We start from the raw sequence: 142358 nt of genomic DNA, 5'->3' as shown, positions 1-142358 counted from the left end.
TGCTGTCAGCTTGGAGCCTGGAGCCCACTTCAGATTCTGTGTCTCTCTCTCTCTCTCTGCCCCTCCCCTGCTTGTTCTCTGTCTCTCTCAAAAATAAATAAACAAAAAAAATTAAAAAAAATCTTTTATCTGAGATTGAACCTCAACTTGGCAGTCTATATTTTAATCAGACAAGTCGAATTTGTGCCCCCCCCGCAAAAAAATTAAAGACCCATATGCACCTGCCCTCACCAGCTCTGTTTCCCCATCTGAAGGGGGAGACCTCATCCACCCTCTTGTTCTCGGACCCCTCCAGCCTCAGCTGCCTCCTCTGTGAAGTGGGAGAGGCAGGGACAGAACAAAAGGCTCTTGACTGTACCCAGACACTTTACTGAGGCTTTACCATGGGGTGGACAGGGCCCTGCCCCACAGTGATAACTCACAAGGGCAAAAGTGGACCCAGGTCCCAGAGTACTTGCACGGCTATTACCCCATGTGACTACACGACCACCTAGTGGGATGAGAGAGAGGATGCCCTTGGCCTGTACCCCATGGAGCACTCACCACCTCAAGAAGGCCCAGCTAACTCCCGTCTTCCCACTAGACCGTGAACTCCAGGAAGGCAGGCTGCTCTGCTGGGTCCCCACTGTGTTCCCAGCTTCCGGCATGGCAGCTAGTGCCCAGGAGGGCCTCAGGGAACATCAACAGAGAAGAGAGGGGACATCTGTGTCCTCTGAAGGCCATGCTAGGTCCGGTGTCCAAGGAGAGTCAACAGTGTATGGCTATGATGGAGCCACCTCTGTGGACCTTTGTCCCCGCCCAATGACCAGTGAGGTTGGGGAACAGGGAATGTTCCACGTCTAAAACCAGAGATTCTCTGCTGCCTATCCCCACTCTGCACCCACTCCTATGCTCTGTCTCGAGGGCCACTGCTGGACTTAGCACACAGCATACTCTACGGCCGACAGGTCTGGCCATGGACAGAAACCTGTCAGGGCCAGGATCATCATCAGCTCCGACCTTGGACAAGTCCTCACTCCCCAAATCTCAGTTTCCCCATCTATTCCGGGCCCCAGTGACCTCAGTTCCCCACTAATCCAGGAAGCTTCAAGCAGCTCCAGGAAGCTAAGGCAGGGTGGATGCCTTTGGTGAGTCCATACCCCAGGGCAGTTTTGCCAGGAGGATATTTGGCTCTTTAATTGTTAATACTCACCTGAGGATTTAAAACTGGAAGTTTTAAAATACATGCTATTCACCCAATCAGGTGCCAGGAAGGAATAAAAGTACCAGATAACGTGAAGGGCAACAAGGCTGTGCGGAGCCCACACTGGGCCCTGGGCCCCCCCACCACCACTTTGGCCCACCCTCTGAGCAGGGGGCTCTGCTCTGGCCTCTGCAACTTAGCTGGGCAACCTCGGGCAGGTGGCACAACTTCTCTGTGTCCGGTCTGTTGGCTAGGGATGCTGCCAGTAGTGCCTAGCTCCCAGGTTACTCAAAGAGTTCAATGAGCTAACACCAGGTGAACACTTCCTACAGTGGCTGGCATGCACTCAGGCGTTGGTCAGTACCAGCCATTAGGATTAACCTCCAAATGGGTGAACACGTGGTCTTTGTGCCTCTCCGATGTGATCCTAAGGAATCAGAGGGACTCCAGCCTTCCTAGAACCTAGGAACAGGCCTTAACTAGTGGTTAAGAGGCAGATCAGGCCATGTTCTTGCCCACTTAAAACTCTCCCCTGAAATGTGATCACCAACCGAATATTACATGATAGTAAGGAGTTAGTGTTCATATTTTTAAGTGCGATGATGGTATTATAGTTGATAATTAGATATTCACAGATGAAATGGTATGAAAAGAAATAGTGTGGAGGGGGGAGGAGTAAGTACGGTAGGGTAGGGTAAGAGAAAACATCCAATAACTTCCCTAGGAAATGTGACCCCATCTTCTCCCAGCACCTGGGCCTTGCCCATCTCTCCCACATCTCACCTCACCTGCTCCACTCCACCTTAACTGTGCTGTCTCTGTGGGCCCCTCTTCTCCCAACACTCCAAGTGGGAGTGCCTTATTTAGAGCTCAGCTCAGAAGACACTGCCTGTGGGGCTCTCCCCTGACCACCATCTGTTAAATCATCCCACACTATTCTTCCAGTAGTTGGTAACCAGGGGGGAAATCATCTTGGTTATGGGTTTGTATACTTTTCTGTTTACCTCCCCACCAAAATAGAAGCTATTCTGACTATCCAGTCTGCCACCACCCCGGCCTCCGAAACAGGACCTGGTAGAACGCGCTGGTTGTGTGAGAGGTGCTTGGGGAAGTTGGGCAGGGGGTGGGGGTGTGGGGATTCTCCCAGGTATGGAATGGCCAGGGTCAGGCAGCAGGGTTTTCAGGCAGGGCTGGTCAGCCAGGGTTGCACACTGAGGCACTGAAAGCAGAGAAGGGGTTCTGGGACACCCGGGGGACACTGGCGATAGAAAAAGGGCCCGCCGGGGCTGGAGGGAGCCGGCTAGGAAGCTAAAACACAGCAGCACATGGCATGGCCAGAAGCACAGGCTGCGTGCAGGGGGAGGGGACACGCTGTTCCGGGCACCGTCCCCGGCCTACAGCCGGACTCCGCCCCCTCCCCCCAGGCCCGGCCCGGCCTGCTGTTTATCCTCCCGGGGACACAGCGGCTGCAGGAACAACATGTAATTGATAACAAGCCCAGCGCCGGCCAAGGGCTTGCCATTGGGTCAGCGTGCAAATCACGGGGGTGGCGGGTGGGGGCCGCCCTTCAAAATAAGAGTCTCTGGTCCCTGCGCCACCCACAGGCCCCAAAGTCGCAGAGCCCAGGCGTTCTCCCACCTGTAGGACGGCGGGGGCTCCCACGAGCCACCCGGTCCTTGGGGGAAAGGTGATTTGAGGGACTAAAGCATTTGGGGATTTTTGTCACCTTCCCAGGGATTGGGCGAGAAAACAGCCCCCCCGGTGCCCTGGGAGGGGGGCTCCTTAGGGAATACCACAGTGCGGAGGTAAGAGGGAACAGCACGGCAACGGTGGGTGGGGGTGGCCTCTCCTCTGCCCCTGCCACCCCTTGGCCATCGTTCTGCTAATGTTCAGTGGAAAGCAGCAGGGACTCTGCGTGGGGAGTAGAAGTAAGAGGTGTGTGAGCAGTGCGGGTGTGCGCGAAGGGGTGTGAGTTCATGTCGTGTGACTGTGCGTGTGCGGGGCGTGGTGCGCGGCAGCGGTGTGGCTGTGCCGGAGGGTGTCCGCGACATACTCGCGCGTGGAGCTGGCGTGGGTGCCCGCCCGCGTGTGGGAGGAGCGTGGGAAAGGAAGACCCCTCGGTAGAGCCCGGGAGCGTTGCCGGCCGGGCACCATGCCCTCGGCCGGTGCCCCTCTCCCAGAGGCCACGGCTGCGGTGACCGACAGTAACCCCTCCGCCACAGCCCCCTCGTCCCCCCTTCCTCGGCCCCCGACTGGCCGGCGCGTTCGCCGGCCCGTTCCGGTCGCCAGGCCCCGCCGGTGCCCGCCATATGGGAGGGCCGGCTCGCAAGGCGCGCAGGACCCGCGGGGCCAGGCGCCGAGGCAGCGGCCCGGACACGCGCGGGGAAAGTGCCGATGGGCACGGGGGGGGGTCACTCGCGCGCGGGCTTGTCCGACCCCGGGCCCCGCGCAGGGGCTCGCCCGGCTTCTCCGGCGTTTCCTCTGACACTGGCGCGGAGCTCCGGACAGCGGCGCCGGCACCCGGCCGCACCACCAGAGCCCAGCCGGCGTCCCGCCACCCCACTCGCGTCCCGATCAGCCCCCTGGGCTCCCCTCTGGCCTCCTAGAGCCTCTCCCACCTGAACTTGGAGCACGCCCGGCTGGCGGCCAGGCCCCGGCGGTCCTGAGGCCCCGGGGGCTGGGCTGGGGGCGGCGGCCTGGCTCCCGGTCCGGCGGCGGCCGCGGGCCCAGCCGCGGGTCCTGCGCTGGCTCGCTAGCCCGCTGGCCCGCGGGTCGCTGCGGCGGAGCACTCGCCCGCCGCCGCTCGCTCTGCGCTCACTCCCCGCGGCTCACGTGACGCCGCGGGCGCCCCGAAGGCTCGCAGGAGGCTCGGCCCCGGCCGCGCGCCCCATTGGCCCACGCCGCGCGTCACGCGCCCCGCCCCGGCCCCGGCCCCGCCTCGGCCCCGCCCCGGGCCCCGGCCCTGGCCCCGCCCCCAGCCCCGGCCCTGGTCCCGCCCCCAGCCCCTAGCTCAGGCTTCGGGAGTTGTCGGCTGCGCGCAGCGCGGGCTCTCCGGCCACATCCCCTCCCCCCATCCCGGCCGTGGCCTCGCGCAGTCCGCGGGCGTCGCTTCTGCAGGTCGGTCCCCAGGTGAGGACGGGAAACTGGCCGCGGGCCCCGCGAGAAATGGAGTCCAGGAGGGGGCGGGCGTCATGAGGCCGCCAGGGCAGGTCTGGCCTCTACCGCCACCCTCACTCCCACCTCCATTCCGGTACCCGCAGCTGGCCTCCGGCTGTGGGCCGGATAAAGTGGGGGTTACCCTGGGGACGTACTGTTGGAGAAATACGGTACGGTGTTTGGGCCTAGCGATCACGGTTACCCTCGGGAAAGTGCATGCTCGCTGCGCTGCCTCGGAGCCTCCCAGCCTCCAGGACGGCCTAGGGCGTCTGACCCCTGACTCGAATCAGTGACACCCCCAGGCCTGGGCCACCTTCCTGAGGACCGACCTGTGCTTCACTCTCAGGCTGCTGTGGTCCGCAGCAGTCCCGGGACGCTTTGGCACTCCGCGCGGAGGTGGGAAGAGCAAGGCCCAGAGGAACTTGCCCAAGAGGTGGCAGTGAGCCGACGGTGCCACGCACCCTGCTAACTCCCTTTAACTCACACTCCTGTTGGATCCTCAGCCTACAGATGAAGACATGGACTGTGAGGGGCCACGGGTCCTCCCCGGGTGACTCGGCTGGTAAGGAGAGAGGAGGGGGTGAGGCAGAGCCTGTCCGCCTGCCCCCGGAGGGCATTTTCCGGGCAACACAGGGACACGTGGGCAGAGCTCCTTCTAAGGAGTTGACATCCTTTCCCTTCCTGGCCTGGGAGACAGAGAGCATTCCCTCCACTTTTCTCCCAGTGTATTGCCAGAGCAGCGTACTCACAGCCAGGACCTTTCCCTGCTCTCTGGAATGCTGTGGGTCTGGGCTCCTAAGTCCAGGCTGGTGCTTGCCCCTGGGTCATGTGGTCCTCCCTGTATACCCAGCTGGGGCCAGGGATGTGGCTCCTGCTGCCACCAGGAGCCAAACCCAGCTGGGGGTGGCAGGGGCTGGGGGGGGGGGGACAGGTTAGGGGACACTGGTGTTAAAGGTGAAATACATCCATAGCAGCTTCAGCACGTAGGTGGTCAGAAACTGAAAAGCAGAAAAGGATAAATACTGTGTGACTTCACTTCTCTGTGAAATTTTAAAAACTAAAAACAAACAAAAAAACTCATAGAAAAAGAGATCAGACTTGTGGTCCCAGAGGCAGAGGGTCAGGGGAGAAGGATTTGGAGAAGGGGGATCAAAAGGTACAAACTTTCAGGTGTAAGAGAACTAAGTCCCAGGAAGTCATGTGCAACATGATACACTGTGCTGCTGTGTGATATACAGGAAAGTGATTAAGAGAGTCGGTCCCAAGAGTTCTTACCAGAAGGAAAATTTTTTTCCTTTTTTTTCGTTTCCTTTTTATTATATCTATATGAGATGATGGCTGCTAACTAAAACTACAGTAATTATTTCACAAAATAGGTGTCGAACTGTTATGTTGTACACAGTAAACTCATACAATACTGCATGTCAATTATGTCTCAATAAAACTGGGGGGAGGGGAAGAAACTGAAGGACAGCCAAGGTGCTCCTGTTACAACCTGAGTCAGATCATGTCTCTCATTGGCTCAGAACATTCCAGGGGTTCCCAGCATCACAGCCTGCAATGCCCTACAGGATCGCCTCCCCCCCAAAATTAGATCCCTGACCTTACACTCTACTCCTTTCCCCTTGCTCACATCATTCCAGCCACACTGGCCTCCTTGCAGTTCCCCAGACATACCAGGCACAGTCCTACCTCAGAGCCCTTGCATGTGCTCTTCCCACTGCCTGTACAAGCTCTTTCCACACAAATGACATGGTTCTCTCGCCTCCTTCAGGGTTTTCTCCGCATGTTATCTTCTCAGGGAGGCCTGCCTTAACCACCCAGTCTAAAATGTTAACACTCTCCCTGGGGCGCCTGGGTGGCTCACTCAGTTGGGGGGCCGACTTTGGCTCAGGTCATGATTTCACGGTCCGTGAGTCTGTGAGTTTGAGCCCCGAGTCGGGCTCTGCGCTGACAGCTGGGAGCCTGGAGCCTGCTTCGGATTCTGTGTCTCCCTGTCTCTCTGCACCTCCCCCACTTGCACTCTGTCTCTCTCTCTCTCTCTCTCTCTTAATGTTAACACTCTCCCTAGTATTTCCTATTCCCCTATCCTGTTTAACTTTTTAATTGGCACTAATTCCCTGCTAATGTATTATATATTTTATATTTTATTTGTTTTTGTCTCCTCTAATAGAATGTAAGCGCCACCAAAGCAGTGATTTCTCTCCACCTGTTCCCTTCATATTTCTAGCATCAGGCACATAGTAAGTGCTCAGTTGTTGAATTAATGAATTTCTGACTTAAAGCAAAAAGGTCGGCTTGAGAGGAATTCAACAGGGCTGAGGGACCTACCCCAAATGAGTTAAGGAGTTGGCCACTGGAGAAATTAGAACGGTTTTCCCCAAAGAGACCCAGAGCACCCTCAAGCTAGTTTCCAAGGACTGCCTTTGTACAGGGTGCCTTCTCTCTGCTTCAGTCTCCTCCTCCCTCCAGCACCCACCTTGGCCTGGTGAACTGTATTCATCCTTCAGCCATCAGCTCAAACTTACCTTTCTTGGGGACATAGTCCCGTAAAAACCTCTCCCACCTCCAGGCAAGACCAGGTCTCACATGCCTATCCTTTGCGGCACTGTGCCCGGCATGTAGTAGGGCCTCAGTAAACTTTTGTTGAGAAAATAAATAAATGAATGAGTGAATGTGGGGACACTGGCAGCCTAAGTAGCTCAATGTCCACCTGAGCAGTTAGGTATGGCTGTATCTAAGGAGAAAAACTCTCCCCATATTGTGGGGAGACTCTGTTAGAAGAAAAAGAAACCAGGTAGTGGTTTTCCAAACAGATGACAAAGAGAAAGAAATATTTCTCTTCATAGCAATGAAAACCCCCAATGTTCCCACGCAATTAATTCCTTCCCTACTTGTACATCATCTCCCACAGAAAAGGACCTGAGTCCCTGGTGCCTGTCCAGCCCTGAACGGTTGCAAAGACCCCAGAGACAGAAATGGGGCTCACCTCTAGGGCAGGGGCTCCAGCTTTCCCTGTTTCGAGGACACAGGCACAGCTCCGGGAGACAGAGGGCTCCTCAGCTTCCCTCCTCCCCATCTCTGCCATAAATGGTGGTCTCTCTGGCATCTGCTAGAATTCCAGACTGGGAGGCAGCCTGGGTCTCGGCCTGACGGGACTGTGTTTATGGCAGCCTGGCCTCTGGTCCTGGTAGAGTCCGTCCAAGTTACTTTGCCCATCAGAGCCTGAGCTTCCTCATCTATAAAATGGGTGCCAGGACCCCTGACTTCATTACCTCCCAGGGTTGTTGGAGGAGCCAAAAACAGTGATAGATGGGAAAAGGCATTGGAAAGGTCCAGAGACTGAGGACAGGCGGTTAGCAGCACTGGGCAATGCTGGGGAATGGGAAGCCTGGCACACAGCACCCCCCCCCCAGGGGGCAGCTGGATAATGGCAGTAAATGAGCTCTAACAGGGCAGCAAGGAGCCCCTCCTGGGGAGGAGGGAGCAACTTTGCTGAGAAGCGTATGTTCAAGCCCCCTTGGAGAGGAGGCAGTCCAGGACATGCTCTGGAATGCCGGAAAATACAAGAAAGCCTAGGAAACAGTGGCCACACTGTGGATGGAACCAAAGGTGTAGATTCTCTGTCCCCTTGCAGGTGCAAGCCCAAGCCACTTGGACTGACATCCAAGCCATTTGTTTGAATAATTCGTTTCTTTTTTGAAGTTTATTTATTTATTTTGAGAGAGAGAAAGAGAGAGCGCACAGGCAGAGAGAGTCCCAAGCAGGCTCCACACCATGAACGCAGAGCCTGACGCAGGGCTCGATCTCAGAAACTGAGATCACCACCTGAGCTGAAATCAAGAGTCAGGCACTTAACCGACTGAGCCCCCCGGGCACCCCTTGAGCCTCTTAAAAGTAACGCCTGCACATTGTTTTAGTGTTGAAGCACCGCAGAAAGGCATGAAATGAAGAGTAAAATTGCACTCGGCCTCAGTTCCACTCAGCATTTCTGTTTCCATGTGACCTAATTGTACATACTATGCTTGTCTCTTTTGTGTCTACAAAGGAAGCGAATGATGCCCCTTTCTGTGTGCTGCACATTCTGTGTTTGCCCCTCCAGATCTCTCTCTGCCCTTCTGCCCCTGCTCTGTGTCCCCAGAGGCTTATCTGCACAGACCATGAACGGGGGCCCTTTGGTTTCTGAGAGGGTTTGGCCAGTGGGAGGCACTGGTGACAGGTGAGGATGGGAGGAACGTGACGTTGCATTTGTCCCCTGTGGGTCACTGTCAGCTGGCTGTGTCTCTCCAGTGGGCGTGGCTCCTCTCAGGGAGCCTGGCAGAGCTTGAAGCCCCCCCTCTCCTAACCTTTGCCCAGAAAGCCTCTGCCTCCCACCGCACCCCCATCCTCGCCCAAAGTCTCTCTTCCACAGGCCCGTCTGGGGGCAACCCTCCCGGCTGGGTATCTCCAGTTTTCGGGTTAATAATATGGAGGCACACGCATTGCACTTCAAAGATGCTCACTTTGTTGTGTGTTCACGGCACCCCAGAGGCCGGCATCACAGATGAGGAAATGATGCTCAGAGGGGGCGCCTGTTCGCAGGGGCCAATGACGCGGTCATGGCAGGGTCCGCACACACTTGCCCCCTCGGGCCCGTGCAGCCCTGTCCTGGCGGGCTCCCGAGGCCTGGCTGAGGGGCTGGGCCCACCGCAGGGCCCGGGACACCCACAGCCAGATGGCTTGGAAGAGACACGAGGCCTGGCAGGGCCTGTCCCGAACATGCTTGGTGGGCCTCGCCAGTTCTGCTGTTCTGCTCCCCGGCAGGAGCCCTGTGTGTGGTCCCATAAACCGTGTCCATGAGGCATGGGATGTCTGCGGCCCTGGCCTCCCCCCAGCCCCCAGCTCCAAATCCTCCCCAGACATCTCCCCTTGACAGCTTGCAGACGTCACCAGGCGTCCCAAGGAAAACCCCTTAGGCCTGCCCCTCTGCCCCGGGGTACTAGTAAGCCCAGGCTGCTGTGACAAGTAACACGGACCAGGCAGCTCAGACAACACGCATGATTTCCGCACGGTTCTGGAGGCCAGAAGTCTGAGATCAAGATGAAGCAATCCTGCTTCCTTCTGCTTCCTTCTGTGGATGGTGGCCTTCTCCGACTCTTCACGTGGGCCAGGCCCTAACCTCCTCTTCTTATTAACACCTGTCAAGTGAGATGCGTGGGCACCCCAATGACCTCATTTTACCTCAATTGCCTCTGTAAAGACTGTGTCTCCCAATACAGTACATATTCTGAGGTACTGAGGATTTCAACGTACGAATTGGGGGGGATATAGTAACATCATAACCCCCCAGGGTGCCCCCATCCCGGCACCCCCCTCACCCAGTGCTTCATCCAGCAATTCCCACCTAGTCATGTGTGGGGGCAGCAGGATGGCCATGCTGCGGGGGGACGCAGGTGGCCAGGCAGAGCAGTCTCCTGCCTCAGAGCCCACACTGGCTCCCCGTGGTCACAGTAAAAGGTCGGCGCCCTAACTTCCCCGGGCATCCATGGCTCTGAGTGACGCGCCTCCTGCCCCACTTGTCCCACCCAAGGACAGCAAGGACTCTGCACTGACCTGCCTGGGCTCACATCATGCTCCTGCCACCCCCGAGCCGCGTAACTCTAGGAGCACGTTGTTTCCCTTTGTGGGCCACCATACCTACGATGCGGGGACAGCAGCAATCGTGCCTCGGCCATGCAGGTGTCCTGCTCAGTCTCTCTTAAAGGGCTGCCACACGGAGCACTGCTGAGTGACCGCCTCCAGCAGCAGCCCCACCTGGGGATCTGGCCGAGCTTCACCCAGAAGCCAGGATGTTAGGCATTGGAGCCGCCGCTCCTGCCTTACCCCCGCTTCCCCACAGGCAGGCTGACCCCTGGGGCTTTCCACCGAGTGTGGCCCAGTTGTCTCCCGGCTGCACTGCAGCCCGAGGCTCTCCCTCCTCATCCTCCCTCCTCCCTTCTCCTTTCACGGGTGCCAGCCCCACACCCAGATCGAGGTCTCTCCCTGCCAGTTCCTGCTCCTACTTCCTTCCCCTCATCCTCCACAGGCACTGCCCCACGAGCCTCTTGCACGTCTAACCCCTTCTTGGCATCTGCTCTCTGAAGATGAGAACTGGCCCGGGTAGCTGTCTCATAGGTTGTTCAAGGGTTAAACGCATTAACACACACAGAAACCTTAGAAAGGTGCCTGGAACAGAGTAGGTATCTGAGTCCCAACACCACGTAGCTCCTTTCTAAGGGCCATTCTTGGGGACTGTATCTGCCCTGTCCATAGATTTCTGCGTATTCTTTTGTGGACCAGGCCTTCTTAAGTTTCCGAAGTGTGCTATGCTTCCTGTGATCACAGGGCCTTTGCACCCACCACTGCCTTTGTTCCTTTACTGTGAGCCCTCTTACCCCTCTTTCCTGTTAGCTCAGATGTCACTTCCTCAGGGAAGCCTACCTGACCTCCTTTATATGTTTTCCCTACGCTATGTGCCTCTCCTTCAAAGAATTTTTCAAGGTTTATCCATTTATGTGTGTTCATTTCTTTCACGCTTGTCTCTCTGGGGCAAAGATTGCCAGTCCTCAGATCCCTATCCATCCCTTCCCAGAACTCCCAGTTTTCAGCAGAGCACAGTATTGCCCCAAAGAAAGCTTGCATTCCTCAGCCTTTCTTGCAGCTAGCCAATGGGATGTACACAGAAGTGATGGCTGTCCCTTCTGAGTTCCCCTGGGAAGAGAAGGGGTGTGCCTCCTTCCATGTTCCCTCCTCCTCCCTGCTCGCTGGAATGCGGGCAGAGTAGGCCAATGCTGTCTGCTGGAGGGATGGACAAGGTAGAAGGAATACAGACCCAAACAGCCTCAGAGTGCACTGCCTCACCAGCGTGGGATTTCAAGGAGAGAAAACTCAAAGTGTAGCTTGTTTAAGCCAACACTACTTTGAGTCTCTGTTAACGGCAGAGATTTGGCTACCTGTAGAACAGGAAGCTCTGTGAAGCCAGGGAACAGGTCCACCTTGGTCATCACCATGTGCTCCCGGCACCTAGAAGGTCCTTGATTATTGTATGATGAATGAGTGAATGAGTTCTTTGGGGGCTGGACCCTTTCTCAGCCATTTCGGGGACCGCCGCAGTGCCCAGCTCATGGAGTGAAGTTGTATAGAAATCTAGAGCAGCACTATCCGCTAGAACCTTCTGTGAGGCAGGAAATGCTCCATGTATGCCTGTTGTCCAGTAAGGTACCGCATGCGGCTGGTGGCCACCACGCTGGACAGTGCACACCAGGCTAGGAGGGAGTGTTGAGATGCAGCCCCTCCCCTAATGCAGGAGCTGCCAGCCTGCTGAAATCAGGTAGACACTTGTCCCAACGCTGACACACGAGCCAGGCCACCAGGCGGAGGAGGCCTTCGAGCCCCTGCTCCTGGCCCCCTCAGTGAGGGTCACACTGAGGACTCACGTCATGGAGGCAGCACGGCCAATCACAGCGGCCAGCCCTCCCTAGTCATCCAATTCCTGCTGACACCTACCACCACCGGCGAGGGCAGGAAGCCCAGATCTGCCTCATGGTAAGGGGTGCCAAGCAGCCTCACCAGTCCCAGGCTGCCGGAGAGGGCAGCGGAGAAAGAGGGTGGACTTACCATGTGCCGGGTCTATGCTGGACCCTTCACAGCCACGCACTCTGAGACAGGTGGAGGAGGGCGGGGTCTGCGGCGTGCCAGGCCCGGCGCTGTGACACGGGGGGCAGCGCTCACATCTTGACTCTTCCCGTTTTACAGAAAAGAAAGTTGAGGCCAGAGAGGTGGGCAATTTACCCAAGGTCACACAGCAAATGCACTGGCAAAGACAAAAAGAGAACTGAGATCTATCTTGCTCCAGAGACTTCTCTTCTCCCATCCCAGGCTGTGGAGCTTGGCCCCAGGACAGCGTCCCCACTGTCGCTTCACCCTGCCGCTCCTCCCAGGCCACCTGTACCCTTCTCTGCCACTCACGATCTCCCTGTCAGGGGTCAGGATGGAGCCAGAATGGCTGGATGCAGCAGAGGCGGACCCCCACCTCAGACCTCACACCAGCCTGCAGTCCTGGGACCAGCAGTCCTCACAAGACCACCAGCGCTCTCGGTGCTGCATCTACCCCACCTCCGTGTACCCGGGAAGGGGGAAGCATCATCATCCAAGCTGGCTGCTGGCCTAGCAAGTCAGTGGAGAAGGAAAGCTTCCTCTGGGGGGCGCTCGGCAACCCTGCATGGGATACAACTTAATGGGCCCACTGGTTGGAAACAGCAGGAGTCCCCTGGGCAAAAGTCAAGTGGGCAAGGGGAAGGCAGGAAGTATGCCCAGCGCTGTGCTAATCTATTTTAATTTTTTTAAATGTTTATTTATTTTTGAGAGAGAGAGCAACAGAGCATGAGTGGGGAGGGGGAGAGAGGAAAGGACACAGAATCTGAAGCGGGCTCCAGGCTCTGAGCTGTCAGCACTGAGCCCGATGCGGGGCTCGGACCCACAAACCGTGAGATCATGACCTGAGCTGAAGTCGGAAGCTTAACCGACTGAGCCACCCAGGCGCCCCTGTGCTAATCTCTTTAAACAGGTGACTTTATTTAGCCCCCATAGCCCCCCTCCTACTTGGTCCATGCTACAGATGGGAAAACAGAGGCATGGAGAAGTCACTTACTAGAAATCACGCAGCCCAGCTGGCAGGAGGTGGTGCCCAGGTTCCGGAAAATAACAAGGTCATGGGAATTTGGGAGGCGTCTGTTGCTTCCTGGAGAAGGCTTTGAAACCCTGGGAAGGGGCAGTAGAAGAAGGGTCTGGAGAGAGGGTCCCCTAGCAAGGTGTCAGGTGGGAGCCTGGAGGGGATGGGTCAGGGCATCGGACCTCACGCAATTCCCAGGGCAGGAGACAGATGAAGCCCAGCTCTGGCAGTGACACCTGGCATTCGCCTCTTCAGCATCTTCTGTCACTCAGTCCTTACTGTCCTTACCCCCACACCTCTGGACGATCCCACTGCACCTAGGCCTAGGGGATCTTGCATGGCTCTGGAGGTCCAAGTAGTGACCAGCAGCCAAGTGGGCACAGGCCTGGGGTTGAGCCAAGCTTCCAGCCCACTGTTGGGAGGGGGGAGGCCCAGGACAAAGATGTGACACTGGCTCCGAGACTAGCAGCGTTGTAAATAAGAGAGGAATCCATCTCGCACCCACCCACCAGGCCAGACTGCTGCCTGCCAGGCTCCTTCCCCGCAGGGCCTTGCCCTCTCCCACATGACGACTCACAGCTACACGTGGGCTGTAGCCCGTGGGAAGGGGAAAGAAAAAGGGAAGGGATGCCTCTGCCCTTTAAGGCCACCGCGCAGAAGGAGCCACTGTCACTGGGAGAAAACAAGGTTGGGGTGTGAGCTGTGTGGCCAGGTTTGTGTCTGTCTGCCAGTGGGGCTGGGAAGCCAGACACCTGCAGTCCTGTCCTGTCTCCAGCTGCACAGATCAGAGCGAGTCACTATATATACTCTGTGGGACTGTTTTCCCCTCTGCACCAAACCTTTGGCCAAAATAGCCTCTGAGGGGTCCTCAGTGGAAGACTCTGAACCAATAGTCTCTCGAGGCCATTGAGGCACAGTCTTGGGGAAGGAAAGGTGAAATCAGTCTGTGGGTGGCTCCCTCGACTGTACTGGGAGGCCGGGGGCAAGCAATGCACCCCAGGCCATTGACACAGCCCCCGAGCTCCCAAGCTTTCTTGGAAAAGCTTCTATGAACTGATGCTAATACGTCAGGTAACTTTTATTAAGTGCTTGTTATACACCAGGCTTGGAGCTAAGGGCTAGCATTTATGAGTGTTTTGTATATGCTGGGCATTATTTTAAGTGCTTTACAACTTCCACTTCGCTTAAGCCACACAACTTCTCTGTGATGCAGGCGCTGTTGTTATCACCACGGGAATAGCAAACCTGTAAAACAAGAACCAACCACTATGAAAAAGGAGCATTCAGAGAACAGGAAAGAACATTCGAAAACGTAAGCGTTCACAGTAATCATGAAAACCCAACCAAGACTGAATAGCAGAATGGACACACCTGAGAACCAAATCAGAGCAACAGACGGAAATTATGAGAGAAAAATGCCAGAGCCACGGTTCAATGGAAGGAATTGAATTCACATGCAGAAACGAAGATGGATCAAAATCACCTTCCCAGTGAAATCCGGCCCCTCCTCGCTCAGGCAGAGAGATGTTGATGGATAACAGGGAGTTGGTGAGTCATTCCTGCCTAGTTAAAGCCCTCGAGGTTTAGTGTGTGCTTTTTAAGCCACCCTTGTACTTGAGGTCCCCATCTCCTTTCCCCAGGTGCCTATCCTGGTAGTCCAGGAAGTCACTAGCTATCTTGGGCCCCAAGCAAACCACAGGGAACCAGTGGGGCTGGGAAGTGACCACTGATCGGCACCCACAGGGCAGGCTTCACAGGTAAGCAGGGGGGTCTGTGTCAGAATCTTGGACTTACACGAAGATACCGAGAGCTCTGGGCGGGCACCACGCCAGCCTGACAATAGCCACCTGGCAGATTCAGGGAGGAATTCCTTGTCATTTCAAAACACAACAAGGAAAACGGTGACCCAAATGGGAAAAAGACGTAAACAGAATGCGCAAATGGCCAGTGCGTGCACAGGGAAATTTCTAACGTCACCACTGATCAAAAGAACACAAATGAAAACGTGCCGTCTTCATCCAACTGACAAGGACATTTTAAGTTATAACACTGTTGGGAAGAGGTACATTTCCAGAAAGCAACCTTGCAATATAGCATCACTTTTCAGTCTGTAAGTCTACTTTTAGGAACTGATCACAAAGAAGTGATCGGATTTGTCAGCAGATTTCTATACAAGCTTGTTCTTCCCAATGTTGCTTCCAGCTGAGAAAAATTAGAAACCACTGAATGAATGTCCAGCCAAAGGAAAGTGATAATGAACAATGCTCCAACCCCCAATGGGGAATGCCCCATTCCATGTAGTGGAATATCATTTATCTATTTAAATTGGGTTTTCACAAGACTATTTGATAAAAGTTACAGTGAAAAAAGGCAGGATGAAAAATTTATGTAGGAGTTATTCTATATGTGATTATGTAAAGAATATATGTTAATAGAAAACATTAGAGGGGCTCCTGGGTGGCTCAGTCGGTTAAGCATCCGACTTCAGCTCAGGTCATGATCTCAAGGTCCGTGAGTTCGAGCCCTGCATTGGGCTCTGTGCTGACAGCTCAGAGCCTAGAGCCTGCTTCGGATTCTGTGTGTGTGTGTGTGTGTGTGTGTGTGTGTGTGTGTGTCTCTCTCTCTGCCCCTCCCCTGCTCATTCTCTCGCTCTCTCTCTTTCTCTCTCAAAAATAAATAACCATTAAAATTTTTTTTTCTTTTTTTTTAACGTTTATTTATTTTTGAGACAGAGAGAGACAGAGCATGAACAGGGGAGGGGCAGAGAGAGAGGGAGACACAGAATCTGAAACAGGCTCCAGGCTCTGAGCAGTCAGCACAGAGCCCGATGCGGGGCTCGAACTCACGGACCGTGAGATCATGACCCGAACCGAAGTCGGACGCTTAACCGACCAAGCCACCCAGGCGCCCCTAAAAAAATTTTTTAAATGAAAGTATTTACATTGAATAATGGGATTACAAGTGATCTTTTTTTAGCATTCTATTTTTCACTTTTCCAGATTTTCTACAATGAATATATACTACTTCTATAACCAGAAAAAAAATCTCGTTTGTGCAACTTGGTATGTAATTTTTTAAATAGGTTTTTAATTAGTATAGTAGTAAATGCTCTCCCTGCCCTCAAATCAGAAAATACAGACAGGTATAAAAAAGAAGAAAACGCTCATCTGTAATCCCATCATTGTTAACATTTTCTTGCTATATTACAAAAATGGAAACACATCATACATACTATTTTAGAGACTTTGTAAAACTCGTGACTACAAACATGTAACATAAAATTGACCATCTTAACCATTGAAATGTGCAGTCAGTGGCATTAAGTACATTCACACTGTTGTGCAACCATCCCCACTGTCTATTTCCAAAATTTTTCATCTCCCCAAAATGAAACTCTGTCCCCATTAAACACTAACTCCCCATTCCCCTCCCCGTGCCCCTGCACCCACCCCTCTACTTTCTGTCTCTGTGAGTTTGACCACTCCAGGGGCCTCATAAGAGTGGGATCATACAATATTTGTCCTTTGGTAACTGGCTTCTTTCATGAACCAGAATGTCCTTGAGGTTCACCCATGTTGTAGCATGTGACAGCGTTTCTTTCCTTTTAAAGGCTGAACCATATTCTATCACATTTTGCTTATCCATTCATCCATTGATGGACACTTGGGCTGTTTCTAGAGCCTTTTCAAACAGAACAATATATTGTGTACCTCTTCCTGTGCCAATAATGATAAATTAATAGCAGTTACTTTTTTTAAAAAAAATTTTAATGTTTATTTATGTTTGAGAGAGACGCAGAGTGCAAGCAGGGGAGGGGCAGAGGGAGAGGGAGAAACAGAATCCGAAGCAGGCTCCAGGCTCTGAGCTGTCAGCACAGAGCCCGACGTGGGGCTCAAACTCACGAACCATGAGATCATGACCTGAGCCAAAATCAGACGCCCAACCGACTGAGCCACCTAGGCGCCCCAAAAGCAGATACTTTTAAACATTTTACTTTTTTTTGAAAGAGAGAGAGCAAATGGGGGGGGGGCAGGAGAGAGAGAGAGAGAGAAAGAGAATGAGAGAGAAAGAAAATCTCAAACAGATTCCACACCCAGCATGGAGACTGACGTGTGGCTCAATCCCATGACCATGAGATCATGACCTGAGCTGAAATCAAGAGTCAGACACTTAACCGACTGAGCCACGCAGGTGCCCCAATAGCAATTACTTTTATTAAGTTGCCTAGTATTCTATATTTGGTAAATCTTTTTTTTTAATAATGTATCTTTATTTTTTATTGAGGCATAGTTGACATATGATGTTATATTAGTTTCAGCTGTATAACATAGGGATCCTACCAAATTTGGTTTTTCTCTTAAAAAAAATTTTTTTTTAATGTTTATTTATTTTTGAGAGAAACAGAGAGAGACAGACTATGAGTGGGGCAGGGGCAGAGAGAGAGGGAAACACAGAATCCGAAGCAGGCTCCAGGCTCTGAACTGTCAGCACAGAGCCTGACGCAGGGCTTGAACCCATGAACCATGGGACCATGATCTGAGCAAAGTTGGATGCTTAACCAACTGAGCCACCCAGGTGCCCCCTACCAAATCCATTCCTGAAGGACATTTACATTGTTTCCAAATTTTCATATATACAAAACTGCAATAGTTTTTGTGTACTTATCCTACTATTTCTTAAAGATAAATTTGAAAAGTGAGATTTCTGAGTCAAGGGGTATTTTTAGATTTGGTTTCTTTGACCAATTTGTCCTCCAAAAATTATATTAATCTGGATCCCTGCCATCAATGAATCTCAATCCCCAAGTTCCAATATCCCGGTCGGTACTGAATATTAGCACTTCATAAAAAGTGACAACATTTTGGGCAGTTTTTGCCAGGGTGTCAGGTTTTTAAAAAAGTGCCATTGTTTTCATGTGTAGCTCTTGGATTATTGGTGAAGTTGCATTTTTTCCTGTGTTTATATTTTACTGGCAGTTTGTGTTTCTTCGTGGAGTCCTATCTCTACTTTGTATAGAGATACTGATATTTCTCTTACCAGTGTGTAGGAGCTACACAGGAAGGATGCGTGAACTCTATGCACCAGGGATGTGACCAACCACGTTTTGAAGCTGCAGGATTTTTTTTTTAGATTGATGGAGCCAAATGCAGTTAAGGATTCTGCCTTTGGGGTCATATCTAGCAAATTCCTCTCTTTCAGGGTTACCTGTGGACTAGTCACATTTTCGCCCTGTTGCATTTCTTCCAGTGCTGTCACGGTTCGGTGTTCTCACTTGCTTCTTTAGTCCAGCTGGGATTATTTGGACGGGTGTGTGCTAAGATTAGGACGTCCCCTGTGTCTAAAAGTCAAGGCCAGCCATCCCTGGATGACCAGTCTTCCCTGCACGCTCTCCCGGCTTCAGCACTTCCTCCTGTCATGAGTTGGCCTTTTGCATAATCCCCACCTTCAAGAAAAACTCTTTTCCACTGTGAGCCGAGCAGGAGCCCTATTGAGCCCTATCGCACAGCCTTTCCCAAAGGCATTTGTCCTACAGAAGAGGATTCGGGAGAAGCTACCAGGTTGGGGGTGGGGGAAGGGTCCAGACAGTGGCATTTCAGGAACCACCACTGACATGTAATGGATGAGCCATCGTGGGACCCAGGAGCTACTTCTTCAACTGGCCAAACTGGCGGGCACCCTCTCTGCCCCCAGTTTGGGATGATTTACTGTCAATGTCACACTGCACATCAGTCTTTCAGCAGAGCACACTATCTCCCTCGGTCCTCACGGTACGTATCGCTTTCCATCCTGACTTCTCAGCTGAAGGGGGAGCCACACAAAGGAACGTGTCTGGTGACACCACCTACACACAGCAGAGGCAGGATGGGGGCTTTCCTGGTGCCTATCCTCGAGGTTTCTGCCACAGGAAGGGACCCATCCCAGGAGCAGGGACCCATAGGGAGCTCCAGCTGTCAGGTCAGGGGTGTGTGGGACCTTGCAAGCCGTAGGTGCTAACACAAGCGGGGCCCAGGGCAGGCAAGGGGCCGAAGCCTGAGGCTCGAGGACCCTCAGCCATCTCACCCACACCCACTCCTCTGAGTCCCAGCCCCCACCCAGGGTCACCAAACACGCAAGGCATCCTGAGATGTGCTTCCCTGAAACCTCCCTGTTCTCTATTACAGGAGCACTTCATCCACTCATTTACCTGGCGTGCATTTATGGAGAACTTACCGTATGCCCGGTACTGGCCCGGGGATACGGCAGTGCTTACCGTGTACCCAGTACTGGTCTGGGGATACAGCCATTAACTAGAGGCAAAAGCCCATCTTCTGGAGCTTTTATTCCAGTGGGAATAAGCAAGGAGAGGAGTAAAGGGACATGGCGTAACTCCTCATGCGAATAAGTGCTAGGAACAGTTACTAATACTCACCCAACAGCTTTTATGTCCTCATGGAGGTTCTAAGGAACCAATGTCCTGTGACCAGGACAGACAGAGGGAAAGCTGCTTCAGGGTGGCCAACCAGGGAGGGCCTCTCTGAGGAGGTGACACTGGGGTGAGGAGGAGTTCTTAGGAGGAGCCAACGGAAGGCAATCCAGGCCAAGGGAACAGCACATGCAAAGGCCTCAGGAGGGAAAGAGCATGTGGGTTTGAGGCGCTGACAGGAAGCCGAGGCTGTGAGCCAGGCAGTTGTGGGGGTGAGGCAGGAGCAATGGAGAGGAGGCCAGAGAAGGCCAAGGATTCCAACATTCACACACTGCAACCCACGGTGAGACTTCACCTTCCGGCTTCACCAGCTTGTGTGTTAGCAAAAGTCTCACCCCATCACCTAACCCGCACTCCCGGCACTGAGTGCTGGGGTTTTCTATTCTGTCTATTCTGCTCTGCTCGCCTCAAAAGGAGGGAGGAAAAAGAAAGGAAAGGAATGCAACCCCTGCAATTAACCTCCTGACCCCCTGAGGGGCTGCAACTTGCAGTTTAACGCCAGGCTGTTGTAGATGGAAATAAAGATTTTTGTTTGTTTGCTCGGCACAGTGGGAGTCCACAGCGTGTTTAGGGGAGGGAGAGACTGGACCAGACTGAGGTTTTAAAAAGACTATCCTGCTGTTGTATGCAAAAGGGAGTGTCTGGGGTGTGTCAGTCAGCCAGAGTCCCCGAAGGACAGACAATGCCCTCAAAAGGGTGATACTGAGTTAAAGACAGGGCTCTCCGTGCAGGTGGGGCAGGTGAGGGGCAGTCCCACAACCAGTCACCCCCACCGAGGCCGGAAGGAGCTGGAGGAACCGTGTGGGAAGGTAGGGGCCAGCAGGGGGCCAGAACCTTGGTTCAGGGGAAGCACCTCACCCCTCTCCGCTCCCACCTCCCATTGTCTGCAGCACCTCTCATTGGCCCAACCACACAGACATCCCCTCTGAGGTGCAAGGTCAGCCTCCAGGACACAGCAGAGGTCCCTGACGGGGGTGGGGAGCGGAGTGTGGCCAATGGAAGAGCCAGGTGAGAGCCGGCGCTGGCTGGGGCGGGCTAGCAGCAGAGGAAATGGCCTTGGGAACATGAAGTGTGGAACCCCAGGACCAGCCTTTGGGTTGGATTAGACTCCTGCTGAAAGGGCTTTTTTCCACTTTGGGGGCTCTTCAGAAAACACAAGATGCAAGATGTGGTGGGGGCCCAGGGTGGGTGAGGGGAGAGCACAGGTGTCAAGGCACACAGGCATCGTGGGCAGCCGGGACACTCAGAGTATCTCCCCACCAGGAAGGTGCAGGCGTCCCCTGGTCAGAGCGCCAGGGCAGGGCAGGCTGTGTGAAGTGCCCCCTTCCGTCACCGGGCCACGGGCAGCCCAGGGGTTGCAGAGTGGGGCGCAGGGCAGAGGAGTGGCTGGGAGCAGGACACCCTTGGAGGTCGGGACAGGGCTCTTCCCTGCTGGTCCATCCACACCAGGGCGCCCTGGGTGTGTCACCATCCAGGTGTGGCATTTGAGCTAAAGGGGATTATGCTGGAATGTTCCTAAGGCACAGCAAGAAACGAAAGACAGAGGCCAGACAGAGGCCGAGCTCAGCCTGGGGTGGCATCTGGGGTGGGGGGACCAGCCCAACCCAGCAGGATGGAGGAAGGTGTGTGACACTCATCATGTCCCTGACCCCAACGTGCTGGGGGGAGGGGCACGGGAAGCGGCAGAGCCAGGCCTGGATGGCACCTTCTCTCCATGCTCGCTTGCCAGACGTGTTTACCTCTACGACCAGCTGCAAGTTAGAGCCCAGTAAGTGGGTCATGGCGATCCCTTTAGTGAAGTGCAATCAGCCTTGTTCGGAACAAAACCAAAGGGTACAATCAAAAGGGAAAGGAAGGAAAACATCGGAGTTCATTGCAGGCACCAAGACAGTCACTGTCCCCTGAAGAGTCCCTTTCAGGCTTGCTCCAGAGGACGGGTACTTTTTAAAGTGGGGGGGGGTCACTGCATTTGCAGACAAGGGTCCTTGCTTCCCTTCTCTGCACTCTCGCTCCAGATGGCCAGATCCTGCTGCTGTCCCGTCCCCGCTCCCTGGGACCTGCCCAAGCTCTCTCCTCTCTGGCTTTTCCCTCCCTTGGCTCACCGCATCATCCTTTTGACTGTTTTTGTCCCCATCTTACTGGGGAGGAGGGAATCCAGGGAGGAGGATGTCCCATCCGGGACCCTATGGCTTCCTGCCCTGCCTGTGCACACCGGTACTGACCCCAGGTGAGGCTGGGGGGAGATGGGGGGAGGCCACATGGGGTGGGTATACTGGGGGCCGTGAGAGGACTCCCGCTACCGACTCCTGTGGGCTCTGGGGCCATGAGAATCAGGGCAGAAGGGCTAGGGAGGGATGGCATCAAGGAGACAGGTGTGTGTGCTCTAGCTACCAGGTACAGGCTCCGTTCTGGGTGCTGAGGAGAAGGCAGCAGACAAGGTCAGCGCAGCCCCTGCTCCCTGGCGCTTACAGGAACACCTGTCGGGAAGAGAGCTTACCTGTAACGTGGTTGAAGAAAACCAGCCACAGACTGAGACAGGGAAAAAAGAGGAGCAGAAGGCATAGTTATACTGCAATGTCAAGACAGGCTTCTCTTACATGGAAGGACCCAGCCAGGCTGAGAATCACACGAGAGCATCTCTAGCCAAGAGCTCGGCACATGCAAAGGCACTGAGGTGAGACAGACCGAGACAACACCAGTGTGTCTGTAGCATGGTCAGCACAGGCAGTGGAGCAGAGGTCAGCAGGCCAGAGGGAAGGGCTTGTTTCCAGCCAAGGCCAGTGAGGAGTTGCACAGAGCTCTTCACTATCCTGCCGTTCAGCCCCGGATCTGCGGTCCTGGGCTCGCATGGTCCAGGGCCGCCACATTCTCTCAGTCGGCTTCCTGGTGACTTATGAATGGGTTCTCCCTGGTTCAAAACAGAACGCACCAGGGGCGCCTGGGTGGCTCGGTCGGTTAAGTGTCCGACTCTTGGTTTTGGCTCAGGTCATGATCTCGCGGTTGTGAGATCGAGGCCCACATTGGACCTGACAGCACGGAGCCTGCTTGGACTCCTCTCTCCCTCTCTCTCTGCCCCTCCCTCTCCCACACACGCACTCTCTCTCCCAAAAACTAAAATTAAAAAAAAAACAAAAAACATTTAAAACCAAAACAGAACGCCCGAGGTGCCCTCCCTGTGCTGAGCCCCGAGCAGGGCACGAAGGGAATGGAAGTCCGTGCCTGGTGAGTGAGTGTGTGCCCAGCATGCCCATTGCTGGGACTGTGGCCGCCTATGTTTGTTTTCAGGGTAGCAGAGTTTTCTGTGTAATTCATGCACACTGCAAGTTAGTCAAAAAGTGGAAATGGGAGCCAGTGTGCCTCCTACTGTCACCCCCTCCCGCAGTGCCCCTGCCCAGAGGCCACCCTGAGGCCATCTCCATGGGTTTGCCAAGCAGAAAAGCGTGTCCATCTTTAATACACAAAGTGGATTCTAATACACACACACACACACACACACACACTTCTTAACAATCTCCTGGGGTTGTTCTGTGTGGATACAGCGGATATTCCCTGATACTTCAGTTCCACTGTGCATGTGACTCACCATTCACTGCCAGCACCCCCTGTAGCATAATGGGCCGGGCAGGGGAAGGGGAAGGGGGGGTGGAGCTAGGTCAAGGATATTTGCATTTTTAAAGTTGGGTTAACATCTGCAAGGTGTGTCACTGGCTCTTGATAAGAGAATCAAAGGGAATTGGGTTAACCCACTCCTAACCCCTTTGCCCAGTTACTGCCAGCCCCACCAGCAGCCCTGCCTGGCTCCCGGCTCCGGCTACCGGCTACCGTTCCTCTTGTAGGCGGGGAGAGGGATCACTATCTCGCCCCTGCAGGGCTGGGCCCTCCACACTGACCCAGCCTCAGGCCATCCTTCATCCTCAGGAGCAAGACCTCTTTAGCTGCCTGAAAATAGCTCTTTATCTGGTTCGGTCCTCACCGGGACTTTATTCCGTGCCTCTGGCCACTTGTTGCAAGAGCAAATGTGTCCCATACAGCACTGGGCATGTTGCCACTGTAGGAGAAACCAGGAGAATTCAGGGGCGAAAATAGCTAGGGGCCCGAGAAGTGAGCCTCCGACTGTGGGCCGGGCGCTGGGGCGTGTGGCAGTCAGGTGGGGTTCTGGGGTGCAGGCCTCCGCCTTCCGTGCAAGGCCCTGAAGAATGTGCCCGCCTCAGACACAACATCCCAGTTCAGTCGCATTATGAGTCACCACTGCGTGTCTGCTACCACCTGGGCATTTGAACCATGGCAGCAAACACACAGGCAAAGACTTCTGCTCTGAAGGAGCTTGCATTCTATCGGGGAAGACAGAAAACAGACAGCAGAAAGGCCCACACAGGCAATGATAGGAGAGGTCAGAAGGGGGATACGCGGTGGAGAAGAACTGAAATAGAGTGCTGTGCTCAGGAGCGCCAGGCCAGAGACACAGGAGGCAGTCTGGAACAGGCCACTGGGAGTGGGGCTTGTTGAAGTGACAGCAGTCTTTCTAGGGGAAGGGAAGAGGAGAGGGTGCAAAGGCCCTGAGGCAGCCGGCCTGCGGTAGCTGAGAAAACAAGGAAGTTAGTGTGGCAACAGCAACACAGGGAGAGTCAAAGGAGAGGGGTGAGGTTGTATAAGGTGGAAGCCAGGAGAGCACTTGGAGACTCTGTAAGATGGATGAGGGTGTCTGAGGCAGGGGAGCGGCCACAGCATGAATCCAGCAGGACACACAGAGGGACCAAGAGCTTAGCCCAGGCCAGGCTCTATTCCAAGAGCTTTGCCAGTATTAATTCACTTAATGCTCACATAGCCTTATACACCAGGTGCACTCATGGTCCGGTCCTATAGGTAAGGATGCTGAGGCACAGAGATGTGAAGGAACTCACCCCCGGTCACACAGCTGAAAGATGGCAGAGTCTGGATTTGAAGGCAAGCCATCTGAAGCCAGAGCCCAGGCTCTTGAAGAACCATAAGTTTGGAACAAAAAAAAGTCACAACCTTCATCCTGAGGGAGGACATCTGTAAAGAAAATAGAAGACTGAGTCCTCATCAGAGATGCGAGGCAACAGAGGCCCAGAAGGTCAAGCTCGGGTCTGACCGCCAGGCAGTCCCACTTCCCCACCCCTGACCCCGCACTGGAGGTGGGAGCCGGGATGATCGCTACCCGGGAGGGTGGCGGCCCCGGGCACAGAGCATTGCTCAGGAGCGTAAGCGTTGACACCCCCTTGGGATGGTGCGGGTTGCCCAACAGAGCAGGCAGGCAGGGTTGGACATGGGACCAGAGGTAGGGGGAGCCTGCGTCCCAGGGCCTTGGAGGAAGCGTTGATGGACAGGAGTTAAGAGTAGCGGTCACATGAAGGATGCTTGGTGACAGAGGGGGGCCCACATGTAGGGGATACTGACCACTGGGGAAGGCATAACCATGCAGGGGAAGAGGCCGCCAGAGGCTCAGAGGCCTGCCAGCTGTGTGGCCTCCAGATGTTTGGGTCTCAGTTTCCCCATCTGTTAAATAGAGAAGAAAAATGCCAGGGGCAGCTGGCTGGGACAGACAATAACTCCAACTCTGAGAAAGGATCAGGAACGCTACTTAGCTGGTTGTAGAATCCTTTTGTCTTACTCTTGCTCCCGGAGGGCTTCTGTCACTCGGGGCTGTTTCTCAGGGGTGCAGTTTGAAGCTCATGTCTTTATTTTATTTTATTTTTAATTTTTTCTAACGTTTATTTATTTTTGAGAGACAGAGAAAGAGCATGAGTGGGGGAGGAGCAGACAGAGAGGGAGGCACCGAATCCGAAGCAGTCTCCAGGCTCTGAGCTGTCAGCACAGAGCCCGTGGGGCTCAAACCCACGGAGTGTGAGATCATGACCTGAGCTGAAGTTGGACGCTTGACCAACTGAGCCACCCGGGCGCCCCGAAGCTCATGTCTTTAAAAATAATTTCTGTCTTCTGCCAGCAAGCTTCTGGGGGCTCAGCATTTTTCTGCGAAATATGTAAACATGTCCCAGCTGTATGTTACCACTGAGTTTTCAAGTTTGTTTGGTTTGGTTTATTAGTGGGCGTATTTTCATCCACGCTGGCTTACATCCTTCCTTGCTTTTTCCTCCCCCGAAGGCCCTTGTCTTCTATGCTGCAATTATCTGTCTTGCCCTGAAGAGGAACTCCTGTGTCAGTCCACAGGCCTCCGAGCTTCTGACTCCCGCGTTCTGGATGCCTGTCAACCACATCTCCCGTTTTCGTACATCAGCCATTATTCCAGTATTACCGCCTGGACTTTGTTGATTTTTCTTTTTATCTTCCTTGTCCACGTGCAACAGATTTGAGGCCTTCTTCATCTCATCAAATAACGAAATCAGCCATTTTCTGATATTTAATTCTCTTTCAAGTAAGATATTTATCCCAAGGGGAGAACCATTTTTTTCCCCCTGCTCTCATTGAAATTCATCAAAACTTTGGAACAATGCTATGCCCTGGGATCAGCCTTTCCAGGTGACTTCATCTGTATTCGTGCCTTGTCTGCCGTCTTTTTGCCAGTGACTTGTAAATTTCCGTCTCCTGCCGGGACCTCTCCCCTGAATTCCCATCTTTTGCACCCAGCCACCGGTTTGTAGCTCCACATGAATGTCTCTGAAACACCACCAACCCTCGGTGATTGCTCTCCCTTGACCCCAGCAGGCTCACCCCTACTCTCTGTGGAACCCGGGGTGAGAGGGAAACAGAGGCGCCGTCTACCTGCTTCTCCTCCCGTCCCGGCCCCGTCCAGAGCTTCAGGGCTAGCACACACGTGCATGAACACTAGGGCCCATGCTCTGTCCACACCCACATCCACATCCACATCCACAAACAGCACCCTTGCTTCTCCTGGGCCTCAGGGCGCACACTCCTGTAATGCACCCTCCCTCCTGGAGGGGCAGGTCTGGGGGCAGGCTCCAAGTCATCTGGGCGGGGAACTCTGAGGTCCAGATCCTGAAAAGTCACCCCAACACACTCTTCCTGGCCCCACAGCCAACCATCTACCCGGACCTCTAGATTTTCTTTCAGCCTCTCCCTCCCTAGTCCATGGGGTTTGTCCACACCACCTCCCTCTCATCCAGAGGCCAGAGCCACGGCTCTTCCCACATGTGCTCTTGTCTGCTCCAATCCATCCCAAGTTTTGAAAGATGTTAATGAGCTGAAGTCCCCAGGTGAGTGGTGTCCCCTTGCACAACACAGACTCCACCCCCTGCGGCCACCCCACACCCCCCCTTACTCTCGAGGTCAGCCCATTGACCATGGCAAGCGCAACGTCATCCCTCCGGGTCTCCCGTCCAGACGTGGAGCTGCCTCTCCCCTTGAGTCTGGGCTGGCCTGTGACTCACCTTGGTCCACAGAACGTGGCAGCAGTGAGGTTGTGCCCCTCTGAGCCTGGGCTTCCTAAGGCCCTGCAGCTCCCACCCACACCCCTGCCCAGCTTCAGCGGGACAGGCCCGGGCTGGCCCACAGGGGAGCAGGGGGGAGCCCTCTCACACCCAGGACCTCCGAGGCCCCCAGCTCCAACAACCTGCCCGCTGACCTCAGACACGTGAGCAAGCCCTGCCGGGCCCAGGTGGAGAGTCACAGAATCACAAGCAAATTCAGTGGTTGTTGTTTTAAGCACTACATTTTGGAGCCGTTTGTTACAGGGCAAAAGCTGACGGAAACTTCCACGTAGTTCCTTGAGCTCCCCGGGGGCCTTCCTGACCTCTGGCCTTTCACGTGGGTCACTGCCCCTCTGGGTCCTGCTTCATCCTGATCTGCTGGCTCGGCTCTGCTTCAGCCTTCCGACTTGGGCTTTCCCGCTGTCCCTGTCCCCAACGTCTCTGCTCCTCAGAGCCCCATCATCCCTGCCACCTCTCTGCCCTCCTCCTTCCCGCCTCAGCTTCACCCTCTCCAGCTCACATGGACCCTGGAGGGGCCTCCCTCTAGTGCTTCTGTCCACGAAGCCCTTTGCTCACTCCCAGTGACAGTCATCATCTGATTCACATCTCTCTGCCCTAAGGGGCCATGAGCTCCATGGGGACAGAGACCACCGCAGACCTCCAGTTCCTGCCACGTGCCCGGCAGATAGTAGGAGCTCAGTACACGTTTGCTGGGTGAATAAATGACTGAACAAATGATTTACATCTGCGTCCTCTTTCCCCGACAGCAATAAAGGTTGCTGCAGGCTGGAATGTGCGGGCGCGCTGCAGCCCTGCTGAGTGACCGCCAAGCCCTGGCCAGGGACTGAGAATTCCTCCAGAGCCCAGCGGTCACTCACCGCGTGCTCTGGTCACTCCCGGGTGCTCAAGCCAAAGTCACCTCTGGGGCCCTCACTGGCTTCTGTCTCATGACCCGTGGCGCCCAGCAAAGGCTCACCATGTACATGCGACCCTGCCCCTCTTCCCAGCATCCAGAACGCTGCCACATCGTCCTGGGTCCAAAACCCACTAACCACTTCCCACTTCACCCGGGGCTCCTGGACAGCACGTCTCCCAGGAAGAGGTACACGAACAGCATCACCTCCTTCAGGTCCCTGGACCAAAGTCCCCTTCCCCAGAAGACCTGTGCTGACCACTCTGTACGATAGAACAACTCCCCCACCCCAGACCCTCCGTGGTGCCCTTACCAAGGTTCAGCTTTCTTGCCATTGCCTCTTCTCCATCCAGCCTGCTGCCTGTTGGGATGTTTATGCATTGTCTCCCTTTCTCCATGAGAAGGTTGGCTCTTTGAGGGGAGAGATTTTGACTATTTTTGTTCTTTTCTGCATTCCCATGTGCCTGGCCGGTGATGAGGGCTCAATAAGTCTTTCTTGAATGACTGAAGGAATAACCTCACACTGCTCAGTCGGCCCCCCACACCCCAGGGGTCATTCCAAGGTCTCATCTCCAACCTCAGCCCAAGCACGAACACCTGCCTGGCTCCCACCTATGACAGGGGCAGAGAAGGACCCAGCTGTCAGCAGCTCAGCCCTTGCATGCTCCCCGTGGGCCCCTCTGCCCCCGTTCCAGGCTCACGAGAGCTCCTTCACGGCGGCCACACTCTTCCCCAAGGTGACCCCCCTTCTGCTTCATGTGGGTCGGGAGGGGCTTTGCATTTCTGGTTGTCACTGGACAACCGTGTTCCAGAGCCCAGTAGCTCTGCCTGCCCTGTAGGTCCGAAGCCTGCCTCTTAAAGCCTTAGGAGCATGGCTCTCCAGCCCAGTTCAACAAACATTTCCTAGATTCCCACTCAGTCCACACTTAGGAGGAGAGAGCTGTGCTTGCTCCCAGCCCCCGGGTGCCAGACTTGGAGCGGGCAGAAGTGAGACACTACCCGGACCACCGGACCACAAAGGGGGCCAGCACAGGCAAAAGCATCCAACTTCTCATCACCCCCTTGTCACTAGCACAATCTGACCAAACGTTCCCAGAGAAGCAGACCCACCAGCGTGCCTCCTACCCTTCGGGAGGGCCATCCACGGCCGAGTCTGAGGGTACCGTGTCGACAAGAACAAATGTTAAGGCTCTAGTGAGTATGTGGGTTATTCACCCTCTTTTACATTGTTTAAATTTTTTCAGTTGAATTGAATATATTATGATCTCCTTAGGTGCAGGAAACAGCCCACTCCCCGTCTTATCCTCAGGGCCTACTTAGCCAATAGCTGGCGTAAATAGAGAAATTCTGGTTGCGTTGGCTACATAACAAATACGCCAGAACTTACTGGCTTAAAACAGTGACAACACTTATTTTGCTCCCAGATCTTCAATTTGAGTGTGCCTCAGTGGGGATACTATGCTTCTGCTCCACTTGGCATCAGCTGAGGTGATTCAAAGTCTGGGAGCCGAAGTGATCTGCAAGATTGCTCATCACATTTCTGGGAATTGATGCAAACTCTCGGCTGAAGTCTTAGCTGGGGTTACCAGCCAGGACATCCACACACGGCCTCTCCACGTGGCCAGGACTTCCTCACCACGTGGACACTGGTTTCCAGGGCTGAGAGGCCTGACAGAGAGCCAGGAAGAAACCTTATCATCCCTTCTGATTGAGCCTGGAAAGCCAAACAACCTCCCTTCCGCCACATACTATTTGTCAAGACAGTTGCAAAGGCCTCCAGGCTTAAAGGGATAAGAAATAGTCTCTGTGTCCTGATGGGCAGTAGCAAGGTTCTGGAAACACATGCGGGGCTGGACATATTACTCTGGCTATTTGGAGGAAATATTATCTGTCACAAAGGGCTACAAAATGCCTTAAATATCCCAGAAGAATAAAATTATTCCCACTTAGAATTCTGTACCCAGCAAAACTATCAGTCAGGTGAATGTCTGGAAATGCAATTCTTAAAAGTTTACCTCCTGTGACTTTCTCTCCGAGAGCTACTAGGGAATGCTCCACCAAAGCAGGAAAGTAGATCAAAGAAGCAGAAGACACTCCTTGCATGGATTCAATCCAAGGAGGAGGAGAAGGGAGCCCTCAGATGACACAGATGGCACAGAAGCCAGGATGAGAGCAAGAGGGTGGATGGTTCCAGAAGAGATGTGTGTGGGTAAACATGCACATTTATGGAACTGATGGAATATCTTGTGTGTCTGTCCATTAGGAAATGATAGAGTGATTGTAAGGATTTGTGATCATGACATATAGAATGGAACGGAGGACAGAAGGACCAATTGAATAAAACAGAGCCCAGACACAGGCCTGTGTGTAGATACTATATGGCCATGATAACAGTGTAGGTCAGACTGGCAAAATTTAGTATTTATTCTTTATTTTATTTTTGAGAGAGAGAGAGAGAGAGAGAGAGCAAGGGAGAGGCAGAGAGAGGGAGACACAGAATCTGAAGCAGGCTCCAGGCTCCAAGCTGTCAGCCCAGAGCCCAACATGGGGCTTGAACTCATGAACCAAGAGATCATGACCCGAGCCAAAGTCGGATGCTTAACCCACTGAGCCACCAAGTCATCCAAGAGTGGCAAAAATTTAAAAGCTTGATGATACAGAATGTTGGCAAGGAAATAGATCAAAGGACACTTAAATTCCCTGTTTATGGGGTATAAAGTAGAGTGACCACTTTGGAAAATTGTTTGGTATTACCTAGGAAAACAACAAAAGCATATCTTCTAACCCAGCAATTCCACTCACCGGTGCACACCCAAGAAAGATTTTTGTATCTGCGCATCAGGAGATATGTAACAATTGGCTTTAGAAGCATTGTTTGTAAGAGAAAAAACTGGACACAGCCCGGTGTCAATAGCAGTAAAACAGAATAACTGTGTTATATTCTTACGATGAAATGCTACCATGCAGTGATGAAAACGGTTGAGCCACAGGCACATGAGCCAACATGGATGAATCTCCCAATGCTGAGCAAAAAAGCAAGTCCCCGAAGAAGTAGGGGAAAGGCTTCCATTTCTATGTTCACCACCGGGCAAGACTAAACAAGCTGCTGTCTAAGGACACATACATGGATGATAAAACTGAACAAGCCAGACAAGGTACACCACAGAAGTCAGGATGAGGACGCCCCAGGGATTTCTAAGAGACTGGAAAAGTTCCAGTGCTTAGCCTGGGTGTTTGTTCTTTTTCTTAAATAAAATTGTTTTTACACATTCTTTTGTAGGGTGTATATGTTTCATAATTTTGAAAATGGGAAATCAGGGCCCCTGGGTGGCTTAGTTGATTGACTGACTCTTGATTTCAGCTCAGGTCATGATCTCACGGTTCATAAGTTCGAGCCCCGCATCAGGGTTGGTGCTGACAGTGCAGAGCCTGCTTCGGGTTCTCTCTCTGTCTCCCTCTCTCTCTGCCTGTCCCCTGCTCACTCTCTCTGTCTCTCTCTCAAAAAAGACAAAAACAAAACAAAACAAAACAAAACAAAAAAAACCAGGGGGGAAACTGAGAAGGTGGAGAATGGAGTGTTTAATTTCAGAAAGAATAGAAAACATTGTACAGGGAAGTGTCAGGAGGGAGCGACACCAATGTAGTCACAGCAGGACAAAGACACGTGGGTTCTCAAACCCTGAGCCAGCCACACCGGGAACCTGATGGACAGAACCCAGGGCTGCATGAAGTGCTCAATCTTCACCTTCCATGAGAGGAAGGCCGCTGATAAATTATCTGAAATCAGTAAATCAATAGATGGAGGTTTAAACATATTATTTACAAAAACGGAGAAACATATCAGAAGAAACAACCAAAGGAGTCTGAGAAGAGGGGAGGGGTGTCATAGGGCCGGGAAGTGCTGGGTTTTATCACGCAGCTTAAATAAATGCTGAGTGTGTATTTAATAAGTGGTTGTTGGGGGCTTGAGAAATGCACATTAAAATGATACTTGGGCTTTTTTCCCCATCAAATTGGCAAAAAAGACAACCATTATTAATTCTCGGCGCTGGTAAACGTTGAGGAAGCCAGCAGCCACCATGGGGGTGGAAGTGAGTTGGCACTCACAATGTATGGGGCATTGTCTATTTTTTCAGTGTTTTGAAGGATCTATGCATCCATGGTTGGGTTTGGAGTTGGCTCATATTACGTTTTATTGCTTTTGATTTAAAGGGGTGCTCTGATTGGTCAGAAGGTGGAAGTCTCGGGTTAGGAACTGGGCTTGCACTCAAAGCCCAGCAGAATTAGGGTACAGCCTTCTCGGGTTCGTGTTTCAAACTGTGAGCCTGAATCGAGATCTGGAATTAATGAGGATTCTGAGGGGGCCAAGGCTAGGATGAATGGCACTGGATTGGAGTTTGTTAGGACGTAGATTTATTTCCCCAGTAGGTGTGAAATCAGGCGGCTTAGAATGTAAGCGCGTTCGCATGTGGGCAAAAGGAGCTGTGTAGGCCTGCCCCCAGCATCTCCCTGCGACTTTCTGCAATTCAAGGCCGATGCCTTCGAGGTTCCCAGCCCAGACGCCGTGGCCCCGGGAGCGGCGGCTGCGTCCGCTTCTGCAACCGCGCTGGAGCGGACGAGCAGGACTCCTGTCCCTGCGCTCATCGCGCACTGGGGGTAGCTGGACATCGGCAGCGGGCGAGGGAGCCAAGGTCGCGGTGGCTCTGTTTGCGCGGTCTCGCTTGACGTGAGCCCGCAGGGCAGCGTCTTTTCAACTTGTTTGCCAGCCTGCGTCACCCGGGAACCTTTCACCGACACCTAGGACAAAAGGTTCCTCTTTTGTAAGTCTCCTTTGGACAGAAAGGGCATTCGCCAGAGCTAGGGACTCCAACTGGTGCAGGGCGCCACCCCGTGGTAGATTCGGACAGCGCGCACCCACCCATCTGCCCATTCCTCCTTTAGCCCTTCTGTACCCACCATGCATGCATCATCCATCCACCCCATGCTCCCATCCACCCACCCACCCTCCCATCTCATCTAATAATCATCCACCTACCCCATTCATCCACATCTCTACCCCTCCACCCAGCCACTGCATGTGGATCCATCAATACACCACCCACCCATCCACCTACATTTGTATAACTCAGCCATACGTACACTCTCTCTCCACCCATCCACTCATTCGTCCCCCAGAATTTTCATCCTTTCATATAAATATTTATTTTTTCAATTCATATCCATCCACCATCCGCCATCCATTGACTCATTTGACAAAATATTTATGGAACACCTTCTGTGTGCTAGGTACTGTGCAAAGCAATGGAATCAAGGGATCACAGGACACTCTTCTTGTCCTTATGGAACCTACAGGACACCAGAAGCAACACACAGAGGCCCTTGTGAAATGGCCATTGCTTTGAAGGGGGTGCAGGGCACTGTGAGGATGTATCAGCCCAGATATGGGGGCCAAGGGTAGCTGGGCTGAACAAAGGACTTCTAGGCTGAGGTTTACAAAACAGTGGGAATGAGCCAGGCAAAGAGGACTAGGAGGCCAGAGGCTGGTGCCCTGGAAAAGGATGCCATGGATACAAAGGCCTGGAAGCCAAGTGGGCTAGACGGGTGGAAGCTATTTGGGCATGTGTGTGCATCTGTGGAGATCTCCCTGTGCATCCAGGGGAAAGTCTGCACAGTGTTCTTTGGTGCTAGATGGTTGGGGTATCAACACATTGTCCATTCAGATCCCCCCATCTCCTTGCTGACACAACTCATGGGGTCCAGGCATGCCCCCTCTTCCCCAGGGCCATATGCCCCAGGGCTGGGATGTCCCACTGAGTTCCCATTTTCCATGCTATGACTGGTTTAGGCATGTGAAAAATCTCTCTGGCTAAGGAGATGTGACAAGTGTTCTGAGGGGCTTCTCATTGTGTGAGATGATATTGCCTTATTAAGTCATTTCTCATAGAGCTTTCTGTTTCTTGTAGCAAAATACAACCTACATGCTATCAAGAACTATTATTGAGAACCTCTTGTGGGCCACAGTCCAGGAAGTGAAACCTTGCTGCCTCAAATCTCCTGGTCACAGTAGAATGTCCTGCCCTCCCACCCCAGCCCCATATCTGGACTGCGTCTTCAATGCCATGGTCCCTCTATCTTATCCTCTTCCTCCTCTCTCTCTCTCTCTCTCTCTCTCTCTCTCTCTCAATCTTGCTTTCTCCATGCCCTCAAGCCTGGTCTAGTCTCAGCCCCTCTTCCTGGGTAACCACAATATCCAAGACTGCCTGGGACCCCCACTCCATCCACCCCAAGCCCGTGAAGGCCAAGCAGGGGAGCGCCATCTTTGATCTGGAACGATGTCATTGTATCTTATCCAGCCAATTCACAGAGTCCCCCAAGACTTGGCCATCTGACTCCTGAGCCGTGGCACTGAGTCGGCCTCTGATGACCTAGGCTCCAGCAGAGCTGCAGGGAAGAACTTGGTCAGGGCCCCAGTCCCACAGTGGATTAGCACCAGCCCTGCCCTCAAGGGACAAGATAGGGCCCCAGCCAAGATCCTTGTGTCTTCTCACCCACCAGGTCACCCTCAGCATTTCCTGAAACTACTGTTACCCAGGCCCCTAACGGCTTTCTATTTGACGCTTTTCAGTCTCTTAACTACTCGAAATTTCTTCTTCTTTTTAATATATTTATTGATATATTCACACATCAAACAGCTCATTCATTTAAAACGCATTTAGTCATGGGGCACCTGGGTGGTTCAGTCGGTTGGGCGTCCAGCTACCGCTCAGGTTATGGTCTCACAGTCCATGAGATCGAGCCCCACATCAGGTTCTGTGCTGACAGATAAGAGCCTGGAGCCTGCTTCAGATTCCATGTCTCTCTCTCTCTCATTCTCTCTCTCTCTCTCTGCCCCTCACCCACTCGTGCTCTGTCTCTCAATCTCTTTCTCAAAAATAAATAAACATTAAAAAAATAATTAAAAAAATAAAATGCATTTAGTCGGGGTGCCTGGCTGGCTCAGTCAGTAGAGCATCTGCTTTTTTTTTTTTTTTTTGAGCATCAGACTCTTGATCTCGGTTTTGGGTTCAAGCCCCACATTGGATGTGGAAGCTACTTAAAAATAAATAAATAAAGGGGCGCCTGGGTGGCTCAGTCGGTTAAGCATCCAACTTTGGCTAAGGTCATGACCTCACAGTTTCCGAGTTCAAGCCCCACATCAGGCTCTGTGCTGACAGCTTGGAGCCTGGAGCCTGCTTCAGATTCTGTGTCTCCCTCTCTCTCTGCCCCTCCCCTGCTCATGCTCTGTCTCTGTCTCTCTCTCTCTCTCAAAAATAAATATTTTTTAAAAAAATTTTTAACAAATAAATAAATAAAATAAATTTTAAAAATATATTTAGTATATTCACAGAGTTGTGCAACCACCACCATAATCTAATTTTAGACATTTTCATCACCTACAAGAAAAAACCTACGTCTCCATTAGCTGGCACTGCCATTTTTCCCCTAACACCACCCCTCCCCCTGGTCGCCCTTGGCAACCACTAATGGACTTTCTGTCTCTATGGATTTGCCCATTCCAGATATCGCAAACGGAATCAAACAACATGTGATCTTTTGGGACTGTCTCCTTGCAATGCTTTCAAGGCTCATCCATGTTACACTATTTACCAGTACATCGTTTCTTTGTATTGCCAAGTAATATTCCGTGGTATGAGGGTAGCATATTTTGTCGACCCAGTCATCAGTTGATGAAAATCCAGGTTGTTTCTCAGCCACTATGAAGAATGCTGCTAGGAATATTCATGTACGAGTTTTTACGTGGACACATTTGCGTTTTGCTTGGGTCTACACCTACGAGTGGAATGGCTGGGTCATAGGGTAACTCTAGTGTAACTCTTTGAGGAGTGCCAGACTGTTTTCCAAAGCAGCTGAACCATTTTACATTCCCACCAGCCGTGTATGAAGGCTCCGATTTCTCTGCATCCTCATCAACGCTAGTTATCAGCTGTCTTTTTGATTAAGTCTATCCTAGTGGGTGTGATATGATATCTCGTCGTGGTTTTGATCTGCATTTCCCTGATGACGAGGTATGCTGAGCATCTTTTCATGTGTTTGTCCGCCATCCATATATCTTCTTTGGAGAACTGTCAATTGCAGTCCTTTGCCTGTTTTTGAATTGGATTGTCTGCATTTTTATTAATGAGTCATAGGAGTTCATTATATACTCTAGATACAAGTCCTTTATCAGATGCATGCTTTGCAAATATTCTTTCCCCCTCTTTCCACTTTCTTGATGGTTATCGTTTACAGCACAAAAGTTTATATTTCAGTGAAATCCAATCTGTCTGGTTTTTTTTTTTTTTGTCACTTGTGCTTTTGGTGTCAGAGCTAAGAAACAGCCACCTAACTCAAGGTCACAAAGATTCACTCCTGTGTTTTCCTCTAAGAGTTTTAGCTCTCACATTTAGGTCGATGGTTCCTTTTGACTTAATTTCGGTGTCTGGTATGAGCTGGAGTCCAACCTCCTTCTTTTGCATCTGGAAACCCAATTGTTCTAGCTGCACTTGTTGAAAGGCCGTTCCTTCCCCCATCGAATTGTCCTGGCACCCACTCTTTAAACTCTCTGTTCCTTTGGCTTTGTTTCTCTGTTCTAAGGAACACGCTTGCCTGGTTTTCTTCCTCCTTTTTGGTGCCTAGTTTCCCTTTTTGCTGCGCGGGGCGGGGGTGGGGGGACACTCTTTCTTCCCCCTGGCGATGGTGTCTTCTCACGCCCAGAGAGCCCCTCTCCCTGGCTTTTCACACCTGCTACAAGGACATCCTGCAGGCCCCTCCCAGCCATCTACAACTCACCCTGTTCTCTCTCCCTCAGCACTCCCACTCTCCATGTCAGTGCAGATCCTCCAGGAAGCAAATGCTAAGACAGAAACAGATGTACAAGAGATCTGTTGGGAGTGACGCCCATTTGGATAAAGGGCAGGAGGAGCCCCAGGCTGTGGCTCTGAAGAAGTCTTGTCCAGGCCACAGGAAGCAAAGCTCGCCCACGGGAGGAGTCCCTTGCAAGGCAGAAGTGGCCTCTGGTGCTCCCACGGTGCCTGGGCATTGGCTGGGGTGGCCCGGGGAAGGTATGGCTTCAGTATAAGTTGTGCTTCATCCCAGATGTGCAGTAGCTGGAGCCTGTCAGCCAGCTACACTCCTAGAAGCTTCTCTCCAGAAAGCAGACCTGAGCCCATGTTCTGCGCCCCACCCCATTCTCATCTCAGCCAACACGCTTAGGCTGCCTGAGTCCACTTAGCTCCGTCTACCGCCACAGCCAGCCTCTGACCCTGTTTGGTTCAGCCTCCTGCCCTCCTAACTGCCTCCACCTTAAATCTAAGTCAACATTAGCTCTTGCTGGGAAATGGCTTCCTAGGACCTCTCCCCAGCCCATCCTTTCCACAGAGCTAAAGGTTCAACTAAATAGCAAATCTGATGGTGGTTTTCTCTTCTTTGTGCTCCATGAGCAGTGATGGGACAAGATTCTAGCCTCTGTGACCTGGCAAGGACCTCCCTTCCTTTTCCTGGCACCCCTCCAAGCCCTCCCCCCCACCACCCCTGCCTCTGCCAACAACACCTGACACCCCCAACCTCACAAGATCGCTCATGCTCCCTGAACTGGGGCTCAGTCTCCCCTGCTCCTCAAATCCTTTCACTCACGGCCCAATCTGCCTATTTACCTCCTATGTAGCCTTTGTTTTTTATTAACATTTATTTATTTTTTGAGAGTCAGAGAGAGACAGAGCACAAGCAGGGGAGGTGCAGAGAGAAGGAGACACAGAATCGGAAGCAGGCTCCAGGCTCCGAGCTGTCAGCACAGAGCCCGACGCAGGGCTCGAACCCACAAACCGTGAGATCATGACCCGAGCCGAAGTCGGTCGCTTAACCGACGGAGCCATCCAGGCGCCCCTACAGCCTTTGTATTTTAAAGTTTATTTATTTATTTTGAGAGAAAGAGAGAGTACAAGTGAGGCGGGCAGAGAGAGAGAGAGGGAGAGAGAAAATCACAAGCAGGCTCTGTGCTGTCAGCGCACAGCCCAACATGGTACTTGATTCCATGACCCTGGGATCACAGCCTGAGCTGAAATCAAGTGTCGAACACTTAAGGACTGAGCCACCCAGGTGCCCTAGACTCTATGCATCTTTTTCCAAAAGTGTATTTATTTTGAGAGAGGGAGAGAGAGAATCCCAGCCTAGAGCCCAATGCTGGGCTCAATCTCACCAACCGAGACATCATGACCTGAGCCAAAATCAAGAGTCGGATGCTTAACCAACTAAGCCACCCAGGTGCCCCTTATGCATCCTTTAATCTGGTCCCAATGATGTCACCCCCGCACGATGTCTTCCATGATGATTCAAGCCAACAGAATCTTACCCTGGGCTTCAAGACCTTTCTTGTTATCCCCCTTAACACTGTAGTCAAATGTGGATGCCAGAAGTCACCCTGTTTTCTCCCCAGACACCAGTGAAATCATCTGTCCATCTGAGCTGGCAGAGAAGCAGTCTGATGAGCGGGACATAAAAAGCACGCGGGGCCAGAGCGCCATAAGGACTGGTGAGGGCAGAGGGGTAAGGAGGCGACCCCGCGTGGGAAATGGCGTGGTGCTTCAGACTCATTGTCAAGACGTGGCATCTTTCCCTGATACACAGCTCACGGAGGGACTGCAGACCACAGCTTGAACTCGGGCCACAGCCACGTGCAGCAGGTAAACTGGAAACAGCACACATGGTCAGTAATGCCCGTGAAGAGCCGACACACCGTGAAGTAGAGTAGACGTGGTTTAGTCTCTTTCCATGTCCTGCAACCTCGGAGGCTGAAGGAAGGGGCAAAAGGAAATCCAGATGCAGGGCGCACAGGCGAGTTGAAGCATCTGCCCGCTGGGGTGCCCTTCTAGTCCTGATGGGGCAGAGTCACCGAAATCCTCCTGCGTCTCCTCTTGCTGTAGGTTTGCTCCCTTCTGCTCCACAGGAAGCCTCCAGACATCCAAGAGCTATCAGCACGTGTGTTGCATATCGTCCAGACCCGTCTACTGCAGTGGGAGAGAGGTTCTAAGGTCGGCTTGCGTTAGGGGCACCCAGGGTCCAAGCAGCCCAGGCAGACAAGTGCAGGTGGGGCTGCAACGGGACGCTGCCTGGCTGATCAAGCAGGAGAGTCCATCTCCAGCCCCGGGCCCCACGCCTTGGCCCTCCCCAGCCAGCCGAGAGAGCGCTGCCTCTCCCAAGGCCAGTGGGAGGAGGCATGGGGTGGCCTTTGATAGCCTGGACTACAGAGCCAGGCTGCCTGGGTTTGAGTCCCACTTCCACCACCTACGGACAAATGCCTTCGTGTCTCCCACCCTCAGCTTCCTCGCAGAGATCACAGCACCCTGGCTGGGACACCCCTTCTGCAGACAATAGCACATGGACCTTCTCAGTCAGCCACACCCCTCAGATCGTGCTATAATCCCGGCACACAAGCGTTATCTGAGGCCCCAGATGTTTATTATGAATTTTCGTAATGTAATTGTTCAAACTTCAACCTTCAGAAATATCGCAAGAATTTTGTAATGAACACTCACATACCCACCACCTGGATTCTACAATTAACACGAATCTATCCGTCTCTTCAGCACTGTGTATCCATCTATGAGTGTATCCAGCAACCCATCTCATATTTTAAATTAGCTTTTAGTCGACAAATTGTGTTCAGAGTGAGATCTTGTAGGCTCGAATTAAGAGTTTAAAAAGGCCACATTTTCTAAATAACTGACAGCCAAAGACAAGAACGTAAACATTGACTAGAGAATGTGTCTTTATTATGAAGTATGCCCTTGGATTTCTTGGGCTTTTTCAAAGTGTATGCATCATTGCTTTGGATAATTGTATACAATTATAAAACAATTCCAGGTCAGAGTCCATACGTGTCTAATTAAGAGCAAAGATAAAACTCCAGTGCCTGTAAATCCTGTCTCGGGCACACCCTGGCTTTGCTGGGCATGTTTCTTAATCTCATGGTGATTCAGTCTCCTCACTAACCCTGGAGGTACTAACAGGACTTACTTCACAGGTGGACTGTGCTAGATGGGCACAGAGAACAGCAGCGGGCACACAGAAGCATTCTGTAAAAGTGCACAGGTAATTCACAATAGTTTATAAACTCACCTGTTAATAACAACGAATTGGTAGTATGCTCAGTAGCTTTTCCCTCTTCGGGTCAGTCATTTTCCAGATTCCTAAAAGTCTCAGAGCAATAAGTGTCCGAGATAAACCATTTTGAAAGTGTTTGCTTTCCTGCTGATACCTGACTCCAGTGCACAGCTCTTTATTCTGCTGCTGCACAGACAGGCAGGGGCTAAACCATTTGGGGTTTTACCTGACAGTGTAAGGAGCCTCTATCCTGGGGGTAAAGAAACACCACTTGTCTATTCAGGGTATTGAATGCTAGCTGCTGTAATAAATACTCCCACACACATGTGAGCACACACACACACACACGCACACAAATCACGTATATGGCTTAACATAATATTTCCTTTGTCCCTTGTACAAAGCCTATGGTAGATACTGCCAGTTGGGACATGGTCCTCCAGTGGGAATTGAGGGATCCCCGCTCCTTCCACCTCAGGGAGCCCCTCCATGTTCCGTGGAACTGGTCTCCCTACCCGCTACACCTGCCTTGGGCAGAGCCAGGAGCTGCTGGGATTCTCCCTGGCATCTTACTGGCTGGCAGTCTGCTCCAGAGCACAGAATACTGCTAGAAAGACAGAGCCCTGACTGTGCCCCAGCTCCAAGCAGGCTTTGTGAATCTGCAAATTCCCTAGATGCATGGGACAATGTGGTGACCATGGTGAGGACTGGAGGGGTTCTCCTGTTTTGAAGGAACAAGGGATGTCAGCTGGGGAGGCAGAGGGCCCACCCTAGCCCACATCCGCTGGTGAATCTGGACTATCTGAACTGGATCCCTGCTCTTTAACATCTCATTTCTTCCCTGTCTTCTGATAGTCCTTGCTGGTCATTCTGTGTCTTTCGTACATGTCTCATTCGCCCTCTGGTACAGTAGGGATTCTCAAGCCTTAGCCAGCAATGTAACCAGCCTGTTACCGCCCTGGTTGCACGGCTCTGCCCCTAGACTTTCTGCTTCAGAAACAGGCAGAACGTTGACTTCTCCAAAGAGTTCCCGGCATCTCTGATGCTGCTGGCCCCGGGGCCACACTTTGAGAACAGCCCCTCTAGAGAGTGAGGTCCACTCGACAGAAAGGACAGGTCTGTTTTTGCACCACAGGTATCCCGAGGTGCACACTGAAGAAATGAATCGGGGAACGACAGGAAAAGAGCAGGAGTGAGGAACGAGGAATGACAGAGGGAGGAAACTCCTGTTCCCCAGGCCCCATCCCGGACACCGTTCGGGCGGCGACCCGACAGCCTCGGACAGCAGGACTCCACGACTTTCTGCGCCGGGACCCTGCAGCCCGCAGGCCCCACCCCCACGCAGCCGGGGCGTCTAGGCTTTGTGACGTCACCGCCCTGGCCTGCAAGAAGAATGGTTGCCATGGCGACGTAAATAGAAGGCCCGGACGCCCTGAGCCGGGAACTGCCGCGCGGAGGTTTCGGAGCTAGCCGCTGCGCACGGGGGCCGGTGGGTGCGCGCGGGGTCGCATGGGGGGGTGCGCGGGGCCGGGGATGCGCGTGGGCCCCGGGGAGGGCTCCTCTGGCGCCCCTTGCAAGGCCCCTTTGCAAGGCTGCCCGTGTGTCCTTACTCGTTACTTTGCTTTATCATGTACCTAGCTGTCTAGCCATCCCTGTGTCCTTCCATGCCTTGTGCACCCCCGCTGTATGGCCCACTGCTCATCCCAACCGAGTTGGGGTGTTGGGAAGCGGGGCGCTGCTAACTCGTCCCTCTCCAGGCCTGGGCAGTAGCAGAGTGTTGCTGGAATGGCTCGGACTTTGGAGGCCAGGAATCTTGAGCTGGAATCCCCGCTGTGGCCTTTCTTTGCTGTGTGACTTTGGACGCCTCGCTGAATCTCCACTTTGCTTCTTCCTTTGCAAAAGGAAAATTTCATTCAGCGAATCGTTAAGAGGCTCCAAAGACGCCACGCTAGGCGCTTTGATGAGCACATTGGCTCCACGTGAGAAAAGATCCCTGTCCTCTTGGAGGTTGCTTTCAGGGGGGAAATAGGCAATGCACGGATTTTTTTTAAGTGATAACTCAGCGGTAACTGCAGCGAAGAAAGTAAGGTGAGGTCATATGGGGTTGGGGAGAAAGAAAGCATGTGGACGGTGTGGTGAAGGAAGACATCTCTGAAGTGGTGCAGGGGGAGCACCCTCCCACCCACAGCTGGGTGTGGGTGAACGTTTTTTGGCCAAGGAAGTGGTACATGCAAAGACCCTGAGACAGAGCAAGGCTGTGCAGGAAGTCTGTGTCTTGTGTGGCGGTGCATGCTCTAGAAACAGAAAGATAAGTCAGGGCAACTGGAACCAAGTCAAGGAGGGGAGAGAGGATGAAGGAGGGGGGAGGTGGGAAGATATAGGTGTTGGCCACACAGTGAGCGCTCAGTAGATGCCAGCTGTTCCCAGCCACCCAGGGATATGGGGGTGAGGGCCCGGGGATCATCTGGCTCAAGCACTGTGTCACTCCTCAGGTTGGAATCGCCTTTAGCCAAGGCCAAGTTTTGCAACAAGCCTTTGTTCCTCTGCCCAGATGTCCAAGATAACATCCACTATGGTCTCCAAGGACATGATTTACAACAGTAAGTATGGGGCTGGCCTAGGCTCAGAATCAGTGACAGCCTAGGGAGCTTGGGATAGTGAGGTCCAGGGTCAGTTGAGGTGAAGGTGTTTCCAAATCAGGCCATGAGGCAGAAATCCCAGGTGTGCCAGGTTCCCTAGAAACTCCATGTTCCATTCCTAGGGCGCTGTAACAAAGTGCCACAACAGACTGGCGGCTTAAACCACAGACATTTATTGTCTCACGGCTCTGGGGAGCTGAAGTCCAAGACATAGGTGTCCCCGGCAGGATTGGTGCCTTCTGAGGGCCACGAGGAAGAGTCTGTTCCAGGCTGTCTCCTGGCTTCGTTGGCTGGCAATGTCTGGCGTTCCTCGGATTATGGATGCGTCACTCTGCCTTCAACGTCACATGGCATTCTGCCTGTGTGCGTGTCTGTTGCAAATTTCGCCTTTTGATTAAGGTCGGGAGTCATACAGGATAGGTGCCCACACTACTACCCATGACCTCATCTACGTCTACAATGACCCTATTTCTTACCAGGGTCATGTCATGAGGTGCTGGAAGTTAGGATTTCAAGTACTCAGAAACATTAACTTGGAGGGGTGGGGGACACAATTCACCCCATAATAGGTTTTGTAGAAGGTACCATAGTGGAGGTGGGGCTCTCTCAGCCTTTCTGCAGCTATGGTCACTGGGATGAGCCCAGAGGAAGTACCAGCTGGCCCCAGGCCCTTGTGGGAGGACATCCTGCCTCCTCTGAAGTCACACACCTGCTGCCAGGTGCCCCCCCTGGGTGGCCTGAAGTGAGGCCGCCAGGGCTGGGGGGGGGCGGGTTGCAGAGTAGGAAACACTGTCATCTGTGTGCTCTTAAATGCCTTCAGCTTGTAATTTGTTTTTGGGTAGGTAAACTATTGCCATGGTTCAAAATTCCAAAGTGTTCAAAGCCCCCTCTTGTGAAAGGCCCCACCTGTCCCCAGATACGCAGTATCGCTGCCTCAGAGGTGGCCCTTGGCTCCAATCTCTCACCTCCTTCCACAGAGCTCCATTCATAAGCTCTGTGCACACTGGCATATAAATACAGTTCATATACATATAGATACAGTTCATACGGTTTGTCCCTTTCTCACACAGATGGCCACACAAGACATAGGCTTCCTGCACCTTGGTTTTTTCCATTAACCCAGATACCGTGGAGACGCTTTCTTACCAATATATGAGTACCCTTAGACTTGTAGTGTTGTGAGCAGAACAGTAATCCCATAGTGTGGATGTACCATAGTTTATTTAATCAGTCCATGCTAATTGGCATTTAGTTTGTTTTAAAACATGTACAGCTATCGGGGCCCCCGGGTGGCTCAGTCGGTTAAGTGTCCATCTTGGTTCAGGTCATGATCTCACAATCCATGAGTTTGAGCCCCGTGTCAGGCTCTGTGCTGCCAGCTCAGAGCCTGGAGCCTGGTTCAGATTCTGTGTCTCCGTCTCTCTGCCCCTCCCCCACTCGTGCTCTATCTCTGTCTCTCAAAAATAAATAAACATTAAAAAAATATTTAAAAACATGTACAGATATCAACATTTGCCCCCACTGTTGCCATTCTGTGCTTACTCGCTCTGTTCCAGAGTGAATTAAAAAATGAAGAAAGGCTGAAATGGGGTTACCAAAAAAAAAAAAGATAGCTTTGAAATGTTTGCAGACAACAAATCGATTCTAAACGCGCGCGCGCACACACACACACACACACACACACACACCAATGCAGCAACATGACTTCACTAGCACAAGACCGTTGAAGACTTTATAAACTATGTTGATTCATCCAGAAGAACCAGGAGGGTGGTTACACGGCGGGGGGGGGGGGGGTACCCTGTAACCCTCAACACTGTGTATATCACTTCCCTTGCAGGTGACATGTAAACAGGAGGCTTCCCTGGTCTGGGTTGAGGGTCTGTGCCTTTGGGAGGAAACCAGGCCAAGCAGGTACCTCAAGTGTACAGACCCAGGGCATTACCAGGCCAGGCCAAGCAGGGGCACACAGGGGGGTACGTGAAATCACTCCATGGGGGCAGATTGTTGAGCCTGACATCCTGGGTTCAGCTTCAGGAGCTGGGGACTACGGTAAGGGCCAGAAAGACTGAGTTCCCTGGGGGGAGAGGGGAGCCTGGGCCAGGTACAGGTAGGCTGTCCGGACCCCAGCCCTACCCAGAGAGCCGAGGGCGGAGGCACTGGGGTCAGACACACCCGGTGGAGCACCGCACCTCTGCGAGCCTCAGCTACCGCATCTGTGGAATGGGAGCAATCCCCAGTCCCTAAGGCTATTGTGAGATGCAAATGGAAACACAGGTCAAGGGCTCAGCATGACGCCCTGTGCACCGTAAGTGCCCTGTAAACAGTAGCCTCCTTGACATTGCTATTATTAGTCTCTCCAAGGTCACCAGTACCCCACCTTCAGGGCCTCGGCTGGTCTCCCAGTGTGAAGCCTGAGTCTGAAGAAGATGCTCAGAGAATACAGGTGGAGCGGTGGTTAAGGGGTCTGGGCCAAGATGGCCGGAATTTGACATCAGAGGAGTGAGCTCTGGGTTTGCTCTTCATTCACAAACCTTTCTTAAGTGCCAGCTGGATGCAGGCATCTGTTCTAAGCACTAGGGATTCAGGAGTGAATAAAACCCTCCCCTTGGTGGGGACTCATATTGCGACAGGGGAGGCAGACATTGGAAAGCAAACAGTCTGTATTTACCAGCCAAGAAGCAGTAGAAGGAGACCTACCAGAGGCTTTGGGCAGGGGCATAGGGCATAATTTAAATGGGAGCGGTAGTCCGGGAAGGCGTCTCAGAGGAGGTGACATTCGATACCTATCAGTAACGATCCTGAAGGATGAAATAGAGAGGACATTCGAGGCAGTGGAGAAAGCCCAGCAAAGGTCCTGAGGCCAGTATGAGCTTGCAGTGTGAGAGGAAGAGACAGAAAGCCAGTCTGGCACAACTTGGGAGGATTATTCAGTTCTGTTGAGGTGCTAGGAGGGGTTTAAGCAGGGAGATTGCACCATTTCTGGGCCTTGTGACTTCAATGAGTAGGGATGCCATTGTCTGTGACACAGGAAGAGGGGCTGGTTCACCCACAGCCTCCCTGGAGATCCTGGGCAAGGCGTCACCCCTGGTGCAGAGGTGGACACAACAGAGACCTTGTCCAGGCAGAGGAGCCAGGGAAAGCCCAGACTAGACCCAAGGCTTCCCAGTCAGGCTTGTGGGGAGGGGTCTGCAGGACCCCTGCAGAAAGTTGGAGAGAAAAGCAATAAACAGCTTCCCTCTCAGAGCTGCTCTGTTCCTGCCACTCCGCTGCCTGTGTTCCTAGGCCAGACCAGAATGCGTTTCCCCTAGATCTCCCTGTGGCTCCCTCCTCCGCCTCCTTTAGGAGTTCATTCAAATGTCACCTTCTGTTTTATTTTTCTTGGTGCCACTTTCCACCTGCCAACGTGCGTCAGCGTTCCCAACTTGTCTGTCTCTCCCCAGCACGTCGTAAGCTCCACCCAGGCAGGGGTGTTTGCCCGTCTTGCCTGCCGTACTTGCTTGGCAAGTAACAGGTCCTTGGTACAATCCTGTTGGCCTGAAAGCTTTCCCCTGAAGGTCGGAGTTGGGCAGGGATGTCTGCTAGCTATTCGACACTGTGCTAAAAGCTCAAGCCAGAGCATTTATGTTTCTTTTCTGAAGATTTTGTTTTTTGGGGCATCTGGGTGGCTCGGTCGGTTAAGTGTCCAACTTCAGCTCAGGTCATGACCTCGGGGTTCGTGAGTTCGAGCCCCGCATCGGGCTGTGTGCTGACAGCTCGGAGCCTGGAGCCTGCTTTGGATTCTGTGTCTTCCTCTTTGCCTCTCACCCACTTGTGCTCTCTCTCTCTCTCTCTCTTTCTCTCTCTCTCTCTCTCAAAAATAAATAAGCATTAAAAAAAAGATTTTGTTTTTAAGTAAACTCCCCACCCAGTGTGGGGCTCCAACTTACAACCCCCAGATCAAGAGTCACATGCTCCACTGCCCGAGCCAGCCAGGCGCCCCCTCTGTAAAGGAAGACGGGAAACTACTCCTATATATAAAGATAATCCCAAGGAATGCACCAGAAAGCTGCTCGTGCAAGTAAATGAATTCAGCCAGGTTGCAGGGTACAAGATCAAAACACCAAAACTATTTGTGTTCCTACACGCCAGCACCAAGCCATCCAAAGTGGAAATTAAGAAAGCAACTCCATTCACAAGGGCATCTAAAAGAGTAAAATCTCTACGCTTGGGGTGACGTCATGGGAAATATTAAGAGTAGGAAGATCCAGGAATCCGTCTCTCCACCAAAACAACTTCTGAGCTGGCAGGAGCTATCAGAATCCCAATTTGGAACTCTAGAGTCTAGATGGACACTTGCAGTTTCCAGGGCAGAACTTGATGAAGAGGCTGGGAGGGGTGTGGGGGATGGGTGAAATAGGTGATAGGGATTCTGGAGAGCATTTGTCATCATGAGCACAGGGTGATGTATAGAATTGTTGAATCACTGTATTGTACACCCGAAACTAATATAACACTGTATGCTAACTAAAAAGAAAAAAAAAAGAGGGGCTCCTGGGTGGCTCAGTCAGTTAAGTGTCCAACTTGGGTTCTGGTCATGATCTCAAGGTTCGTGGGTTCGAGCCCCACATCAGCTCAGAGCCTGGAGCCTGCTTCGGATTCTGTGTCTCCCTTTCTCTCTCTGCCCCTCCTCCACTCACATTCTGTCTCTCTCTCTCAAAAATAAACATTAAAAAAATTTTTTTTAAAAGAGAACAAAAGCAATCATAAATATGCCATGTAGATATATCAACGTAACGAAAAAGAACTATGGAAATGTAAATCCATATATAGATATTAAAATTGACACACAAATAAAAAAATTAAAAAAAATACAATGTAGGTTGCATTACTACTCAGGTCTGATGAGGCCAACAGATGAGAGGGTGGCTGCCATGGGAGAGGTAGTTTGTTATCCTCACAGATCCCTAGAAACAGGAAGCAGGGCCACACAGGGAAGGACCGGGCTGGGTCAAAAGCAGAGGGAGCAGGGCAACTGTGGGCAGGAGCCTCTGTTGTGATTTCCATGGGAAGGAACGGGTGAGGCAGGGTATATGGGCTTAGGGTTGACTGGATTGAGTAATTTCAGGACTCGGGGCAATAGTGCTGTCTTGAGATGTCTGGTACCTGGCCTTGGGTGATTGGAGCAGGGGCCAGTGGCCCTGGGTATGAGAACCTGATAGCAGAGGTGGGAGGTGGGTGTGTGAGCTCCGGATTAGTTTGTACTCTTGGACAACTCCTTAACTCTCTCTAGGGATTGGCCAACCCCAGGGTGGAGAGGCAGGGACAGTCCCTGCAAGGTCAGTAAGATCCAGATATTAGAGCGTCAGATATAGAAAGGACAAGCCACAGTTAATGCACCTGTCCTCAAGGAGTTCCCCATCTTATGAAGGAAGGTGACCCCTACAGTCCTATAAGCCACTGAAGAGTGTGCTGGTTCTCTACTGCTGTGTAACAAATTCCCCCCAAAACTTGGTGGCTTAAAACAATAGTAAGCATGCGTTAGCTCAGTTTCCGTGGGTCAGGAACTCACGAGGGGCTTGGCTTGGGGTTCTGGCCCAGGGCATCTCCTTTGCGGTCATCTGAAGACGAGGCTGGGGCCGTGGCATGGGCTCCCAGCAGGCTCAGTCACATGGCCGTTGGCTGGGGCTGACACTTCCAGAGCAGGTGATCCCAGAGAGAGCAAGGCAGGACCACAATGTCTTCTCTGACCTCGCTCCAAAAGTCACCCACTGTCACTTCCACGGCTGGAGGGGTCACGGCAGGGCGTGAGTGCCAGGAGCCCAGGGACGCTGGGGGCTATGGTAGGTGGTAGCCACCACAGAGGATATGAGCGCATGATCATTTTTCCAAATTGTGTCTTAAATGGTCTGCCAGGCTGCCAGGTATGGTCAAGACTCCATGCAGCCACCTCTTTGGGCTCTGGCATGTGTCTCTCCTTTGCCCTCTCACACCCAGGGGTGGGCAAGGCCCCTGCTGTTGAAAGCACCGAATTACTCCTCTTGGTTTTCCCCGCCTCTCAAATACCTCCCCTTGAGTGGACCTTCTGTGTCCTGTGGGGAATCTGGTGGTGGCCCTTCCTCAGCTGTGTGGCCCCTTTCTGACTGTGCACCTCCCCCGCATTCACAGCCACCCCTTGAGAGCTGGCCAAACCTACCGTGTCTACTGGTGTCCCCTCCCTAACCCTGTGGGATCCTGGCTTCTGCCCCATCACTCCACCCTGCCCATCTCGCTCTGGGGCGTGGCTGAGGCCTCTCCAAGGGCACCTCCCCTCCACTCGCTCCTTCTCCGGCCCTCCTCCCTGGGCTCTGGTCCTCTCTGGCCTGTCTATCTGCTCCATCGGCCTCCTTGCCAAGCTCCTCCACCATCGGGGTTCCTGGGGCTGTGTCCTGGGCCATCCTCTCTCTCAGCCACGACCACAGCCTCAGTTTCCATCTGTTCACCAGGGACACCCACATTTCCGTCCTCTCTTCCCCTAGTCCCCAGGCCTCCATCAACAGTGGCCTCTTCAGAGCCCCTGTTTGGCGGTTGCCACGGGGACCTGAACCCAGCACCCTGCCTGAGTTCCGGGCCTCCTGATCCCCACCCCCGCCACCCCAGATCCCTCCTTCCCTTCTCTGCCACCTCAGCAAACAGCGCCTGATGCAAGGGCGTTCTTGCCTAAGGGATGGAGTTATCCCCGGGGCTCCCTTCTCTCCCATGTCCACACCCAGTCAGGCACCAAGCACCCCCCCCCCACCGGGCTCTTCTGGAAAGCACTGCATCCATGCCTACTCCCGCCCCATCCTGCCACTGACTCCCACCCTCATCTAAGCCCCCAGCTGTCTTCTATGGGGAGCAGAAGGTCCTGGTAGTGCGGAGGGCGTGGCGGTGTGCAGGGGAGATACTGAGTAAGTCCCAGAGTGAAGAAGGGACGAGGCTGGGTCCCACAGTGCTGGCCCATCCCTCTTATAGCCGGAGTGCAGAGAAGGTGTCTCAGGGGAGTAGAGGCAGAGGGACAGCTGGCTGCTGGAGAAGGAGCAGGTCAACAGGTGGCTTCCCCAGGGAGCCGGCATCTCCCCCCCCACCACCACCACACAGGTGCTACTGGAGGCAGGAGGCGCCCACCCCCCATCTCCCCCTGCTGGGGGCGGGGAGGGGGCATGTTATCACTTTTTATGAGGACATGTTGCAGCCAGCTCACCTCTCCCGGAGAATTTTTCTAAAAGTAGGCTTCCATTTTTAAAGCTTTTTAATTAAAAAAAAAAAAGCATCCTGTTAAAGTACTAGAAGAAAACAGGAACTTTTTACATGTACTTAACCTTCAGATGCAGAATGCCTCTCTAAGCAAGATACAGAATGCCAAAGCATTGCACTGAGTAAACATTAAAATGTCCTGTAAGGCAAATGCATGAGAGACAGTCCAAAGGTGATAGTCGTATCAGCAGGAGCAAACATACTGTCGGCAGCTCCGACGAACAAAGGAGCTAGTGTCCTCTAATAGGTAGAAGTGCTCAAGATCACTTAAAAACCACCACATCCCAATTTAAAAATGAGCAAAGGATACTAACAGAGAGAAGCCAGGATAATCAGCATCTGAAAAGATACACGATCTTTTCTGAGATCAAGAAGTGCAAAGTGCACATTAAAATTGAGATGAGTTTATTGCCTCTCAGACTGACAAATTCCAGGTGTGTGGGAAACAGTCCAGCTCAAGCTGGTGATAGAGAGCAAGGATTGTGCAAGTTTGGAAGTTGCATGAGATTAGAAATAGCCTCAGGGTCCTGACTAAGGGGCACCTGACTAAGGGGACCTGACTATGGAGCAAGGAGATTTGTGCATGAGCAGATATACTGTTTCTGAGAGAGAGAGAGAGAGAGAGAGAATGCAAGAAGGGAAGAAGGGGAGAGAGAGAGAGAGAGAGAGAGAGAGAGAATGCAAGAAGGGAAGAAGGGTAGAGAGAGAGAGAGCGAGAGAAAGAGAGAGAGAGAGAGAGAGAGAGAGAGAGAGAGAGAGAATCTCAGGTAGGCTCTACACTCAGCACAGAGCCCGATGCAGGGCTCGATCTCATGACCCTGGGATCATGACCTGAGCCAAAATCAAGAGTCAAACACTCGACTGACTGAACTGTTCCTCTATTCTTTTTTTTTCTAACTTTTTAAAAATGATGGGAAATGATCCATAACAAAATTTACTCCTTTGAGCATTTTTAAGTATACAGACCAGTGGCATTGTAAGTACCTTCGCACTGGTGGGTAACCGTCACCACCATCCAAACCCAGAACTTTTTCATCTTGTAAAACTGAAATTCTGTCTCCATTGAACACTAACTCCCCACCCCATCCCCTCCCCCAGTGGCTGACACCCACCATCCTGGTTTCTGTCCGTAGGAGTCTGACTGCTCTGGGGACCTCGTGTAAGTTGGCTCATACAGTGTCCTTGTGTGACTAGCTTCTGTCACTCAGCACAGTGTCCTCAAGGTTCATCCATGGTGTAGCATGAAAGATGATTCTGCAGTGAAAAAGTAAGGGGACATCTAAGCACGCGTATGCAAAAATACCTCTGGTTAGAGAAACAAAGATCCATTTGGTAGGGAGGGCTCCGGGTGAGGATTTTTCGTCGTATCAACATGTCATTTCAGTGGTCATCATAACACAGCAAACCACATCGTTAACCCTTTTTGCCATGCCTGTGCATTGCTCTTTTAATTAAGACAAAAGTTGAATTTCATTAGAGTTTTGGTTTGTTTGGCTTGGGTTTTAATCTATTTAAATAATAGCAGTATCTGTTGACTTTTGTGATCTAGTTAACTAAATGTTGCTACCTGGCAATTGAACCATGCAGTCAGCCAGATGGAGAATATGCACCCAGCAGTCTGTGCTCCTGAATTCTCCACACACCTCACCGCTCCCTATTGCCTCCTCTCTGCTCACCGTTATATATGCAGTTTGACCTGCAGGCATCTGAGTTGTCAGTCCCACACCCTTGACCCGCCTGCCAGGGCCACAGGACAACTCTCTTCCTCACTCTTTCCACAGCCCATCACCCAGCTGCTCAGGGTCTGCCCTTGGTATACGTCCCTCACCTCACAAGCCCTGCCTTCCCGGCGTCATCCCAAGTCTCCTCCCCCAAGCTGGTCGAAAATGACTGGCTGCCCACCTGAGCACATCCCCAGGCTCCCTGGCAGCCCCCTCCCCATCTGCCAGCAGCTGGCTGCCCTCCCAAGCTGGCATAGACTGGAATCTCCAAGCTACAGATGATTTCTGAGTTGGGGTAGGAGAACCTACCAGGCCAAATGCCTCCATCCCTGTGGGTGTCAGTTGAAGGGAAGGCATCAAGGTTATGGGCTTCCCCCAATCTTCCGCTGCAGTCCCGAGGGAAGCCCTGGGAGGCTCACGGTAAAGGCGCAGGCAGAGCCCTGAAGCAGAGGGCTTGGGTCTGTGACCTCCCCATAAACGGGCCCTGCGCGCCTCTCATGGGGCAAATGGAAGGATGCCGAAGAGAAAAGCGCAAAACGTGTTGTGTGTGTCAGGCACGTGTGCACACGGCCATTTTTGTGCACAGTTATCACAGCTTGCCAGCAAAGTCCGTACAATCCTCTCAGATGTGGAAACTGAGGCTCAGGGAAGCTGGGTGACTTGTCGGGGGTGGGGGGGCTCAGCAGGCAGGCAAGGACACTGGAGTCTCTCCCAGCCTCCTGCTGTGTTCACGGCTTCAAGAGCCAATGAGTCATTTGCTGTGGCCTTTGCTTTCGTCTCCCCGCAGAGAACATCCTGGAGTCCACGGACAATAGTTCTACTTCAGTCATTGAAGAAAAAAAGGAAAAACGCAGGAACACAGGTAAAGGGAGCCCTCAAGCTGGGAGCTGAAGTCTGCGTGGGTGAGAGTCAGACATCTCCCTCCGTAGGCCTGTCTCCAACACCGGTGGCAAAAGGAAAGTCTTCTGCTTCCAATGGGTTACCGACACCCAAAATAATAGTAATGTAAACAAAGTAGGATTTATTTTTCCTCCAGTAAAGGGAAATGTGGGAGGCAGTCCAGAGCTCCAGGAGGCCCCACAAACAGCAGTTCTAAGAAACTGTCCTGGTGACCAGGTCCCAAGTCTTTCTGCCTTCAAGCCAATTTTAGCCTTAGGGTTTCAACTGCAAAGTTATCATGTGGTCACAAAATAGCTGCTGCAGCCTCAGCCATCACATCTGATTTCAGACATGGGGAAAGGGTCAAGGGAGGAGCAAAACAGCCTCCCAGCCAGCTCAGTCCTCCTTGGAAAAATACCCTTCCCAGAGGACCCACACAGCAATTTCTGCCTACGTTCCATTGTCTAAAATTTGTCCTGTGGCCATCAGTATCTGAAAGGGAGGCTGAGCCATGTAACTTTTCAACTAGGCAACTTCCGCTTGTTAAGAGGAAGAAGGGTAGGCAGCTGGCTGCTTGTACTGCTTCCTCTGAGCCTCTGCAGTGCTGTTCCATCCCCCTGGCCTCCTGTGCCGCCCCCCAGGTTCGCAGGCCAGTCTGATCCTTCCACAGAAGGGGGCAGATGGGAGCACACTCCCTGAGCCTACCTCTCACAGGCTGAGCTCCCACCTCTCATTCCCCTGCCCCCCCCCCCCACCCGCCTGGTTTCCTCTTTCTTTTTTTTTTTTTTTTTTTTTAATTTTTTTTTTCAACGTTTATTTATTTTTGGGACAGAGAGAGACAGAGCATGAACGGGGGAGGGGCAGAGAGAGAGGGAGACACAGAATCGGAAACAGGCTCCAGGCTCTGAGCCATCAGCCCAGAGCCTGACGTGGGGCTCGAACTCACGGACCGCGAGATCGTGACCTGGCTGAAGTCGGACGCTTAACCGACTGCGCCACCCAGGCGCCCCTCCTCTTTCTTTTAATTCTGAAAACCCAAACCTGTCCAGGAATAGAGACTAAGGTCCTGTGAACTCAGGTGCCCATCACCAGTACAGAAGATTTAGCCATATTTGTTTCATCTATCCTTCTCTTTTTTTGTTTTTCGTCTTTGCCAGAACATTTTTAATTTTAATTCTTAAAGTTTTAATTCCAATATAGTTAACCTACAACTAGAATAGTTTCAGGTGGACAATATAGTGATTGAACGTTACTCAGTACTCACCATGATAGCTGTATGCTTTATTCCCCAACACCTGTTTCTCCCATCACCCCACGCCTCTCCCTCCCTCTGGTGACCATCAGTTTGGTTCTCTATGGTGAAGTGTCTGTTTCTTGGTTTGTCTCTTTTTCTGCCTTTGTTCATTTGTTTTATGTTGTAAATTCCACAAGTGAAATCACATTGTATTTGTCTTTCCTTGAGAGACTTAACATTGCTTAGCATAATACTCTCTAGCTCCATCCACATTTTCGCAAATGACAAGATTTCATTCATTTTTATGGCTAATATTCCTGTGTGTGCACGTGTGTGTGTGTGTGTGTGTGTGTGTGTGTGTGTATCACATCTTCTTTATCCATTCATTTATCCATGGACAACTGGGTTGCTTCCATACTTGGCAAGCATACTTTAAATTTAAATCCAGGCAGGGCGCCTGGGTGGTTCAGTTAGGCGTCTGATTTCAGCTCAGGTCATGATCTCCCAGTTCGTGAGTTCAAGCCTCATGTCGGGCTCTGTGCTGACAGCTCGGGGCCTGGAGCCTGCTTCAGATTCTGTGTCTCCCTCTCTCTCTGCCCCTCCTCCACTCACACTCTATCATTCTCTCAAAAATAAATAAACATTAAAAAAAAAGTCAAATCCAGGCATGTCCTTGCATCATTACATCCCACAACGTACATTTTTTAAAAATAGGGCTTTTTCTTTGCAAGACCACAGTGAAGTTACCCAATTATCTCAGATATGTCTTCCTATAGAAGATTCGTTCTAATTGATTCAAATGAGATCTGATCATCTTCTCTCTCTTTACAATCTAGCAGAGCCCCTCCCCCACATCCTTTCATTTTCTGCGTCTTGACTTACTGAGACATGGCGTTAATTACCTGTAGAACGACCCCTGTTCTGTATGTATCTGTTTGCTACCAGGTCATTGTTCTAGAAACTGTTTCTCTGTTCCTCATCTTTCCTTTAATTGTACATTTTAACCTTACGTGCTTGATAAGATGTTCCATTTTGTCCACAAGAATGCTCCCTACCACCTCTCACAAGAAGCCCGTGCGTCTAGCTGCCCCCCACTCGTGGTATTGCCACGCTCGGTGCGGTCTGGTGGTGACCGCCTGGCCCTCTGCCACATTCCCATCAACCATTCACCCAACAGCTTCTTCTAACCATGGATCCCTGTGCCTGAACTGATCACCACATTAAGGGTGAGGCATCCGGGTTTGGTGTGATTGGTTTGGTCCCTTCGCTAAGGAATAATTAGGTGAAATGCACAAATCATAGGTATACAGTTTGACAAATTTCAGTAAATGTATACACATTTGTAGCTTCCATCTCATTCGCCATCTAGAACATTTGCATCTTCCCGGAAGTTCCCTTTCCCCCAGAGACAGCAGGGCTCTGCTGTCACCCCAGAATCATTCTATCCATTCTCAAACCTCATATAAGTGCAGTCACACTCCGTGCTCTTTCGGTCCTGGCCTCTTTCATGCAACATCACACCTGTGAAATGCCAGTCACAAGAGTCCCTTCTTGGTTGTTGCTGTGTGCATTCTGTTGTGTGCATATGCCGACAGTATATCATTCTTTCCGGGATGGATGAACATTTGGGTTGTTTCTGGGTTTTTGATATTCTGAGCAATATTGCAGTGAACATTGCTGTGCATGCCATTTAGAGGACATAAATGCTCATTTCTCCTGGAAATGAGGAAGGAGTGGAATTGCTGGCAGGATGTTTAACCTTAGTAGATAGTGCTGAGCAGTTTTCCAGAACACTTGTTCCAATTCACAGTCCCACCAATAATAGGTGTGAGCAATCCAGACGCTCCACATCCTTTCCAACACCTGGCACGTTGTCAATACTTTTGCTATTACCTGGCCCTTTGGATATGGATTAGTATCTCATATTCCCTGTGATCCATGAGAGTGATTACCTTTTCATATGTTCACTGATGACTCTGTTGTGAAGTGCCTGTTCCTGACTCTGCCCACTTTTCTGCTGGGTTGTCTTTTCATTTTAATGATTTCTAGGAACTCTTTACATATTCTGGAAACAAGTCATTCACCAGTTCTAAATATGCAAATACCTTCCCTCACTTGGCAGATTGCTTTTTCCCTTCTTAGTGGTGCATGTTTAATGAACAAAAGTTCCTAATTTTAGTGGAGTTCACTTTCCCAATCATTTTCTTATCGTTGGTATGTTTTATGAACTGTTTTAAAGCTCTCTGCTGACCCCCAAAGCCATGAAGATACTGCATTTTATACAAGTTTTGCTTTCACTTTACAATCAGACCTATAAATCATCTCTAATCTAGTTGTGACCATTTTGTTTGCAGATTCTTTGGATTTTCTCCTCTACAATCACATCACCTTGAGATGACATTATTTGTCCTTCCTTTCCAATCTTATACTTTTTATTTCTTTTTCTTGCTTAACTACAACCCTGAGTAGAAGTGCAAAGACAGGCATCCATGCCTTGTTTCTGATCATGGGGGGCGGGGGAAGCACGCAATATTTTGCCTAGAGGTTTCTTGTAGATTCCTATACTCATTTCCTGTAGCTGCTATAGCAAATTACCACAAACTCAGTGGCTTAGAGCAACACAGATAAATTATCTTACAATTCTGGAGGTCAGAGTCCAAAATGAAACTTAGAAAACTAGAATCAAAGTGTCCATGGGACTGCGTTCCTTCCAGAGGCTCCAGGGGAGAATCTGCTTCCTTGCCTTTTCCAGCTTAGAGGCGCCTGCGTCCTTGGCTCCTGGCTCCTTCCTCCATTTCCAACTCCAGCAGCACAGCGTCCTCCGGTCTCTGTGACATCACTCCAACCTCTGCTTCCATTGTCACACCTCCTCCTCATGCTGCTGGCCTTCCTGCCTCCTGTTAGAAGGACCCTCGTGATTGCATCAGACCCATCTGCAAATCCAGGACCATCTCGCATCTCAAGGTCCTTAACTTCATCTCATCCGCAAAGTCCCCTTTACCATATAAGGGACCCTAGTCACAGGTCTGGGGTGTAGGCCATGGACATCTTTGGGGGGCCATTACTCAGCTCACCACACTTCCTCTTATCAGACCAGGGAAGTCTCCTTCTATTCCTATGTTGCTAAGACTCTCATTAAAAATCAGTTTCGAACTGTATCAAATACTTTTACTGCATTTCTTGAAAAGATCATATAATTTTCTCCCCCATTCTGTTATTGGGGTTACTACATTGATTGGTTTCTAAATGTCAAACCGACTTTGCCTTTCTGGAATGATCTGCTCCAAATGACTGCCATCCTTGATCGTGGGCTCATCTTCACATTAATACATTAACCATTAGCCATTCGGAAACATTCCCTACTTGCAGGACTGCAAATGCAATTTCTGTTTTTGGAAGCCCGTCCCCACATAGCTACTTCTAGCTCTGTGGCCTCGGGTGAGCCGCTTCCCTCTCCGTGCCTCAGTTTCCTCAGTGGGAGTAACAAGAATTCCCAACTCATAGGATTGCTATGAAAATCAAGTCAGGTATAGTCCTTGGTCTGGCCCACGGTTAAGTGCTCAGTGCTTGCTAACTATCATAATTAATCTTTTCGATGGGGACACGGGACATGCAGCCCAGGCGTGCTACCGGCCAATTTGGGGACATAAAGATTCCGACTCTGGCTCAGTCCTCACTGTTCTGAATTTAGGGAGATGCCTCTGCCCGGGGCTGCTGGGCAGATGCAGGGAGTGAGAGAGACAGGCATGAGGGTGTGAGGAGGGGGTTAGCTGTACAGCACCATTGCTGCACCCAGAGCCATCACTTCCTGCACACCCTCCTCCCACAGCCCAGCCCAGTGGGCCACACTTCCCCACTTAACCCCAGACCCGCTGCCTCCCCAGTTCCAACACTCCCTGTCTGCCAGGCTCCCCCGTCTTGTCCGGAGCTGTGTGCAATTTCTAAACTTATGCCTTTTCTGGCGGGGGGGGGGGGGTGGCCTGGTGAGGGAGGCGAGCCACGTGCCCAGGGCACCATCTCCCCCGACCTCCTCCCCCCGCCACCTCCCCCCACCTCCCCGGCCGCCTGACACAGAGAGGCCCTTGGGCGGTCTCTTCTGGAACCCCTGTGTCGGAATCAAAGGATGTAAAAGAAAGTTGTGATTAGGCGTGGGACAAGAGTGCACGACTCCAAACCAAACCTGCACAAGCCCAGTCCCTTCTCCTCCCATCCACCACCCGTGTGACCACCACCCACGTGACCTCTCCCTATCTTGGGCGCCCCCCCTCCCATAGGCTCCCCTCTCCAGAAGCCCAGCTGAGAACGGACTGCCTGCTTCCTCCTCCCGGCTGGGCCCAGGAGTGGATAATCTTTCTTTATTCTTCTCACTCGTTTTCAAACTATTTTGACCGGTTGAAAAGTTGAAAGAATAGTACAAAGATGTTGTGGACTCGGGGCTTTCCTGACACCTCCACAGGACAGGTGTGGGTGAAGGGTCCTGGCGGACCACCGCGGTGACATGCTGGGGTTGCACTGGCCAGAAACGGCCCACCCCTCTGGCTTCCGCCCTGGTTCCCTCCGATGGCCTGAGCAGGGTGGAGTCTGTCAGTTTCTCCACTCTTCCTAGTTGACAAGTAGGACTCTTGTGCGGCGGTATTTTGAGTCTCTTAGAACTTCAAATCCCCTCTTCACAGCATCCCCTTTCTGCTGGTGAGGGTGTGAAATAAGACAGACAGGAAAGGCAGGCCAGCATCAGACTTCGAAGTCTGGAAATGCTCACAGCCCCTGGCCTCTGTTCTCCCTTCCCGAAATCAGTTGCAAAGACCCAGTCCATGGGGGCACACGGGTGTGTGCCGCGGGGTGTCCGAGGCAGCTCCCGGGCTGCTGCACATGTCCCGGCAACGGGTCCTGATGAAATCACGCGTTACCGCAGCCTTTTACATTTGCCCACAGGTCCACAAAGAATTAGTAATTTCACAGGCAGCTGCTGAAGGTAAAGTGTTTTTAGTTATTTATTTTCTTAAAGATTTTTTTATTTTATTAATTTTTTAAAGTGTTTATTTACTTTTGAGAGAGAGACAGAGCATGAGTGGGGCAGGGGCAGAAAGAGATGGAGACACAGAATCCAAAGCAGGCTCCAGGCTCTGAGCTGTCAGCACATAGCCCGATGTGGGGCTCGAACTCATGAACCATGAGATCATGACCTGAGCCGAAGTCGGACGCTTCACCGACTGAGCCACCCAGGCGCCCTGGTCAAGTGTTTTTTAAAAGAAGATATGAAATTATTAAAAATAGGTGTTAGCATGTACTAGAAGAAAATACCCCCAGAAATATTACCAGCGATTGTTTTGAAGTGGAGGAATTATTTTGTTATTATACTCTTTAGCTTCCAAGAATGCTTTAGTTTGTTTTACAACGAATGCTGTTTCCTCCAAATGGAGGATGCGGGAGAAAGCAACCATATTTTTAAGACCTTAGTTTGGTGCTTCTGGGTTCTGTCCTCCCTGATCCCTGCTGAGCTGAGCAGTGGGAACCTAACCCTTACCCAAAGGGGTAGGGGGAGCAGCAAAATTAGGGTCCTTGGCAGCTCCCATCTCTCAAAGTCCTGCCCTGCCTCCCCAGGCCTCAGGTGTTTTGCCGTCACTCGCCCCCAAACTGAGCCTCCCCCTGGGGGGCTTGTGGAGAATCCTGCGGACAGGGCATTGCCCTACAGCACGCACTGCCCTCCGCAAGCAGGTGCCTCTGCTCTGGAGTCACTGGGCCTCCCTGACCATCTGGCCCCATCACTTCCCCACTCCTGCTTTTCCCCTCTGCAGAATGGGGGTTCCTGGGACTTTAAATGAGAGGAGACAGAGGGCCACATGTCTGAGACCGGGGGCGGGGGGTGGGAGCTGTGTTTACCAGGTCTCTTTCAGATGTCAGGGACAGAAGCCCAAGCCCACCTAGGTTAAACCTGACAGGTGAGTTTCTGCAGTCAGAAGGTCCAGGGTTGGATTTCAGGCACAGCTGGATCCAAGAGAACATTCGACAGCTGCTCACGCTTTCAAGGAAGCTCCTCATGCTGGGTTGGGAGGGCACCAGGACTCCAGAGGCACAGACCACCTGTTTGGAAGAGCTGGCTCATCTCTCCAATGAGATATCTCCCTCCCCAGTGCCCGAGATTGTTCCTGACCATGCGGCTAATCCTTTCCACATGTCTGGAGACGTGGATTTCTTCTTGCTCAGAGATCAGGAGCGGAATAAGTCTCGCCTAGTGAGTATCCAGGACTGAGGCCTGCCTGCAACTCTTCCCTCCCTCATGCACGCAGACCCAGATTGCCCTTCTCAGAAGAGTACTTTCCTCAGGTCACTCTCTCACTCTAGAATAGTTAATGGTTCACTATTTTTTAAAAATGTTTATTGATACTTGAGAGAGAAAGAGAGAGAGAGAAAGGGTGAGGGAGGGAGGGGCAGAGAGAGAGGGAGACACAGAATCCCAAGCAGTCTCCAGGCTCTGGGTTGTCAGCACAGAGCCCCACACAGGGCTTGAACCCATGAGCCGTGATATCATGACCTGAGCTGAAGTTGGATGCTTAACCGACTGAGCCACCCAGGCGCCCCTCACTATTTTTAAAAAATCAACTCAAAACCCTGACGAGCTCTCCAATCTCTGACCTGTCCCACTGTCTTACCCAGCTTCATCGCCACTCTTCCTGGGCCTTGTCAGAGTGGGCTGTTGGAAGCTGCTGTGGCCACCGTGCTTCAGCCACCAGGTCTTTCTGCTGTCCCTTGCATGAGATGCCACCCTCCTGACACTCCCTGTCCTTCAAGGCCCGTCTCAGACCTCAGGCCCCCTCTCGCCTCTCCCAGGAGACTCGCCCCTCCAACTGCTCCAGCCTTGCACAATCCCTCTCGTGGGAATTCTTGGAGGCCAAAGCCACACACAAACATGCACCTGTGCATGTGTGCGTGTGCGCACACACACGTACACATATGCATGGCCCTCAGCAGCACCTGGGAGTCCCTGAGCTAGCCCCGGACCCCCTCCACCGGCCCGCGCCTTGTCTGCACCCCAGCATAGTCTGTCTTGCCTCCCCACCCAAGAGCCCACTTGCCCACTCCCACCTGCCGTGGCATGGCTGGAGCGAGCAAGCGTCACTGCAGCCAGGCTCAGGGAGGACTCACCAGCGGGCATCTTCACTGAGAAGTGCTCAGCATGGGCCACGTTTCTGGGACATGGTCTCAGGCACATGCCTATGACCAGCCCTCCCGGGCTGACTCTGTCTACTTCAACTCATGGCTCAGTATCTGAGATTCCTCTGAGAACTGGCTCCGGCCGAGACCCCAACCAAAGACACAAAAAGAAATGCACGTTTTCCAGCCCCTACTCAGACCTCCCTGCCCCACCAACCGCCTAGAAGCTCTGTGGGGGCCACCATCAGTGTTTTCCCCATCCTGCTGCCATGCTGTGCACCCACTCATGCCCTGGAAGGAGACACTCCCACAAAGCCACACCGAGCAGCACACACTTCTGCGAGGCCTCCAAGTGGGCAAATACAGCAGAAACACACACAACTTTCTCTGACGGACTTAGAGACCTTCTTCCAGGGCAGGATTATCTCTTCCCAGCCTGGCCCTGCTTCCACGGTCGCTTCTGCCTTCTTCCTAAACCCCCCAAACATGGCACCCGTCCCCCCCAGCACAGCCCTCCCCCCTCAATCCCACACCCCAGCAGAGCCCCCCCAATGTCACATTGACCCCAAGCAGCTGCCCAGTTTCTTCTAAGTGCAGACCCTCTGCCACTGGGAATCTAGGTGATATTTCCCCAGCTTTGCTACACGGAGGTCCAATCTAGGGGCCTCGGGCTGGGTCCCACCACAGATGTGGTTTCCCTAAGCAGCTTTCTAAAGAGGCTGCATTCATTGCTGCACCTGGCAGCCCTGGGGAAAGGACAGATGAAGAGAAGAGGATTTGTGCAGACCTGTCTGATCCTGCAGGCTGAGGTGCCTGGGCCATGGAAGGATGTGGAGAACCCCCAGGGCTTGGGCTGCAAGAAGGGCTGGGCTCCCCTGAGGGGGCCTTTGGCCTGCACTAGTCCTCAGGGAAGAAAAGCCCCCATCCCCACGCCATCCTGGGGTCCCCCCAAGCTGAGGGCTCAGGGACGGGAGCAACGCTGAGCAACCGGACGGGAGCAACCGCTGGGGCAGGTTGGAGGCCAGGGTGGGTGGAGAGGAGCAGATCCCCTGCGACCTGCCCGCCGCTGCCAGCTCTGACTACCGAGCTTGCAGACCAAACTCGGGATTTCGAGTTTCTTTTGGAAACTCACAAGATCTAGCTTCCCGGAACCTTCGGTGTGTCCGATTTAGCAAATCACAATTTGAGAATATGAGAATAGTGTGAATGAATTTCAGGAGGAACCATCGCTTAGTGAGTATGTCCCTGCACTACTGACCTGGAATGCAAACCTGGCTCGGCATCCTGTACTTAATCTGGCAACCCCACCCCCACCTCGCCCTTAACCCCCCGCTCTCAGCCCCACTGCCCTCTCACCCCGGGAGCTGTGCTCAGAGCCCCCAGGAGCGTTTTCCCAGGCACACAGCTCCGCAGCCCCCTCTGCGCGCAGCAATCCTCAGCCCCGCCAAGTGCACCCCCACCCTGACCCAAGTGCGCCCCCCGGCCAATTCCCCCTTCACCTCCCCGCGCCGCATGCGCGTCCCCTCAAGGCTGTGCGACCCAGGGACAAGGCGTCGCCGCCGATGGGAGGACGCTGGTCCCAGGCGCGGTGGGGGAGGGGGTGGAAGTGGTGGCCGGCCCCGCCCGATCCCGGCCGACCCCGCCCAACAGGAGCGGGAGCAGAAGAAGACGCTGCGGATGCACCAAAAGATGACCTACGCGTCCAAAGTGTTGGCCAAGCACACGAGCCTGCGTCGCGAGCTGCAGCTGGAGGACGAGATGCAGGACCAGGAGGTGCGCGCCGAGGCGGAGCGGCTGCGCGCCTTCCACGACGACACGGCGTGGAAGCTCTCCATGACCAAAGGTGGCCCCCTTCCCCAGCGTTGGGTCTTGACCTCGGGGCTCGCGCAGTGCTGTTCAAGTGCTTGGAGAGGCAGGGCTCCCGTGCAGTGGGGAAGGAGGGTCGTTTCTGTGTCTGACCCCGCCTCCCTCCATCACAGGGATGGATTCCAGCCGGACTGCCAATCTAAAAGCCTTTGAATCCCAACGTTGCTTGCATTCGGAAGGTTCCCGTGCACGTGAAGGCAGATTGCGCCCATATAAAATATAGTCCCTTAATATGGTGGAGGGAAAGAGCATCAGTCTGGAACCAGGTTCCCTGGGTTCAGATGTCAGCTTCAGCACTGAATGCCCTCGCCATCCTGGGCCAGGTGTTCACCTCCTCTGCACGGCAGTTTCCTCTCCGGTCTGATGACAGTGGCGACCTCGTGGGTTGTGGGATTCAGCGTCTTTAGATGCTACACGGAAGTCCTGTGTGTGTGTGTGTGTGTGTGTGTGTGTGAGAGAGAGAGAGAGAGAGAGCTGTTATTAATTTTATGACCCAGCATTAATACTCTACCAGCCCAGATGATAGAGTCCTGGAACCCAACTGGTGTACTGAATGTGAATATTAATCCGAGACCCCCCAGCCTCTACCCCCTGACCCCGTGGCTTGTTATATGGGGGAACAAAGCCCCTGAGCTCACTTTGACATTATGTGTGCCGAGCTCTGCATGAAGAGACACAGAACTGCACGTTTTTCCTTTTGGTCTCTACCCTCCATTCCAAGATCTGGGAGAGGAAGCTGGTCTCAGTGGGAAGACTGGACCCAGCAGGTTTAGGCACCAGACCTGTCGGTATCCCAGATTTGACTTGCAGTGAGGACCTGGGTCTCCTTGAGGGAAGGGCCTTCCCACAAGATGGGCCAGGGAGGCAGAGGCCCAGCTGGGTCTCTGCCAGGCTTCTAGGCTTGAAACACCACTCCTACACCACACTAGGGTCTTCTGGAACGGAGAGGGTTTAAGAGATGAGGCAGAGAGTCACATGGCTCTGCTGTCCTTTCCTTGGCTCCTGGTCTCTCCAAATTCAGGACGTCTCTGGGCTTTCCTCTCCAGAAAGACCAGGGAAAGAGGATCCCGTGGCCCTTTGCCCTCTGCTTTTGCTCCAGAAGGTCTTACAGGGGCCCACCTTAACTTTCTCCCGCTGGCTTCCCGCCTGGTGTGTAGACCTAGCTGATGAGGGTTTTTGGGGCCCGTGCGGCCCGGAACCAAAGACCAAGAAAGAATTGTTGAAGACGTCTTTGGTGCAAAAGGGTGATTTTCTTGAAGCACGGGGATAGGACCTGTGGGCAGGAAGAGCTGCCCGGGGACCATGAGGAGACACTGGAGGAGGTAGAAGCCAGCGAAGTTTCCAGTGAGATTTTCATGAGCTAAAGAAGACTCACAGGATACTGGAGGCCTAGCTAGTGTCAAGCTAAGGTTGTTTTTACCTCTAGCAAAGCAGTAGAAGTAAGACAGCTCCTGGAGAAACTTACTCTGCCCGCCTCAAGTATCTGTCAATGGGCGGCAGGTTATAAGGAAATTTAGTTCTGCCATTTCCTTCTGCCTTTGTTTCCCACATCGCTATGGAGGGGTAACGGAGACTTAGGTCCCAAAGGACTGTGATGCTCTATCAGTTAACCATTTGTTTTTCCCCTTTCCTTTGTTCTTGGGCCGCCTGGGCGGGGGGTGGGAGGGGGGGTTTGCAGCCTATCAGCTTGCCTTATGCTCCCTCATCGTAGCTACTATCTAAACTGGATCCTGGGGACTTAGAGCACCCCAAATAGAGATCATGCTGCCCTGTTTTTCTCTCCCCATCCCTTTGCAGTTCCTGGCCCAATAGGTCTTTCATTATTAGGTGCAGCTGGGTGAAACTTCCTGGGCAGGGCTGTCCAGAGTCTCACTCCAGGTGAAAAGAGTACTACGGCAGGAGAGGCTCAGGCCAGACTCAGGAAAGGACTTCCCACCTGGCCCGATCTCCAGCAGTGGAGAGTGTGATATATTCACAGAGCCTCCTCTCCTGTTGCTAGAGACGGAGCCCAGTCTCCCAGAGTCCCCGTAACAACCTGGGCCTCACAGCAGAGCAGGTGCCTGGAGAGGTATCCCGGCCGGTCTGGGTCTCTCTCACCCTGCCCACCCCGCCCCTCTCCTCTCTTTGCAGAAAAAAAGATGGAATCTGATAACCTGAACAACTACATCAACCAGAAGCGCCAGATGTTCCGCATCCAGGTTGGCCCAGCTGTGCTGTGCGTGGGGGGGGGGGGGGGCGGGCGGGGGGCTGTCCCAGTGAGGGGTGTGACTCCCACTCTGGTGGCCCTCAGTACGCCCTGGACATGAAGCAGCAGGAGATCCAGCGGCTGGAGCTGCTGGTGACCAAGGAGGAGGCAGAGCTGGAGCGGGCAGAAAGGTCCCTGGAGAATGACGCCGCCCTGTTCGAGGAGTTCCTCCGGGAGAATGATCGGAGCTCGGTGCAGGCCCTGAAAGCGTGAGCCCACACGGAGGGCCCCCCAGTGCTCGTGGGGCCTGAGCACCTGCTCCCACGCTAGCCTGCAGCCCGCCTGCCCCCCCTCCCCTCCCCCCACCACCTGACCCTGGCAGCTCCCCCCACCCACCGCCCCGCCCCAGGGCGGTGTATATGCCCCCTTTAACAGTTTTGCGACTGGCCCCCTGCCCCCATCCCCATCCCCACTTCCAGGGCTGAGAAGGAGACGAAAGCAAAGGTGGAGAAGATCTTGGAAATCCGGGACCTGACCACCCAGATCATGAACATCAAAAGGTGAGCGTGGAGGGCAAGCCACTGAGGTTGGCCTGCCGCCACTTCCCTCTGTCATTTGCCCCCAGCCAAAAGAAGCCCCCACGCAGGGCAGACCTCGTGGCTTTGCCTCTCAAACCTAAGTGGTTCAGGGACTCAAAGCCCTGCGGGACGCAGCTGCACATTTTACAGAGGAGGTGACAGGGGCCAAGAGAGATCCAGTGACTTTCCCAAGGCCACAGCACCAGGAGGCAGGCTCACTTGGAGACCAGGGTCCCCAGGGTCAGCTGCAAGTCCAAAGTCACAGAGGGTTATACCTGTGGAGGTGTGACCCACGTCGGTCCCCAGCAGGCCGGTGTCCTCTCCCAGGCACACCTGTCCCCAGGAGAGCCAGGATCACTCTGGGCTTACCCAGGCTGCAGAGGCAGTTCCCTCTGGAGGGGTCTCCCCACGAGGAGGAAGCTGACCTCCCCTCCCCCTCCCCAATCCAGCGAGATCTCCAAATTTGAAGACACTTTGCAGCATTACAAGGCCTACAAGGACTTTCTGTACAAGCTGTCGCCCAAGGAGTGGTTGGAAGAGAGGGAGGAGAAGCGTTTGGCTCTCAAAAAGGCCAAGGAGGTCACTGAGCCCCCCATAGAGAACACTTTACACTCCACGATCCGGGACAAAGGTAACAGGAAAGAAGGTAGTTCCCTGGGTCCACCCAGACCCTGTGCCCTGCTGGCAGTGGCCTTGGAGGTGTCCAGACCACAGGCTGGGCCCCTTCCGTGCCTGTAAAGCCCCAGCCAGGGGCAGCAGCTGCCCCTTAGGGCCCACACATTCCCTCAGGGAAGACAGGGCCATCTCTAACTCAGACCCAAGGGGCTTTCCTCCCTTGTAGGTCTTTCTGAAACTGCGGGGGCCCTAAAACTGTGTGGGGGCCCTGAAACTGTGGGGGCCCTTTCTGAAACTGTTGGGAGGGCCCCAGGGAACCCTGTGCCCTCAAGCAGTATTGCTGAAGGCCTTGCTCCAGTGGAAGCCATCCGAAACCCCTCCCTTGTTTCCTGTAGGACCAGGGACCAAGGGCAAGACAGGCTCCAGAGGTACGTGGCTGGCGCAAGCTGGAGGGGCCCTGCCCCGGGCTGGGGCATGTGAAAACCATCCTTCTGTTTCCTCCAGAGGGGCAGGGCCCAAAGAAGTCCTGGAAGTTCCTGCAGGTGGCGCAGCTGGGGCAGATCTCATCCAACACCCTGAACCTCCAGCATAGAAGCCAGGCCAGTGTGTATAGCGGGCTGAACGCCAAAGGGTGAGTGGGTCTGGGGTAGGGCAAGGAGGCTGGGGTAGTGGCTGGGGCCCACTGGGGACTGCTCCCAAGTGGCTCCAGGCCAGGGGTGCCTAGGACAAGCCCAGCCTCTCCGGGAAGGGTGAGACCATGACGAGGGGGCTGTTCCCAGCTTGAAGGGTGTATAGTCTGACTCAAGCCCCAAGATCGAGGTGTTTTCTAAACCGTTTTATTTCTGTCCGATTTGGTAACCTTCTGTCTGGGGTGGCCCACTTGGGTGCTAAAACGAGACAGTCAAATATAAAAGGATGCAGGCAAGCAAGTGGGTGCAGGGAGCGTCAGAGCCTTTTAAGAGAAGCCAGAGTCTGGGTTTTTACATGAAATGCTCTCTGGGCCTGGCCTGTCTCTGCTGCATGCCTGCGTGATCGTGCGCAGAAGCAGGCGTTGTTGGCGGTCGCCGCCTAGTGCCCCACCGCACGAAGCCCCACTCTCCAGGTCCGATTGGTGGCCTTTTGGGTTGTTCCCAATTCTTGGCTATTTTGATTAGAGCTGCTGCAAACATTCCGGTACTTTTATGTTGGAGCACTCTTTGCATGAGTATTTTTGTTGGAAACAAGAGTGGGAGTGCTGGTTCACGAGGCGAGTAGATGCTTAGCTTTAGCGGCTTCTGCCAAAGACCTGCCATGGCTGCTACATTATACGCTCCAGCCAACAGGCAAGAGAGTTCCGGCTGCCCTGCCACGTCCTGTTCAGATCCGGCTATCGTAGGTCCCTTCCATTCTCGGTATTCTGGCATGGTTATTTCATAATAACCATAATAACTTGGGATGCCTGGGTGGTTCAGTCGGTTGAGCATCCGACTCTTGATCTGGACTTAGGTCGTGATCTCACAGTCCTGGGATTGACTCCGCACGTACCGTGCGGAAACTGCTTGGGATTCTCTGTCTCCCTCTTTCTCTGCCTCTCCCCTGTGCTCTCTCTCGGCCTCTCTCTCTCAAAATAAATAAACGTTTAAAAAATAAAAGAGAGTGTCTTGACAAACAGATCAGGAGATGAGGCCACTGAAATGGTAGTTTTTTTGTTTTTTTTTTAATTTTATTTTTTTTTAATTTACATCCAAATTAGTTAGCATATGGTGCAACAATGATTTCAGGAGTAGATCCCTTAGTGCCCCTTACCCATTTAGTCCATCCCTCCTCCCACACCCCCTCCAGTAACCCTCAGTTTGTTCTCCGTATTTATGAGTCTCTTATGTTTTGTCCCCTTCCCTGTTTTTATATTATTTTTGCTTCCTTTTCCTTATATTCATCTGTTTTGTCTCTCAAAGTCCTCATATGAGTGAAGTCCTATGATTTTTGTCTTTCTCTAATTTCGCTTAACATAATACCCTCCAGTTCCATCCACGTAGTTGCAGATGGCGAGATTTCATTCTTTTTGTTTGCCGAGTAATACTCCATTGTATCTGTATAACCACATCTTCTTTATCCATTCATCCGTCGATGGGCATTTGGGCTCTTTCCATACTTTGGCTCTTGTTGATAGTGCTGCTGTAAACATTGGGGTGCATGTGCCCCTTCAAAACAGCACACCTGTACCCCGTGGATAAATACCTAGGAGTGCCATTGCTGGGTCGTAGGGCAGTTCCATTTTTCATTTTTTGAGGAACCTCCATACTGCATTCCCAGAAATGGTAGTTTTTAAATGCAATACCACCTCACACCTGTCAGAATGGCTAACATTAACAACTCGGGCAACAACACATGTTGGCGAGGATGCGGAGAAAGAGGAACCCTTTTGCATGGCTGGTGCAGCCACTCTGGAAAACAGTATGGAGGTGGCCCCAGGGGCTCAGCCTCCCCACCCCTCTCCTTTGTATCTTCTCTCATCCCTTAGGTGTACCAGCCTCTGTCCTTCCTCCTCTATGACAGCCTGGCAACCCTCTCTCATGCTTCCGTCCCCTACCTGCTCCTGAGGGCCATGCCCCTATGCCGATGACCCCCCTTACATGTTTGTTCTCACTACGCAACCTCCCATGTCCCCCAGCTGATGCTTGTCAGGCAGGAAGGGGACCTGAGTGCTACCGGTTTCCAAGCTCACTTTCATCTTGATGTGTCATGGTCCTGCGTTGTGAAGAAGACTGGCCACCGTTAGTGGGCCAGGCACATGCCTCGGGTTCACTTTTATCCCTGCAACCCCAGCCGGTGGGAGCTGTTGTTTACAGTTCGGTGTTGAACAGAGGCTCCGGGGGTTTAACTCTGCATGCTTTCTCTACCGGGACTGCCCTCAGCCCTGGAGCTCCCACCATCCAGGCCCCATGTTGGGGCAGTCCCTCAGACTAGAGGTCTAGGATCACACTATTCTGGGTCCCTCCATCTATTAGCCGTGTGACCAGGGTCACTGAGTACAGTTGAGCAGGTTGTGGGCTGCAGAAGGCACTCAGCTGAGAGCGCAAGTGGGAGCTAAAGTCCAGCCTACCCCCCAGACTACATCCATCTGGAGGCAGATTCTCAGGCACCTTATGGGCCAGCAGTGCCCTGCAGGTGACATGGGGCAAGTGGCTAGTTCTCAAAGCCCCATGTTCCTCATTTGCCAGAGGGACATCAATGTGTTTGGTGTGAGGTACAGGCCTGGTGAGTGATTTGGTTGTTCCTGTGGCCCTTCCTCTGAGAAGCCCTCCAGGGTTCCCCCTCAGGGCTCCCACAGAGCCCTGCACTTATCACCTCCCCATGTCAGGTGGGTCAGAGCCTGGAGTCACATGAGCCTCAGCCCAGGTTCCTAGGGGTGGAGCCCAGGCTCCTCGAGCTAGAAGCCTGCCCCACCTGCTTCTCAGCCAGTAGAACCTGCGCCTTGAGGGCAGGGGCCCAGGCCGAAGCAGGCCAGGAGGGGCGATGAGAGCAGGTTTGGAAGTCATTTGAGGTTGGGTCCCATCCAGCAGGGCCTTCCAAGGCCCATGCTGAGTGCTCAAAGCCCACGATTTTTCCAGTACCCCCGAGGGTCTGGGAGAGCCCCCGCCCCTGTGGGGTGCTCAGGGTCCATCAGAGGTACTGTGTCACAGGATAGCCCAGTGGGACCATTAAGGACAAGTGCCAAGGCCATATCTAGATAGGGGAGGTGGACAGAAAAGGCCCTGAAGGTGGCTCCTCGAAGGTAGGGGTGCCTGGGTGGTTCAGTCGGTTAAGCATCCGACCTCGGCTCAGATCATGATTTCACAGCTCATGAGTGTGAGCCCTGTGTCAGGTTCTGTGCTGACAGCTCAGAGGCTGGATTCTGTGTCTCTATCTCTGTCCCTACTCTGCTCGCTCTCTCTCTCTCAAAAATAAACATTAAAGGGGCACCTGGGTGGCTCAGTGGGTTGGGCATCCAACTTCGGCTCAGGTCATGATCTCGTGGTCCATGAGTTTGAGCCCTGCGTCGGGCTCTGGGCTGACAGCTCAGAGCCTGGAGCCTGTTTCAGATTCTGTCTCCCTCTCTCTTTGACCTTCCCCCATTCATGCTCTGTCTCTGTCTCAAAAATGAAAAAACGTAAAAAAAGAATAAAATAAAATTTTAAAAAATAATAATAAATAAACATTAAAAAAAGAAGAAGAAGAAGAATGGTCAATGAGGGGCAACCCTAGCAGTGGCAGTGGGTGCAAAGGCCCTGAGGTAGGTCAGCACCCGGAGAGACAGAAAGAGGGCGGGTAAGGCAGGAGCAGGGGAACTTCAGGAGGAGAAGGAGGCGAGGGGGGCAGCAGGGGCCCTGGGCAGCAGGTTCCAGGGAGGGGGCTGAGTTTTATTCTGTCTGAAGTGACATGAACTGAATTTGAAACAGTCCCCTGACTGCTGAGTGACCATTGTGGGGCCAAGATGAGGGCTAGTGCCCCTGCCTGGTCAGCTGGCGGGGTGAAGGAGGGGACGAGGACATAGGGAGCAGGGAGGTGCCCTGGTGACTCCAGACGGCTTCACCGCTGGGGCGGGAGAAGATGACCACCATCTCTGTGCACCAGGTCACTGCTGTCCTGACCCTGCATCTCTCTGCAGGTCAGACTCTACCACCACTATGACTGAGGACTCAGGCAGCGACGGGGAGGTCAGTGGCCACGCTCCGGGTGGGGCTGCGGAATCCGGCCCCCCTGCACCGACCGGCCAGCCCACACGCATGGCTCTGGTTGCAGGAGCTGGACCTATACTTCACGGAGCCCCAGCAGCTCCTGGACATCTTCACGAAGCTAGAGGAGCAGAACCTGTCGCTCATCCAGAACACGCAGGAGATGGAGGAGACCCTGGAGGATCTGAACTGCACCCTGAAAAACACCCAGATCCGCATGTAGGTCTCCTGCTGGGGCCGACCGGGCGGGGCAGGGGAAGCTTCCGGCCTTGGCTGTCATCCTGGGACCCTGGGATGCCACTGGGAATTGGGCTATGGCAGCCCCCCACCTTCCCCATCCAGGGCCCTGGCCCTGCCCTAGCTTTAGTTTTCTGGAAAGCTCCACAGGAAGCCTGATTCTGGGGACAGGGCATGTCCTTTTGGGCAGAGGGGCTGGGGGGTGGGAAGAGGTCAGGTGGGTGGAGCCACATGGGGCTGGTCCCCTCCCTTGGAGCAGCCTGCAAGTCAGAGGGAGGCTTCAAGGAAGGACACCCCCGCCCCGCCCTCCCTCCCCCGTCCAGGTGCATTCTGCTGATGCCAGGCCCAGAAGGGCTGGGCTGTATCAGGCCTGTCAGAAGTGAGGAATCATCCCTTCATACCCAAACACTGACTGAGCACCCGTTCTGGGTCAGGCCCAGGTCTAGGCTCTCCAAGGATAAGGCCAGACTCTACCTCATGGAGCTGACATTTGACAGAGACAGGCAGACGGGCTCACGGATTGGACGTGGAGATACTGACATGTGCAAGAGGAACACAGACAATGATACGAGAGGGAGGCTGAAGTAGGGGTGGTGGCAGATAGGAGGGGGACAGGGGAGGCTCCCAGGGAAAGTGTCACTTGAACCAGGCTCTTCCTGAGCGATGGGAAGCTGCACAGAGATCTGGTGGTAGAGGGTTCTGGGCAGAGGGAAAGCAGGTGCGAAGAAGTAAGGAAGAAGCCCACCCAAGACTCGGATGCCCCACAGGGAGCCATGATCTTGAGTATGCATGTTTTGTTGGCCCATGTTCTGCCGCGGAGAATCTCCTGCAGGTGCTGTGAAACTGCTGGTTCTCGGGCGAGATCGTGTTTCCCAGAAAGCTGAGGGTAGCAGAGACAGAGGGGGAGATGAGCTGGGGAGACGCAGGCAGCCTCCCAGTTTCCAGGAACCTGGCGAGAGGACACACACACATGCATGCGTAGCAGAATCCCAGAGATGCTGTCCCCTCACTGGTCTGTAGCCTTCTCAGCCATCCCTGAGTACCAACACTTTATTTCCAGAAGAGTCATAGCCTGTAGACATTAACTTCCATGAATCCAGCCCCCTCTCTCTGAGAAATATATATTTTTAAAATATATGCAGCTCGCTTGCATGAGCACTCTCTCTCTCTCTCAAAACTAAACATTAAAAAAATTTTTTTAAGTAATAAAAAATAAAAATATATGCCACAAATAATCTGAATAGGCCTATCTATTAAGGAAATTGAATCAACAATTAATAACCTGTAAAACAGAAAGCAGCAGACCCGGATGGGTGTACTGGAAAATTCTACCAAACATTTAAGAAAAAAAATTTTACCAATTCTCTACAATCTCTTCCAGTTGATAGAAACAGGGAATACTTTTTTTTTCTTTTTTTAAATTTTTTTAAATGTTTATTATTTTTGAGAGACAGAGCATGAGCAGGGGAGGGATAGAGAGAGAGGGAGACACAGAATCTGAAGCAGGCTCCAGGCTCCAAGCTGTCAGCACAGAGCCCAACGTGGGGCTCAAACTCACAAAGTGTGAGATCATGACCTGAGCCGAAGTTGGATACTTAACCGACTGAGCCACCCAGGCGTCCCAACAGGGAATACTAACTCATTCTGTAAGACCAGCATTAACTCAATTCCAAAACCAGGCAAAGACATTAGAAGAAAAGACTACCACAGACCAGTATTTGTCATGGACACAGATGTAAAAATCCTCAACAAAATATTAGCAAATTGAATTGAACAATGTATAAGAAGAATTATAGATCATGACCACATGGGATTTTTCCCAGGTACGCAAGGCTGTTTCAACATTTGAAAATCAATTAGTGTAATCCAACACATCAACAAGCTAAAGAGGAAAAATCACATGATTATATCAATAGATGCAGAAAAAAACACTTGATAAAAATCTAACACAAATTCATAGTAAAAGCTCTCAATAAACTAGGAATAGAGGAGGACTTCCTGACTTGATAAAAGGACATCTACAAAAACCCTACTGCTAACTTACACTTGAAGCCTTCTTGCTAAGATCAGGAATAAAGCAAGGATGTCTTCTCACCATTCATTTCCAACATCTTACTGGGAGTCCCAGCTAATGCAATAAGACAAGAAAAGGAAATAGAGGTACAGGTTTCCCCTGTTATCAGAGTAGAACGTCCCTATAAAACCTTTCATAAGCCAAAATAGTGTAAAGCAAAGGAGCAATTACCATTAATTTATATGGAAAATTTTCTTTGTGTTCCCAGATGTGAAAAATAATCTCTCCTGGGCTTTTCCGGTACCTTAGGACACCTCTTGCTAATAGATGCATGAAAAAGAGGTAAAGCACAGATGTGCAAAGACACGGTTCAAAGCTATGGCGGCTTGACGCTGAGATGCTGAATATAGTTCCCAGGGAAGGAGCTTGGCAGGGCCAGTCTCGCTGCCTCCAGAATGGCTCACTGCACAACAGACGCTGAACACTATTGTCACTTCTTGCTTTTTTTCATAAAAGTGAAAATCCTCTGCCATTTTCTTTCAGTTAGCAAAAACAGGTACTAATGCAGGTCTTTCCTTTCATTGAAAAGGAGAGTGACCTAATATGAAGCTTAGAAAAGTGAGGAATGCGTAAATACAGATGGGGAAGAAAGAAATAAAACTTTGTTGGCACATGACATGATCATCTACATAGAAAATCTCAAAGTATCAACAAAAAACTCCTAGACTGGTAAGCCATTCTAGCAACGTTACAGAATACAAGGCCCCTATAAAAAACTTCATTTCCTATGTACTAGCAATAAACAAGTGGAATTTGAGATTGAAAACACAATAATACCATTTTCATCAGCACCCTCAAAAAAGAAATGCTTGCAAATCTAACAAAACATGTACAAGATGTATATGAGGAAAAATATAAAAATCTGATGATGGATCAAAGAATTAAACAGATGCTTCACCTTTATAGGTAAGAAGGTTCAATACTGTCAAGATACCAGTTCCTCCCAACTTGATCTATAGATTTAACACAGTCCCAGTCAAAAGGCCAGCAAGTTATTTTGTCAATATCGACAAACTGATTCTAAAGTTTACACAGAGAGGCAAAAGACCCAGAATAGCTAACACATTTTTAAAGGAGAAGAAAAAAGTTGGAGGACTCACACTACCCGAGTTCAAGGCTTACTGTAAAGCTACAGTAATCAAAACCTGTGCTACTGGCAAATAATTCAGTGGAACAGAATAGAGTAGCTCAGAAACAAACCCATCCAAATCTGTCAGCCGATCTCTGACAAAGGAGCAGAGGCAATACGGTGGAGCAAAGATACTTTGCAACAAGTGGTGCTGGGACGACCAGACGTCCACATGCAAAAAATGAATCTAGGCACGGACTTGACACTGTTAATAAAATACTAACTTAAAATGGATCGTTGACCTAAGTGTAAAATGTAAAACCATAAAACTCCCAGAAGGTAACATAGGAGCAAATCTAGATGATCTTGGGTATGGTGGTTTTTCAATACAATACCAAAGTGACAATCCATGAAAGAAAGAATTGATAAGCTGGATTTCATCGACATTAAAATTTCTGCTTTATGAAAGACAATGTCAGAACTGAGAAGACCAGCCATAGGCTGGGAGAAAATATTTGTGAAATACATATCTGATAAACATCTCCAAACTATACAAAGAACTCTTAAAATTTAACAATAAGAAAACGAACGGGGTGCCTGGGTGGCTCACTTGGTTGGGGGTCTGACTTCGGCTCAGGTCATGGTCTCACGGTTCGTGAGTTTGAGCCCCGCATCGGGCTCTGTGCTGACAGCTCAGAGCCTGGAACCTGCTTCACATTCTGTGTCTCCTTCTCTCTCTGCCCCTCCGCCACTTGTGCTCTCTCTCCCTGTCAAAAATAAATAAACATTAAAAACAAAAGAAGAAGAAAATGAACAACCTGGTTTAAAAATGGGCCCAACACCTGAACAACACTTCATCATCAAGAAGATATAGAGAAGGCAAATAAACATATGAAAAGATGTTCGACATCAGATGTCTTAAGGAATTGCAACTTAAAACAAGAAGATACTGCAATATACACCTACTAAAATGGACAAAATCTAAAAGACTGACAGCACCAAACGCTGGTGAGGATGCGGAGCAATGGGAACTCCCTTGGTCGTTGGAGGGAATGCAAAATGGCGCAGCCACCTTAGAAGACAGTCTGGCAGTTCCTTACAAAGCTAAACGATCCAGCAGTCTCGCTTCTTGGTATTTACCCAAAGGAGTCAAAAACTTATGTCCACACAAAACCCACATGTGGTCGTTTGTGGCAGCTTTATTCATAATTGCCAAAACTTGTAAGCAACTGAGATGCCCTTCAGTAAGTAAACAGATAAACAAACTCAGTACACCCAGATAGCATATCGTTCAGTGCTGAAAAGAAATGAGCTACGAAGCCACGAAAAAACATGGAGGAACCTTGAAAGCATACGTATTACTAAGTGAAAGAAGCCAGTCTGAAAGGTGACAACTGAGTGATCCCAGCTATAGGACATCCCGGAAAAGGATAACTATGGAGATGATAAAAGGACCAGGGGTTGCCAGGGGTTGGGGGGCGGGGGGAGGGATGAGTGAGTGGAGCACAGAGGATTTTTAGGGCAATGAAACAAGTCTGTGTGACACCATGATTACATGTCCTTATACATTTGTCTAAATCCATGGACTGTACGACACTAAGAGTGAACCCCCATGGAAACTGTGGACTTCGGGTGATAATGATGTGTCGGTGTGGGTTTACCGATTGTAACAAATGTATGTCGGCGGTGGGGGAGGCAGGTGGAAGGAGAGGATATTTGGGAACTCTCTGTACCTTCTGTTCATTTTGCTTTTAAAGACGAAGTCTCTACTAAAAAATATATACAGGGGCACCTAGGTGGCTCAGTCGGTTAAGCGTCTGACTTCAGCTCAGGTCATGATCTCATGGTTCGTGAGTTCGAGCCCCACATCGGGCTCTGTGCTGACAGCTTGGAGCCTGAAGCCTGCTTCAGAGTCTGTGTGTCCCTCTTCTCTCTGTCCCTCCCCTGCTCGTGCTCTGTCTCTCTCAAACATAAAATAAACATTAAAAAATTTTGTTTCGGGGCTCCTGGGTGGCTCAGTCGGTTGAGCATCCAACTTCAGCTCAGGTCTGTGAGTTTGAGCCCCGCGTCGGGCTCTGTGCTGACAGCCTGAAGCCTGTTTCAGATTCTGTGTCTCCCCCTCTCTGCCCTTCCCCGCCATGCTCTGTCTCTCTCTGTCTCTCAAAAATGAATAAACATTAAAAAAAATTTTTTTAATTTTTGTTTCAAATATATACAACAGTAAACGAAGAGTCTGTTCCAACACTGGAAGGAAGAGGGGCCGTGTTAGAGAAAATGTCCAAAAAAAAAAAAAAATCCCAGAATTCCTCACTGCAAAGTTCTTCATGATAGGCAGGAACTAGAAACAGCACACGTGCCCACAGCAGGGAAGTGGACAAACCATTACTGCTGCTGTAGCAAAGGACTGCACAGTTTACTCCCTCACAGAGAGAGGCCAGAGTTCCAAAGTGGGCCTCACTGGGCTACCATCAAGGCATCGGCAGGACTTTGTTCCTCTCTGGAGGCTGAAAGGGAGATCCTTTTGTTACCTTTTCTATCTTCCGGAGGCCACCCGGGCCCCTTCCATTTTCAAACCAGCAATGCCAGCCGAGGCTTCTCACACCGTGTCACCCCTGACCCTCGTTCCTGCCTCCTCCTTCCATTTCTGAGGACCCTTGTGATGACCCTGGGCCCGCCTGGGCAATCCAAGATCATCTCCCCAGCTCCAGGTTTGCTAGTTTGCAACCTTAACTCTATGTGCAGCCTTGGTTCTCCCTTGCCAAGTCATATACTATATCCACAGTGTCCTGGGATTAGGCATGGACATGTAAGGGGGCCATACACACCATAGAAATCTATTCAGCAAGAAGAAAAGAACAAAGTATTAAGACAACGTGGCAACAACGTGGATGAACGTCACAAACATTATGCTGAGGAAGAGAAGCCAGGCGCCAAAGATGACCTACTATATTATTCATTTGAAGTGCCAGAACCAGGTATTGGTTAACGGTTGCTGCGTAACAAACCATCCCAAAACTTGGCTTACTGTAACACATATATTATTTCACCCTTTCTGTGGGCTGGGAATCTGGCCAGTTGGGCTGACTCCTCTGCTGTGGGGCCTCTCACGGATTGCTGTCCAGGTGGTAGCTGGGCTGTGGCCATCCCACGACTGCACTTGGGGAAAGAGCCGCTTCCAAACTCACCCATGTGGCTGTTGGCAGGATTGGATTCCTTGCTGGCTGGAGGCCAAAGGACACTCTCCGTCTCTTGCCACATGAGGTCTCTGAAAAGGCAGCTTGTTTCTTCAAAGTGCGCAAGCTGAAAAGCCACCAGAGAGTCTGCAAGCAAGATGGAAGTCACGATCTTATGTAACCTAATCTCAGAAGTCACATCCAGTCCCACATTGAATTGGTTAGAAGCAAGCCACTGGGGCCAGCCCACATTCAAGGCTGTGGGTAACTTTGAGAAGACAGGTGTCACTAAGGTCCATCTCATAAGGGAAAAAAATGAATGGCGACATCAGCCCATTGGATGCCCGTGGCTAGGGAAGGGGAGGGAGTTGATACAAAGGGGCATGAGGAAACTTTTGGGGTAATGAAAAGGTTCTATGTCCTGATTATGCTGGTCCTTACATAGGTGTTTAAATTTGTCAAATCTCATCAGTTGGCACATAAAATGGGTGCATTTTCTGATAAGTAAATTAAACCTCAATAATATTTTTTGGCAAACATAGGATTTTTTTAATGTTTATTTATTTTTGGGAGACGGATCATGACATGAGCAGGAGAGGGGCAGAGAGGGAGAGGAAGACACAAAATCCGAAGCAGGTTCCAGGCTCTGAGCTGTCAGCACAGAGCCCGACATAGGGCTTGAACCCATGAACCGTGAGATCATGACCTGAGCTGAAGTCAGACACTTAACCAACTAAGCCGCCCAGGCACCCCAGACTTTTTTTTTTAATGTAGGACCTTTTAAGGCTGTCTTTATCACTCACCTGTCTACATTGACTAGGTACATAAGGGCTGTAGGACGGGCCATCTCCTGCCTCCTTGGTTGAGAGAACAGCATCATTCATTCTTGGCCAGGGAGGACTGGGGTGAGGTGGGCAAGGCACCCAGAACATAACATTTTAGGGAGGTGCATGTGTGACCCCAAAGGTGAGCACTTCCTTGAATTTTGTGTACTGTGTCCCAGCCCCATTCTCTGCCTGCCTTGCTGCGATTTGTTTGAGATGCTCACTCTACAGTCCCTCCAGTGAGGGCCAAGAGGAGCCCAGCCCCAGAAAACGGACCCATGGATGCAGAAGGGAGCACAAACACCCCGGGACAGCCTGAGGAAAGCTGCAGAGCCTGATCACCAGTGTGAGCTCCTCATTTCCAGCAGCCAGACAGCACAGAGGTGATGGGACCCAGGAGAAGGCGAGCAGAGCCACTCAAGTGAGAGGAAGACCAACCCCCCCTAGATTCAAGAAAAGAGAAACGAAGCCAGAATCCCTTCCTGGAAACCATGCAAACCTTCCTCCTGGAGAAACCAGCCCAACCAGGAGGTCAGAAAATAAGCAGGAAGGAACCCAGAAGAACCCCCAGACACCTAAAAGCTGCAGTGAGCCAGAGGTGGGGGTGAGGGTCAGCCTTGCAGCAGCCGGAACCGCCACAGCGAGGCCAGCAACACACAAGGCACCGCAAGCTTCAGAAAGCACTTGCCAGCGCTGACCTCTGGCTGAGGCAAGACCGTGTGTGGGCTGAGTCTTAGCAGTCTTGCTAGGCACCTGCCACCATGGCTGCCCCTCAGACATGGAAGTGAGACCCCACGGCCCAGGGGAAGACCAGCCTGCACCTTTGCCTCTTGCCCAGGCTCCATCTGGACACACAATCAAAGTGGCACAACTCATCTGAAGTCCTTGGTGCTGGACTTGCCCTGACCTGGAGCCTGAAGGACAAGCGAACAGGAAAATGTCACCAGAAACACGAGAAAATGCATTCATTAAGGGGATGAGTTTGAGACATGCAAGTAAATGTAGATTCTGCAGATATCAAGAAGCAGAGAGGCACGCCTGGGTGCAAGCAAGGATTAAGGGATTAAGACCACAATAAGGACTGGATGCAGCCAGCACCTGAGTCGGCAAGGGGGACAACATTAAGCTGGGGACAGCTCCCAGAACTCTGTTGGAAAGGACATGGAGACGAAGCGACAGGACCCCAGGGAGACGGCACGCCAGGGTCGCGTGGAAGGAATTCAGGAGATGGCCACACATGGAAGGGAGGAGCAAAAGTCAGCACGGTGACGGATGAAAACTACCTGTACTGGAAGGCCAGGCGAACTTCAGGGAGAGGCACCCACACTGCACACCCTCCCGCAGGGTTGAAGAGTGAGCAGAAGGCACGACACCAAGGCGGACAAGGAAAACAAACGAAACATCAGGTACCCTATAAGGAACCAAAACTAAGTGCGTGTTGCCTGTTTCTCCCAAGCTCCTAAATGCCAGCCAGGGTCTAGCAGAGCATTGCTTTTGAGTTCGGTGGGGTGAAAGGGGTCTCTATTTTATTCCGTTTCCTTTTTCAATGTGGTCAAGTCCACATAACATCGAATTTATGTACCTTTACGTAGTGCAGCCGTCCCCACCATCCACCCCCGCCCCCCAGCTCTTTTCATCTTGTAAAACTGTTAACCAATAACTTGTTAACCAATAACTCTCCATTCTCCTGCCCCTCAGCCCCTGGCAAGCCACTGTGCTGTCAAAAAGGTTTTGACTATTCCAAGTACCTCATATAAGTGGGATCATACAATATTTGACTTTTCGTAACTGGCTTACTTTACTTAATGTCCTTAAGGTTGATCCATTTTCCTTCCTTTTCAAGGTTGTATATAATATTCCACATTTTGTATAATAGACCACAATCTGTTTATTATCCATCCATCCAACATACACACTTGGGTTGCTTCTACATTTTTAGCTATTGCAAACAATGCTGCCGTGAACACGGGTATACGAATGTTTCTTCAAGACTGTTTTCAATTCCTTTGGGCATATACCCAAAAGTGGAATTGCTGGGACATACAGTATTTCTTTTTCTTGTATTGCCTCTAGCAGGTAGGAGTAGTGAAATGCCTTTCACTACTTCTACGGTGCTTTTTTATTTAAATTCAAGTTAGCTAACATACAGTGTAGTCTTGGCTTCAGGAGTAGAACCCAGGGATTCATCTCTTACATCTGACACCCAGTGCTCATCCTGAAGAGTGCCCTCCTTAATGCCCACCACCCATTTAAGCCACCCCCCACCTGCCTCTGCCCTAGCAACCCTCAGTTTGTTCTCTGTATTTAAGAATCTCTTGTGGTTTGCCCCTATTTTTACCTTATTTTTCCTCCCCTTCCCCCTATGCCCATCTGTTGTGTTTCTCAAATTCCACATGAGTGAAATCATATGATATGTGTCTTCCTCTTACTGACTTATTTCAATTAGCATAATACCCTCTAGTTCCATCCACATTGTTACAAAGGGCAAGATTTCATTCTTTTTGGTGGCAGAGTAATACCACATCTTCTTTATCCATTCACCCATCAATGGACATTTGGGCTCTTTCCATACTTTGGCTATTGATGATGGCCCTGCTATAAACATTGGGATGCATGTGCCCCTTTGAAACAGCACACCTGTATCCCTTGATAAATACCTAGTAGTGCAATTGCTGGGCTGTAGGGTAGTTCTATTTTTAATTTTTTGAGGACCCTCCATACTGTTTTCCAGAGTGGCTGCACCAGTTTGCATTCTCACCAGCAGTGCCAAAGAGATCCTCTCTTTCCGCATCCATGCCAACATCTGTTGTTGCCTGAGTTGTTAATGTTAGCCATTCAGACAGGTGTGAGGTGGTCTCTCACTGTGGTTTTGAATTGTATTTCCCTGATGATGAGTGATGTTGAGCATTTTTTCATGTGTCGGTTGGCCATCTGGATGTCTTCTTTGGAGAAGTGTCTATTCATGTCTTCTCCCCATTTCTTCACTGGATTATTTGATTTTGGGGTATTGAGTTTGGTATGTTCTTTATAGATTTTGGATACTAACCCTTTATCTGATATGTCATTTGCAAGTATCTTCATTCATTCCGTTTGTTGCCTTTTAGTTTTGTTGATTGTTTCCTTTGCAGTGCAGAAGCTTCTTATTTTGATGAGGTCCCAATAGTTCATTTTTGCTTTTGTTTTCCTTGCCTCCAGAGACATGAATAAGAACTTGCTGCAGCCGAGCTCAGAGAGGTTGCTGCCTGTTTTCTCCTCTAGGATTTTGATGGCCTCCTGTCTTACATTTAGGTCTTTCGTCCATTTTGAATTTATTTTTGCGGTATATAGTATTTCTATCTCTAACTTTGGGATGCTATTTTATTGTAAATGGGACTGCTTTTGTTTTCCTTTTCAGATTTTTAATTATTTGTGTATACAACTGCAACTGATTCTGCTACTTCACTAAATTATTTAATTCTAACAGCTTTGTTGTGGAGTCTTTAGGGTTTTCTATCATCTGCATCTGTTACATCATCTGCATCATCTGATTTACATCATCTTCAAACAGATTATTTTATTTCTTCTTTTCCAACTTGGATGCTTTTTCTTTCTTTTTCTTACTTAGTTGCTCTGGCTAAAACTTCCACTACCATGTGGAATAGAAGTGGTGAATGCAGGCATCCTTACCATGCTTATTGATCTTAGAGGAACAGCTTTCAGTCTTTCACCACTGAGTATGATGTTTGCTGTGGGCTTTTCATATATGGCTTTTATTATATGGAGGTAGTTTCCATTTTCCTATTTTGCTGTTTTTTAATGTTTTGTTAAATCCTTTTTCTGCACCAGCTGAGATGATCATGTGGTCTTTTTCCTTCATTCTGTTAATGTGGTATATTATCCTGATTCCTAGCATTTTAGGAGTAAGCCTCACTTGTGTTGTATAATCCTTGTCAAATTTGGCTGAATTCTGTACGCTAATATTTTAAATTTTGTGCATGAATGTTCATAAGAGATGTTGGTCTATAGTTTCTTTTCTTGTCAGTGCCTTTGACCAGCTTTGGTATCATGTTTATGCTGCTCTCATAAAATGAATTCAGAGGTGTTCCCTCTTCTTCAACTTTTGGAAAAATTTCAAAAGGATTAATATTAGATTTTTGATTACTGATTCAATCTCCTTACTAGTTACAGGCCTATTCAGATTGTTTCTACATGATTTAGTCTTGATAGATTTTGTGTTTCTAGGAATTTGTCTATTTCATTGGTTGTCCAGTTTGGAGGCACATGGCTATTCATGGTACTGATCCTTCTTATTTTTGTAGGATCAGTAGTGATGTTCCCACTTTCATTTCTCATTTTAGTAACTTCAGTCTTTTTTTCTTTAGTCCATCTAAGTTAAGGGTTTGTCAATTTTTTTGATCTTTTTGAAAAACTGTTTTTCTATTCTTTATTTTGTTTTTCTCCTTTCTTTTTTTTTATATTAATTCCTTCCTTTTGCTGGCGTCAGGTTGAATTTGTTCTCCTTTTTCTAGAAGTTCCTTAAGTTGTAAAGTTAGATTGTTGGTCTGAGATCTTTCTCTTTTTTTAATGTAAGTTTTATAGTCATAAATTCTTCCCCTTAGCACCATACATTGTGCTGTTTCCCATAAGTTTTGCCCTGTTGTGTTACCAGGTTTCTTCATCTCTATTTTTTTTTTTTTGGCTAATTTCCTTATGATTTCTTTTTTTTCTTAATGTTTATTTTTTATTTTTGAGAGAGACAGAGCATGAGTGGGGGAGGGGAAGAGAGAGAGGGAGACACAGAATCTGAAGCAGGTTCCAGGCTCTAAGCTGTCAGCACAGAGCCCAACACGGAGCTCGAACTCATGAACCACGAGATCATGATCTGAGCCAAAGTCAGATGCTTAACCGACTGAGCCACCCAGGAACCCCTATGATTTCTTCTTTGATCCACTGGTTGTTTACAAAAGTGTTCTTTAATTTCCACAACTTTGTGAAATTTTCCAGTTTTGCTTTCGTTAACAATTTCTAACTTCATCTGATTTTTAACAGAAAAGATACTTTGTATGATATCTATCTTTTTAAATCTATTGAAACTGAATTTGTGGCCCTAATATTTGGGACATCCTGAAAAATACCCCATTTACACTTGACAGTGTATGTTGCTTTGCTGGGTAGAGTTTTCTGTGTATGTCTGTTACATCTAGTTGGTATATTGCAATGTTTAAGTCCTCTGTTCCTTATCTTCTGTCTGCTTGTTCTTCCACTATTGCAAGGGGGATATTGGTCTCCAACTATTCTAGTTCTCCCTTCCACCTGTCAGTTTTTGTTTTATATGTTTTGATAGTCTGTCATTAGGCATGTAAATGTTTATAATTGTTGTATTTTCTTGGTGTAGTGGACATTTATTAATATATAATGCCTTCTTTGTCTCTTTTAAACTTTTCTGGTTTAAAGTATGTCTGATATTAGTATTGCTACTCTCATTCTCTGTTTTGGTTACTATTTTCAGGGAATATCTTTTCCCGCCCTTTCTCTTTCAACTGGTTTGTGTCTTTGGAACTCAAGTGAGTCTCTTATAGACAACATATAGTTGAATCATGTGTTCTCCATTCTGCCAGTCTCAGTCTTTTGATTAGAGAGTTTAATCCATTTACATTTAAAGTAATTGATGAAATGGTGGTACTTGTGTCATTGTACCTTTTGTTTACTGTATGCCTTATAGTTTTTCCCCCCATCTCCTGCAATACTGTTTTATTTGTGTTTAGTTGATTGTTTGTAGTGAAATGTTTAAATGCCTTTCTCATTTCCTTTTTATATATTCTATAGGTATTTTCTTTGTGGTTACCACAGGGATTACATTTAATAACCTCAATTTGAATCTCTACCACCATAACTTCAGTAACATACAAAACCTCTGCTCCTTTACAGTTCCATCTTCATCCTTTTTGCTGCTGAAGTCACAAACTTACATCTCTATACATCCTGTGCTCTAAAACATAAACTAAAAATTCTTTAAAATGCAAGAGTCTCTTAAATTATGTAGAAAACAAGATTCAGAGTTACACTCCAAACAGTTATAGTAATGCTACCTTTATACTAATAATTATGTTTTCTTTAAATGTATTAGTCTCTTAGATCATTTGGAAAACAAAGAGTACAGTTTCAAACCAGTGTTAACTTATACTGGCTTCTAGGGGCCCCTGGGTTGCTCAGTCAGTTGAGCATCTGACTCTCGATTTTGGTTCAGGTCATGATTTTAAGGTTCTGGGATTGAGCCCTGTACTGGGCTCTGCACTGAGCATGGAGCCTACTTGGGATTCTCTCTCTCCCGCTGTGGCCCTCTCCCCCACCCTCTCTAAATAAGTAAATAAATAAATAAATAAATAAATAAATAAATAAAATTTATACTGGCTTTTAAAATTGCCCACATTTATGGGGCACCTGGTTCAGTTGGTTAAGTGTCTGACCTTGGCTCAGGTCATGATCTCATGGTTCATGAGTTGGAGCCCCACGTTGGTCTCTGTGCTGACAGTTTGGAGCCTGGAGCCTACTTGGATTCTGTGTCTCCCTCTCTCTCTGCCCCTCCCCTACTCACTCTCTCAAAAATAAATAACAAATTAAAATAATAATAATAATCTCTCAGTGTGGGGCTCTCTGATTTCCTCTTATTGGAGTCCCTTAGGCTTTTTCGATGTCTTTCATGTCTTTCATCCAATTTTAGAGTTTTCATCCATCATTTCTTCAAATCCTCTCCTCCCCCTTTTCTCTTCTCCTCCTGGGACGTCCATGATGCATATATTAGTTCTCTTGATGGTGTCCCACTAATTCCTTAGGCTCTGTTTGCTTTTTTCAATCTTTTTCTTCCTGTTCCCCAGCCTTGATAGTTTCCATTGTCCGATCTTCAAGATCACAGATTCTTCTCCCTGCTCAGAGCAGCCTTTGAATCCCTCTAGTGAATATTTCGTTTCAGTTACTTATCAGGTCCAGAATTTTTTTCTTTTTACGTTTCCTATCTCTTTATTGATACTTTCATTTTATTTGCACATCATCTTCTTGACTTTCTCTATATCTTCTTTTAGATCTTTGAGCATCTTTTTTTGACAGTTGTTTTGAAGTCTTTGTGGTATGTCTAACATCAGGGATTTGGGAGGAAATTTTCTGTTAATTTTTTTTTCCTCACTGAATGGGCCATACTTTTTGTTGCCTTGATTTTGTTGTTGGAACACTGAACATTTGAATCTAATAATGTGGTAACTCTGGAAATCAGATTTTCTCCTTACTCCATGGTGTACCGTTTTTGTTTATTTGAATGTTGTAGGCAGTCTCTGTGTTGAGAATCACCCTGAGGTGTAAACCTAGTCTTTTCTGAGACTTTCCCTGGGCATGCATGGTCACTGTCTAATTTTCCCCATATATGCTGTTGTTTGTACATGTCCTTGGTCTTTAATTTCTGGCTCTCCAAGGGGGAAAAGGCAAAAAAAAAATAGAGGGAGGAAAAAGAGCACTGGTCCTTTAAATCCCCTGGAAGTCAAGTGGACTTGTGACAATGACGGAATGTTAAAACAGTGGCTGCCTGCCCATTTGCCTATACCTCTGTGGTCAGAAGCACCAATCGGGGATCAGGGCAGAGATCCCCCGTTATTTTGGAGAACAGGGCCCTTAAAAAAAGGCTCACTCTAATTCCCAAGGCTGTGCTGGACTAAAATTAACTACAATTACCGTCCAAGCCTTCCCCTGGAAGTTGCAAGCTTTAGTAGTCTCCAGAGTTCCAAAATGGCTTTATCAGATTCTGCCAGTGCGATCGCTGTCCAGTGGGGACACAGATTCCTGATGGTCCTACCCTGCCATCTTTCTCTATTTCAAAGTATTTTATTTTTGTTCTTTTTGCCGCTATTTCTGCAGGAATATGGTAACTTTCTCTTTTGAATGATCCTTATTCATATTTGGTGATGTTTGCTTTTTTTTCTTTTTTTAATACCAGTGGAGTGAACTTTCTAGCTATATGTCCCCAGGTATCTATGAAGGGATCGTCTTTCTTGCTATCTTTCAAAAAACTTTTTATAACTTCTGCAGTTCGGCCCAATACCACTAAGGAAATCTCATACAGGGGCACCTGGGTGGCTCAACCAGTGGAGCGTCTGACTCTTGATCTCGGCTCAGGTCATGATCTCACAGTTCATGAGTTTGAGCCCCACATCAGGCTCTGTGCTGGCAGCACAGAGCCTGTAGGGGATCCTCTGTCTCCCTCTCTCTCTGCCCCTCCCCTGCTCAGACTCTCTCTCTAAATAAACAAATTTAAAAAAGGAAAAAGAAAATCTCGTACATATAAATGTACAAAAATGGAGAGACTAGTATCATGAGTCCCCAAGGGGCCATCACCAGCTCCAATACTGATCACCTCATAGCCGATCTCCTTTTCCCTAGACCCCACTGACTTCTCCGCCTCCCATATTATTCCAAATTCCAGGCACGTATCATTTCATCTGTAAGTACTCCAGTAGATCTCCCTCAAAAGATATGGGCTCTTTATCGTAACCACAGTACCATCGTCACATCTAAAAAAAACAAAAACAAAACAGTAATCCTTAATACTGAATATCCATGATCCATAAATGGTTGGAGTTTTTAAACTGTTGGTTTGAATTAGAATCCAAGTAAGATCGTACTCTGCAGTTGGTTGTGTCGTTAAATCCCTTTTGATCTATAGGTTCCCTCTCCATCTTGTTGTCCCCCTGCAGTTCAGTTGTTGAAGAAACCAGGTCACTCTTCCAACAGTGAAGTGCTCTTTAGACTCTGGAATGGCTCCTAAAATCAGCACTTCTGACAAACACTCAAGTGATGTGCACACTGGTCTGAGGCCCGCTGCTGAGCAGTGGGTCCCTTATGCCTCTGCATTCCTGTCAATTGGTGGGATTTCACTGAGAAAAGATTGTGACCCAACAGTGTTACATTTCAAGAGAACTATTTGGGAAAAGGTATCTTTTTATGCCAGTTACCCTGATAAGAAATAGAACAACAACGAAAACCCTACCACCACGTCCGCAGAGCAAAGGCAAAATAGCACTGTACCAGCTGTAGGATCACACTTAGCAGTTAAGGCAATGACAGTGAAGAAAGTATTTAAGAAAAAAAAAAAAGTTAAAACTGAATGCAGTCACGTGTCCTTTGGGAGGAGTACCACTGACCCCATATGCACTCATCCCTATGATGGGCACTCTGGGTTGGAGGGAAATTGGGCCTGACACCCAGGAGGTGCTTTATGCTGTCATCCCAGGTGACCTGCATGAGCCCCACCAGCACCTGGTGGGTGGATGGGGATGAGCTGCATGTGGTCTCTCTGGCCACCCACCAGCTGGTCCGTCTGGCCGGACCATCTCAACCACCCTCACACTCACAAGCTCCTGGCCTCGGCACTCAACCCCATAGCCAGGGGAGTGTAGCCTGCACCCCTGTGCTGGTGCATGTGACAGGCCGTGGGACCCGCAGCAGGCAAAGGGCCAGCAGCCCATGATGCTTTGTTTGCTTAGAGTTGAGAAAATGTCCGTGGGTCCTATCAACAAATGGGGAGACAGCCACAGAATCATCATGGGGGTGGCAGGGTCCCTCTGGGCCTCCCAGGCACTGCTGGGAGTGGCCCAGTGTCCATGTGCTCTCTCTAACTGGGACCTGCATGCAGCTGACCACAATGGGTAGACCTCTGTCAGCCAACACATGATGGTCGGTGTCTGCCATGACTGTGAAAGATCTTTACTTATTATTCTTTATTATTTCACTTAAAATTTGATTGTTGGAATTCTATTCTTAAATATATGCCCCAGAGAATTGAAAACAAGTCCTCACAAAAACGTGTGAGTGTTCACAGCAGCATAATTCCCAGGAGTCAAAAGGTAGGACCCCCCCCCCCCAAATGTCTATTTCAACACAGTGTGGTCCATCCATATAGGGGACGGTCACGCAATCATAACATAGAACAGAGTTCTGACACACGCCACACTTTGAAAACATTCTGCTGAATGAAGGAGCCAGACACAAAGACCCCTGATGTATGGCTCCAGGTTTACAAGACGTCCAGGAGAGACACGCGGTGGGGGAGGGGGAGGAGGAGTGGACAACAGGGAGTGACTGCTAATGGGGACTGGGTTTCTCCGGGTGATGAAAATGTTCTAAAATGAGATGATGACGATAGTTGCAAATCTGACAACTACCGAATTGTACATTTTAAAAGAAGTGCCTGAGTGGCTCAGTCGGTTAAGCATCTGACTCTTGATTTTGGCTCAGGTAATGATCTCCTGGTTCGTGAGAGCAAGCCCCATGTCGGGCTCTGTGCTGAGCGTGGAGTCTGCTTGGGGTTCTCTCTTCTCCCTCTGTCTGTCCCTCCCCCACCTGTGCGCATGCTCTCAAAATAAGCATTTAAAAAAGAATTTTCTAGGTATGTGAATTATACCTCAATAAAGCTGTTACTTTTTTTTGTAGTGTTGATCGTTAAAGATCTTAAATCTTATTAATTTTTTTAATGTTTATTTACTTTTGAGACAGAGAGAGACAGAGACAGAGTGCGAATGGGGGAGGGGCAGAGAGAGACACACACACAGAATCTGAAAAGGCTCCAGGCTCCCGACTGTCAGCACAGAGCCCAATGGGGGGCTCGAACCCCCGAACCGTGAGATCATAACCTGAGCCAAAGTCCAGCGCGTAACCACTGAGCCACCCAGGCACCCCTAAAGACCTTAAATCTTACCCCTGCATCTCAGCAGCATCTCTGACCCCTGGGCCACGCAGACACTTCACAGTCATGGCCTCTAAGCCCTCAGGACCAGTGGCAGGGCGGTCAGGCTCTGAGAGGTGAAGTGCCCGGAGCTGCGCTGAGTGGGCGGGGCCCTGCTGGTCCCCTATCCAGGGACAGGGAAGTCAACCAGCTGAAGCAGTGGGTCAACACGCTGATGACGTCCATCGCCAAGGAAGAGGAGACAGTGGCCGAGCTACAACTCAAAGCTCGAGTGTTCCACTTCGGCGAGTACAAGGGCGCTCAGGAGGTAGGCCCCTGGTCAGCGGTCAGCGGGTGTGGAGGGAGTGTGGGCAACCACAGGCCTGGGGCCCGGTCCCTTCAAGAGCATCCCTGGGAGCACCCAGTGCCCAGCACTCAAAGCCAGTCCTGAGACACTGCAATGTTCTGGGGCAGCCACACCTCTCGCCACTTTCCAGGCTCTGTAGGCCTGACTGAGGGGCACCGGCTGGAGAAGGCCCTTGGTCCCCAAACTGGAGCCACCCCATGTACTTATGCCCCTCAGCTGCTCAGCTGCCCCCAGCACACCTCCTCCATTCCTTTGTCCTTCCATTCAACAAATACATCTGCTTCTTCCACACCAAGTGTCCAGAAGGCGAGCCTGCCAGGAGGAAGAAGGCATGTCCCCAGGCCAGGCTGAAAGAGTGAGAGTCTTCTGAGGGCACAGAGGGCCAGGAATGTGCCGGGCAGTGGCACGACCTTCCTGACAATGCAGCTGGGGTCACGGGCATGGCTCCAGCTTCCTAATTCAAATTCCTTCCTTCATTCAAATTACTGATGAGCACCTACTGTGTGCCAGCACGAGGCCAGGGACAGGATGCCACGACAAGCTAGGCCAGTGCCACCGGCCTCCTGCCAGACAGACTCACTGGCTGCTGGCCTGAGCCTTTCTGTCGGCTGTTCCTCACTTAATCCTCACGCCCAATCCATGTGGCAGGGGATGTTATGTTTCTGAATGTCAGAGCGGGCTCAGAGGGAGGGGTTCATCTGCCCCAGGCCACACAGAAAGTAACTCACAGGACAGGGTCCAGTGGAGAGCTGAGGTCAGTCCAAGGGTGGAACAGGAAGGCTCCCTGGAGGAGGGGACAAGGCCACGTGCACAGCAAGGCAGCTGGGGTAGAGGCTGAGGCACAGGTGTGAGTCCCAGCGTGGGGGCTGGAAGCCTGGACCCGGCTGACCACAGGAGGGCAAAGGGGGTCAGGCAGCTGTGGCCTAGAAAAATCCAAGTGTCCAAGCTGTTTCTCCCAGGGATCCTGAGTGTGCCGGGCAGAGCTCGGGGAGGCCAGCTGTGTCTCAGCAAGGGGCCCTGGGTCTGGCAGGCTGTGCGGTGGGGGTGCACGGAGGCCCACGCAACCCCGCTGTGGTCCTGCCTGCCTTGCAGGACAAGCTTCTGGAAAGCCTGAACCGCAAGGTGCTGGACGTGTACCGGCACTGCATCGGCACCCAGCAGGAGTCCAACCTGGGCACTGTGCAGATGCTCACCATCATCGAGCACTACCTGAACGAGCTGCTCGAACACCTAGAGCATGTACCCCAGGTCAAGATCGAGCAGGCTGAGAAGGCCAAGGAGAAGGAGCGCCGCATGAGGTGAGAGCCCAGGCCCTTGCCCCACTGGGCTGCCTCACACAGTAGGGAGGGCCCTGAGGGCGAGGATGCCCTCCACACCCCTGCCCCTGCTCCGGGCTGGCCTGTCCTCTGAGAGCTCCCGAACCAGGGAGAGAAGACCCTGATGCTCTGACCTCAAAGACGAAGCCAGGGGATCTTCCAGAGGGGGCATCAAACTCAGCCCAGTGAGGGAAGGCCCTCTCCTGGAGTGGGAGATGATGTGGACTCGGGGAGCCCAGGAGCCAAAGTGAGGGTGTGGACAGCATGGCCTTGCCCTGAGGACAAGGGGCACCATTGGCCATTTTCCCTGCTGGATCGGAGAGGGAGAGATTGGCGTTGCCAGAACCCAGGGGAGGGAAGGTGCAGACTCAGGGAGAAGCTGAGGAAGGCCGGTTTAGGGGCAGAGGCAGGCAGGAACACTTAGCAGTCATGGGTAGCATGGACCCATCCTCCAGGGGGAGGCCCAGGGAGCTCCCCACAGACCCAGTGGCTCCGCTGGCCTGGGGGGCTGCCTGCTTCATTCACTCCTGTGCAGGGCCCTGAGACACGGCCACCTGCAAAGAGCCATCTGCCTCTCTCACAAGCAAAGGGGCTCTTCCTCTGTGTCCCCTGTCCCGTACCCTGGTAGAAGCAGGCACTGGGCAAAAGTCTGATGAGCAGAGAGGCACACACAGAGGTGGACCAGTGACCAGGGAGGGGGACCGAGGAACGTGGGCCTCCAAGGGGTAGGAGCCGATGGACCAGAGCTGGGACCTCCAAAAAGCAGGGGCAGCAGCCAACCTGGCCTGGCAGGGAAGGGTGAAGAGGAGTAGGGAGTTCTCTGAGGGAGGGCCATGGCCTGACTGAAGGCTGCATCAAGGAGCTAGGAAGGGAAGCTGGCAGCCTTCCCAGGCTCCTCCCATCTTTTGATGTGTCCTGTGCTGCCCCCCACCCCCACCCCGCCCCGTACCCAGACTCCGAGAAGAGAAGGTGCTGATGCAGAAGCAGCTGCAGGAGGAGCGTCTGCAGCGGGCCCAGGCTCGGGCCCAGGCGGAGATCAAGAAAAAGGTGGGCATAATGGCCCTGGGGAGTCACTGCTGGGGAAGGGGCCCCACCGGCAGGCACGGTTGAGGCCGGGAGGGGCTGAGGGCCTGGCTCGCACCGTTTGCAGAAGCTACTGCTGAGACCCCGGGGGAAAGACGGAGCCATCAGAGCAAGGCGGGGGTAGAGCAGGGTCTCCCGGTCCTGGCCCACCGATCCCGCTGCCCCTCAGGGCTGCCCTCCACCTCCGCACCGGCTTCCTCTGCGAGTCCTCCCCTGGGGCTGCCTGCCTTCTTGCACACGCACTCCTGGTGACTGGCCTGGCTGCGCCCTCCCGGCTCAGCCCCCACAGGGTCCCACCGTACCACCTACACTCCAGCACGATCCCATCACTGCAGCTCATCCTCTGTCACTAGGGGTCCCCCCGGCCACCCCACAGGGAACAGGTTCTGGCCCTGGCAGCAGGAGGTGTGCTCCCTCAAGCAAGCCCAGGACTGAATACAGCCCCAGGACTGAATACAGCCCCCAACAGACAGATGAGGCCAAAGGGCCACTCTCTGAAAGGTAGCACTCTCCACGCTGTCACATGGGGATGGCAGACACTGGGGTGGGGGGTCTCCTCCTGAATCCCCAGTGCAAAGGAAGTAGGTTCCCTCTGTTCAGCCAGGCATTCCCAATCCGTTTTGAGGTACATCCCTGCACGCGCGCGCGCACACACACACACACACACACACACATCTAGGGGCCGGCACCCCAGGGAACAGGCTTCATAAACGCGGGCTGGACTCACTCCCGGGGCACTGAAGGGCAGCTCCGGCCCAGAGCCCGCAGGCTGAGCAGAGGCTGGGACCTCCACGGGGTCCCCCGGCCTCAGCTCCGCAGCCTCAAGAGGCACGCTGCCCAGTGTCTGGGTGTCTAGGCGGCACCTTCTGGCGCAGCGAGGCCGCGGAGCGCAGGCTCACGGGGTCTTACTCTGCAGAGAGGCAGGAGGCTGGTGTGTCGCTCCCAGCTCCCAGTCCTGAAAATAAAGGTGGAGCCTGAGCACGTGCTGATGGACAAGGACAAGGAGGAGCAGCTGCTGTTCTTCACCTAGCCCTCCGGAGCTGGCCGGCCCCTCTGCCCACAGCACGGCAACGGCAGCAGCAGGAAGCCCGGGCAGGGCAGGGCAGGGCAGGGCAGTCGGCTGGACACGGCTGGCGCAGGATCGCCGTGCCCCCGCCCCCCTCCCCCCCCCCCCCCACCGTGGCCTCCCACTGTGTTCCTTTACCTGTGTGAAATAAACTCTCCCTCTCTGGTGTCTTGATGGCCTGTTGCAGGAGGCAGATTGCTTTCCACCTCCATGCCCTGCCCTTTAATCCCTGACCCCTGAACAAATGCTCGAGGGAAGGAGCCCCTGCTGCCCTCATCCGAGGTGGCTGCTTTGAGAAACAAGGGCCAGTTCCATGCAGAGGTGTGATGGGGGACTAGCCCCAACGCAGGGACAAGAAAAGGAGGCAGCGGGCTGAGCAGACAAAAGGGTTATTACTCCTGACTGAAGGAAAAACAGGACCTCGACGCTATGCACACAGTTCTGTGAATGAAGCCAGGGGACATCTCCAGTACGTGATTATACAAAAACTTTTATTCATTTGTACTAGAAATTGGGCCCGTTGCCACCAGGGAACCTAGTGCCCAGAAAACTGACGGCCAGTACCAATCACTTCACAGTGGTGGACATTCACAGGGGGACGTTCCGGGGAAAGGCCCAGCGACACACCCCTGAGAGAACATTCCTGTGGCCCGCCCCCTCCTCCCATCAGAAGGACAGCACAGTGTGATCAATAGGCCACTTTGCCCCCAAGGCCACCCTGGCAGGCGGGCTGGCTCCTCGTAGAGAGAAGGGGCTTCTGGGCGACCTGGAGGCCAAGGTGCCAGATGGACACAAAACTTTAGTCTGTGCCGCAGCACAGAGTTCTGTGGGTAAAGACCATTCATAAATGGGGCCCAAGTTCCTTTGGAGGGAGCAGCAGCCTGGACAGACAGCACCTCAGAGCAGGACAGAGAGAGGACTCACAATCAAATGCTGGGGTGATTCTCAAAAGCCCAAGTCCAGAAACTCAAGTAATGAAGAAACACAAAACAGAGTTTGGACAATTCCAAGTCCAACAACCCAAACAGCATCTGAACAAACATGCACTTCCAAAGGCACCAGGCAGAAAACCAGCATTTCTGAGTGACCCTGTGTCCAGTCCCGCTAACAAACAAATAAATATGTGCAAGGTTATCAGCTCGCCTTCTCTGGCCAGACAGACCGTACTCCGTAGAAACGTACGGTGACACAGTAGATGCACATGTGCGGCCTCAGCAACAAACACACACGCCACTGTCCCTGTCCTGCATGTGTCGTGTAGGACTCAGGACATGACTTTAGAAGCTGCGGACGAATTATCGTTAAACACTAATAGCCAAATCCAGAGTTCGGAAAAATTACCTTTGAAGTTTTAACTCTAACATTCCCGAATCGGGAGCTTCAAATCTGCTCTATGCAGAGGCCTCACTAACAGGACCCCCGGTGCTCCACTTCACCCCCATCATTTTCTTCTCATGCCAGCCACCCGCCTGGTCCTGCCAAAACGTGGATCTGAATTTGGCTTCACTGGGACAACAGGGACGCTTCTGCCCCAGAGGGTGACAAAACCAACCCAACTACAAACACCCAAGGGGGTGGGAAACAGCCTGTTAGCTGAGAAAGGGAAAACAGTTTCTAGGTCTGTCTCAGGCCAAATGCTAAAACACAGAAGCTGAAAGACCCCACTTAGATTTACTACGGATACAGTCGTACTTGACTAGGGAATCTGTACCCCACCCGACTGCCTGCAGAAGTCTGTTTTCTTAATGCAGCAGGTGCTCCACAGTTTAGATCAAATTGGACAAAGGCTGTCCGTGCACAGCCAAGTACAGAAAAGGCATGTGCTTTTGCCCCTGAAGGCAATCCTTGCCTCACGAAGCACTTTGCTCAGATAAGGCAATTTCAGCTAATACAGCCCCAAACCGGTTCCTCATAAAACATAAGGAAGATATTTTTGAGAAATGTGCCCAAAAGTCTCCAAAGCACTCGGCTAGCCTCCTGAGCAGAAACCACGTGGGGGCTCACTCAGGCCTGCAAGAGCACGTAATGGGAGTCCTGGGGGACACGGACCGGAGGCATCACCCTCGGGTCCCCAGGCAGAGGGCTGCTGTCACTGTAGGTCCTGCAGATTGATGGTGCTCCCTGCACACTGTACATCCTCAGGCTCGGCGTCCCCTCCAGCTGCAGGAAGCACCTCCTGAAAAAACCAAGCAGAGCAGTGAGGGACGGGGCAGGGCTGGGGGCGGGGGGAGGTGCGGGACCACCTCCCGGACGCAGCCCTGCAGCCACACACAACCAGCAGCATAACCCACGGGCCGGCCGGTAGGGCACCTCTCCCTGTTCTCGACTCGAGTCTTGCTTTCCCCTTATTATATATTCTTCAAAGAAAGGAATTTTAGCATAAACAAAAAAGGAAAAGTGAACTTAATAATACTGTGTTGCAGGTTTGCTCATAAATGTGACTGTCCTTGTTTATCTCATAGCCCTTTTCCCCATTTTGTATGTGGGTCGCACCCTTCCCAGTTCCCAACTGCCCCCATGCATCATCACTGGCCGCCCAGGACTCTAGCCTCCCGGCCGCACCACCACCCACCTAACCCACCCCTTCCTGCCTGAAGAATATTCCCACAGCATTAGATTCAAGGCGACGGTGAACATCTTCTGGCTAGTTATTTGTACACTACCAGGCTTCTTTAAGAACCATCTAATGAGTGGGAATACCAGACAGAATGGAGCTGACATCTGTGAGGTTTTCTGAATATAAGTTCCCAAACTACGTTCCAAGGACAGTCTGGGGCCCCACCGCTCCTCTGTATACCAGCACTTGACTCAACAGTTATTTTTGGTATTGAGGAAAATGCTCAACAGCCCAATATGAATACAAGAAAACTAAAATTACTGTGTATGTGGATTTTAAAAACATGTATTTAAACTGAATTGTTAGAAGTTCGATTAGCTACATACTCTCACTATTGTATAGCCAAATCTAAATTACCCATTGCCGCCTATACCCACTGGCTTATCCACTTACTTAAGCAAACTAATTTTTCTGGGTCTATTTTCCCACAGGTTAAAAACTGGCCAGTGGGGCGCCTGGGTGGCGCAGTCGGTTAAGCGTCCGACTTCAGCCAGGTCACGATCTCACGGTCCGTGAGTTCGAGCCCCGCGTCAGGCTCTGGGCTGATGGCTCGGAGCCTGGAGCCTGTTTCTGATTCTGTGTCTCCCTCTCTCTCTGCCCCTCCCCCGTTCATGCTCTGTCTCTCTCTGTCCCAAAAATAAATAAACGTTGGAAAAAAAAAAAACAAAAAAAACTGGCCAGCCTGAGTGACTAGAATTTCTAAATATAAAATACTTGAGGAGTATATTCAATTTCACATTACAAGTAGGAGCTACAATGGTGAACAAATCTGATCTTTCTTACCAGCCTTTTATTTCTTGGTCATTCACCCATCTTTCTAGAAAGCCGCAAAAGATCCTGGCAATGAACCCAATGGGTCTCCATTCAACGCCTACCTCAGTAAAACAAGCCTCAGAAAGCCAGAAGCTTCTGACAGTCTTACTAACAAAGCCAAAGAGTTGTAAGGCATCCACACCTGGAGGACATAGACGGGCAAATCAACAGCCAACAGGGGATGGAAGGCGGAAGGCTGCGGGCTGAGAACCAATGGTGAGACGGCTTCACCTGAGGGGTCGTCCTGGGGAGGCAACAGCACGTGTTTCATTTACCAGCCATGGCAACATTCCTCGCCTTGGCCTGAGGAGTCCCCGTCAATGTGCTACACCCACCCACCCCGGATTCCAGGCAGGGCAACAGGGGAGCCACGTGAGGCCTGAGGACCCAGCAGTAACTGGAACTGGGCAGGGGGCTACCTGCCCTTCCTTCTGGTCCTCAGCCTCTCATCTTGCTCCCAGCTGGAGACCCATACCACCTGCCATCTGGCTGTCCCCCGCTCCCAGGCCCTTTCCCTGGAGCTCCCCCCAACTCAATACCGCCCCTCAGTCTAGGCTGTTCCTCAACTCTGGCGGAGGCTCCCAGCCCCTCCAGCTCTCCAGTGGCCGCCTCACCCTACACAGGAAGGCCCCCCTCTGCCCCAGCCCACCGTTGAGAAGGGATAAGAGGGCACAGGTCTCCTGCAAGGGGGAGGCTCCTAGGCCCCTAATCATGCAAGTAAGAAAAGGGACACTGGCTACCATTTCAGCTTCATTGGCATGCCTGGCCCACAGCCCCGCCACTCAACTCCTGGTGCCGGTGCCACTGTCAACACCATCATCCCCACTTCTTAGACAATAAAACTGAGGCCCGGCGTACATAAGTAGCTTGCCCCAGACAACACTAGCTGGAGAGGGAAAGGCAGAGAATCAAAAGTGAGTTTTCTCCACCTCAAAGCTCACACCTTCTATCGGGTGTCTCTCAAACAGCAGCTCCTCCCTTTGCAACGAGCGCCTTTTCTGCAACGGTGCCAGCTTTCCCGGGGGAAAGCACCTTAAACATAAAGGCTACGTCCTCCGTCGCACTGAGCACCCCCCACACACAGGGGCGCCAAGCTGCCTGAGGAAGCCCCTTCCGCCCCCCCACTGAGAAGACAAGTGAGGTCTGGGGAAGGGCAGGCAGGGGAGGGTGAGGAGTCAGGCACCACAAGGCGTCCTCTGGCCAGTCTCGGGCAGCCCTTACGGCTGCTAGGAGGCCTCAGGAAGGAGTGGGGCACGGCACCCCCACTTCACAGAACTCCAAGTGAGGTGTGGCACGCAGACTGCACGGGGGCAGTGCGGACACTGAAGCGTCGATCCTCGTAAGGATGAAAGCTCAGACAAGTACAGAGAGACAGGACAGGAGGACAGGAGGAGCTGGGGTGACAGAGCGATCATCCAGTGCTTGGGATGGTTAGAAGTCGAGAGGCGGTTAGAAGTCTCTCAGTTCCTGAGAGGAAGGAGCACTGGACGGCTGCAGGCCCAGGGAGAATGCAGCCTGAAGCCTGGCCCCCGGCTCCCGCCCGGCCAGCGTCCTCCTGGCGACCAGTGTCTCCTGGCTCGCTGGGTCTTACCTGCAATAACTGGACCTGAACACACGGCATCCCGGCTGCTGGAGCGGGTCCTGGCAGACCTCCACCGGGTACCACAAGGTTCCCACACAACCAACCGGTCTGGCTTGCGTGCAAGTGAGTAGGACTGACTTTGCCACCTTTCGTCTTCCTCTGAGCAGATCCCGAGGCTCCTGAAATGAAACAGACCAGCCACATGCAATATACAGTGTGACTGCGCAGGCCCTTGCCCTCACGGGGGCCCCACTCTGGGGCCACACGGTCCCGTTGTCGCGGTGCACAGCTCTGCAGGCTTAACACGAGTCAACAGGGAGAGTTGGCGGGGTTAAGAGACGAAAAGAGCCGAGATTATGATCAGAAAGTTTAGCAAACTTACACACGTCTCCTGGACGTGCAGCAATCAGACCCCAAGTGCCCATTTCTTGGGGGGCGGGTGCAGAGGCTCCTCCTTACCCTGCAACCCCAACACTGCAGGCACACAGGAGACCCGACACCGTGGCGCACAACCACTGTGCGGAGCAGCAGGACCACAGAAGCGGAGAAGGGAAGAAAGCGGCCATCACACCCCACCCTCGGGCACCACAGCATGTGCCCAATCGCTGCCAACTCCTTCAAGCTGTTTTCTGTCCGGCTTCCTCTGCGAGTCATCGCCTTACTGATTTCATAAAAACACGCTTTTCAAAATACTTAAGTACAAAGAAGAAACGATCTGGATGCCCAGAAAGGGGTTTTCTAACACCCATGTGGCTTGTGAGCAGCAGGGAAACCCCAGAGACCAGCGGCCTGGATTCAAATCCTGGCTCCACCAAAGACTCTGGTACCTGACCTTGGACAAGAAACCTAAGCTCCGGCCTCAGTGTTCCCTACCTGTGACATGGGAACAATACTCCTTACCTCAAAGTTTTGGGAGGATTAAATAAGTATGTGATACGAGTTGAGAACAGTGCCTGGGTCACGGTAAGCGCCAAGGAATTTTAGGTGCTGTTGATTGCTGTGTACAGCCCTGGACACGTGTACATGAATGGCTTCGGAAAGACAATTTTACAATGAGTATCGCATAACTTCATGTTAGTAAAAGCATTTGCTTCTGTTGAATTTAATAAAATGAAAAGGAACAAGTGAAACTGAACAAGTGAAACCGAAGGACTTGCTGAACGTCCAGAAAGCATTTCCTCATGAAAATTTCTAATGACCTAATGGGAAAAGAGGAAAAACATGAGAGGCTGCATTCTTCCTTTAGGTCTCGTACTCTGAGTTTCCATTTTAAATTTTTTTTTTTTCAACGTTTATTTATTTTTGGGACAGAGAGAGACAGAGCATGAACGGGGGAGGGGCAGAGAGAGAGGGAGACACAGAATGGGAAACAGGCTCCAGGCTCTGAGCCATCAGCCCAGAGCCTGACGCGGGGCTCGAACTCCCGGACCGCGAGATCGTGACCTGGCTGAAGTCGGACGCTTAACCGACTGCGCCACCCAGGCGCCCCTGAGTTTCCATTTTAAACGGGAACGGTCAACTCTGGCACACAAGACGGGCCACCCCCGTTGGCAGCGAGTTTTCCTTTCACCTTGATGCCAAAACCAGCCTAGAGGGCCCAACTCTGGAGCCGCGCTATGTGCTACCTGTGTGCACCCCACCGCTGCCTGCCTGATCCTGCCCATCACCCTCGCGGTGTTTCCCGCACACCCAGTGCACCGGACTGGCAGGAAACTCCAGGATGATGTCTCCTTAACCCTCAGCACTTGACAGACTCAGCTCAGGGGCGGGGGGGGGGGGGGGGGGGGGGGCGGGGAGGTGCTGTAGGCCGCAGTGTGTTTCCGCCCACGGCATGCTCTTTCCCTCCTGGGTGTCTGAGGGATTCATCTTTGTGGCAAGTCTCGGTTTTCCCTGGGGGCACATTTAGTGCCCCCCTTCACTGCAGGGAATCGCAGTTCCATTACAGCCCTGAGTACTTCCTTCTTGTTTCCGTCTGCCAGGTTCTCTGCCTCGGGGAACCCAATCCCTCCTGCTGGATTAGCTCTGGCTGTTCTCCATGCTCCTCCTAACTGCTCTGCGTGCTTTCAGACAGCAGAGCAAGGCCGGGACAAGGGTGAGGAAGCAAGGCGAGGTGCTAAGGCGCGGGATCCACTCGCTCTTCGAAGATTTAACAGTAAAGAAATTCCATGTCACTTCCTATTCTCCCTGAACATGCTTGATATTCCACTCCACTCTGGAATTTTACCTGTTCTGCTTTGAAGTCTTCAATGACCCTAGCATATCTCCCTGAGATAAAAAATATGTACATACATTAAAATTTTAGGGGCACCTGGCTGGCTCAGTTGGTTGAGCGTCGGACTCTTGATTTTGGCTCAGGTCATGATCCCAGGGTCATGGGATCAAGCCCTGCATTGTTGGGTTCTGCACTGAGCATGGAGCCTGCTTGAGATTCTCTGTCTCTGTCTCTCTCTCTCTCTCTCTCTCTCTCTCTCTCCCTCTGCCCCCTCCCTGCTCACACTCTCTCTGTTAAAACCAAACTAACTAAATTAAATTAATTTTAGGGGTGCCTGGGTGGCTCAGTAGGTTGAGTGTCTGACTCTCGATTTAGACTCAGGTCATGATCCCATGGTTCATAAGTTCAAGTCTCGTGTCAGGTTCTGCACTGTTAGTGCCTGGGATTCTCTCTCTCTCTCTTTCTCTGCCCCTCCCCTGCTCGTGTGCATTCTCTCTCTCTCTCTCTCTCTCTCTCTCAAAATAAATGAATAAACTTTAAAAAGATAAAATTTTAGTTTAAAAACTTATTTCAATATACTTTCTAGTATCTGAAAACCTGCATCACCATTGCAATTAGTAATGCAAACCCAACCAAAATAACAGAACATACTAGAAACTCTGATAATTATGAAATGTTAAAAATAAAATTGTACTGATGTATCGAGAACAGTGTGACGGCCTGTTTTCCAGGAGGCTCATGTGGCTGTGTGTAAGTATTACTCATCGCTAGACTCAAACGGGGTCAACATACATTTTTGCCAATTAAAAAAATATTACAGATAAATGCCTGTGTGCTTTAAATGTAATTTCATCACAATTATAGCACCCTGCAGCTGCAAATTCAGCTCCTTTGGGCAGCTCAGGACAACTACACGAATGAGCGCGAGCACCACGGTCAGCGTGCACCGTCAGGATGGTGCCTGTTTCTCACAAAAGGTCTGATTTCATTTTTCAGGTCAAACAAACATATTGCAACATGGATCAAGGGATGTTATGAAAATCACTATGAAGGAAAGCACCAAGTAATGTACCTTTTTAAGCTACTTTTAAAAGCAAGATTTAAATATGTGTATCTAATACTTACTAGCCAGCTCTATAAGATAAAAGAAAGGTCATTCTGAGCCACTCCTCATTTATTTCACAATGATTCAATGACAAGTGCGTAGGCCACACTCTATCTTACCTATGAAGCAAGAAGTATGATCAAAGCATCGTATCTCTTCAAAACATGTGCTAGCCTGTATGCCATGCAACTAGGGGGAACTGAAGTAAAAATGCTGAGAACAGAATCAGAAATAGATCCCACTTAATTTTCCCAGACAACAGCATTAACATGTTTCCTTTATACCTCATGAAAGACAATAGTATTCCCTGCTGAAAAACAAGCCAGTAACTAGAATATGATTGTATTTTTGTTAAAGGGATGTAAGAGGTATTGATTCTGTAACAGGAAATAAGATGGACTATAACGAGAATATTCATGATACACGTAAGCTAAACTGGTTTTAGCTACTCTATTAGCACACATTCCATCTAAAAGGAATCATATACATTCTCTTTTCAGTGTGTACCTTCAAGCCAATGCCTAAGAATCTGGTAGTCCCACAGACGCCACAGTTAAACACTGAGATGAGAATCACTGTCTAACCTGGAGGGCTCTAGCACCTTCTCCAGTTAATAGTCCGTCCTAGGGATGCAGTGTCACCAGCTAAAAGGAACTGCTCAGCCTTACGTATCTGAACACTGCTGCTTTCATGGGATCCTCCTTAAAAGCATTTCATGCTAGGACAAGAGCAGAAAGGTGGGAAAGGTGAGGGCTCTAAATGAACGCAGCTCCCACCCCCACGGCCCCTTCTATACTGTATCTTGGTGCAGAACCTCTCAACATGGCCCCCTACCAGAACCCATGCACGAGAAATGCCAAGCTGGCAAGAGTGCCTCAAGGCAGTCTTGACGCCTGTGTGAGTTAATCCACACACGATGCCTCCACGAAGCCAGCACTCTCAGGCGTTCTGGGTCTGGGGCTCTGGAAGAGCTTTTATGTAGGCCCTAAGGTGCTGCACCACAGGGAGCTTGGTGGAGGGACGTGACTCTCTGTCATGAAGGAAAGGCGGACAGGAGAGCCTGCAGAAGTCCTAGACCCAAATGCACGGTCTTAAACTACAAATGGAAGATGACGATCTGAAAGCAGATTCCCTTCCAACTAGCCATGCTTGCCTCCCCTTCCAAGTCTTCTCATCCATCCAAGGTCCTGGAGCCAGGCCAAGGGCTCCCATCAGCACCCTGAGGAAGCTGCGAGGGAAGAAGGTGGGCCATAAGAGGGAACCTGAGCCCACACATTGAGCGCCCAAGCGCTGGACCTCTAGACTCCCTGCTCAAGAGAAAAAACACCTTTACCTGCTGGAGCCATCGGCACAGGGTGCTGGGGTACATGGCCCCAAATGATACACTGTGCTATCTGGTAATGTGCCATCAACATGTAAAACAGCTGAAAATGAATTACACACTGCCTGAGTTAGTTATGCAAGCCCACCAATCCACGGATGCTTGAAGGCTTACAGCCAACACATGGAACCCCATGATGGCCATGCGGCCGCCCTCACTAGTAAAGATGCCATGACACTACGTGTAACGTGACTTAATAAACTTAATAAACCGATCTCAAGAAAAACTAAAGAATCCCTTTCTCACAGTGGAAATCCAGAAACCTTTAAAGGGCAAGTCATCTTCATAATGAACGAATTTTGCTTCGATAACCTCAACACTGATCCGAAACACTGGTTTTGTGCTAGATAACTTGAAAGAGCCGGGAGAGGAGAGAAGGAGAAATCCAGCCGGCAAGTAAGTTTCTAGTTAAGTAGACCTAAAAAGAGAATCCTGCTAGGGCATGAAATAGCCAGGTGAGCCGGAGTGCACAGCGAACTGTGGTGCAGCATCACCTCACCTCACAGAGCCATCATCAGAATTAGGTGAGACCAGCAGCACAGAGCCTGGCTCAGGCAAGGTGCTCCACACATCTCCTGGAGATGCCCCTAGGCTAACAGCTACAGAACCCAGTGCCATCCCAAGCACGTGCCATCCTCGCCCCCAGGAGGGATGTGCAATGGAGATGGTCAGCTCCCTATCCTACACACCGCTGGCTCAGAGGGCTCCTTCCCCCCACCAGGTGTGTAGCGGGGAGCATGATGAACTTTGGGCTCATGCAGGCTTTCTCTGCTGGGCATCCTCACTGAACCACAGAACACAGTGAACTATCTGAGTGCCTACTGCCCAATTCTCCTAAGGCTGGGAGGCTAGACCCATCACATACCCTGTATGGTGGCGGGCACTGGGGCTTCATGCTTTCACACTTCCTGTTGTTTAGTTCTACGCGGCTGTTAAAGGATGTACCACAAGAACATGTTTATTCACAAGAAAAAATGTTCGTGCTTAATAGCAACAAGCAGGTAAGAAATACACGTGTATCATTTCTTCAAAACAAGTAACAGGTATAGTTTAGACACGTAGGGAAATGTTTAACATCAAAACGCTGGAAGTGGTTTTCCCTGGGTGGTGGAGCTGCCGGGGAAGGTACGTTAAGAAATCCATGATTTTTCCCTAAGAGCACACCAACATTACCGGAACCCGACGGAACGTGCACCCTCAGTTTACGGGCCCGCACGTCTGTGCTCCGGCTGTCCCCACTTGTCTGGGGGCCTTGCTCTCCACCAGAGCACTGGCTGGCTTTCGTCACGGACACCCTTCAGCAGGCCTGGGTCACCTCCAGCACAGTGGTCTCCCTGCCCCATCAATTCTTTTTCGAAGCCCGTGTGGAGATTTTAACTAAGTAAGTCTTCCAAATGAACTTAAACCTGACGGGTATTTTTTTTTCTTTTAAAAAGTTCCTTTTGGGGGGCGCCTGGGTGGCTCAGTCGGTTAAGCGTCCAACTTTAGCTCAGGTCATGATCTCAGGGTTCATGACCTCAAGCCCCGGAGTCAGGCTGTCTGTTGTCAGTGCAGAGCCCGTTTCTGATCCTCTGTCTCCCTCACTCTCTGCTCCTCCGTCACTCGCTCTCAAAAATCAACATTAAAAAAAAAGTAATAAAAAGTCCCTTTGGGGGTACCTGGGTGGCTCAGTTGGTTAAGTATTCAACTCTTGGTTTTGACTCGGGTCATGATCTCACGGTTTGTGGGTTTAAGCCCCACATCAGGGACAGCGCAGAGCCTGCTTTGGGATTCTCTCTCTGCTCCCACCCCCTAAAAATGAACAAACTTAAAAACTGAAATAAGAAATAAAAGGCTCCTTTGGGATTTTAAAGGAAATGAATAAAAAATGTAAATTAACAGTACGAATTGAGTGTTCCATCCAAGTACACAGTAAGCTGTAAACAGGCCCTTATCCAGGCGCAGCATATCTGTCACTAGTAATTCTGATACTTTATTACTTTCATTGCCATTATGAGTGACATCTATTTTTCAGTATTGTTTTTCCGATTATTCTGATAGAAAAGCAACTCATGTGATATACGCAAACATTTTTTATACAATTAGCTACTGGTTTACCCTTATTTGTAATTATTTGAGTCTATTCCCTTGGGTTTTCTAAGCCTGATAATCATCACTGATGGGCAATCACATCTTCCTATTGATTTTTCTCTAAAGTTTCCATAAAAACGTCCAATGTTATTGTAGTGCTGGTGTGGCTGCATCTTCTGATTATAACGGGAACAGGTTCCCCACTGAAAATAATGTTGACTGTTTTTCTGACTTGCTCTCCATTATTAGGGAAATCTTTTTAGTTCCTAAAGGTTTATGATTTTTGAAAATCAACAATGATGAGTTTTATCTACTGCCTTGTTTGGCATCAGTGAAGATCATGCGGTTCGCCTCTGGCTCTCTGATGTGGCAAATCATACTGACAGCTGCCTAACCATGACCCACGTGGAACCCTACACAAGCCCTAGTCATCTGGAATTCAGTGGCTGGTATTTTACTCAGGGGTTCTACACCCACTTCACTCGCTGAAGACGAAACGCTCTTATGTGTAGTACAGCTAGCAGGCTGACTGAAGGTTCTGGAGCCAGTCGGCCTTGGGTGCCCCACCCCGGTGCGGCCATCCATCAGCTGTGCAGCCCCGTCAAGTCAATCTCTGTGCCTCAGCTTCTTCATCCAGAAAGTGGAGCATCAGCGCTTACATCTCATAGGGTTGCTGTGAGCAGTACATCAGAACAATGTTGGGTATATGAGCTTCGATGAACCGTTACGCCTCGGTCAGGCGTAGCTCTGGGGTATGCTAACTGAATGCCGCTTATTTGAAATGTGGCCGGTGATTAGCTATCTGTTCATGGTTTACCGTTCTTTCAAATACTGCCTGGATCTTTACTTCATTAGGTACTGGGCTGTAACGGCAATCCTCACCATGAAGCTTACGATTGCTGCCTGTGTCCTAAGCACACATACGTATGTTTTCCAGGGACCTACAGATGAAGCTACAATCAGAATGCAATGATGAAGCAGTAGAGCGTACCCCGGAAATACTGAGAGGGCCAGTACCAAGAGATCTCGAAAAAGGTTTGGGATAATCTAGCAGCCATAATGCAGTCATCATAGCCCTTATGAAACTGTCCATAGAGGATTAGTCAGGGGCCCATCAGGGCCCCAGGAACACTCTAGGTAAAACACCCAGAGGGATTCCACGCAGACAATGGGGTACACCAGTGACAGCACACTAACGAGCAACCACCTAAGTTGGCACAGCAGGTAGGCACCACCACCTCAGAATCCAGAAGAGGGACAGTGCCCAGGAGCCAGAACTATATCAGGATCAAGGGCTGCCCAGCAAGAACTGGGACCGCGGGGGAAACACAGCCATTGTCATAAAACTCCTACCAAAGCAGAGCGTGAACAAGGTCCCGGTTCCTCCTTCCTCCCTCCACCTAATCCCCTGCCAATGCTCCTGCTGGCCAACCTAGGCTAGGAGTCTAGGAAAGATAGTCCTGAGGTCGTGAAGGTCAAACTGACAAGCTGGAAAGGAGGACTCTAATGGTTCACATGAAAAGGCTGTCCAGGAGCTCCCAGGGTGACAGAGAAACGGGGGCAGGATTTGGGGACAGAATACGCCTCCATGTACCATCCAGAGTTCAGGACCACCAGACCACACACATCTGGCCTTGGCTCCCAGGGCCTGGTTCCCACCCCTGCCCGCTGAACTCCAAAAGCCAGCGGACTGGAGCCACATACACACGAAGTCCTGCCACTGTTTTCCTTATTTTGCTCCAATAAAAACTAAATGAATGTACAGAAGCACATGCTGTGATGAGCAAGACATACATGCTACTGAACTAACCACTGGGTCCTCTAATCAGCACTGGGCTAAGTGTTTTACTTAGAATCCTTTACCATAAGAATCCTCACGGGTAATCCACACAACCACCTGGAGAGGCAGGTCCTGTACTGTCCCTCGCAACAGAGGAGGCTGCAGCCGAGGGGTCAGACACCTGCCCAAAGCCACTGCAACCAGAGGAACAGACCTCAACCCCATCCCTGACGCCCACGGTGGTGCTCCGATCCCTAGCCACTTAGCGCTGTCACGAGTCACCGCACATGGCGGCATGGATATAGCACAGCTCTCCGAAGTGTGGCAAAGCCAATTACATCTTCTATGCTGCACGAAGGCCCCTCCTCACAAGGATCAGGAACCTGCCAGAGAGGGCTTTCGGCAGGCTGCCAGGGTCAGACTTCCATGCTCACTTGACAGCAAGGTGGGAGCACCCGCAGGGGGAGCAGGCGTCTACCAAGGAGACAGAAGGGAACGGAACAGCACAGGGCACGCTCTGTAAAGGTAACAGAAACAAAACAAGGGACAGCAGCTAGTCTGTAGAGGGCAGGCCTGTATGACCAGGACTGAGAAGAGCCTCATCACCAGCTCACCTCCGGGTGCAGGACACCTCAACTCCCAGCCTATTCGGGGACAGGGGTCACATTTCTCCACCACCACCACCACCACCATCACCACCACAGGAAGTCCGCTGCCCCCAAGCCCCTTTATCTGCTTCAGATCTCCGGCCATACCAGCTCTTCAAACCATCGCTCTAGTCCAGGAAGCAAACGGAACCTGGGCCCCAAGGGATGGGCGCGGCCCTGCCCACAAGTGTACTGCCAGGAGGCTCCCTCTCCGAAGAGCTGCTCAAACACGCTGTGCTTACGCTAACCTGCACGGTCTAACCCTAGGTAGGTGAAGGTCAGCGGTGCAGAGGGTACTACCATGGACAGCTGAAGCAAAATCATCCTAAGGACAAGACCAGGTGGCCTCCCTCCCCATACCCCCCCCCCCCCCCGTCTGCAATCCACTCCACTTTGCTCCCCCATCACGGGCCACGCCGGCCACCCTGGGCGCCTACATGGAGCCTACAGGGTGTAAAACAGCCCCAAGTGATCCTGACACACATTCTCCCACACCACCAGGGAGCATTTACTCCAGCCGCAGTCCAGACTCCCCATCCACCCTGCCGGGGGCCTTCATGACACTCAAGTTCATAATCCACTCTTGCAGGTCCAGTGTCTGCGTGAATGTTCCCAGAATTCTCTTCTAGAAAACAGGCTGTAACTGAGGCATGTCCTCAGTTAACAGCCAGCCTGCGCTGGGGCCTTTCTCCCGTCTTCCCTTAGTGTGGCTCTCCTGCTCTCAGCATGGCAGCGCGGGAAGAAATGGAAGGAGCCTAGTGACTCCGATGTCTAAAGATTTTTGCTTTAATGTGGGGGGGGGGCGGGGAATGTGTGTACATGTATTTTAAAAAACAGATTTTTGACTTAATTCCAGAGCTCAATCCAACCCAATTAATCAAACATTCCAGTGGCACAGACTGACCAGTGGCAGCAAGCACAGCATCTCACCTGGCCGTCCACCCGCAAGCCCATCTTCCAATGTGGGACGAGCTGGCTGTACTGAAGGAGCCGCAGAGGGCCCCACCCCGTGCTGCCAGGCCCTCATCTGTTCCTTACTGCTTCCGTCACCCCCTTCTGGGAAGGGAGACCAGTTCCAGACTCCATGTCTTTACCGGTTTACAGGTAAAGCGGCTGGGGAGCTCGCCCAAGTGCCCCAGGTGTGAACCCCTCCCCCCCCCCCCCCCCCCCCCCCCGCCGCAAAGCCTCCACTGGTGTGCTCCATCCTGGCAGAATAGCTGTTCCACTTCCCACGACTTAAACTGGGGGTCGATATTTATTAATTACATAATCAATGTATTTTCAAGTACAAAAAATAAAAATGGTGAAAATGATTTAAAAACCCATAATCTTAACACTCAAGAAAAACCACTATCCATGCAAGGATATTTGTTTGCTCTACCATTTGTGTTTCTATGCAAATACATGCACAAAATGTGTCTGTCAATGACACACTCGGCTTTTCTTACAAACACGGACTTACCAAACCTATGCACAACGTGTGCTTTGCTGGCGTAATAATTATGAGCTATAAATATTTAGTAGTACACAGCTCCACACTGAGCAGCAGCTGACTTGTGGGCCCTTACGTAGATCCCTGGATACTTCCCTGAGAAAAGTCCCAAAATAGTTATTTCATGATTGAACGTTACGCAGATCTTTTGGCTCTCGAAAACAGTATCAAATGACCGTCCAGAAATGTCACACTGCATCCCCAGTGAGGCTCTCCCCAGCACAGCCCGGGAACGCGTTCCTCGCGCCCCCGTGTGGGCTCTGGGTGTCCTCGCCTCTGAGTACCGAGCACACCCCTCTGATGACGAAGGGGACGCCTCCTCGTGTCAGCCGCCTTCTGCACAGCGCTTGCTCAGGTCCCCTACCCCTTTTCCTAAGGATGCTTTCATCTTTCTTATTATTTCATGCTGTGTCTGTTCATTCAAAATCTTACCGCGTCCGCGGATCTCCAAGGCCTGTGCCTCTGCTCTGCTCTGGGCATCTGTGCCCCATGAGGAGTCTGCTCCCCAGGGAGAGCGGCGTGGCGGCCCGGGCGTGAGGCCGGCTGCTGAGAAGTGTCTACCTTAGAGAGCTACCATGAAGATCAAACGCGAGCTGAACCACAGAAAGCACACAGCTGAGAACAAAGTAGGCACTGGCTATCCGAACAGTTTTCCATGCCTTTCAAATTCCTTAAAGCCCTCATCTTCGTTCTTTATCCTGCACGGAACCTTAGTGTTTCTTCCCAAAAGGCCGTCACTCGTTTGCCATAATTGGAAGAACCATATTGACGCGCACAAAGAAGAACGGCCACAGGCCTGTTTATCAACGTGCGTCCCTCTGTGTCCTGGCCTAAGGCCACGGCTCCACCACGGTTTTCATGGCTGCAGCTTGTGAGGCATCCCCAGGCAGAGGGCACATCCTCCAGGTCAGTGTCCCACGTGTCCTCAGGAACCTCTGCCCCTAGGTTCCTACACAAGTGCTCTGAAATCTCCGCGGAATTTCAGATAGAATTGTGTTAAAGCCTGCAGGAAGTGTCCGCCTGACTGCTGTAAAGGTGGCTTTCTCTTGAGCACTCCACTGCTGTTAGCAAATCTTGATGGCTCCATCAAGACAGCTCCAGCATTTACCCACTTCTTCCTGCCAGCAGCCACCATCTGCCCTGCTGGGGACAGCAAGGAACCCCTACCTGCTCTCCTTGACCCTTGACCTTAGGGTTTACTTTCAAAAGAGCAGCTGGAATGATCCTTTTAAAAATATGTCACTTTCAGAAGGCACCTGGGTGGCTCAATCGGTTAAGCATCTGACTTCAGCTCAGGTCATGATTTCACAGTTTGTGGGTTTGAGCCCCTCATCGGGCTCTGTGCTGACAGCTCCGAGCCTGGAGCTTACTTCAGATTCTGTGTCTTCCTCTCTCTCTGCCCCTCCCCGTTCACACTCTGTCTCTATCTCAAATAGAAACAAACATTTTAAAAAATGATTTTTAATAAATAAATAAAAAGGTGTCACTTTTCTAATTATGTCTTCATGTTTCCCCATCTGACTGTGAGCAAAAGCCAAAGTTCCAGCACAGCCCCAAGCAGCCTGGCCTCCCACCTGCTCTCTGATCACTTCCGTAAAGTGAGCCTCCTCACTCTGACAACAGAGGCCTTTCCACTGAGAGCACCCTCCAGCCTCAGGCTGGCAGGGGCTGTCCCTTTGCCCACATCTACCCACACGGCTATTTCCCTTCCTCCCCTCCATCAAGGGTCTCCTCCTCTGTGGAGGCCTCCGTCTACCCTATTTGAAAACTCCAAACCAACACAGACCCCTTTCCTTGTTTTATTCACATTTACCGTTTGAGTTACTGTTTTTGTTTATCCAAAACTCCCCTCAACTCCACCCCCACCCCCAACTCCCACATCAGAATGCAAGCAGTGATGCCCATGTTATTTACCTGTCCCTGCATGGCAGGCAGCAAGGACGTGTATCAAAAGGAAGGAGTCACCACATTTGAGAACATCATCTTTTCTCTGAGTCAAGTTTTGTTGTCTTCTTCTCTTCCTCCTCCTTTATGTCCTACCCACTCACAAAATTTCCCCCTGGTTGCTCTGGAATTTTTGTCACTACTGTGAATGTGGTATTTTCTCCACTGTATTTCCTAACTAGCCACATCGGACACTTCTCATAATTACACATTTATGTTATAAGCAGTTACTTACATGTCTTTAAACCAAAGAGTTTATTAAGTTTTCTTTTGTTTTCCAAGTAATTTTTACTTTCTATTCTACCATACTATGGTCAAAAACATGTACTACCAAATTAGGTTCTTTCCCCTAAAGACTTTACGGCTTTCCTAATTTGTTCAGTTTAATTTTGATAAATATCCCATGGTTATGGAGTAGGACCTACGAAATCAACTTTATTAACCCCATTGTAAGTATCTTTCATATGTGTATTGTTTTATGCTTAATTTGCAAATAATGAGCTAAATTACCCATTTCCAATATTGGTAGGTTTTCATTTACCCAGTTCTAGATTTCCACCACTTTTTACTTTATCTTATTTGGTATTATAAGTTTCATATAAATATTCACATAATGGTTATTCATATAACTGTTATATTCATATATAAATATTCACAAAAATGTTATAAATCTTAGTCTTGCTGTTGATTACATACGTGAACAGCAGCCAACAAAAGGGAAAGTCTTCTCTGCCCCAGTTGCTTTGAATTCTACACTTCTGATATTTATTATTAACCCCTGCTTTGTGATTGTTTTATCCGGTCTTAATTTTAAGCTTCCTAAATATTCCCATCCAGGGTGTGCCACCTCTAGACAACCCGTGATAGAGATTTTCGCCTTTTGACTCTTGCCAAAAAAGTGTTAGGGCAGTCACGTGCATTTACATTTTTACTGCCACAGACACGGTTTTGCTGTTTACTGCCTCTTCTGTTAAGTGCTATACATTCTTTCCTTTCCCCAACCTCAGAGACCAGAAAAACACACATCCATTAGTAGTCCTGATGTCGGTTGCATTAAAAAAAAAGTTTGTTTTGCTATCAGCTTCAAGAATGAAAGTTTCTCTTTACTTTTTATATTTTTATATTTGGCAGGGGACCACATACTAAAGATACAGAAAATGGCGCAATTTTACTTTCTGTACACAATAGCAACCCAATGGGAATAGTCTTGAATTTCAGACCCTATACCTTATTTTTCCAATCATTCAGATTGCACATTTTCTAAGAATCAATACGCACACTCTGCACTTAACTACACTGACAACAATGACCCCCAACGGTGTTTAAATGGCTTAACTCCACCGAGTCCTGTTTCCCTGCAACTTCTCTTAGACTTATTATTTTTTTGTTTATTTATTTTTGAGAGACAGAGAGAGACAGAGCACGAGCAGAGGAGGGGCAGAGAGAGAGGGAGACACAGAATCTGACACAGATTCCAAGCTCTGAGCTGTCAGCACAGAGCCTGACAGAGGGCTCGAACTCACGGACCATGAGATCATGACCTAAGCCGAAGTTGGACGCCCAACCGACTGAGCCACCCAGGCGCCCCACATCTCTTAGACTTATTACACAATAATCATTGAATCCTGAAAGCCAAAAACCTCCCAAACCCACATTTCCCCCTCTAAATCTGGTGCCAAACAATTATTTAGTGGCTAACATCTGACATGAACTCACAGGAATATATTTAACTGAGAAGCACTGACATATTAACTAGGCATGTTAAGAAATATAGAACAGATGTACCTTATTACCATTTAAAAGGTAAAATATTCCAAGTCCAAACCTCAGCCAGCACAGGTTAACGTACATGAAGATATTCCCTGGCCCTGTCTGCTGGGAAGGCCTAGGCACAATGACACCCAGGTAGCAATGAGCAACAACCACAAAGAGTGCCCTAACCTTGGTTTCTGAAACCATTTTCCAATAAAAGGAGAAGTGGCTGAAAACTGGGCTGGGGCAGGGAAAATATAAGACGGTGCCACAGGTTAGGGAAATGCCCCTGAAAAAAAAAAAAAAAAACAGGGCATGTTGAAACAGCACAAGAATCCTGGGGCACCTGGGCGGCTCAGTGGGTTAAGCGTCCGACTTCGGCTCAGGTCATGAACTTGCAGTTCGTGGATTCAAGCCCTGGTCGGGCTCTGTGCTGACAGCTTGGAGCCTGGAGCCTGCTTTGGATTCTGTGCCTCCCTCTCTCTGCCCCCCTCAAAAATAAATAAAGATCACACTGTCTCTGTCTCGCTCTCTCAAAAATAAAGATGAGAGAAAGAAAGAAAGAAAGAAAGAAAGAGAGAGAGAGAGAAAGAAAGAAAGAAAGAGAGAGAGAGAGAAAGAAAGAAAGAAAGAGAGAGAGAGAGAAAAGGAAGGAAGGAAGGAAGGGCACAAGAATCCAACTGAAAGAGCTGCCAGGAGCCAGAGCTGGAGCAATCTGAGCAGCAAATAAATACTGATAATACTGATTATCGTCCAGTACTCCTCACAATAACCTAAAGGATAATAAACACCTCTGAGTCCACACTAATGTAACCAAAACATAAATGAGGGAGAAGAGACCACTTTCCCTTAGAGAAGTACAGGGATGAGGGAGAAAGAAAATCACCACTAGAACACCACAGTAACAAAGTCCACCCTTAAGTGCTGAATGAGGGGAGGCTTAAGGAGAAACAGGATATTTGCATGAGCGCAGGAGCAGATTAACCTTGCCCAAGGACAAGTCTGGCCTTTGCCTCTCGATCCTGAAAAGAAATCGCAAGGTCCCTGGAAGGTCCAGCCTGGTAAGTGTGTCTACCTGGGAGCCCTCAGGCACTTCAGACAGTGTACTGACGTGATTTATGGTGGAGGTCTCGGGTCGCAGAGTCAGCTCAACCTTCGGAGGGGCTGGAGACTGTCAGCCACATGGACAGGCACCCATCTGTGCAATCGAGACACGATCAACGTGTGGATATGAAGGCCCAGGTAAACTCCCCTGGTTGGCAATACTTTGTCACACAATGGGAGAAGTCAGCACTGTCTGCAAACAGGACAAACTGCCCACCAGAGGTCTGGGACCTCCAGAAGGAACACCTAATCACTTGCAAGGGAGTTATGCCACCCGCCAACAACTGACCCACTGGATCAAAGCTCAATTAGATCCAGCCTCTAGATGGGATCACTGATTTATAGGAACCACAGAAGACAGAGGAACTGGTTAATCTCCAGCACAGTGGTGCAACCAGCCAAATCTAGACTGGCCAACTCCACAGGACAAACCACCCAGATTCTCCCACAAGCACACGGGGCAAAAATGGAGGGAGAAACCTACAGATGACAAAGAACATTAAGAAACATATCAACCAATAGTAATATGAGGCTTACTTGGAATGCGATTCAAGCAAATAGCTATAAAAATCATTTACAACGTTTGAGACAACTGAAAATTTGAACACTTGCTAAATATTAAGGAAATACTGTTAATTTTTAAAGAAGTGATAACATCATATGGGTTTGCTTTTTAAGTGTCATTGTTTAAAAGATAATGTGGAACTATTTAAAAAATTAAAAATAAGTAAAACCACCTCTACAGATAAAAACAATTAAAAATAAAAGTACCTCCACAGATGCCACCCAAAAGCAACGCAGTCAATGTAACATGTACCATACACCTGAATGTTCAGTGTCCTTTGTCCTTCAAGTGGACGTTACCGATCGGGTTAAACAGAGGCATCTGCTTCCCTTCACTGACTCTGCCTAGCAGGTGCTAGATTCTTCCACTCTATGGACGTCCTCTACCACCACATACTTTCTTCTATTATCTCTACAAGTGCCATGGGGACACTGTGTGACCGCTGTGGAGGTAACCCTTCCCCAGTCACAGGGAACAGGGCCACGAACAACATTCGCTGTAGGGCACTATCTGCTTTAAGAAAACGGATTAACAGAAAATAGGGAGTGATTTTAAAGAAGCCATGATATTAAGAAAGATACAAACTGTACTGCTAACCGTACATACTCTTTGATATTCTTCAAATAAATTTTAGACAAAGAGACACATGAAACACTCGAAAAACGGTACTAGAAGTCGTCGCTGTTTCCTTTACAGAAGGATTTTCCAGTTTCTTCACACACGGCATCCCGCCATTCCATTCTCTAGACGGACAACAGACAGATGCACGAGGCCACAAATTAACAGGTCTTGTCTGGTCCACTCAAGTGTTTTTTAAAAATTCGACAAAGTTGCTGACGTTTTAAAATTACAAGATTTTAACATAACGCTGAACTACGCATCCACAATGCCACATGCCACCCAAGGGCCGGCTCCGCAAAACCCTGCTCCTGGGACAGCAGCAGCCCCGTCCCCAGGCTGTTCCCAATGCCACGGTCAGGGGCCAGTTGCCATCTGGCAGCAGGTTCCCACCTCCGCTCTTCTGACCCTTGGCCTGGCTGTTCTTTACCTTAGTGGCCTACTAGGCAACAGACACTGGTCAGCAAGACGTCTCCAGACGGATGCTGGAAATTCTGCGGTATCTTCTGGAGTTCACATAAAGGGCATTTTGAACGTAAAAGTAACACAAAGAACACAGAAACGCCTATTCCATGTGTTTCTTCTCATTAAGGCCCAGGGTGACTCAGAGCCCTCACTCCCCCAGCACACACAGCCTCACCTGCGATGCTCCCAGCTCCTTTCTGCTTTTTTTTCTTGGCTAGTTGAATGGCTCGGGAATCAGTTCTTGCTGAGCCCCCACTTTCCTGGGACCAAAGAAAAGTGTGTCAGTCACTTGTTCCAAATGGCAAAAGAAGGGTAGTAAGGGAACTATGGAAATGTACTAAGTCTGCCTCCTGAACAGAGTAGAGTCCGATAATCTCTGAGGCTCTCCAGCAAAGGTTCACCGAGAATCAAATGCTACATCCAATTACGGTGACAACTAAACAGAACGAGAGGTGGAACAATATACATGATTTTATTATCCAGAGAAGCAAAGTTTATTCCTCCAAAGTCTAAAACATATTAAAATATTTTACACAGAAACTGTTATAAAAGGAGTTACATACTTCTCTGCTGTCCGAAACAAATAACCAGCTTCCCTCGGTGGTTCAAGATTAATTAGCTGCAGCACTTCTCAACATTTTCCAGAACATGCCACACGATACTTGTACGGCAGACCTAGGGAGGTCCTATTTCATATCCCCACTACAGAAGCCGCTCTGGAGGTGAGGCCTGACTCAAAAGTTATATACACCAAAACAGTAACTACATTACTGAATTCAGGAAGTTTACTGAGGGGGCCAAACAGTATTCAAATGGGACTTCGCTTCTATAAGTTTGTGAATGTGTTGATACGAAAAAGAGTTTAATACTTATCACTACAAGAAGAAAAAGAACAGCCCTCATCAGCTCGTGGCATACCTGTAACCCATTCACCACACACCATCTGTGCTCAGAGAATCGAGGCAGCCCAACGTCACACAGCTAGCGAGAAAATGAACAAGGAGTCAGGATCAAGGTCATGGCGGTTTCTCCTGCCTCCACCCACAGTTACAGCTCCGGAGATACCGTGGTACCAAGGATCTCCTATTTCCCAAGGCACCAAGGCCCTCTACACAGGCCTGGCCTCCCCACTGATCGCTGAGCCTTGGCCATCTCCCCTCCTGGCCCAGTCACCTGGTGGTTCAGCAACTGCTGTGGCCACTTAGGCAAAGGCCGGCAAGTATGGCCATGCCACCGCCAAGCAAGAGCTGTCAGAAAAGGTATGACCGACCGTGCTTCTCTCAGACTGAAAGGCTCCATGGTAGATGGGTTACCACATCCCTCACAATGGATTCTAATTCAAAGGATTTAATTTTTTTTTTTTAAACTATGGTAAAATAGGATTTAACGTTTTGAACAACAGAAGTATCACCACCAAATTTAACCCATGCCACAAAGAAACCTATTTGATCATTCCCATCTGAGACTGAGGAAAAAAAAAGAGACTCTCCCCCAAGAATCTTTAATTAAATTATTTTAAATTAAATTATATTAAATGTATTAACTGACATAAATATAATTAAAAGTATATTAACTGTGGAGCCTCACAACTGGAGAGGTCCTCTTATAACCCTCCAGAAACAGAAGCTCACAAACCACTCCTTTTCTTTCTTGTTAATTCTAATTTAAAAAAATTTCTTCTCTTTTACATGGTTTTAAAGTTTCCATTAAACCTGATGTCATGATTCCTCTTCCTCTGGCCGTTAGGAAGTCTAAGGACCTCTTATCCCATGGAAAGCACAAAGGCAAGACATTTCAACGTTACGAAATACCTCATTTTTTTTTCCAGAAAAGAAACACATCATCACAGAATCACAAAACTCAAAAGGACCTTAGAAATCATCTAGCCAAACCCCCTCATTTTAGAAATAAATGAGAATTTAAGGTTCAGACAGGATAAGTGATTTCCTCAAGGTCATAAAAACTAGTCAGTTCCAGACTCAAGATCAGAATTCAGATTTCCAGACTTGTAGTCCAGGGCTCCGTCTCTTTTCGCAAACCAGTAAGAAATGTCTGCACATGAACGATTAATCCAGAACATCCTCAAGACTGAGTGTAAGAGAAGCGAGTTACGCAGTGGTGACTGAATAGAGCACTTCATACCAAATAGAAGCTGCCGGTCCCCGCACTGAGCCCCGTGTCTCTCTGAGGACTGTGCTTGTCGGCAGGGCTGCAGAACGCCGACCGGGGCGCCCCTCGGCTCCGTTCCTGCTGCCTGACAGTGTCGGGGCCAGGAGGTGAGTCCGGTTCCACTTTGATTGGAGCCAGCAGCTCCGGGCCACTGGTGCTTCCTGGTGGGGGGCTCGGAGAGGTCAATGTGGTGGTGTTGTCTGCTAAATTACCTCCTGAGGTCAAAGCCTGTGGGTCCTGACTCAAGTTCTTCACAGGCACCGCTACCAGACAGCCTAAGGCTCCTGCACTTACAGTCTGCACATCATCCATACTGAAGCTGCTCTGCTGAAGAACTGTGGCTGCTGTCCCAAGAACGAGAGGGCCATCCAGGCTTGGAGGAATGTCACTGTGGGCCACCAACACCAGCGGGTCCATGGACCCCAAGGAACTATTATTAGCAGGGAGGGTCCCTCCAAGAGAGGAGCTCACCGAAGTAACGTCAATAGTCAAGATTCCAGAGTTCAGCGCCTCATCTGAGGCCCCCGCGGCACTCCCACCGTCCCCAGGTGCATCAGAGAAGAGGGCCGCCAGGTCTATGTTGTTGAGCTCACTTTGGCCTGGGCTGCCGAGTTCACTGTTGTGTGTAAGAGAACTCGGAGCTCCAAGCTGAGGGAAGAGATCTGAAAGAGAAACGAATACTCTGGTTGTTGTATGCCCTTTAGGAGATCATGAAGTTCTGTCTGCGCTTTGGATGTCATGCTAGCAAGTGACCCATCAAGGTAACACGTACACTTCCTGCACCTGCTGCCTGATGCATCGAAGGTGGCCACACACCAAAGAAAGGCACTGCTTGATAACCTTATCAGGCTTTTTACATACATTGTCTCAAATCCTTAAACCGACAGGGATTTCTGCGACCGGAAATAACTTGAGAGTCTACGTAATGTTTTGCGAAGTCACATCAACTGGTAACAGGAAGTGGCAAGACTTGAATTCACATCTTTCTGGCTTCAAACCCAATGCTCTTTCTGCTACACAACATGAACTGCCCTCAAGAGGACTGTAAAACCTTCCACAGAACACAAATCTTCAGAAGTCAAACATAAGCTGAACTCTGGCTCTGAGGTATTTCTGGAATCAGCTTGTGTCAGCTCATGTCTCATCAAAATCTAGCTACCACTCCAAAACAAATTTGAGTCATCGGAGGGTGATCAGAGGGAATAAAAACTGTTCTGCCTGGAGTGCTCTGGGATCAAGGCCCTGGCTCAAGGCCCCAGCTCTAGGGACCGCAGAGAACTTAGACATCAGCCACAGGGCACCCAAGGAGCTACATTCCCTCCAAGGGGCCTCTCCTGACGGGCTCCTCTCCTCCCCACCACCACTGTATTTCCAACCTCTATCACTCCTACCTCCCCCTAGGCCATGATCACCTGGAGGTCGGGAGTCTATCTGACCCACACGGTCCCTTCAGCACCAGGCACTGGTGCCTGGCTCCTAAATAGCATTTAATGATTATAGCAAAAATAATTCTAATAAATCCCTCTTGAGTCTTAAGTGTTCATTCAGTCTCAGTTGTTGGTCATATCACTCTTTAAATATTTGAATCTTTGTCATTCAATTAAACACTTTAAACACACTTCCCTTGGAGGAATAATAAACATTAAGCATATTTTTAAAATATTTCGAGGAACACTCAAAGCAGGGATTTATACACCACTACACCCAATCAGTCACCCCAAATCCTAGGACTCTTCAAGCACCAAGCAAACAGGAAGATGGGAGCACAAAATATTTGGGAGCCAAACAGGGCCTTGAAGTTATTTCTTCCCAAGAAACTTCTACCTGAAGCTTCTAGAATGTGCCAGTGCCTGGCCAGAGGGAAAAGGCTCTCTCAGTTCTCTGGCTCTATTCCGCCTACACCAACTGTTAGCTAATCCCAAACTACTTTCCAGTTGTGCACACCAGCTCCGAGTGCCTATTAGAGTTCCAACGCAAACCTATGAAGAAAATCGGCTACAGACAAATAAATTAATAACCAAATTCTGAATCTATCTTCTTTAGGTGTCACACTACTTCACAGTTTAAAAACAGTATTAAGGGGTGCCTGGGTGGCTCAGTCGGTTGCGCGTCTGACTCTTGGTTTTGGCTCAGGTCATGATCTCACAGTTCATGGGATCAAGTCCCGTGCTGGACTCCTCTAACAACGCAGAGCCTGCTTGGGATCCTCTCTCTCCGCCCCTGCCACGCACACATGCACACACGTGCACGCTCTCTTTCAAAATGAATAAACTTAAAAAAAAAAATCGCAGTGCAGAGACCAATTTGCTCATAAATTTCCTATTTAGCATCACATTAATTCCATAGGTATTTACTGGACACCTATTATTGCGAGGCCCAGATATTCAGAAATCATTAAACATTAATTACTACAGCTTCTAGCCCAAGGTTTCCATCGTGACCTAGCTCCACCAACTCTCTTTGACCTTAGACAAGTCCTTCTCCTTTCCACCTCAGCTTCATCAGTGACAGGGCCGTGAGGACGCTCCGGCCCCAGAAGCACCACGAGGGGAATTCCCACAGCCAGCCCAGGGCCTGGCAGAGCCCCTAGCAGTATATATCCACAACAACGGACGTTCCCGAGCACTTGTTTCTCACGGGGCTAGCACTGGGACACTACCTAGTTATCCACCCCTGACCATGGCAGGGAATAACGACACCCAGGTCAATGTCGTATTATAAATTCAGAGCCCAGGAAACACACGCACTACAAAAGCAGCTGAGAGGCTCTCATATCCAGACAGACTAAGGAAGCTCATCTGAAATAAACAATGCCATCGCTGACTTGAATGAGCCAAGCCAGGAAAGAGGAAAGAACAGGAGCAAAGCAGAGGCCTGGGTGCACAGCATCCCATAGCACCGGGCTCAGAACTGGGAGTGGTGAGGGGTAAGTTTCGTAGACAGAGGGAGGAACCCAACCACTGAAGGCCTCTCAACACCAGCCTAAGGCTCTTGACTGGACTCTGCGTGTTGAGGTGCCAGGCCCTGACAGGAGCCCTCAGAACACCTAGAGCCCAGAAGGGCAGCTTCTTCAAATACAAAGCTAAATGGCAACTGCTGTTAGGGCCACAGGAGTGAAGTGACCACATATCAACAGGATGGAAAGAAGCAGAAGAAGGACGTTTCCCTCAGAGAACTACTCAAATTCTCTTCCGTGGTTTAAAGATGAGGAAATGGAGGACTGCGGACCTGTGCCCTGCCCTGGATCACACAGCTAGGAAGCGACTGTGCCCCAAGGCTGGTGTTGCCTGTCGCACAGATGGCAGGGAGCGGGGCCCAGTTAGCAGCACACTCAAATGACCTGAAGGCTAGCCAGGACGTCACCAAACAGGCCCCGTCGGGAGAGCAGGCTGGTGCCAGTGGTCTGGGGCAGCGGCAGTGCATAGTCGCCCAGACCTTGCAACGTCCTGCCCACAGGGCTGTGCACGCAGCCTCTACAGGTAGCCTGTCAGTCTCACGCCACCATGTAGCCAGAGAACCAGGCCCTCACATCCTTGGAATCCCCACTCCAGGCTACTACTGTGGTTCCCTCTCTGCTCTACCCTCCCCAGAACTTCAAGCCAACTACCCCCACCCCCTGCGCCTCCCGGCCCCACCACAATGTGAAACACAACTCTGTCTGGTCTTTGAGGACTGTCCTCACCTCGGTGCTGGGAGGAGACAGAAGGGAAGTACCCAGAGACCACAACGGGACAGAGAAAGAGGAGTGAAAAAGACAAATGGGGGAGAGGCACGCTCAGAATTCAGGACAGAGATCACAGAGCGAGACAGATTTAGGAGACACATATTAGGAAAAGCCAACCAAGTGGAAGACTGATAGGTAGGTAGAGAGATAGACAGCTAGCTAGCTACACACACACACACACACACACACACACATATATATATACATATATACATACACACACACACACACACACACACACACACACGTAAATAAATAGTGGAGGACTGAATACTCCTCAAAAGAAGCACTTCAGACACAAGGGAAGGAATAGAGGGTCAGAGGCAAGAAGCGGCAGGAGAACCCAAAAGATGCCACCAGGCTTGGCAGTGTAGTCCACAGGCTGGTAAGGCTTCACTGTGCTCGCCTTAGTGACTTCTGACAACCTCTGAAAGGAGGAGAGGAAGGAAGGACGTGCGTTTGCTTCTCTGACACACGTCGAGCTTACACATCTGTGCAGCACTCTGGGAGGGAAGTAAACCGAGCTGACCTGGGCGCTGGCTGTGCTGTCGGACCACATGAGCCTTCATGCTGTGCTTGGAGGTGAAGAGTCTGTTACAGCTGGAGACCGGGCAACGGCTTTTCGGAGCACCCACGTCCTGCAGGTGTTTCTTGGAGTGAATGTAGAGGCTGCTACGAGCAGAGAACCTGGCACAGCACCCTGGAACAAAAAGAACAATAAGCAATAAACCTAAGGATTCCCAAGGAACTAGTGGTTTCCTTTCTTCCCATCAGAATCGTAAGACAGTACATGTCTATGCTCTGACCTCTGGCAAGGGACAGACACAATACCCTTTGGGGCAGCATCACAAATGTAGGGGCCAAAGCTGACTGCCCCCAAGCCCACCACTTTGGCATGCAGATTATGCCAGCTGGAAACAATCAAGGCCTAAAAGACTCAAGAATAAACTGTGACATCCCTCCTCCCGACTGCCTAAAACGACTTAGATGGAGGACCTGCTCTAGGAAAAAAGCTATCACCATAGATAACTACATTATGACACTAACGAGGTATGGTGGACAGGGAAGGCCTAGCAAGGCCTATTTGATCAAAGTCCTCTCTGTGTCCCATTGTCATCCATGGACCCAGTAAATATTTGTTCCCCAAACATTCACTCTTTTCATCTTCTTGTGAATTGCTTTCCTTCCCTTTGAAAATCCCAGATCCCAACCCCCACCTCTTTCTAGCTCAGGATAACATATATACCTCATTTTGCCTGTACCTGGAATCTCACATCTGTGTGAGTTTCCCATATATATGAAATTAAATTTTATTTCCTATTAATCTGTCTCCTGTCAATTTAACTTAGTCCAGCTAGAACCACTTGGAGAGGGCAGAAAAAAATTCTTCCTCCCCAGTACAAAGGAATTAAATTTGAAAGCAAACTGGATTTAAAAGGAGATATAAAATTCCCCTGCATAGAAGACACATAACCTTGGACTAGTTAACTCTGGGCCTGTTTCTTCACCCATTACACGGTGCTGCTGGGAAAAGTCAGTCAAATTAAGTGCTAAACAACCCCTTCAAAATTCAATTGCTAAAAATGTATACCAATCATCTACACTTAGCTACCACTATAAAAACCGTAACCCTAGAACATTTAAGAGTTGGAAACTACCTCAACAGATCACCGAAGCCAACTCCTCTCATTTTACCACTGAGAAACTGATGCTCAAAGGGACCCAGCAAATGACCCTAAATCGGGTGTACAAGTGGAGCCTGCAGGTGGCATCACCTTGCTGGCTGTTCGACAGCTTAGCCGGAGTCAACAAGACCACAGACCTGCGCGCACATCGGAGGGTGAACAAGACAAATTCAAAAACTCCCCCACTTTCCTCTTGCCCTGATCCCCCACTGCTGGAGCTCTTGCACCACAGGGACACAGAGAGGGCAAGCGGGGTTCTTGGCAGCTACAAGCTTGTGACCTACAAGTACATGACCAACCAGCTGTCCTGACAAAGGGGAAAAATAAAACTAGTGTGAGTGCCATGAAGTGTTCTGGAAGCAGAAGAAAGAGTGCACTTCCTGAGGCAACAGAAAAGGTCTCAAGAGGCAAGAAGCATCTGAGGTGACTGGGTCCTGACATGGAGTCAGGGCTGCACAGCAGAGCAGGAGGGGCGTGCAGGCCAAGGAGCTGCCTTCTAAGGTGTGGAGGCCACAACAGGGCAGCAGGGTGGGCAGGGCCTGGACTCTGGAGCCCAACTCTAGTTCAGCCCCTACTGGCTGCGCCTCATTTCTTCTTTCCAGGTCTCCTTTTCCTTTCCTCTCAGGTGGGAATGACAACCCGCCGCACAGGGTTATAAAGACGACGTGAAAACGATTCCAAGCTACAGAGTGTTCACGCAGTGCCCAAGAAAATGGAAAGTGCATCAATGCACTGTGGCACCGTCTTGGAATGGCGAGGTGGAAATGCTGGAGTCTGGGGCCTGCGGGAGGCCTATTTCAGGAAAAGAGGCTATGAGGATAGGATGCGGCCAGATGACGAAAGGCTCTGGCTGCCTCTGAGAGGAGTTTTGAACTTATTTCATTTTCAAATGCAGCTTCAAGCCTGTTTCCAGGTCAGGCTCCTGAGAGAACATTTGGAAAACACAAGAGAGAACAGACGCCTCCAGTCCCAGGTGCACCGTCTGTGCTTTGCTCCACACAGGGCCCAGGAGGGACGCCTCAGCCCCTTTTCCAGCTGGGACCTCTCAGCACAGACTTACAGAGGAAGATCGCAGAGCAGAGGTGCCAAAAACACTTCTTACCAAACTGCTTTGCCAAGGACGGGGCAACCACAACAGGGATGTCTGTCACACTCTTGCCACAGTGGTTTCGATTTTTTAAAATATTTGCTAATTCGATAGGGAACCAAATACATTTTATTTTAATTTGTACATCCTTTGATGACCAGGAATATGACCATTTTTTCCATGTGTGTTAAAGGCGGTCTTTTTCTTTTAATGTTTGATAATCACCTTTTTTGTTTAAGATTGATTGCATTTATTTAAGACTGTATTTTTTTAAAGTAATTTCTACACTCAACGTGGGACTCAAACTCACAACCCCAAGATCAACAGAGTCGCACACTCCACCGACTGAGCCAGCCAGGCGCCCCATGGCTGTCTTTTCGTAACTGCAACATCACCTGTTGAGATGCGTACCCATTCTTCACAAATCAAAGTCATCAGTGCTTGGCACCCCACATTTATAGCAAGTTACCCCCCCGCCCCGAGGAGGGGCAGAGGCAGCCCATCAATGACAAACGTCAAGGGAATGTCCTCAGCTTGAATTCACCACTTACATAAGGACCACACATTCCAACCTCGACTCGGTGCACGTAGTGACACACCCTACTAGGCACGCCCCAACACACACACACACACACACACACACACACACACACACACAGTCCTCATTCCACCACCTTGTCCTCCCTCAGCACACTCACTGCCGTGTGGCCCTACCCTCTCCATCTCCTCCAGTTACTACAAAAAGATGGGTGGTGGTTGTTTTTTGACTTTTTGTTATGAAACAGTTCAAACAAAGCAGGAAAAATGGTCTAATCACCCAGACTTAAGAATCATCAACTCTTCTTTAAAAAAAAAAGTTATCAACTCTCAGCCAACCCAAAAGAGTTCTAGGATCCTTTCCCGAGGCTCCAGCCCTTACCTCCACTCCCTCGAGAAGCATGCTCTTTGACCAAGCACCACTAGATCTCCCCACCCGCACCCGCCTCTACCAGCTCAATGCCCAGACATGCCCACAGCCCCCGAGGATACAAATACAGAAAGGCAGAAGCCACCCCTCCTCTGTAGCCAGCCACCACCCCTTCCTCTTTCCCTCAGTCACCTCCAGGAGAGGGGTCGGCACAAGCCACCCCCCGCCTCACCAGAGCTCACTGCTCAGGGCACTAGAGCGGGGCTCTGCCCGAGTCACTCCACTGAACCTCGACCCTCCCCCTGCGGGGGGACCCCGCTGACCCTACCGGAGGAGCCCCTGGTTCCTCACCGCCCTGCCGCACTACCTCAGCGCCCAACCCATCTCCTTCCCCGCACATCCTCCTCTACTGGCTTCAGTGCCACCAACGCTCCCACTTTCCCCATTCCTTCCTAGGACCCTCCTAGGACTCCCCTTCTACTTTCCCACCGGCAGGAGTGGCGGTCCCCAGGGTTTTGTGCTAGGCCTTCTTTTTCATTTAATAGCATTTAATTTCATTTAATGGTAACAACGGCAGTAGGTGACATCTGTGGTTTTTTCTATATGCCTCCATTCAACCTGCTACCTATAGAGCTCTCTCGTAAGCACCCTGTGTGGGTTTATGACCACTTCAAAGATGAGGAGAAGAGGCACAGTGCCCTCACGCTGCTTGCCAGAAGTTACAGAGCCACTTACGTGGCAGGCTCGAGGCTGGAGTCCAGGATGCCTGGCTCCGGCACTCAGGCCTTCAATCGCGCCACACCACACCGCCTCTTTTCAGAGCACACCTCTCTTCGAGCGCCACATCCACTTCTGCGGCTTAAATCATCACCACGTGCTGCCTGCCTCACCCCCGGCCCACCTCCTCACCGAATGCCGAAAGCAGTGCATCCCTGCCATCGGAATGTGGAAAGCCTGTGGGCACCTAAAATGCAGCCCGTCCTCTTCCTTTAACCACCAGCCCCGCGTGCCCACCTCAAGTGAGATACGCCCATATCCACCACCCCGCACTGCTGGTGCACGAACTCTTCTCTCTCTCTCTCTCTCTCTCTCTCTCTCGCTCGCTCGCTGGTGCCTTCTCGCCCTTCCCACCGCTAAGCTCCAGTACAGGTGCTGGCCGTCTCCCCAGGAAACCGGACCCAGCCTAAGCTCAAACAACGGTCCCACCGCTCCCCTGCCCCGAGCACTCAGACTGCTGCTCTGGGAGACTGCCTCGCACTGGCCTCCCTGCCTCCTCCACCGCACTCCACTCCCCCCCACCCCCCCAACCCCCGCTGCCCCGGGCTAGCTCTGCCTCATTCTTTGGCTGACTGGGAGGCCACTCCCATGCCCCCGTGCTCCAGGAACAGTCCGGGTGACCTCTGTCCCCACAGCACCCCGCACATTATTGGCCTACCTGGCGCACCCCAACTGGAGCTCTGACGACAGGAGGAACCGTGTCTTGATTAAACTATGTTTAATCAACACATTATCTTCGTGACATTCTAGCAATTGGTCTCAGTTTCACACCGGTCTTTATTATCCACTTTCCAGGTAAAGGAAACTGAGGCCCAGAGAAGCCGGCCTGAGATCTCCAACCAACGGGTGAGGGCCAGGATCAAGATTCACAACCACACGCTGACCCACTCTGCCATCCCGGCGCATCTGCGGCACCTACAGCAGGGCCAGCACGGACAAGCCACAGAGCTGACTTCTGGCCAACGAATCATGCCTTCGGTGTTTCAGAGAAAAAAAATTCCCAGTACGTTTTTTTAAAAAGCCAGCCTGACTACTGCCATCCATGTGGCTACCATTTACTGAGTCCGTGACAGGTACCAGGTGCCAAAACAGGCATTTTCACACGTTCTTTCCCCTGATCCTCACAACCGCCAAATTAAACAGGTAATAACTAGAGCCACGGATCTCGTGAGTGCACTTCAGAGCCAGGAATCAACCCTGGTCTGATTCTGAAGTCTGTTCACTACACTGCTCCCAAGGTAAGACAACGAACTAAAAACCAGCCAATTAAACCCAATGCTGCAACTTGTGCTCAGCTTGTCGTTATGTAAATAAAACTTACCTTTGAACAACTTAAACTTACAACAACGTGGACGTGTGCTAGTTTAGAGCTCAAAGGAATGTGTTAAAAATCTACCTTCCACAGGACACTCGAACGGCTTTGTGCCCAGGTGGGTGATGCTATGGCCTTTCAGGTGCTCTGCTCTCGTGAAGGACTTCCCACAGCCTTCCACGGGACAGGTAAATCTCCGATCGTCATCGTGTTTCCTGGGAGAACAAAGAAACAGGAACGGTGATTATGCACACCACCCGAGACACCAGGCCTCAAGAGCAGATTCTTTGTTTAAAATCCCGCAAATTACAAACTCTCAGCATTTGAAGAAAATGATCAGTACATTTCAGAAAATCTGAATTCTCTCTAGCCCTTATGGGCAGGTTTGCAATTTAGCTACCCTGTAATTAGAAATTCTACTTTAATGACAAGGCTGACTTGAGAGTCAGACACAACAATTAGTGCTGCTTCCATCGGAACAGCTGGGTCCCAAATGTATTGACGAAGCTACTTCTGACGGTTACAGATCCTGGTAACAAACGAGGTTTCCAAGCTACGGAGGGCAAAGAGAAGCGTGCACAGAAAATCAACTGCAATCCTCAAGTCCTTGCATAAACACCACCCTTTCCTGAGTAACGTTTTTACAGTAAACCCCTCAATCCCCAGCTGTGCAAACCACTCAACCTCTCTGTGCCCCAATGCAAAACAGCGAGAAGAACATCAAGGCCAGAGTTGCTGTGAAGGTTAAATGATATCTCGTTTACGTGAAGTGCCGACCAGTACCTGCACACAGGTGAAGCCTCCGGGGTCGTCATTATCACCACGGAAAGTTTGTAATGACATAAGGAAAGGTTCTTCCACAGTATTAACTTTTTTAAAAATATTAGCTTGTATATAAAGTACACAAATTACATTCAAAAACAAGTATACATAAAAAACCTGACACTAGGTGATCAGATTCTGAGTGGTTTTCTTCTCATAGCTCTCTGAATTTACCAAATTATCTACAACGGGCTCCTTTTCTTATAACTTAAAAAAAACCTCAACAGATACATGTCATCCACAGGCTTCTGCTGCGGACAAACAACAAATTCATTTCCCATACTGGTAACTGAACCGAAATGTAAAGAGTACCTTTTGTGCCGTAGGAGTTTAGACATGCTGGTGAAGGTCCAGCCGCAACTGTCAGAGTCGCAAATAAAAGGTCTTTCGCCTTGGAAAAGACAAAAATTACACCTCATCACCATAAATGCAAGCTACCACAATGACAAACTGTGGGTGCAAACGATGTTGCATTCTCTAGCTCATTACCTGTATGACTTCTCAGGTGAATTTTCAGGCGACAGGCTTTGTCATATTGTTTGCTGCATCCAGGAAAGGAGCAAGAAAAGAGTTCTTGTTCCCTGAAGTGGGCTCGGTTATGGGAAAACAGAGCACTCACTGTGATGAATGTCTTCTCACAGCCTGAACAAAGAAAACACAAACGCTGCTCACTGGTGTGACAAAAATCACATAACACGGCTAACCTAGCCACCACTCCAGGACACCGTGAAGCAAACAAGGAAGAAAATGAGTCAGAAGCGCCTCCAGAAAGTTACAACCATTGTTACAACCGCTGACATCTGGCTTTGTAAAGGCAGCCGATAGGCACACGCAGGCCACCTGTTGTCATCTGACTTCAATATGAAGCCACCGATCAAGGGAGCTCCAATCACAGCAATGTGCTCCCAGTTCCACAGCACAGATCTTGCTTACATTCTGTGAACTCAAATGTCAGGGCTGCTTATGCGAGACCAAAGAAAACCCAATGAAAGAGATCAGATGCTAAGGAAAAAGGATTTTGTCTGGCAGGGGTTGCACTTGGAAGGGCCACAAACCATTGTTATGTCCGAGACTTTTTCACCCCTTGGGGGTGATGCACTGTCCTATACACACCCCGTGTGTCCTCTATGCATCCTCTGTAACTGGCAGCATCCCCCTGTCAGCAGGTTTCTTTTTTTTCCTTTTGCCTGTTTCCCCAGGGTACCCTGCTGTCAAAGGAGGCTACCAGGGTCATCTTCACTCCCCTAGCTTTTTCCTTCACCTCTATCGCCAACCCCAGTGGAGCCACCAGAAAGGAGCCTACTTCAGCAATTCACAGACTTTCCACATCGAAAGCTCTCCTTTAACAAAAAGGTTCAGTGCTCAAATGGAGTAAGTAGAAAATACTAGGTTGTAAGATGCTTCCCAGGTATCTTTGTTGCAGCTCTTCTCAGAGCCTTTAACATGCTACCATCGTGCCTGTAAACCACTAAGCAGATACACGCTGTGCATCATCACCGCATCAAAGCACTAGCCCAAGGAACCCTACCTTCCCTAGCAATGCTTAATTGGGAAGTGCTCATCTTCCTAAATGCCCTAAAATCCTCCTCCTCTTTAGCATAAATCTGCCCTCCCTCCCCACCCCCACCCATTCCCTATTTTGGGCTTGGATGTATTTTCATACACTCCAACAGGTAAATCTCTCAGCCCTTAGCAAGATTCACCCACCCTGCAATCAACAACTAAGGCCTATGATCCTCCCTCTGAAATCTTTCCTACATGGAACTCAGGCCTAGAACATTTAACGGGGCTTCACTGGTCCCTCTCCTGACCCCGCCGTCTTAAAACACCCCACTGATCATCCAACTCAAAACTTTCGGGGGGACTTCATACCCTAAAGCAAGCTACAGCCCTGATCTTCCTGGTATTATACGTGGAACGACACTCTTGGTGCATTTTACTAGGGAGCAGACTATAAGCCATCATCAGATTCACGGTATGTAACTGAGAAAGGTTCTGAAACGGTGCTCTAAACTCATATTCTCCACAAAGAGGATGCACAAGACAGTCTACAAGCATGTGGGAAGAAAACAAAGAATCTATTAACATGTGTTTTTCATTTCACCCTTTAAAAATCTATATGTGAGTGTATTTTTTACAACATGCACATTACTAGGAGAGCGCTGCACGTATGTTAATACATCAGTAACACGCTGGGTGTGTGCTAGGCATATAGTTGAGTTTTTGTTTTGATGAACAGGAAGTGGAAGGCCCCTCACGCTATACGGGCCCTCCCACACCCTTCCAACTTCACTCCCCACCCCACACCACCACCACAGCCCATATTCCCTGCCTTGGCTTGGCAGTGTCACTTCCCCCCCAAGTCAATTCCTTCCCAGGCGGGAATTTTCTCTTCCTCCTGGGGAGGCACATTCTTCCCCTTAGAGCACCTGAAGCTGCCAATCCTGGTGGAGTTTACTCTTGTGGAGCCTGCATTCCCTCCCACTGCAGACAACGAAAAGAGAAAACCCTCCACTGGATTTTACCTACACTGCTGGGCGTCGGGCTCTTTCATCTGTGAAATGAGGATAATTTTTAGGACTTCCCCAAACTGAAGTCCAAAGGAAATAAAAGCAGAAAAGCCACCAAAAGCACAATGCACCACACCTGTGACCATCCCCCTCAGGCCTCAGGGCCTCAGGATGTGGCATCTGGCCAGATTCATCTGTGTTCCTCCCACACTGGTGCGTGCCACAGAAATATCTGATAACTGACCATTTCTAACCGATGAAAGCCCGAAGAACACAAACGCCTGACTCATAAGACAAATCTCTGGGAAGATGCTTTATCACTTTCATTAACCTGAAGCACTTTAAGAGAGAGACCTGTTGCCTCCACCGCGGGGAAGGAAGGCTGTAATGATTTGTTACTACCTTGCTGTCGAAATCCCCGCAGCAATGCAGGGTTGAGATATCTAAGCGAATCACCTGGAAAGAACTGGAACAGAGACACCAGAGTGCTCCGTTCCCGCCCCTCACTCTCGGCCCACGGAATTTAAACCCTGCCCATGTGAGCAGCAGAAGGCAGGGCGACGCCGCACCCACTGTGAGCGACTGAATTTGGCCCTGGGGCCCCGGGAGCCCCCCGAAGCCCGCCCGCAGGCCCGTGGCGCGCGGTTACCGGGAAAGTCACACTTGTAGGGCCGCTCGGGCTCGAAGTGGCTGCGCTGGTGGGAGCTGAGTTTGGCGTGCGTGGGGAAGCGTTCGGAGCACACCTCGCACTTGAACAAGTTCTCCTGCTCGTGGCCCTTCATGTGCGCCTTGAGGTTGTACACTGTGGTGAACTTCTTGCCGCAGCCGCCCACGGGGCAGCCGAAGGGCCGCAGCTTGTCGTGCGACTGCAGGTGCCGCTTGAGCTTGTAGGAGGTGGTAAAGGCCCAGCCGCAGCCGTCCAGGGGGCACTTGAAGGGCCGCCGGCCCTGGCTGCTGCCGTGCGTGAGCAGGTGCACCTTGAGCTGGTGCTTCTTGGCGAAGGAGAGCGCGCACTGCGGCTCCGGGCAGCGGTAGCCGGGGGCGCCGGAGCCGGGGCCCGGGGGACCGCGGCGGCCCTCCGCCGGGCTCGCGGCCTCCTCCCCCGGAGGCGCGGGCGGGCCCCGGAGCGGCTGGTCGGACGGCGGAGGCGCGGCAGCCAGCGTGAAGACGCCGTGATCGAAACGCACCAGCAGGTCCTGGCTGTTGATAGTGACGGTGCCCGCGAGGCCCGCTCCGGGCCCGGGGGCGGCGGCCGCGCCGCTGGGGCCCTGCTGGGGACGGCCGGCCGGGCTCGCGCCCGCGCTGGGCCCGACCTCCCGCCGCCCGGGCGCCTCGGCCGCGGCGCCGCGCGCCACTTCCAGCAGCACCACGAAGGAGTCGCTGCCATCCTCGGGGGGCGGGGGACTCGGCCCCGGGCCCTCCGACGCCGCCCGGGCCTCCCCGCACAGCGGCCCCGGCCCGCCATCTTCAGGGCCCCGCAGCAGCAGCAGACGGCGGCGCGCGGGGCCAGGGCTGGGCGGCGGCCCCGGGCCTCGGCGGAGCCGGCCGGGACCGCCGGTGCCGCCGCCATGTTGGGCTCCGCGCGCGGTCGGGGCGGCGAGCAGCTTCGGGAGGTCCATCTTGGGCCCAGCCGCGGCGTCGCAGCCGCCGCCTCGGAAGAAGCGCGGTCCGCCCCGCCCAGCCGTGCGCGACGCCGTGCGGCCGCCGCGGCGGATCGGCGCCAAAGCCCGGCGCGGAGCACGGCCGGAGTCCGGCCTGGAGCTGCGCGTGCGCGTGAGCCGCGGGGCGCTGCGCGAGGCCTGCCGGACTCGGGGTGGTCAGCGCGGGGCCCGCGGGGCCTGCTGGCCGCCGAATCCCGGGGGCTTTGGCCGGCCCCGACCTCGCGAGCTGCGGTCCGTCTCCCTCCGTGGGGAACGACGCTTGCCCCCGACTTAACAGTACTGGCTTTCCACTGGGTAGTGGATTAGTAATAGCAGCCAACTATCTTCACACTCACAAGGGTGAGGAAGCTGAGGCACTGATGGTTAGTCCCTTGCCCGAGGTCACAGCCAGGAACTGGGAGAGTCAGGGTTCCGGCACCAGGCTGGGCTCACTGGACTGGAAACCGCCCCACTGGCTCTGGCCTCTGGCTCCTGGCCCACAGACCTTGCGAGCAGTGCCCGCAGATCCTTTCCCCCTGGACCGGACCCCCGCCTACACTCTGCATTTCCTACTAAACTTCCTAAAGCCTTACACCTCCGCAGCCCTTACTCCATTGTTGCCCGAACTCCCCCACCCCACCCCTCAACCCGGATTCAGTCTGCTCTCCTGACCCAAACCCCTACTTCACGACTAGCTTCCTAGCAAAACAACGCTGCATCCGCCATGCCCTCCACCCAGTCTAGTCTCCATAGGGCATAGCTGTGTACTCATTTGGCGTACCCCATTGCTCTTATGCCTAGCTGGTCTCCCCTGCATTTGTCACCACTGTACCCCTCACTCTACAATCCCATTGCCCCCCCCCCATCCTTATCCCAGTTCCTCCAACAGGCCAAGCCAGTTCCACCCACAGAGACTGCACAGCTGGTCTCTGATTCCTCTAGGAAGACTGGCCTTCTGATCACGTACACCCTCACCCAGCTTATTTTCCGCCTCCCCTCTGATTTGTGTCCCCTTATAGCTCTCAAGTGCAGTTTTTGTTTTTTATTTGCCCTTTTCCTGGCTAATTCATGGTCTATATCCGCCTGTAGAATGTAGACTCCTTTAGGGCAGGAACTGTGTCAGTCTCATTCAAGCTGTATGTCCAGAGGCTAACAACAGCGAAAATTCTCAGTTAAATGTTTATTGATGAGTGCCTTATTATTAAAAGTACTTTATATTTTTTTAATGTCTATTTATATTAGAGAGAGAGTGTGTGTGTGAGCCGGGTAGGGGCAGAGAGAGAGGGAGACACAGAATTCCAAGCAAGTTCCAGGCTCTGAGCTGTCAGCACAGAGCCTGATGCTGAGCTCATGGACCCAGAGGTCATGACCTGAGCCGAAGTTGGATACTTCACCAACTGAGCCACTCGGGCACCCGAAAAGTATTTTAAAAATAAGGTACATAAATAATATTGAAAAGAATAGGACAGGGGTGCCTGAGTGGCTCAGTTGGTAAAGCATCGGACTTCAACTCAGGTCATGATCTCATGGTGCCTGAGTTCTAGCCCCACATCTGGCTCTGTGCTGACAGCTCAGAGCCTGGAGCCTGCATCAGATTCTGTGCCTCTGTCTCTCTGCCCCTCCCCCACTCACACTTTGTCTCTGTCTCTCAAAAATGAATAAACGTTAAAAAAAATTTTAAAGAATAGGAAACACTATATATATATATAATTTATGTCCGCAAATACATTGTTCCCAGGCCATTCCATGGAGGAAAGAATAATCTTTTCAAAAACAAATGGTTCTGGGACAACTGGATATCTACATAGGAAAGAATGAATTTGGACCCGTACTTCCCACCAGACACAAAAAGTAACTCAAAATGGATCAAAGACCTAAATGTAAGAACAAGAACTATTAGAAGACAACAGTATATTTGTGTGACCTTGGATTAGGGGATGGTTTCCTCTAGATGTGAAACTAAAACACAAGTAATGAAAGAAACAAATTTGGCCTCATCAAAACCAAGAACTCTTTTACCTCAAAGAACACCAAAAGGAAAGTGAAAAGACAACCCACAGAATGGAAGAAAAATTTGCAAATCCTGTATCTGATCAGCAACTACTACCCAGAATATAGTTTTAAAAACTCATGACCCAACAGCAAAAAGATAACCCAACTTAAAAACAAAGGATTTGAATAGGTATCTCTCCAGAGATGTACAAATGGCCAATAAGCACACAAAAAGATGCTTGACATCATTACTCATTAGGGAAATGTAAATCAAAACCGCAAGGATATAACATTTCTTCTCTACTAACAGCTATAATTTTTAAAGTGAAAAAGAACAAGTGTGAGAATGGCAGAAAAATTGGAACCCTCATAACATTTCTGGTGGGAATGTAATATGGTGAAGCCAGTGTGCAAGTAAGCTTGGCAGCTCCTCAAAAGTTAGATATAGAATTTCCCTATCACCCAGCAATTCCATTCCTAGGCATATACCCAAGAGAAATGACGTAGGCTACAACAAGAGTGAACCTTGAAGACATGCTAAGGGAAGAAAGCCAGACATGAGACCACATGCTATAAGATTCCACTCATGTGTCTAGAAAAGGTAAATCGATTGAGTCAGAAAGTAGATTAGTGGTTGCCAGGGGATGCACAGTAAAAGGAAATTGGGACTAACTGCTAATAGCTATGGAATTTCTTTTTGGGGTGATGGAAATGCCCTGGAATTAGACATCGGTGATGGGTACACAACACAGTTGAGTATACTAAAAACCACTGACTTGTACGTTTTAAAACAGTAACTTTTGCATTCTGTATGACTCTGCTAAAAATATATTGGTAGGAAAAGTCAATGCACAACATTGTTTAGAAGGATCCTGTTTGTATACGGAGGGAGAAACAATGTGTATGTTCACATATTTGCATATCCCTAGAACATTTCTAGAAAGATACTCAAGACACTGCTAGTACTTGCGACTGCTTCTAAAGAGAGGTGGGGAAAGAGAGGTACCTTCACTTAGTACTTCTCTCCTGTTGGCACTACTTTTGTTTTAGATCATGAATGGATTTTTTTGTTTTTGTTGTTTCGTATTAATTCCAGCGTAACAAACATACAGTGTTATATTAATTTCAAGTGTACAATATAGAGGTTTAACAATTCTGTACATTATTCAGTGTTTCATCACAGTAAGTGCACTCTTAATCCCCTTCACCTATTTCACCCACACCCCACCCCCTCCCCTCTGGCAGTTTGTTCTTTATGTTTAAGAGTCTAGTTTCTTGTCTCTTTCTTGGTTCATTTCTTTTGTTTCTTAAATTCCACATATGAGTGAGATCATGGTATTTGTCTTTCTCTGACTTATGTAGCTTAGCATTATACTCCCTAATTCCATCCACATTGTTGCTAATGGCAAGATCTCGTTCTTTTTTAATGGCTGAATAATATTCCATTGTATCTTTACACCACTTCTTTATCCATTCATCGGTGGATGGACACTTGGGCTGCTTCCATATCTTGGCAATTGTAAATAATGCTGCATAAACATAGGGGTGCATGTATCCCTCTGGATCAGTGTTTTTGTGTTCTTTGGGTGAATACCCAATAGTGCGATTGCTAGATCTACAGTTCTATTTTTAACTCTTTGAAGAACCTCCACACTGTTTTCCACAGTGACTGTACCAGTTTGCATTCCCACCAACAGTGCATGAGGGTTCCTTTTTCTCCACATCCTCGCCAACACCTGTTGTTTCTTGCATTGTTAATTTTAGCCATTCTGACAAGTGTGAGGTGATATCTCATTTTTTTGATTTGCATTTCCCTGACAAATGAGTGGTGGTGAGCATCTTTTCATGTGTTGGCTGGCCATCTGGATGTCTTCTATGGAGAAATGTCTGTTCACGTCTTCTGCCCATTTTTTAATTGGATTATTTGTTTTCTGGGTGTTGAGTTGTATAAATTCTTTATATATTGTGGATACTAACCCTTTATCAGGCATGTCATTTGCAAATATCTTCTCCCATTCCATAGGTTGCCTTTTGGTTTTGTTGATTGTTTCCTTGCCTGTGCAGAAGCTTTTTTTATTTTGATGTAGTCCCAATAGTTTAATTTTGCTTTTGTTCCCCTTTTCTCAGGAGACATATCTAGAAAAATGTTGCCATGGTCAGTGTCAGAGAAATTACTGCCTGTGCTCTCTCCTAGGATTTTTATGGTTTCAAGTCTCACATTTAGGTCTTTAATCCATTTTGAATTTATTTTTGTGTAAGGTGTAAGAAAGCAGTCCAGCTTCATTTTTTTGCCTGTTGCTATCCAGTTTTTCCAACACCATATGTTAAGAAAGTGGTCCAGTTTCATTCTTTTGTGTGTTGCTCTCCAGTTTTTCCAACACCATATGTTAAAGAGACTGTCTTTTTCCCATTGGGTATTCCTGCCTTCTTTGTTGAAGTTCATTGACCATGTAATCATGGGTTTATTTCTGGGCTCTCTATTCTGTTCTATTGACCTACGTGTCTATTTTTGCCAGTACCTTACTATTTTGATGACTGGTGCTTTGTAGTAGATCTTGAAATTTGGGATTGTGGTACCTCCAGTTTTGTTTTGTTTTGTTTCAAGATTGCTTTGGCTACTTGAGGTCTTTTGTGGCTCCATACAAATTTTAGAATTATTTGTTCTAATTCTGTGAACTAGACTGATATTTTGAAAAGGATTGCATTAAATCTATAGATTGCTTTGGATAGCATGGACATATTAAAAATATTTCTTCTCCCAATCCATGAGCATGGAACGTCTTTCCATTTCTTTATGTCATTTTCAATTTCTTTCACCAATGTGTGTAGTTTTCAGAGTACAGGTCTTTCACCTCCATGGTTAAGTTTATTCCCAGATATTTTGTTATTTTTGGTGCAATTGTAAGCGGGATTGTTGTCTTAATTTCTCTTTCTGCTACTTCCTTATTAGTGCAACAGAGTTCTGTGCATTCATTTTGTATCTTGTGACCTCACTAAATTCTAGTAGTTTTTTCAGGGAGTCTTTGGGGTTTCCTATATATAGTATCGGGTCATCTGCAAATAGTGAGTTTTACTTCTTCCTTACCAATTTGGATGTGTTTTATTTCTTTTTGTTGTCTGATTGATGTGGCTAGGACTCCCAGTGCTATGTTGAATAAAAGTGATGAGAGTGTATGTCCTGGTCTTATTCCTGACCCAAGGGGAAAAGCTCTCTGTTTTTCCCCACTGAATATGATGTTTTCCACATAAGGCCTTTATTGTGTTGAGGTACATTCCCTCTAGATCTACTTTGTTGAAGGTTTTTATCATGACTAGGTGCTGTACTTTGTCAAATGCTTTTTCTGCATGTATCAAAATGATCATGTAGTTTCTATCCTTACTCTTGTTCATGTTGATTGATTTGCAAATATTGAACCACCCTTGCATCCCAGGAATAAATAAATCCCACTTGATTGTGGTGAATCATTTTCTTTTTTTTTTTAATTTTTTCTGAATGTTTATTTATTTTTATAGGAGAGAGACACAGAGTGTGAGCAGGGGAGGAGCAGAGAGAAAGGGAGACACAGAATCCAAAGCAGGCTCCAGGCTCCGAGGTGTCAGCACAGAGCCCCACACGGGTCTTGAACTCACAAACCGTGAGATCGTCACCTAATCCGAAGTCAGGCGCTTAACTGACTGAGCCACCAAGGTGCCCCTGGTGAATCATTTTCTTAATGTGTTGTTTGCTTCAGTTTGCTAATATTTTGTTGAGAATTTTTGTGTCTATGCTCATCAGAGATATTGCTAACTACAGAGTTCTCAAGATCATGAGCAATTTTTATAATTAAGAAACTTTTTCCACTATGGAAAACGGTATGGCAGATCTTCAAAAAACTGATCATGGAATTACCATATGACCCAACAATCCCACTTCTGGGATTGTTGAACCGAATGCAGGGACTCAGACAGATATTCACACAGCCATGCATGTAGAAGCATTATCCTAGCACCCGAGTTGGAAGCAGTCCAAGTGCCCACAGATGGATAAATGGCTAAACAAAATGTGGTTTATGGATACAGTGGAATATTCTTCAGTCCTCAAAAGGAAGGAAATTTTGAACATGTCACAACATGGATGAACCTTGAGGACATTTTGCTGCATAAAATAAGCCGGTCACAAAAAAAGGATAAACCGTGTACAATAATACATGGTTTTATATGAGGACCATTTATATGAGGACCACTTAGGGGCACCTGGGTGGCTCAGTCGGTTAAGCGGCCGACTTCGGCTCAAGTCATGATCTTGCAGTCCGTGAGTTCGAGCCCCGCGTCGGGCTCTGTGCTGACAGCTCAGAGCCTGGAGCCTGTTTCCGATTCTGTGTCTCCTTCTCTCTGACCCTCCCCCATTCATGCTCTGTCTCTCTCTGTCTCAAAAATAAATAAACGTTAAAAAATAAATAAATAGGGGCGCCTGGGTGGCTCAGTCGGTTAAGCGTCCGACTTCAGCTCAGGTCACGATCTCACGGTCCATGAGTTCGAGCCCCGCGTCGGGCTCTGGGCTGATGGCTCAGAGCCTGGAGCCTGCTTCCGATTCTGTGTCTCCCTCTCTCTCTGCCCCTCCCCTGTTCATGCTCTGTCTCTCTCTGTCTCAAAAATAAAAAAAATAAATAAAATAATAAATAAATAAATAAATAAATAAATAAGGACCATTTATATGAGGTCCCTAGAGCTGTACAATTCATAGAGACAGAAAGTAGGGTGGTGGCTATAGGGGCTGAGGTGGGGGGAGGAGGAGTCAGGACTTAATGGATATGGAGTTTCAGTTTGGGAAGATGAAAACATTCTGGAGCTGGATGGTGGGGACGGCTGTGCAACAGTGTGAGTGCTTCATGCCCCTGAACTGCACTCTTAGAAATGGTCAAAATGGTGAATTTTATGTGACGTATATTTTCCTACAATAAAAGAAAATTTAAAAAATTTTTCAAGTTTCATTTATTTATTTGGAGGTAGAGAGAGAGAGTGAGTAAGGGAGGGGCAGAGCAAGACGGAGAGACAGAATCCCAAGCAGGCTCTGGATCATCAGCGTAAAGCCCGATGGGGGGCTCAAACTCACGAACCACAAGATCATGACCGGAGCTGAGATCAAAAGTCAGATGCCTCATCGAGTAAGCCACCCAGGCGCCCTGAAAACTTAAAAATTTTTAATAAAACACATTTGGTGGGAATATGGATGCATTCCTCTTTTGGATTGTTCAGCTTTTAAGAGATACCTTGGGGGGCGCCTGGGTGGCGCAGTCAGTTAAGCGTCCGACTTCAGCCAGGTCACGATCTCGCGGTCCGTGAGTTCGAGCCCCGCGTCGGGCTCTGGGCTGATGGCTCAGAGCCTGGAGCCTGTTTCCGATTCTGTGTCTCCCTCTCTCTCTGCCCCTCCCCCGTTCATGCTCTGTCTCTCTCTGTCCCAAAAATAAATAAACGTTGAAAAAAAAATTAAAAAAAAAAAAAGAGATACCTTGGGTATTTTTCATAACGCTTTTAAATGGGTGAAATCAGCCTTACTTAACATTTGGTAAGGATTCATCTCACCCTTCCTACTGCCCTAGGTTCTCCATCGCAGCGAGTAATAGGGCTTACAGTGAAGAGCGGGTGTGCTAACTCATGAGCTGGGCTGGAATAGTTGTTGTTCCTCAGACAGAGAGGAACTCTCCAAGCATGTGTGTGTAGGAAGTGGTTTGGGGACAGCCAGGGGAGGAGACATGACACACAAGTGCTTGTCCTATTTGTTTGCATCTGGGGAGAAATCCCACCAGCCCAGATTTTGCTGGGCACCCAGCACTACAGCCAGGGCACAGGGGTGCCAGAATACCTAGCTCCGGGGGTCTCAAACAGACCAGGTTGGGCCACCTGCCACCGGCAAAATCCAGAGGCAGAGACACCCATGTAGGGAAACAGGAAAGGAATTTATTTCGGGCGGGCCAACACCGGGAAGACAGCAGACTAGTGTCTCACAGTCTCCAAAGTGCCAAAAATACTTCTAGGTTATATAAGGAAAATGTGGGGCAAATGTGGGTGGGTACAAGCAGGTGAGCAGTGAGGGTCATATCACGGGGGGGTCTTGTTGGCTCAGGGCAGTGCTTCTTGCTTGAGGAGGTAGTTTCCTTCCCACTGGGGATGCTTTGCCCAAAGAGTCTTTTTCGTGAATTAAATTGCAAAGAACTGAATCAGTTAGAACGTACAGACTGAGGGGCACCGGAGGGGCTCAGTCGGTTAAGCGTCCAGCTCAGGTCATGATCTCGTGGCTCGTGGGTTCAAGCCCCACATTGGGCTCTGTGCTGACAGCTCAGAGCCTGGAACCTGCTTCGTATTCTGTGTCTCCCTCTCTCTGTCCCTCCCCTGCTTGTGCTTTCTCTCTCTCAAAAATAAATAAACATTAAAAAAAAAAAACGAATGTACAGACGAAGATCAAAATGGAGGGAACTGAAATGCCCTTTCAGCACTCGGATGTCATCACTGTGGGCTTTGAATTGCCAACGTCGATGCGCAGGGCATCGAAAGTTATGGCAGCAGTAGGACGGGCTGAGGTTGGGAGTTCGAATGTGCATTCTTTTCCCCCAGCACCACTGGGCAGGGAAACTAAAGGAAGACCATGAAAAACTGTGTTTTTTGCTCCTTTTCCCACTTCCGTTCTTGCTCGGGTCTATTCCCCTGCCTTATACATGCCTTATAGGACAGATGACATATGTCCTTCTTGTAAAAGGTCAAGGACTTAATGATTTCTTTGGGGTCTTCCAGCACAGTAGAGAACATCTAAGGAGGGACCAGGTGGGGTCATTATGAATATCTTGGAAGATTCCACTGACTCACCAAGACCCCTGGCTCCTGGGTATAGGTGACTTACAGAGGACATCTACACACTCCTCTTTGTTCCTGTATGCCTGCGAAAACACAGGCACTTGACTATAATTCTCAGTAAAAAGCCCAGACTCCAAGCAAAGATGAGACTCACTCTTTTTTCCATTCCGAGTTTCCCAGGTGCTCTGCCTGAATCTGCACTCTCTCTAGGTCTGCAATAAATTCTGCTCTCACTTCATCTCAGCGCATTTGGTTTCTATTCTGCGCGAAGCCAAGGACCCCCTTGACCGGTCCTGTGAGACCCCCCTCTCCATCCTTGGCCCCATCCAGCCTGCAACACCACCAAGCAGTTACCCCAATTCTGGTACTATCTACCTGGATATAGCGTCAGACGGCATAGGTTATGGGCTCAGGCCTAAAAAGACTGCCCCCCACACACACCTCCCCCCTTGTCCCTTTCCCCCCTTGTCACCTGTGTTTCTGAGGGGCTGGAAATAGACTGGAGGTTCCCATGACCCCGTACTTGGGTTTGATACATGTGCTAGAGTGGCTCACAGAACCGAGGAACATGTTACTTACCAGCTTACCAGTTTTTTATAAAAGGACAGAACTCTCTGCGTGCCATTCTCCCCAAATCTCCACGTGCTCCCCAACCCAGGAGCTCTCCTGGCCCCGTCCTTTAGGGCTTTTACAGAGCCTTCAATACTCAGGCATGATTGATTAAATCATGGGCCGTTAATGATGGATTCAATCTCTAGCCCTGCCCCACTCTCCAGAGGTCAGCAGGGTGGGACTGAAAGTTCCAAGCCTCTAATCACTCCCTTGATTCCCAGGCAACCAGCCCTCCAGCTTTAGGTGTTCCCCAAAAGTCACCTCATTAACATAAACTCACGTGTGCTAGAAAGGAGTTTAACACTATAAAAACACTTTTTTAAAGAAACTTTTAATGTGTATTTATTTTTGACAGAGACAGAGCACGCACAGAGAGAGAGAGAGAGAGAGAGAGAGAGAGAGAGACGCAGAATGCGAAGCAGGCTCCAAGCTGTCAGCACAGAGCCCCACGCGGGGCTCGAACTCATGAACCATGAGATCATGACCTGAGCCAAAGTCCGACGCTTAACCCACCAAGCCACCCAGGCACCCCTAGAATATAAAAACACCTTGATCACTCTTATTAGGAAATTCTAAGGGTTTTAGGAGCTCTGTGCCAGAAATGGGAATGCAGATCAAACATATATTTTTTATTATAAATCAAAATACCACAGAGTAGGAGGAAACCTCTCCATCAGGGATGCCTATGATGGTTAATTTTACGCGTTAATTTTAGTGGGCCATATTAAACATTGTTTCCGGTGCGTCTCTGAGAGTGCTCCCAGACAGGATTAACATTTAAATGGATGGATCTTCTGCAAATAGGTGGGCATTTGCAATCTGTGGAGGCGGAGGAAGAGGAATTTCCTCTTTTCCTGCCTCACGGAGCTGGGAAACCTCATCTCATCTCCTGCTCTTTTTTTTTTTTTCTTAATTTTTTTTTTTTTAGTGTTTATTTATTTTTGAGAGACAGAGAGACAGAGCACAGGTGGGGGGCGAGCAGAGAGAGGGGGAGACGCAGAATCCGAAGCAGGCTCCAGACTGTGAGCTGTGAGCACAGCTGGAACCCACGAACTGTGAGATCATGACCTGGGCAGAAGTCGGGCGCTTAACCGACTGAGCCACCCAGGCGCCCCTCATCTTGTTCTGGGATTTACACCATTACTCCCCTGGTCCTCAGGCCTTCATACTTGAACTGAATTACGCCTCTGGCTTTCCTGGGCCTCCAGCTTACAGTTCCAAGGGACTGCGATGATATACATAGCAAAAATATGTATCTATAGACATCTATAGATGTGCAGATACATCTCCTACTGGTTCTGTTTATCTAGAGGACAATTGTACACAGATCAAACCCCAACAGAGACCCTGCAGGTGATCCACAGTGGGAAGCAGGCAGTGTAAGAAACTGGCATCACCAAGCCCAAGAAGGAACAGCCACAGTTGGCCTCACCATTGGAGGGCAGTAAGGATTGGTAGGGACTGGGGTAAATTGGAAAAAACAGCCCA

General features: G+C 50.4%; 3 protein-coding genes across 6 annotated transcripts in view; 1 reads left to right on the top strand and 2 right to left on the bottom strand.

Annotated features, from left to right (window-relative positions):
* The window catches only part of KLF15 (KLF transcription factor 15), a 14415-nt gene extending 10564 nt beyond the window's left edge, over positions 1-3851 (bottom strand). The window contains exon 1 of the mRNA XM_047096156.1: positions 3802-3851. The gene's annotated coding sequence lies outside the window, so the exon portion shown is untranslated. The remainder of the gene's footprint in view (positions 1-3801) is intronic.
* A 38648-nt stretch (positions 3852-42499) lies between these two features.
* Positions 42500-96224, top strand: CFAP100 (cilia and flagella associated protein 100). The gene is made up of 16 exons (XM_047095322.1): positions 42500-42548; positions 52350-52424; positions 59807-59907; positions 62478-62670; positions 64824-64891; positions 64984-65147; positions 65358-65438; positions 65906-66087; positions 66467-66499; positions 66576-66702; positions 70699-70747; positions 70833-70984; positions 89019-89154; positions 90286-90491; positions 91463-91556; positions 96097-96224. Exons 1-16 carry the CDS (start codon positions 42500-42502, stop codon positions 96217-96219), a joined length of 1833 nt encoding a protein of 610 aa, XP_046951278.1. The 3' UTR covers positions 96220-96224.
* Positions 93129-131458, bottom strand: ZXDC (ZXD family zinc finger C). Of its 4 annotated transcripts, XM_047095319.1 has the most exons (11): positions 130448-131455; positions 127778-127930; positions 127601-127679; positions 126551-126681; positions 121228-121398; positions 116948-117636; positions 115724-115786; positions 114981-115065; positions 97680-97849; positions 96231-96332; positions 93129-94834 (listed from the first exon to the last, which is right to left on the bottom strand). In XM_047095319.1, the coding sequence occupies exons 1-11, from the start codon at positions 131415-131417 to the stop codon at positions 94748-94750; spliced, it is 2700 nt and encodes an 899-aa protein (XP_046951275.1). In that variant the 5' UTR covers positions 131418-131455; the 3' UTR covers positions 93129-94747. The 4 variants fall into 4 exon arrangements, 3 of the variants coding, with proteins under 3 accessions (XP_046951275.1, XP_046951277.1, XP_046951276.1); XM_047095321.1 differs by lacking the exon at positions 96231-96332 and having other exon boundaries at positions 130448-131456; XM_047095320.1 differs by lacking the exon at positions 115724-115786 and having other exon boundaries at positions 130448-131456.
* Between the last annotated feature and the right edge of the window lie 10900 nt (positions 131459-142358).

The sequence above is a fragment of the Lynx rufus genome, unplaced genomic scaffold (assembly GCF_022079265.1).
Source record: "Lynx rufus isolate CCGP_SWC_20201006 ecotype Redwood Valley unplaced genomic scaffold, mLynRuf1.p SCAF_4, whole genome shotgun sequence".
Taxonomy (NCBI): Eukaryota; Metazoa; Chordata; class Mammalia; order Carnivora; family Felidae; genus Lynx; species Lynx rufus.
This window is presented reverse-complemented; position numbering and strand designations above follow the sequence as displayed.

Excerpts from the sequence above, each read along its gene's own strand:
- CFAP100 (XM_047095322.1), top strand. The coding sequence starts at position 42,500 with ATGTCCAAGATAACATCCACTATGGTCTCCAAGGACATGATTTACAAC. Across the intron at positions 66,703-70,698 it reads AGCGGGCTGAACGCCAAAGG|GTCAGACTCTACCACCACTA; the intron begins GTGAGTGGGTCT and ends ATCTCTCTGCAG. Across the intron at positions 91,557-96,096 it reads AGGCGGAGATCAAGAAAAAG|AAAGCCGCAAAAGATCCTGG; the intron begins GTGGGCATAATG and ends CCATCTTTCTAG.
- ZXDC (XM_047095319.1), bottom strand. The coding sequence starts at position 131,417 with ATGGACCTCCCGAAGCTGCTCGCCGCCCCGACCGCGCGCGGAGCCCAA. Across the intron at positions 127,931-130,447 it reads CTACAAGTGTGACTTTCCCG|GCTGTGAGAAGACATTCATC; the intron begins GTAACCGCGCGC and ends TTCTTTGTTCAG. Across the intron at positions 126,682-127,600 it reads AAACTCCTACGGCACAAAAG|GAAACACGATGACGATCGGA; the intron begins GTACTCTTTACA and ends TTGTTCTCCCAG.